The sequence below is a fragment of the Fundulus heteroclitus genome, chromosome 22, assembly GCF_011125445.2.
Source record: "Fundulus heteroclitus isolate FHET01 chromosome 22, MU-UCD_Fhet_4.1, whole genome shotgun sequence".
In the NCBI taxonomy this organism is placed as follows: Eukaryota; Metazoa; Chordata; class Actinopteri; order Cyprinodontiformes; family Fundulidae; genus Fundulus; species Fundulus heteroclitus.
The window spans coordinates 5,474,101-5,598,471 of record NC_046382.1 but is presented as its reverse complement, the minus strand read 5'-3'; the positions used below and the strand labels follow the sequence as shown (position 1 = coordinate 5,598,471).

Here is a 124,371-nt window from a genome sequence, read left to right as displayed (position 1 = left end):
AGGTTCTGCAAAAGCTTTTTCCCTGCTTTTTCAACCCTCTCAGACTGTTGAACTGCTGAAGTATAAAACGGACTGTGTACCACACTCGACTCGCTGATTTGCACATTTGTATCGTATCCTTCAATATCGCTGCTGCACTTTATCTGGAAACGTACAGCAAAACTGTTTACAATGCAACTGTCTACTGTTAAATCACTGCTGCACCTTACTGCATATTTGTTTACATTTGTTTACATTTCAACTTCCTACTGTTCACTGCTGCACTTTATCCGGAACTCAATTGAAACTTATCCTGTAAGTGACTGCGATTGATCACTGCACTTTATCCTGTACTGTAATTCACTGCAAGGTATCCAGTAGAGTTACTGCAATTTTTCTGAGCTGTATGGAAACGAAATTTCGTTCTGTATGCACTCTGTGCATACAAAATGACAATAAAGAAAGTCTAAGTCTAAGTCTAAGCTCATCAACAGAAACATAGGGACCAGGATTGTACAACAAAGGTAAAATTTCAACCCATTTATCCCACACATCTCTGATTGCAGCTAGTTTGTCTATTTCACGTCGACCAGCTCTTGTATCGCGGTTGTCAAAGCGGATCACACGAGATATCATTTGGAAAGTCTCCAGAGACATTGTTGCACAAAAGATTGGCCTTCCATTTTCTTCATTCCATAGACTTGCAGTTGCTTCTCCCTTTGACCTGTACACTCCAGCTGATAACAGGACTTCTATGTAAGCATTCAAGTCAGTCTGATCCAGTGGCTTCCATTTCTCTTGAAACACATGTCTCCCCTCCAAGTTTGTCATTTCCAGTATAATCCTTTCTATTGGTGGGGATATGAAGAGCTGAAATGCTGACTGAATCTCATCAATTCGTGTGATGGCAAATCTTGTAGGACCAGGAGTCATTTTTTATCACATTAGCTGAAGACAGTCTGCCTCGACTCTGGTGTGGTGATGTTGACCATTTTATATTACCGTCCTTAGATGTCCATGTCACCTCTCTGGAAGATGATTGCTGCATTCGTTTGTTTTCATCTGTTGGGGGGACAATGGCAGACTCGTCCTCTGAATCCTCCTCATCGTAGGAAAATTGATCATTTGGATCAACAATAACATTGTCTTCTGATTCTGAATTCTTCTAGGCATTTACTCAGTGCTTGAATGGGTTCATAGTCACCTGGTGACATGGTGATGTAAAGCTGTGTGTCGTCTGCATAGTTATGGTAGCTAATGTTTTTTTTATGATCTGGGTTAAAGGGAGCATGTAAATATTGAATAGGAGGGGACCCAGGATGGACCCTTGGGAAACCCCACATGTGATTTTTGTCATCTCTGATGTAAAGTTACCTACTGATACAAAAAATTCCCTGTCCTTTAAGTAGGATTTAAACCAGTTGAGAGCTGTACCAGAGAGGCCGACCCAGTTCTCCAGACGTTCTAACAGGATGGAGTGATCAACAGTATCAAATGCTGCACTGAGGTCCAATAGAACCAGCACGGTGGTTCTTCCACAATCTGTATTTATATGGATGTCATTAAAAACCTTGATCAGGGCGGTCTCTGTACTGTGGTGAGCACAGAAACCTGACTGGAAAACGTCAAAGCGGCTGGTCGTTGTTAAGAAGCTGTTTAAGTGTTGAAACACAGCTTTTTCAATAATCTACTGATAAATGGGAGGTTTGAGATGGGCCTGTAGTTCTGGAGTAGAAGTTTGTCTAAATTGTTCTTTTTCAGCAGTGGTTTGATAATTGCTGTTTTTAGGGACTGGGGAAAAACACCTGACAGAAGGAACGCGTTTATTATCTGAGTCAAATCAGCCGCTATGACAGGTAAAAGAAAGCTGTGGGTAGAACATCAAGGCAGCAGGAGGAGGAACTTAGCTACTGAATGATCTGCTCTAAGATTTTGGAGTTTATTTGGCTGAATTGGGACATTTTGTCAGGATAAGTTCCAGCTGAATACGGCTTTGGTTCTGGAGCTGGTGTGGATGTACAAACTGATCCTCTAATTTTTAGGATTTTCTCAGTAAAGAAGTTAGCAAATTCATTGCAGGCCCTGGTGGAGTGGAGTTCGGAAGCCACTGACACAGGAGGGTTTGTTAACCTGTCGACTGTGGAAAATAAGACACGAGCATTATTAATGTTTTTTCTTGATGATCTCAGAGAAGAAAGATTCTCTTGCATTTTTCAGTTGTAAGTTATATCTGTAAAGTCACTCTTTATACATGTCATAGTGAACCTGGAGTCTATTCTTTCTCCACCTGCGTTCAGCTTTCCGACATTCCCTTTTTTCACATCTAACTGCTGGAGCATTTCTCCAAGGAGATTTTTTCTTCCCGGAAAAAACCTTCACTTTAACTGGAGCAATGCAGTCAATGTTGTCTGAGACTTTAGACTGAAAGTTATCTACTAGCTCATCTACTGAGTTGCAGCCCAAGGTTGAAGTAGCAGAGTAAGCTTGAATAAATGTTTTCGTGGCATTGTCCTTAAAGGTGCGTTTTCTTACGATGTCCCTTTGGCTAAATGAGTCACTGGAAATTATACATCCAAAGGTAACAGAGAAGTGATCGGATAAGGCAACATCAGTTACATTGACCTGTGAAATGTTTAGACCTTTAGTGATGATCAGGTCTAAAATATGTCCCTGTTTATGGGGTGCCGAATGTAAAATTTCAGATAAAATTCTATAGCTGATAGATTTTGATTATTTAGCTCACTTTTCTCACATTTAACTCCCTTTTCTCACATTTAAGACAGAAATTCACAATAAACAAGATCTTATATGCAATTGTCAACAATATGTTTATAAAGTAAAATAAATAGTTAAATGTTAAATCTAAATGTTAAATCTATATCTAAATGTTAAATGTTAAATCTAAATGCTAAATCTATATCTAAATGTTAAATCTATATCTAAATGTTAAATCTATATCTAAATGTTAAATTTAAATCTAAATGCTAAATCTATATCTAAATGTTAAATATATATCTAAATGTTAAATTTAAATCTAAATGCTAAATCTATATCTAAATGTTAAATTTAAATCTAAATGTTAAATCTATATCTAAATGTTAAATGTTAAATCTAAATGCTAAATCTATATCTAAATGTTGAATCTATATCTAAATGTTAAATTTAAATCTAAATGTTAAATCTATATCTAAATGTTAAATTTAAATCTAAATGCTAAATCTATATCTAAATGTTAAATTTAAATCTAAATGTTAAATCTATATCTAAATGTTAAATGTAAATGTTAAATCTATATCTAAATGTTAAATATATATCTAAATGTTAAATCTATATCTAAATGTTAAATGTTATATCTAAATGTTTCGAAAATATGCAAATTGAACACGCCCCCTATCGGGTTCACGCCCACACCACCGACCTTGGATCAGCCATGAGATCCATCTGTGGAGGACACTGTAAACATGCCGCACAGACGGCTGACAAGGCAACTTCCTATAACTATATAACTTTCTCCCTTTAACGGCAAAGTTTCTTGTTTTAATGAGATACTTATCTTGCTTAAACGACATAATTTTCGTCTCATAACAACGCAACATAACCCGGCATCAGCTCGCGGGATATTTGAGTGTCATGGAGAAGAGGAGAGACGGAGGGGCGCCTTTTATTACTTTTTAAGAAGTCGTCATTTGTCGGAGGAATGTATTTCTGCACTGAGGAGTGACAAGGTAAGTCATAAATATACAGCAAGTCCTCTACTTGAAATTTGACCAATTCGGCAGTTATTTATAGTTAACAACTCTGCTTTAGATAGTCTCTGGCTCTGTTTACACGGTGAAAACAGGTTTACGTTGCCTTTGTACTCTCCATTTACACACTACAAGGTTTAACTGTTGCTTAGGGGGGGGGGGGCTTTCAGCTATAGCTGTGGGTTTATTTACAACAGTTTGCAGCCGAAACAGTCCTCCGCCAGCCGCTGTTTTCTTCTTCTGGGCAATTTGACGCGGAGCTTCAAAAATCACAGCGCTACTAGTGGTGCGGCATGGGAATTACACCATTTAAGTACTCTGTAAACAGGGCCTGTGACTGCAAATGTTCTACATGGATGTTAATGAGATACAGATAAGGATAACCAGCTTAATATTTTTAAAAACATGTCATGCATTTAATCATAAATTCTGCTGTAAAGATTAATAATCATGTGCTTAAAAGAGTCTTTTTAGTTTTTTACGGTTTTTATATTAACCATAATTTCATTGTGCTTGTAGACTGACATATCAGCTATAGCAAGCATGGATGAGAGCTTGGCCATCTATATTCCCACCTATGCTGACAGAATTGCCACCCAGAGATTTTGCTTCGAGTTCCAAGGAAAAGGTGAAAGAGATGTCCTTCAACAGACATGGCTTGAAAAACTCTTTACATGCAAATCTTCATGGAAAAAGTCCAATTTGATCTAAAATGTTTTTGGTTTCAGGTAATATCACTATGTAATATATTTAAAAGAAAGCTTACCATTTGACTCAAAATGTGTTTTCAAGTACATATGGAAGTGAGCCACAATAGAGTCAGTTAGCTTTTGTTTTTGTTGACAAAGATATAGAGCAAAAATACTGATTAAAAAGATTACTCCAACAACATTGTGAAATACAATTTTTTGAAGTGAAATTATTGCTGTTGCTATTAAGCTTTTTTAAGGTAAAAAATTTTAAAGCATGTGTTTAAACTGTACTTACTTTTCTTTCCATAGGGCATTATTTTTCTTTTATATTCTTTACAGTTGATTGTAAAATAAATAAATGCTTTGAGCGCAATAGTGCCCAGATTTCTAACAACGACTTTTGTCATATGTAAAAGGATTTTCTCATGTTCAATTTTGAGATCCATGTATTCATCTTTTTAATACTCATAGATCATGTTCTAGTTTGGTCATCTTCTGGAGGTAGAGAAATTCCTTTCAAAAGGATTTTTCAGAGCACTTGTTAAAGGTACTTTTAATGAATGTTCTTCTGTGAGTTGATGTAACATTGCAATATAATGTTATGTTTCTAAGGAAAGAACAAGTTGGTTTGATCACAAACCATTGCACTTTATTTTGTAATGGGTTTTTACCAAAGATTCATTAAAAGTTTTCATGTTACACATAAGCATAGGCACTTTATTTTTCAAGTACATAACTTGGGTCTCAGTGTTCAGTAACAGAGAACTATAAGAGTCTTGCTGTTATAAATATAAAAATTATGTCTTGAATATGAGGAGCAGTGGTGGGGTTTACAGAACATTTAAACATTTTTTCCTACATGACAGATTACAAGGCAAATGTGAAGTTAAATTTCTTGTTATTGTCCTAATATATTTAGTAGCATATATTTGCTGTCACACACAACAAGAATCGCACAAAATATAAAACCTGTTACCAAAATTCCAAAAATTATGTACATCATGATGAAACATTTAAGTACATGGGAGTCAGTGAAAACAGAGGTCTGTTTTTTATTCCTCCATCTGTATTTCTTTGACTGCTTTTCCTTTATTGGTTGTGGGGTCTGCAGCTGCCTTCATCTGACTGTCGGAAAGTGACAGGTTCATTCTGGACAGGCTCACAAGGTCATTTGCTCCACAAACTCTTTTTTACAAGAAAATGTCACAGGTTTGTGTGTATACAAGCTCTTAAAAATAAGCATAACTCCATTGTTTCATCATGTGTGGACGGTGCATGAAGAAAGTTTTCCGTCATCAGAAAGTATGATAGTTCGAACTGTCTCATAACATGTGAATGGTCCTCTGAAGACGTTGGACTGTGCAAGTTTCTGCCGCTTGCTTAGGAACCTGTTTGAGATGATTTTGTTCACCAAAACGCCGTGGAAGGGTTCACAGGTGTCAAAGTCCAGTCCTCAAGAGCCGGTGTCCTGCAACTTTTAGATATGTCCCTGGTCCAACATGCCTGAGTCAAATAATCAGGTAATTACCAGGACCCTGAAGAACCTGACTGCATACTGAGGAGCTAATTGTGCCATTTGATTCAGGTGTGTGGGACCAAGGAAACCTCTAAAGGTTTCAGGACATGCCCTCAAGGACTGGAGCTTGACACCCCAGGTATACATAATGTAGGGCCGGCCACTTGGAGCAATTGCATCTCTAATCTTACAAATGATGTTCCATAAGTGAACCACTTTTTAGAGTTGTTCCTGAAAGACAAGAAAATAAACAAGTTCTTAAAGTACATACTCCATATTTAAAAGCATGTATCATATAGTATTTATCTTTTACATTCAAACATACCTCAGTAATATTTAAACAGGTGAGCAGAATTGGCTGCTTATCCAAGAAGTCACCAGTAAAGTAATATGTATTCTTCAGTTTTTGAAAAAGGTTCATCCAGTACTGTGCACGACATTTCCTTAAGAAATCCCACCAGCTGTTGATGAGCTGGCTGTGGGTGCTGGATCCCACAATGAAGTAGTTTTCAGGATAGCTGTCATCAAGACGCAAAAATCTTTGAATGTCTTTCATTGTACCATTCTCTGTCTCCATGTCGATATGAATTCTGGCTGTGGTACCCCCTCTGTTACTGCTGGAAGAAAATATCCAGCAGTAACTTTTGGACAGCACCATCCATGTATTCAGCTTTAGAGATGCCAACCTGTAAACACAGCAGAGATTTTGTTATTGTTTTTTCAAGTTTTTTATTTTAAACAAAATCTAAAAATAACATAATTTATTCTTTCTAAAAATTTAGCACGTTACTTATGCTAAATGTGAGAAGCTAAATATTCCAAATTCAAAGTTTTTAAATATTTAAATTTTGAGTGTCAGATCAAATGCACAGGCATTCTAAGATGTAAAAGGGAACATTCATTTTCTGGCTGTATTTTTAATGTAGCTATCTTAATCCTGGTCCTCCTACCTTAATGTTTTTGTTTATGGGAATTTTAAAAAGTACTTTTACAGAATTCCCATCAGAAGGAGAATAGCTGCTGTTTAAAATTGTGATTTAAAGTTAAACTGGATCAATGTTAAAATTGCTTAAACCTAGACTGCAATGGAACAATGTTGTTGATTAAGATTTGTTTTCTTTTCTGAGTAAGTTTAAAGACATCAGAAAAAACAAATGGAACAACAAATAAACTGAGAACAATGGTGCCTTGCTGCCAGGAGCTTTCATTGATAAATTCTGATATTAACTTTTGAATTTGCAGCAATGATAATCGATTATCAGTTTTTGCTTTTCCCCTTATTAAAGCATGTCAGTAGTTGACTGGGTTTATTAATGAAGTTCATATAAATAGTTGTCCTACACTGGCTTGTGAATTGTCCCATTAGAAAGCTCTGTATTCATATCTTTGTTTTGACACAATAAAATATGGATAAATATAGCTTTATCTAGCCTCACTTTCATTGTGTAGAATACACATACTTTTAATTAGCCTTACAAGTGTCGGATTAAAATTTATTTTAATCATATTTGATTAAAATACATAAGGGCATAGATAGGTACATTTGCAGTCAAAAACAAATTTTACAATTCTGTCAGCATAGGTGGGAATATAGATGGCCAAGCTCTCATCCATGCTTGCTATAGCTGATATGTCAGTCTACAAGCACAATGAAATTATGGTTAATATAAAAACCGTAAAAAACTAAAAAGACTCTTTTAAGCACATGATTATTAATCTTTACAGCAGAATTTATGATTAAATGCATGACATGTTTTTAAAAATATTAAGCTGGTTATCCTTATCTGTATCTCATTAACATCCATGTAGAACATTTGCAGTCACAGGCCCTGTTTACAGAGTACTTAAATGGTGTAATTCCCATGCCGCACCACTAGTAGCGCTGTGATTTTTGAAGCTCCGCGTCAAATTGCCCAGAAGAAGAAAAGAGCGGCTGGCGGAGGACAGTTTCGGCTGCAAACTGTTGTAAATAAACCCACAGCTATAGCTGAAAGCCCCCCCCCCCCTAAGCAACAGTTAAACCTTGTAGTGTGTAAATGGAGAGTACAAAGGCAACGTAAACCTGTTTTCACCGTGTAAACAGAGCCAGAGACTATCTAAAGCAGAGTTGTTAACTACAAATAACTGCCGAATTGGTCAAATTTAAAGTAGAGGACTTGCTGTATATTTATGACTTACCTTGTCACTCCTCAGTGCAGAAATACATTCCTCCGACAAATGACGACTTCTTAAAAAGTAATAAAAGGCGCCCCTCCGTCTCTCCTCTTCTCCATGACACTCAAATATCCCGCGAGCTGATGCCGGGTTATGTTGCGTTGTTATGAGACGAAAATGATGTCGTTTAAGCAAGATAAGTCTCTCATTAAAACAAGAAACTTTGCCGTTAAAGGGAGAAAGTTATATAGTTATAGGAAGTTGCCTTGTCAGCCGTCTGTGCGGCATGTTTACAGTGTCCTCCACAGATGGATCTCATGGCTGATCCAAGGTCGGTGGTGTGGGCGTGAACCCGATAGGGGGCGTGTTCAATTTGCATATTTTCGAAACATTTAGATATAACATTTAACATTTAGATATAGATTTAACATTTAGATATATATTTAACATTTAGATACAGATTTAACATTTACATTTAACATTTAGATATAGATTTAACATTTAGATTTAAATTTAACATTTAGATATAGATTTAGCATTTAGATTTAAATTTAACATTTAGATATAGATTTAACATTTAGATTTAAATTTAACATTTAGATATAGATTTAACATTTAGATATAGATTTAACATTTAGATTTAAATTTAACATTTAGATATAGATTTAACATTTAGATTTAAATTTAACATTTAGATATAGATTTAACATTTAGATTTAACATTTAGATTTAAATTTAACATTTAGATATAGATTTAACATTTACATTTAACATTTAGATTTAAATTTAACATTTAGATATAGATTTAACATTTACATTTAACATTTAACATTTAGATATATATTTAACATTTACATTTAAATTTAACATTTAGATATAGATTTAACATTTAGATTTAAATTTAACATTTAGATATAGATTTAACATTTAGATTTAACATTTAACATTTAGATATAGATTTAACATTTAGATATAGATTTAGCATTTAGATATAGATTTAACATTTACATTTAACATTTAACATTTAGATATAGATTTAACATTTAGATTTAAATTTAACATTTAGATTTAAATTTAACATTTAGATATAGATTTAACATTTAGATATAGATTTAACATTTAGATTTAACATTTAGATATAGATTTAACATTTACATTTAACATTTAACATTTAGATATAGATTTAACATTTAGATTTAAATTTAACATTTAGATATAGATTTAGCATTTAGATTTAAATTTAACATTTAGATATAGATTTAACATTTAGATTTAAATTTAACATTTAGATATAGATTTAACATTTAGATATAGATTTAGCATTTAGATTTAACATTTAACATTTAGATATAGATTTAACATTTAGATTTAAATTTAACATTTAGATATAGATTTAGCATTTAGATTTAAATTTAACATTTAGATATATATTTAACATTTAGATATAGATTTAGCATTTAGATTTAAATTTAACATTTAGATATAGATTTAACATTTAGATATAGATTTAGCATTTAGATTTAACATTTAACATTTAGATATAGCTTTAACATTTACATTTAACATTTAACTATTTATTTTACTTTATAAACATATTGTTGACAATTGCATATAAGATCTTGTTTATTGTGAATTTCTGTCTTAAATGTGAGAAAAGGGAGTTAAATGTGAGAAAAGTGAGCTAAATAATCAAAATATATCAGCTATAGAATTTTATCTGAAATTTTACATTCGGCACCCCATAGCTGTTTGTGTGTTGGCTGTTTAACATGCTGAGTTAAACCAAAGTTTCTAAGTGTGTCACACAGTTCTTTTGCACTTCTGTCTTCAGGGTTGTCAACGTGAAAGTTGAAGTCTCCAACAATAATTAAAAAGTCATAATCAACACATATCACAGAAAGGATTGATGTGGACTTAGGAGGCCTGTAAACATTCAGAAACATAGTTTGTACCGGGCTCTTTACCTGGAGAGCCAAATGTTCAAAAGAGTCAAATTTTCCCAAAAACACCCTTTTACACTTTAGTGAATCATTAAACAATGTTGCCACTGCTCCACCTTTCCTTTGCTGTCTGCTCTCACAAAGGAAATTGTAGTTTGGAGGAGTCGACTCCAACAGAATGGCTGCTTCATTAAATTCATGTAACCATGTTTCTGTTAAAAACATAACATCAAGATTATTGTCAATAATGAAGTCATTAATTAAAAGGGATTTTCCTGACAGAGATCTAATGTTTAATAAACCCAGTTTATATGATTTGGTGGTTGATGGTGTCTCTGTGGCAGGTTGCATCTGACAGTTTATGACTTTTAAGTACGACTGATTATTCCTGTTTGTTTTCCTTTTGCTTTTCTTATTTCTGCCACGTATCATAACAGATATTCCATGTTCTCCTTTGTTCATGTTATGAGAAAATTACAGAAAAGGAACCTCTGGGCTTTGCGGAGAGGAAGGCGAGGCGGGTGTAGTCTGGATCGGTGTTTTTGACGATGGAGGTTCTTTGTCCTCTCTTTGTCCTGCTGAGATCTGGGATGAATCCTCCTGTAATTCTGATGTAGCCTCTCTGTGTCGTCTTTCTGGCCATCTTTATCTTGGTTTGTTCGGGCTGTACTGGGCTTATCATTTGTTTTGGCACTGGATGAACTTTGTTTTGGGACAAAGCTGATGGCGCATGGTTCACAGAATAGAAGATGTTTGAAATCAGCCGTTTTGCACCTGACCTATTTAGAGAGAAACCATTGCTGCTAAACAGATGTCTCCTCTCCCAGAAGATGTTAAAGTTGTCTATAAGGGTTACAGTTGTTTGTTTGCATGTTTTTTCCAGCCATTTGTTTAGCATCAAAATTCTGGAAAAAATCTCGTCTCCACAATTAACGGGCTCATGAGGGCCACTGAGAAACATCTTGACATTTAGGCCATGAACTAAGTTCAGCAGACGAATGTAATCCTCTTTCAACACTTCTGATTTTCTTATCCGGGTGACGTCACCCAGGGCTTCAGCTTGTATTATGAGTTTTTCCAAGGTCGGGCATTCTTTCAAGATCCTTGGAAGGCTGTCTGATACATCAGACACCAGGCCACAATTCCTATCGTTATAAATCAACACCTCTGTGTTTTTCTTTTTACAGAAATGTTTAATCCCACTTACAGATCGATTGCATAAAATCAGGGTCCTTGGCCCTGTGGCATGTCTTTTCTCTGGTAGCTTAGTGTTGACATACCTCTGAATGTTGTCATGATTCTCCTGGGACACATTTTGGAGTGGAGTGAATCTGTTTCGTAATGAAATTCCAGCATTTCCAGCAGGCTTACTCCTATAATTTGTTTTGAGAACAGCCCGCTGTTGTTTCACTTGTCCTGGGACATCTCTCTGTAGTCTCGGCCAGTTTTCTTTGTCTAGGCGTGGGGTTCATTGATCCTTTGGTCTTGCACCCAGAGTGGTCCAGGGATTCTCATTTTCCTCAGGGATCTGTTTGTTCAGTGAGTTGCTGGGCTGGTGGTTGCCGTTTGGAATCACAGGCAGGGTTGTTTCATTTCCATACGCGCCATTTACGTCATAATTCAGTTCGAGTCGGCATATCTTCTGTTCTATAACAGTGATCTTCTGTAGAAGCCTGTCAAGGTCCACTGTGGTGAAGGTAGCCATCTTTGCAAAATCAAAATCAAAAATAAATAAAAAGGAAATAAATAAAAATAACTAAATCCAACTTTCCGTGGTTTTGGCAAAGAGATAAAAAGAAGATTAAAAAGTAAAAGGCAGGAAAATGCAAGCAAGCGGGGAGCAGAGAAAAAAGCGTTGGAGCAGACAGAGAGGCAGAGCCTCTGTTTTTGTTATAGCAATAACAAAAACATATAAAGTGTATGAGTGTAAACGACAGGAAAAAAAATCAATAATCATGAAAAAAAGAAATTTGCAAGGAATATACACAAAAGAGGTGCGGAAGTATTTTCTGTATTGAACATGATGTCAGTAGCCTAAATGGTCATCAAATTTGCTTGTGGGATGCCATCTCCTCGATTTTAATTCCTGCAGGGATCGCTTCTCTCTGGTGAATAAAAGCATCAAGACTGTCCAGTTTTCTCGACCCTTTATCCTCCTTTTTATGTTGGTCGTTTGCCAAATACAACCGTTTTTACAAGCAGGCAATCTCAGGAAAACACTGAGAGGTGAGTGCATATCAATATCAAATAGATAAAATAATGAAATGACGACCAAGCAAAAATAATATCAAGCAAATCAAAAATAACGATGATTATAATAAGATGCGTTCAGACATTTCGATGCTGTGTGACAATCAATTCATTTTACCAAAATTTCGTCATCATGACATATTTCTGAATTCAGTTTAATCTGTTTCTCTCCTTTCAATATTGGGAGCAAATATGTGTTTTTTTATTTTTTGTACAATCAAAAAATCACAGCTCTTGAAAGACAGTGTCACATGTAGCAATGGGGTCAACCATACCACCTCACTTAAATAAAACATTCAGCCATTTCCTTACTCAGAGTCACTCTTAGCAGCATTTGGATCCTTGATACTAACTCAGACTCCTTGGTAGGAATTTTTTGGCTAAGACAGGAGCTCTGAGAGACTGAGAATCTTTGTGAATACGAACACTGATCTTCTAATATTCCATAAAATCTACCGCTGAACTGTGTGGGCAGAACAAAAACTGAGCAACTGGACCTGTTGAGGCTGATCTTTAATGATTGGGTCCCCAGTGGACAAAACATGCCAACAGATTTGCTCCGCCTCCAAAGAAAGAAGATCAAATCCTTCACATTATCGCTCCAGACACTCAGGATGCACAAAAACATTTGTAATACATACATAACTTATGCTATTAAACTTTCCTTAGAGACAATACTAATTATTATTTAGAATAAAAGGAAAAATTTGGTTTTGCCAGCAAAAGTTTTGCAAAACAGAAGAAAATGCTTTGTGTGTTAATGAATACCGTATAAAACAGACTGCAATTTTTTAGATACAGGGTCATCCTGACAGTTATATATTATAATTGAGTTTAAAAAAATGTGCAACGAGGTATGTTTTAAGTTATTTAATGTTGACGATTCCAGCTTTGAACTAAAGCCCCACTTCCTCCATCCTTCCTATTTTGGGTTAAAGCTCAGACTAGCTGGGGTTCTGAAGACCTCTGAATCTAACGAGTATTACCCTGATTAGAATTCCTGTGAGACCTTTTTCAGCTAGATAAGTAGAATATGACTGACCGGCTAACCACCTTCGTCCTAGGGCCACACCCTTCTGCAGTGGACAGGTCAGGCAACCTAGTAGCCTGAAGCCACCTGTACCCCGACCACCGCCCTACACTGTAAAAAAAATTCTGTTGTTTTTACAGAAAAAAACTGGCAGCTGTGGTTACCAGAATAATTCTGTAAAAAATACAGTACAGATGTAAACAACTTTACAGAACAACTTGTAAATTTTACTGGTATTCAATGTAAAATAAACGATAACTGGATGTTAATTTTACCAGTATTCAATGTAAAATAAACGATAACTGGGTGTTAATTTACTAGTATTCAATGTAAAATAAACGATAACTGGATGTTAATTTTACCAGTATTCAATGTAAAATAAACGATAACTGGATGTTAATTTTACTAGTATTCAATGTAAAATAAGCAAAATCTGCATGTAAATTTTGCATAAATAATCAGTATAAAAGCAGCATTGTCCTGTTAAATGAGCAGTACAGGACTGTATAATCTACAACTTTAAAATGTATTTTCTGTTAATTAAAATACAATTTTAATTGTAAAATTTACAAGTTGTTCTGTAAAGTTGTTTACATCTGTACTGTATTTTTTACAGAATTATTCTGGTAACCACAGCTGCCAGTTTTTTTCTGTAAAAACAACTGGACTTTTTTTATTTTTTTACAGTAAATTGCAGGATTAAGACGCTTTTATAGTCAAACACTAAATACTAAATAAACAGAATTTGCTATAAAATATTCATTACAATTTAAAGGCACAAATTCCTGTTATCTGTTGTATATCTGTTTCTGTCGCTCTGTTTTTAAACATTACAGTTATCCAGAAATGGAAAAATGTAACCCTGGTTGCACAGCTTAAGGCATTTATAAATCAAAACCTTATGTATATGTCACACAGTGGAAATTTGTTTTATTGTGATGGTGTGATTATGTAAATATGTGTGCATGATTTCTCTTTTACTGCATGTTTTTATTGTTGTGGTGTTTTCATCCACTGTGAACTCTGAGGACAAATTGCCTGATGATGGCCACCTGTGGAGTTGTGGGTGTGCCTGGAAGCAGCCTATCAGCTGTTTCACAGACTTGCCAAAGGAAGCTGGCAGAACATTTAAAGGGTGAAGAACTCACTACAGGAGAGAGGGGAGAAGCAGGCCATAACAGCCAGGCGTGGTGGGAGGAGAGACTAAGTAACCACCAAGTATAAATATAAGCAGACTGATCGGCACGACGTGGGGACCATCTCTGCAGCAGGAACAGAGTGCAGTGGAAAACAAAGTGTTGGATTGGCAGCGGGGCAGAGGTAAAACTCTGCCTGCATCCGTGAGTAAACGTTTTCCACTGACATCTGCAGGGTTTTGCCACGTTGGAAGGGCTGCAGCAAAGATCAGTTGGCTCCACAAACAACGCTTCTGGCCAGCGTATGTTTGTGTTTGCAGGAGTCCAGTGGCGAGTGAGAGGCGCTTGGGGGCGGACCACAGCAAGGACGCGGTGCAACTGGACCAATCCTGAGACGGCTGCGGGGTGGAACTAAGAACTCACTACTTTTGTGGACTCTGCTGCTGGACAATTATCCTGGACTGGAAGCCTCCCGTTTTTAGTTGTTTTACTGATTTTAGATTATTTAAAGAAAACATTTTATTGTGTTTTTTAAGCTTTTTAAGAGACTGGTTTTTAGGAGAAATAAAAACCCTCCATTTCAATCTGATCTGTTCTCTGTTCCCTGGGTTCTGACTCGCTAGCTCCCTCTAATTGTGAAAGGACCTACTGTAACACTGAGCTGTCCAACTTGGTGTTGACATATACCTCAAGAACTGCACTGACAGCTAAACAAAAAAACAGACAAATAACTTGCCTCTTCAGGAATTTATTAAACATTTTTTTTAACGTACACACACATGTACTTTACATACTTTAGAATAGAAAAAAACACCGTCTTTCCTCTGAAGGGAAGTTGAAAGATTGAGGCCCCCAGGCAATGCTACAGCTGCTGGGGGAGTAAAAACAACTTAACAGTGTCCAACTCCTCTAATAACTTATTCAGAGAAATCAAGAAAAATCATCTTAATCAAACGGTCCCAGGATTTTTACAATTATTTCACTCCTTTTCTTGTGAAAATATAACGTGTTATCTAAGTGGGCATAAGGCTTACATTAACTTAGCCAACATAAATATTCTTCTGCAGATGTGGTAACATCAGTTGAACGTGTACAGCTGTTGCTATGGAAAGATGAACCACCCAGAAATGCTCTGATTTGCAGATTCTGCTCATTCAATTTCAATGGTCTGTACGAGTAGATGTGTCTGTGTTTTGAGGGAGAGTGTTGTAGTCTGATATTAGTAGAAAAAGCTTCAAGGTTTATGCTCTAAGCACCTCTCATCTGAAAAACTAATGATGATTTCTAGGACTTTATGATAAATGTAACATGAATAACGAAAAACAAAGAATGCTTTTTCTACCTTCCTGCATGTATGTGTGTTGGTACTGTGTTTGCATAGCTACATCACTTTCCCAAAAACATTAAACTACCAACAAAAATATTTCACAGAACTTGACTTACACTATGTTCCTGTACACAGTGTTTAAAATGGACTGTTCAATATAAAACACAAAACTAAGGCATAACAGGGCCAATATGGATGTATGTGACCCGTGGGTTTTACATCACAGAAACAACAACAATTAAACCTCAACAAAAAATGCATACGAGCTACCAATTTGCTTGCTCCTTAGGCCTGAAAAACTCTGCAGATAATGAGCTGAAACAAATGTTGAGTTTGCATCAGTCTTACTGGTTGTAGTCCATATTTATACATCAATCCACTCGTAATCTGAAAGCTCTTGAATCAAGGTAAGGACTCGGGGGTTCAAATGAAGACGGGATCTTTTTGTCTTCTCTACTTTAGTGCCCTTCTCCGGGTTGATGGAGAAAAAACACCTGTGGAAAGACAAAAAAGGTAACTGTATTAATAAAATATTTTCACATTCACAAAAATGTTTACAATGATAGCTTTTTATTAAAGCTATTTCTTTAACATTTTCCTCCCTAGGCCTCTGGCTCATTGTCCTGCTCGAAAATGACATGCCCAACATGAATATAGTATATCTCTGCAACTACAAGATCTATATGAATAATATTGGTATCATAATAAAGGTAACACTTGTGAGATGAGATACCTGTAGAGGTGAAAGCATCAGCATATGTGTTACTGGGTCAGACTAAATGAAGATTGAACACAGCATAAATTAAATATTTAATTTTCGCCTGACAAAAAATAATATTTCTAGTGTGAGTGACCTTCTGAAATATGTTAGTGTAGCCAAAAAAAAACTCATAAAACTGGAGCACAACATCTGAACATTATCAGAACCAAGTCTCAAGAGATTTTAGTAGATCTACTAAAATCTCTTGAGACTTGGTTCAGATGTTTAGGTGCTCAACTCTGCACTGCGCACCTCTACGCATGCATTGCATATTGATAGCTGTTGACCCCGCAAAAAAACTCACCGCTGCAGAAACTCCAGGGTTGATGCCAGGCAGGATGGATAATGTATATTCAAGCAATAGTAGCTCCCAAACATCAGGCACAGGACAGACATGAAGGAGGGGATGTTGTCCTGTACAATGTTTTGATCCACACTCAGCATGAAGCGTTTTGCAGAATAGCAGGATCGTCCTGAGAAATGGAAAAAAAAAAAAAAAAAAAAAAAAAAAACTTAAAAAGACAAAAAACTATCAAAATCCACTTTGACTAACCTTAAGTGTGAGTGACAAAAAAACACTGTGCAAAATGAATCTTAAAAGTACATCAAAATAGAAAAGAGAGAAACAATGAGAGAGAATTTAAGACCAATATTTTTTTCTTACCACACACAACAATGGTGGGAGTCAGGGGAACTCGGTCCATGTGTACTTCCCCTGCCAAGCATGTGTCCTCCACATAACAGAATATGGCATCTTCCTTTTCATCAAAGTACGACAGCAGGAGCAACACCATATCTTTGAGGTCTTCCGAGCAACCACTCAGCTCCCCCCTCATTACTTGATACTTTGTTAGCGCCTCTAGGAACTTTCTGCTCTTGTTCACACAAACAGTCTTCATGTAGCTGAGGAGCCGCTTCCCCTTTAGATCCAGATTCCGTGTGAAAGCTTCTTTCAGCCCAATTCCGGTAAGTTCTTGAAAGTGGACTGCCATACCAAGCTCATCAAACAAAAATGGCCACTCTTTAAGGAGGTTCTTGATATTTTCCCCCTGGTTGACATGTTTTCGTTGAGTGTAGAAAGTCAGCTTCATCAGAAGTTTGACCTCTTCTGGATTCACATCAGTTTGCTGAGACATCATCTTCAGTTTTTCTTTATGTTCTTGCTGGCTCTCGACAGTCTCTCCAAGGGGCAGGAATCTTAAATCCCAGTTAATGCACCCATAGGTGTCCTGGACTGTTGCTCTCTGCTCTGGAGGGACTTCGTCTGTGTCATAATCTTCACTGCGATGCTTCCTTTTTCTTATTTTTTGGGTTGTACATCGCTTCATATTCTCTATCCTATTTTGCAGCTGCTTGACTAGAGAATGGTACCCTGGCCCAATCACATCTCCCTCTATTATGTCTTGCAAAGACTTAGGATATTTTGCCACCATTTTTTTGGCAACTTCCATACAGCTCCTTTTATTTATGCAAGCAGTTTTTTGCATCATCTCAGAGACCATGATTCGGACCATCTCCCTTCTCATTCTTGGATTTGGTCGTTTCCCTCTCTCTAATGACTGAATCAGTTCCTCTGGGAACTTTTCCCATGGTATGATAAATGTATCGACCCAGTCAGGGCTTTGGCAGTTGTTCGAAGAGGTTGAGGATGAACTTCTGGGTGAAATCGACTCCAAGGATACGGGAGGTCCAGGTGAAGCAACAGCAGATGAACTGCTTGTTTCAGGAGTCAGGCCTGCAAACAAACACACAACACACACATACAGTGTTCAGGGCCCAAATGTGAAGGCTTCCACATTCCTGATTAATCTATTATGCAGGGTACTTTGGGCAGTGGTTGCATCCTGTACTACAAAACTGAACTTACATTTTAGCTTCCAAGCAGCAAGTAGTTTTCGGGCTTGAATGGGCCTCAATGCTGACACCAAATCAGCTTCCTCAATAAACTGAAAGTCATCAGATGTCTCAACCCCAAGGGATTGTAAATGCTCTTCTATAATATCTATACTCATCTGTGAAAGGTCAGGAAGGACCTCAGTTATGGCACTGCGTAGAAATGTTTGCTCCATGTCAGGCCTTTCTAGAAGAAAGAATGATAACAAGATGCAAGAAGTTTAAAATTAGTCACCAATGTACATATACAAATAAGAGGAACTTCTACTTTGAGTATGACAGAGTAAGGATTTATACTTTCAGTACTTCTAAATAGGAAAAAATGTCACTTGTATTTCTCAAATAGTATATGTTATCATCACCACAGTGACAAGATCTTTTTATTTCGCCAACACACTGTTTCAACTTCAACAAATATTATGAATAAGGATTTACACTTTTTTACTTTCATCTGAAAGGGAAAAACTGCTGTAACTGTCATATTTTTCAAATAGCATTTTGTCTTTTGCTAAGAAACACAGTGGTCTAGTTATTGTTTATTTTGATAACACACTGTGTTTCAGCGGAATGACTTGGTGCCCATCAACAATGTATGATGATAACGGATAAAAATCTACCAGGTCATTGATGTTAAGACATTGCAAACTTGTACTCTGTTTTGTCACAGAGTACAGATGGTATTCAGGATGATAGTTAGCTTTATGTATATCCACCACAAAATACACAGCTGCATCATTTTGAATTAAAATAATGAGAAGTTCTCCAAACTCAATGGACTCATCATTTTTTGACACAAGGAACTGTCCCTTTTTATATGATGTACCTTTGTACTGTATGTCTGTGGAAACACTAGTATTATGTTCTGAAAATCCAAACTCTCTCACTGCATGTTTAATTGCATCACTGTAAAGGCTGGGATAAAAAGTACAACTGTCTTTGACTTGCAGAATCTGACTGCAGCCTGGTCCGGCTGAAAGATACGCTTGAAACATCTGATGTCTCTCGGATAAAGTTAGGCATATCTGTTTAAAGTTTTTTAAATGCCTTGCACATCTCTTGAAGTAGCTATGTTTACTTTCGAAACGCATGGTCCATACTCTGATCAAGGGGCCAAATTTCAAAATTAGTGCCGGGTAATGACGCATGAAATGGTGTTTGGGTTTTAGTGTTGTCTCAGGAAATAAACACTTTCTTGATTCCAAATATTCTTGGATTATAACATCAAGAAAGGTTACTTGGGACAATGAAATATTTTGTGCACAAATCATGTCAACGATATCTTTAAGCTGCAGAGTTAACTGCCACATATCATCTTCTGGATTTTGCACTTTGTCACCAATTAACACAGGCAGCAACCGTAAGAAATTCCAATTCTGGATAGCTTGGCCTGAAAGCTTGGACCCCTCAGAGTTGACAGCACATGGCTTTGTGAGTGCATCAGATCCTTTATACTTAAACTGCTTGATGCGTCTGTTCAACATTGAATAGGTAAACCATTTCTTTTTCTTAATGAAATACTTCAAGTACAGCGTAACATCATACGATAAGACACCCTCAAATATATCGTGGCCTAAACAGGGTGGGAGAGCAGGCTGGCAAACATGAAAAGAGTTAAGAGCATTGAAAACAGAGTTTACCTTTATGCCTTTGCTGCCTTGTCCGTCTTCAGCTTGTAGAAGTGCAGAATCATAGCTTTCAGGGGTGCGCTGTGGACCACAAACATTTGGGTCATCATTCTGAAACTCACTTCTTGTAATTTCACAGTATCTGCAAAAGTACTGAGAATGGCTAAAGTTTTCAGTGAACCCACCAATGCTATGTGACCCCAAATTATCACCCGCAATACAATACAGAGCCCCTTTGACTGTTTCACCACCAACAGTTATTCCATGTTCTTCCAGATTTTTTAAATCAACTAGCATTTCTGAGAAAACTTTAGCACTTCCAAACTGTTTTAAGTCACTCTCTCTACACAATAAAACAAGGGACATGTGATCTGTATTGGACCGCACATGTGCAGGCATATTTGCCACAGAAAGATAGACTGCAAGAACTTTGTGTCTTTTCTTAGCTGAGCCGAGGGGATTCACAATTTCAAAGGCATCCTGGTAGAGAATTAGCTTCAGGCATCCTGGATTTTCAATGAAAAACTGGTTGGACTTAAAGTTTTGACCATCACTTATGTCACAAAAGACATCTGAGTGTGTTTTACAAGACTGCTGTGACACTGAGTTCTTCCATATATCTGATTCTAGTAAGTTTTTTAAAGTTTGTGTTACAGGTACATAGTAAGCAAACCTTTCTGTCATATTTTCATCATTTCCTAATTTTACTGTTTTAGGCTCTATGTATTTGAACATTTTTTTGAAAGTCTGAGCCCTTGAGTATGTTGTTCTCAGAGGTCCGTGATGACAGGCAGAGAACAGATCTGAATCCTTCACACAGTCACAGATTTTAGCAATAGCATCATCATTTAGAGACATGTCATTTTTCAAAAGTGAACGTAGTTTACTTAAAGTGTAATCCTGTCCCAAATCATGCACATTTTGCATCTCTTCAACAATTGTCTGTATTGTCGAAGCTGGAAGAAGGAGCTGCCCTTGCAATTTTAGGTAGAATAAACAGACATTTCTAAGAAAAGTCTCACTGAAATCCTGTGGCAATTCACTGCTTTCATTTGTTATAGCATCATTTGAACTCTGGGGAGTATCTTCATGTACACTGGCAGCAGAAGGCTGAGACACATTTTGCATGTACATGTCACTTACACTATCCACAGCACATGTTCTGTGTTTTCTGGACATATGGGCAGTAAATGACGATTTAACAGTGAATGTATTTTGACAACCTTTTACTGGACATGCCACAGGTCGCCCCTCCTCTATATGCTTTTTTAAGTGGGAAATAAGCTCTTTGACTGTGTGAAATTCACAGTCACACAGCGGAAGAGCACACGTAAAATGTGTAAAAGCGGCCACAGCAGTAACAGAGGGTGCAGGTGTGTTGTGAACTCGATAGAAATGACCCTTAAAAGCGGCATACGTACAGAATGTCCGCTTGCAGTCGGTGCCGACACATTTGAAAAACGGATGAGGTTCATTTCTATGGATTTTACAATGCAGCACGTAACCCCTCAAGGTCTGTAATGTTTTGCTGCAAAAACTGCAACTGAACATTTTTGGCAGCCCTTCACAACAGCATGAAATGAGCGGGAGTTCACAGTAGTGTAACAACTACTACTACAAGCTAGATTTCTGCCTCCACAATGCAACAACTGCGACTGGCTGACTAAGCAACTGACAGAGAAAGCTAAAGTTATAGCCTGTAGAGCAGGCTAGAAACATTAGGTTAGCTAAAAATGATAGCTGCAAGAGTTCAGTGAACCCCCTAACTTGACGTTATTATTACGACTGAAAAATACAACTTTTCTCACGAACAGAAGCTATTTATTTAAAGTTTAAGCATTAATTGTTAGCTTACCTGGGCTACAGATGCTTTCACAGCTCCGTGTGCTGATTGAGCTCGGTGAGTAGCGACGCCCCTTTGCCTCATCAAGCTGTCCAATTAAAGAACTTAAACAAACTCCACTGCTCAGTAAGTGGACGAGGAATGAGCGCATCTAGTTTGAAATTCAAGCACAGCCGTTTATTTTTGCGGGAATGTAAAACTAGCCTCGTGAGACCATCCTGATCTCGCGAGCTTTCAAGGTTTCACTCACAGATCTCCGTTAAAGAAAATTTGGAGCCGTTCACCAAACGAACGTCCAATCAGCGTTGGCTTTGAGGCGGGTTGAGGTGTGACGCAACGGGAAGCGCGACAGTTCAGTCTAAGAACATGGCGGCTTCAGCCGATGAAACTAGCGTTAGCGTGGCTATCGAGCAAGTTTTATCGGAATTACAGAGTATTTATTTGCTGAGCTAACGAGCCTTTACCTGCAGCAGCAAGAGTAGCTTGGCTTGTGGTTGTGTTTTCGTCGTCGCTCGTAACAGAGCGACGACGAAGCATTTTGACGAGTACGTCATATGCTTCGTTGATCTGATTGGTTTATTTGGCCCGTCTATCACCAACATAGGCCAATCAGCTAACCAGTATTTTCGCCCCTTCCCAAAATTACTTCAACGGAAGGTTTCCAGATGGATATGCGAAGCAAATCTATCTGGCGGCGTCAGGGTAATGTAAAACAGCCCCAGAATCCCAAGCCTCGCATATGGAGATCTGGCCAGGCTCTTGTCTATTTCAAAATGTGGAATGTCAAGCCTCTTTTTTTTTTTCAATCTTTATTGAAATTACAAAGTATACAAATTCACTGCGAAATTGCAGACATTGACACATAACAGTAGAACACAGATAGAGTTAGTGTTAATAAAGTCACATCAGGATAGTCTCTGAACATTTATTTAACCAGGTCGGTCTCATTGAGACACAATGGCCTCTTTTTCAAGGGAAGCCTGGCCAAGACAGCAGCAGAAAAGTTACTACACATACACAGACATCACACAACACTCACATAAAATACAATACAAGATAAAAACAGGACGAAAAGTTCGGATTCACATTAGAACAAGAGTGATATGAAGCTGCTCCAATTTCTCTCACACGAGTTTTCAAAGATCCAAGGTTGATCATCTCCCTTAGCTTTAGAGTTTTCTGCAGTGCATTCCAAGCAGCAGGTGCAGCATACTTAAAGCAGTGCTTACCAAGTTCAGTGTTAACTTTGGGCACGGTTAATAAATAAAACTCATTGGAACGTAGGCGGTAATTCAGGGTGATGCAGCAAGCTTCAGGCTTCAGGCTGCGGAGCAGGCCGCAGGATACAGAGCAGGGTGAATGGATGGAAAGGCCTTAGAGCAGGATAGATGAAGCACACCTCTAAAGCAGTGTATAAGAAACTGCTGTGTGCTGCTGTGATTTAGGACCAATCTCAAGCCCCACCACAGCACCTCCCGGCAGAAAGTCAATCGCACCTCACAGTTTCAAAGAGCTCAGAACAAGCCACAGCTAGCAACCAGTCCACAAGCAGATAGAGCAGGCCAGAGCATAAGGCAGATCAGCCTTCCAAAGCAGACAAAACATAAACACTTCACAGACCTTTGAGAGTTGGCCATTTAGTTGGCCATAAATCCTTAGATAAAAAAAAAAAATCCTTAAAATCCACTACAAAAATAAAAAAACTAAAAAACTAGACACATGACAGAGACAAAGGACATGCTGCCATCTTGGAAGGGGGGAGGAGTGCTAACATAAACTTGATATCCAAAATTATATACTTTCTTTATATTAGCATAGTTTTACTGCATTTCTAAATATTGTCAAGGTTTTGTTTACCGATGAACTCAGGACGCACACACGGGACTAAAAGTTTGAGTCTTTATTGAAGGAAGTATGCTGGGTGGTGAGTGATGAAGACCGGAGGTTCAGGACTGCAGAAGGTCAGGGATGAATGTGATGGCAGGAGCTGACGGCCCGGAGTGAGAGAGAGTCACGACTATCCAGGCAGCAGGGAAAGCTCAGTACTGCTCGGCTAGCAGCCCCGTAGCCACAACAGGTTAGCAGTTCATTGGAGACACCAGGGCACAGAGCAGAACTTCTCCAGGGACAAACAGCAAAGTAAGAGACTATAGAAAACTGGCAGGACTAACCTTAAACAAGAAAAACAAATCTTCCAAGGCAAAAACGGGGACTGGCATGGAGAGGTGTGGAATGATGACGGCCCAGTGCTGAACTGAAGGCAGAGGGAGGTTTAAATAGAACACTAACAGGTGGAACAAGGGTCTGGCTAATTGACTGGTAAATTGTTAACAGGTGTGACTGACTGCTGAGGAGGTGAAGTGAAAATTGACAGAAAATAACTGATGACTGAAAACTAACAATAAATAAAGTCAAACCTAACCCAAAAGAGATGAAAAAATGAAAATAACAGAAAAACAAAGCCAAACCAAAACTCAACCATAACAAATATTCTTATCTGTAATATGAATTTGTGAAATGTAATATATGAATTTGTAAAACATAATATGCTTTCTTTGGGGCATAACCAAAATGTACCACTGACAAAAAACACTGCTATGATGTAATTTTAACTGTATTGAAATGTTTTTGGTATTATATTTTGTCTATGTTTAAACTTCAATAATCTGTAAATTCTCCAAAAAGTATGATTTTTTTTAACAAATTCTTACTGTCAAATTAACAGTTGGATTTGGTTCGGCGTTTTACAACATATAAATGTACATTTTAACACTGCTATGATGTCATTTTAACTGTATTGTAATGTTTTTTGTATTACAATTTATCAGTGTTAAAACTACAGTAATTTGTAAATTCTCCCAAAAAGTATGATTTTTTTAACATATTCTTACTGTCAAATTAACAGTTGGATTTGGTTCGGATTTTTACAACATATTAATGTAAATTACACACGGCTTCATTGTTTTTGTATTTACAGTTTTTTTATGTCACGATTTTACAGTGACTCACTGTTAATTCCACGGACATTTTTTACAGTGTAGTTAACGGTGGCTCCTACTTCTATAAATCAGCACTTGTTACACGATCAGTATTTTTTAAGGACTCAAAAGTCCCCAAGGGTGTTGTTTTAAAGTTTGGGCTACAGGCAACCTTTTAAGACCTCCAAAATATTTCTAGAACCATACACCATGTCTGTTTTACAATCATAGAAGAACTCGGAAAAATGTTGACTCAAAAATTGAATGTCCACAACTTCAAACAAAATTTGATATGCTTCTTTAATTAGTACGCTTTAGCAGGGGATTAGCAACAGCATCAAGCAATTTAACAGATTACAAATTAATATTTAATCAATGTCCTATCTCTCATCTAAAGCTGCTTACTAATACATTCAGGAGAGGATTTTAAATTTGGAGGAGCAAACTGACCTGAACCTCAGATGGAATCCCAAAGTGAATTTGATTGCTGGATAAGGAGTTGTTCAGCCGAACATCGTGCCTTCTCTTGATGGCAACCCCGATGTCCCGTTAATGCCCAGCTCACAAAGACTCACGCTCTGAGCCCCTGCTTTGACGTCTGTGCCTGAGGCGTGTCTCTTCTGCTTAGTTCAGCTTCAGAACTGACATCTCACAGGTGCAACACACATCTGGACATCTAGGATCTTCTCATCAACTAGGTCAAAACCACAGCAGTTCTTCTTGACAGGATTTGCAGATCGTTGGCCCCGAATTGTGGAAAAACACGAAAAATTGATAAGCTGACTCAGTCTCGACGGTTCTCAGAGACATGGGCGCTGTGTTCTTTCTTTTGGCTTCACAATCGTCCTTTCGTCTTGGGTCTTCTTCTCTTCTGCTCCGCGCTGCGTGTCTTCTGAGATGACAATCTGAGCCACGAGTACCCAAATCACTCTTTTATGTGCTGAGAGAGCCGTTGGCAGGTTGCAAACCTCAACCCCCGCTCTCTCCACCGAACACTTGTATCCAGTACCTTATCACCTCATAACCTTTTCACCCTACGCAGCTCTCTGGCCGAGTCAAAAGTTTTCGCTCCTCTTTCTCCGACCCCAGGCAGCAGGTCATTGAACCAAACCTTCTGGTTCCACTTCCTCTTTTCTTCTCGGCAGATTTCCTGTAGCCAGCAGCTGCAGTCTCCTTCCAAGCGCTACTTCCTCTTTCCACAAACCTATTTTCTCCTTAGACTTCTGACACTTGGACTGCACTAAAATAATCATCATTTCACTCATTTAATACATGAATGCTTGATCTTTTTAAGAAAGAAAAACAATCAGTCAAAACGTGCAATTTAATAAAGAGAAAACAATCAATTTAAACACACAATTAGAGAGCTCTTTATGTTATCTTTTTTACGTAATACCTTTAATTTCCAAATTATCTCTTAATTTGTAAGTGATAGAGAATATAGTTGAGCTCACAACACCACCGATTTTAGAGGTATTTTGACAATGTTTAAGAAATAACTCTCTGTCTGTTAGATATTGTCTAGTAAATATCAGAGCAATCAGCTGATATCAGGACAATAGTTGAAAGTAATGATTCAAGAATCTTTTAACAGCAAACCCTGCACACACATAGAGAATAAAGGAGTGACAACTTCCTCCTGAGACCCGGCCCATTCATTTATGTCCATTGTAGTGGACATTTTGTCCACCTGTATCTCCGTTAAGTATCTGGAGTTACCCTATCAAGCCCTATAGTGTTCTGTAGAGGACATCCTGGGCTTTCCAATGATGTGTCATGTGATAGGTTTCCAAGCTGGGAACTTTATTTTTTTTTCGCTCACAAGATGGTCGCCATACCAATAACCACATTTAATGGAAAGAGGTGAGGTAAGTCAAATATTCTTTATCTATTGTTGTTTTTACCATGATAATTATATATAGTCTTGTTTATTAATGTGTCATCAACAATATTATTACATCTGAAAACAGTTTAATTATTTATGTTTTGAAATAACAGTCATTTAATGAATGTCAACTGTAGTGGACACCGGGACCATTTTAATGTATTTAATGATTGCACGTTGTTGTAGGACACAGAAGCGAAGTAGAGAGGATTCTATACCGGATAATAGAGGTAGATTCAGATTTGGAGCTGTCAGATGAGGAAAAGGTTGAGAATGAGTATCAGCCTGTGATAGGGGAAGATAGTGACGAAGAAGGAGAGGAAGAAAATGCAGGACAATCTGATGAGACAGAGTCAGAGCCAGAGAGGGAGCAGGAAAGTTGTCGTCCTCTGTGGGCCAGGACAAACTTGTATGTTTTATTTAGTTTCAAGCTAATGTTTTAAATTGTATTATCATGTTACTGTAGATTATTGTAGAATTTGTAGTCTGTATAACAGATGGTAAATGTATGCACTTTGCCTAAAAAAATGCTTGTGTCATTATACCCATGACACTGAAATTATGGCATTAATCAAAATTGATGTGTAAAAAATGTAGGTTTTTTATTAACTTGTTAACTTTATTTTTTCCCCTCATCCCATCCCATTATAATAGATTCACACCTGTGCTACCTGGGCTTCCTGCCTATCACGATGACCCTAAAATCGGTGAATACTGGAGTCCAACCCAGTACTTTTCACAGTACATTGATGACAAAATCTTGGAAGATCTGGCAGCTTTTACAAATAAAAAACAGCTGCAAACTACAGGAGTGTCTCTGAATACTACTGCCCAAGAAATCAAAAATTGATTTGGCATATCAGTCCACATGGCCTGCCTTGGCTATCCCAAAGTGAAATGTTTTGGGCTAAAAAAAAACAAAGTACAAGTCATTAACAAGAACATGACAAGGGACAGGTTCTACAAGCTAAGAAGCTCACTTAAGATTGTCAATGACCTGGATGTGACTGAAGAGACAAAGAAGTCAGACATTCTTTGGAGAGTCAGACCATTGCTTGACCGTGTGAGGCAAGGTAGTCTCAGCCTTCCAAGGTGTGACAAAGTGTGCGTTGATGAGCAAATCATCCCATTCACAGGCCGTTTCCCAGTCAGGCAGTATGTGCCAGGAAAGCCAAACCCTACTGGCCTGAAGGTCTTTGTGCTTGCCTCACCAAGTGGTCTCGTCAAGGATCCTACAACCAGTGCCATCTGTACGCAGACTAGGAGCCAGACACATGCCAGAGATGATGGACATAAAACAAGCAGAAAGATGCAGGAACAAGGGCTGCAATGGCAAGACAAACATGAGGTGCACCAAATGCAAGATGTTCCTCTGCATAACCAAACAGAAAAGATGCTTCCAGGATTATCACAGCTAAAATATCCAGAGGAAGATGAAATGCAAAACTGCTTAGTTCTATCTCTTGTAGTTTATTGTTGAACTAAATACATGCATTTTGCTGTTGCAAGCAACAAACAACAGAGAATGTTACATAATTGTATTTGTTTTTATCAAATGTCAAAGTTTTTAGGTAAATATCACTTTCAAGACAATCTTTTTTCATTTTTTTATTTTCTAAAGCCTGTTCTATTTTTCCATGCAGATCGTCCTGTTGTCCACCACAGTGGACATGCTATAGAATTAAAATTAAAAATATATTTAAAAAAATTAAAATTGTAATGTGTTTTTTTAGGTCCAAATACATGGGAAATCACAAAAAAAATGAAATTGTAAGACACTTTTTTTCTTTGGTTCTCAGGAGGTTAAGAAGTCTGTTAGATATTGTCTAGTAAATATCAGAGCAAACAGCTGATATCAGGACAATAGTTGAAAGTAATGATTCAAGAATCTTTTAACAGCAAACCCTGCACACACATAGAGAATAAAGGTGTGACAACTTCTCTTCAAGTTCAAGAATTTATTAACAGAAATAAAATGAACATCCAGAGAACATCACTATAAAATGTGGTTTATCTGAATTAACACAATATTTCAATCAGCAAATCCTCTCTACTAGTGAAACTTAACAAAACTACTAAGCAAAATTAAGATGAAAGAAACAGCAAACTCTGCCCACTGTTGTTATCTTATCCTACAGTCACTGTGATGGGCCACCTTTCTGCCACAGGGGCCTGGAGACATGATGGCTGTGTATGAGATCCAGTGTTTACTAATTGCAAGGTCAATGCTTGTCTGTTACTATGCAGAATAGTGATTGTCTAGGATAGACTGGCTCTGTTTTGTCTAACTGCGACCTGCTGTGGGGTATTTAGAAGGGAAGCTACAATGAAGATATTAAGAGACAGAGCAGACGCAGACTCCAGCGGGAAGGGAACCAGTTGATTGCTCCAAAGTCCCGACAAGCAGCATTCACTCCTGGAGAAGCGTAGAGCTACAGGAAGAGTCGTCTGCATTGTACATGGCTTTGCAACAATCCCTCATACTGAGCAAGCACGAAGCGATAGTGGGAAGAAAAACCACCCATTAGCGGGAAGGAAAAACCTCCAGCAGAACCAGAACCGGGCTCAGTATGAACGGTCATCTGCCTCGACCCACTGGGGGTTACAGAAGACAGAGCAGAGACACAACAAGAGAGACAAAAAAGCACAGAAGCACACATTGATCCAGTAATCTGTTCTACATTAGATGGTAATAGCGGGTGATCTGTCTTCTCTGGATGATGTCACTGTTAACTGAACGTCAGACCAGGTGTACCTTCTATGAAGAAAAAAAGAGAGAGAGCAAAAAGTTAAAAGCTGTAATGACAACAGTCATGCAAAAATGGAGAACAGTGGAAATCAGTAGAGTGAGAGAAATAGGCGCTGATGTCCTCCAGTAGCCTAAGCCTATAGCAGCATAACTACAGAGGTAGCTCAGGGTAACATGAGCCACTCTAACTATGAGCTTTGTCAAAAAGGAAAGTTTTAAGATTAGTCTTAAAAGTAGACGGGGTGTCTGCCTCACAGACCAAAACTGGGAGTTGGTTCCACAGGAGAGGAGCCTGATAGCTAAAGGATCTGCCTCCCATTCTACTTTTAGAGACTCTAGGAACCACCAGCAGACCTGCAGTCTGAGAGCGAAGTGCTCTGTTAGGAACATACGGGGTAATCAGAGCTCTGATATATGATGGAGCATGATTATTTAGGGCTTTATACACTTTATATACTTTATATATTTATATACTTTATATTTATATTATAGAAGAATAATTTTAAATTCTATTCTTGATTTAACAGGAAGCCAGTGAAGGGAAGCTAAAATTGGAGAAATATGATTCTTCTCGTTGATTTTCATCAGAACTCTTGCTGCAGCATTTTGGATCAGCTGAATGCTTTGAACTGCATTTTGTGGACTTCCTGATAGTAAAGAATTACAATAGTCCAGCCTTGAAGTAACAAATGCATGGACCAGTTTTTCAGCATCACCCCTGGACAGAATGTTTCTAATTTTGGCGATATTCCGGAGGTGAAAAAAGGAAACTCTGGAAACCTGTTTAATATGGGATTTAAATGACATGTCTTGTTCAAAAATAACACCAAGATTTTTTACTTTATTACCAGAGGCCAAGTTAATGCCACCCAGATTAAGTGATTGATTAAGAAGTTTATTTTTTAAAGACTTTGGTCCAAAGATTAAAACTTCTGTCTTGTCAGAATTTAAATGCAGGAAGTTTAAGGTCATCCAGCTTTTGATGTCATCAAGACATGACTGCAGTCGAAGTAACTGGATTCATCAGGATTTATGGATAAATATAGCTGAGTGTCATCAGCATAACAGTGGAAATTAATCCCATGCTGTCTGATAATTTTACCAATCGGAAGCATATATAGAGTAAAGAGAATTGGTCCAAGGACTGAACCCTGTGGTACTCCACAAGTGACCTTAGAGTTTGAAGATAATTTATTATTAACATGAACAAACTGGAATCTGTCCGACAAATAAGAAGCACAGACTCGGCCATTGTGGGCTGTGTGTCTGAGGGGAACGAGCTGGAGTACCGGTCGGTCATCATGGACTTTGTGGACTGGTGTGAGAAAAACCATCTGTGCTTAAACACCAGTAAGACCAAGGAGATGGTGATCGATTTTAGGAGAAGACCCCCACCTCACTCACCTGTGAACATCCAGGGGCAGGACATAGAAACTGTGGAGAGTTTCAGATACCTGGGTGTTCATGTCAACAATAAACTGGACTGGACTCATAACACCGACGCTCTGTATAAGAAGGGCCAGAGCCGCCTTCACCTCCTGAGGAGGCTGAGGTCTTTTGGCGTAAGTAGACCTCTGCTAAAACTTTTTTATGACTCTGAGGTGGCCTCAGCCCTCCTCTACGCTGTCGTCTGCTGGGCCCCTGGCAGCGCAGAGCGGGACAGAAAGAGGCTGAATAAGTTGGTGAGGAAGGCCACTTCTGTCCTGGGCTGCTCTCTGGACTCAGTGGAGGAAGTAGCTGAGAGGAGGGTGTTGTCCAAGCTCACATCCATCATGGACAACACCTTCCACCCCCTGCACCAGACTGTAGAGGAGCTGAGCAGCTCCTTTAGTGCCAGACTTAGACATCCTGTCTGTAAAAAGGAGCGCTACCGCAGGTCATTCATTCCTGCTGCTACCAGATTATACAACGCTGCAATATAATAGTAACCATAACCTGTAATGATTCTAGCTCAGTCTTTCGCCTGATCACCTCCTCCCCACTGGTCACCGTCACCTGCAACTAATTCCCTGCTCTAATTACTCCTGTCAGCCCATCCCTATATAAGCACTCCTCTTTCAGTTTGTCTTTGCTGGTTTGTCTGATCTCCAAGACTCTGCACTCCCTCAATCACCAGATGCCCAGCTTCCCTTACGCTCTCCAGCCTGTGCACTCCTCGCCAGCCAGTCTGCTACCTCACGCCATCCCAGGTTAGTGGATCTTGCCTCCCACTTACCTCTTTACTTTGTGTTCCAGTCTTCCCACCTGTCTCGATCAACCAGCACGTCCTGGCTTTCACCCTGACGCACCACAGCCACAGTCCTCCTTCACATCCTGGTCCCTGTTCCGACGCACCACCTGTCCCACTTCGTCAGCACGCTTTGGACCCAGCCCCGGAGCTCATCAGGCTCGTTCTGTCGGTGCTCCTGCGTCCCGTCTGCGGTGGCCCTGAGGACCACCTTACCCGTCTGCCTGCTTAATCTCCACCATCTCCAGTCTTCTTCTGCCCGGCCCTGATCCATCCAACCTTCTTTGTGGCAATAAAAGCTCCTAAATATCCGGCTCTGTGTGTGGTTTGAATTCGGGCTCAGACCCCGGTCATTACATAACAGTTATAAGTAACGTGCAATAACTAACGTACAATAATATGCAACTCATGTGAATTCAATCTCTGGATTATACGTATAACTGTATAACTGTTACAATTACTGTAACAAGTGTTTTGCAATAACTATGTGCAATAATGTGCTGTGTTATATTATTGTGTTATATTATTATGTTATAAAGGTCATTCATTCCTACTGCTACCTGATCATACTCGCTGCTTTATAATTGTAACTATTATAGTAATTACTGCAACCATGCACCACAGCTGCAACAATAACTGTAATAACTTATGTGCAATAAGCTATTTAAACAAGGTGCTATAACCTGTGCAATAAGCCTGTGCAATAATCATGTATAAAGAGTATAATACCATATGTGCAATAACCTATTTATACATAGGAGTGTACAGAATTGTATATAGCTGTATAACTGTATCTAACTGATTCTACTTACCTACTTTGGCACCTTCTTCTGACTTTTGACTATTGAGCCGATGGGACAAGTGAATTTCTCCATTGTGAGATCAATAAAGCTTATCTTATCTTATCTTAAATAAGATTTAAACCAGCCTAATGCCTTCCCCTTAATCCGTACAGTATGCTCAAGTCTTTGTAGGAAAATATTGTGATCAACTGTATCAAATGCAGCACTGAGATCATATAGGACAAGTATAGACACAAGTCCATTATCTGAGGCCATGAGAATATCATTAGTGACCTTCACCAGAGCTGTTTCAGTACTATGATGAGCTCTGAAGCCTGACTGAAACTCCTCAAGTAGGTCATTGCTTTGTAAATGTCCACAAAGTTGATTAGCAACTACTTTCTCAAGAATTTTAGATAAGAAAAGAAGATTAGATATAGGTCTGTAATTTACTAACTCATCTTGATCAAGAGATGTTTTCTTAAGTAAAGGTAGATGAAGCTAAAATTTTAGATAGCTCAGAAAGCTCTACTGCTTCTAAAAAGTTCAGACACTGCGCAGGTTCTAAAGATTCCTCCAACGCTGCCTCACTTACTGAGGAAGAGGTAATCATGTTTGGGAGGATGCCAATTATTTTATTTTTAATGGAACCAATTTTATTTATGAAGAATCCCATAAAATCATTACTGCTAAGGGAATGGATGGATCAATGGAGCTGTGACTCTGAGTAAGTTTGGCAACTGTACTAAAGAGAAATCTAGGATTATTTTTGTTCTCCTTAATTAACGATGAAAAATATGCTGCTGTAACTCTGCGAAGGGTCTTGTTATACAACAATAGACTTTCCCTCCAGATTAGGTAGGCTTCCTCTTGGTGTGTAGAGCGCCATTTTCTCTCCAATTTCCTAACAATGTGCTTCAAGGAACGCAGCTCTGAACTAAACCAGGGAGCACGCTTCCTGTGAATTATCACCTTCTTTTTCAAGGGAGCTACATTGTCTAATGCAGAACGCAATGACGAAGTCATACCGTTTACAAAGACATCTATTTGTGAATGGGAAGAAACAACATTGCTGCTATTTCCAGGGCATTTATGCATTACTGAGGATATTAAAAAGGGGACAGACTCTTTAAGTTTTGATACAGCATTATCCGATAAAGATCTACTATAATGGAACCCTCTTTTGGGGGTGGAGAACTCAGTTAGATTAAACTTAAATGTTATTAAAAAATTATCAGACAGGACAGGGTTGTGAGGAAATATTGTTAATTCTTCACAATCAATGCCATATGTCAGCACAAGGTCTAAAGTATGAAGCCCAGAGTGCGTCGGTTTATGCACATTTTGAGCAAAACTAATCTAATCTAGGATAGTTTTAAAGGCTACACTAAGGTTATCACATTCAGTGTCAACATGGATGTTAAAATCACCCACTATAATAACCTTGTCAGTGTTTAACACCAAATCAGATAAGAAGTCTGACAGCTGATCCAAAAACTGAGTGTAAGGGCCTGGTGGACGATACAAAACAACAAACAGAGAAGGTTTTATTGCTTTGCAGTTTGGATGAGGTAAACTGAGGGTTAAATGTTCAAAAGAACTGTATTTATTAATTGGCCTGGGACTAATTAATAAATCAGACTGAAAGATGGTTGCCACTCCTCCTCCTCTTCCCACAGATCTGGGAATGTGGAATATGGAATAACTGGAGGGGGTTGACTCATTTATACTAACGTAGTCCTCTTAGCCAGGTTTCCGTGAGACAAAATAAATCAATCTGATTATCATAAATCAATTTATTTACTAACAAAGTCTTTGGAGGTAGAGACCTTATATTTAATAGACCACATTTAATTGTTTTATTTTTTGGTTCAAGGTGAGCTGTATTGATTTTTATTAGATTTTTTATGATTTCCTTTTAGATAAGTTTTTGATCTGTTAAGTTTTGGCAGTGGGAAAGACACCGTCTCAATAGGATAATGGGGGGGTAGCAGTACAGAAGCTGCAGAGAGGTGTGTTAAACTACGGCTCTGCTTCCTGGTCTGGACCCGAAACAGTTATTATTGTTTAGAATTCCATCCACACAAGGCTACCCAAAAAGCAGCTACAGTAGATTGTTGTGGAGGCTCCAGAAATTAAACCCTAAACAGTCTCAGTATGTGGAGCAGTCGTGCTTTCAGTATCCTTGCTGCTCATCTCCTGATTGTCTGATGCTTTACAAGAACAAAGTGAAGCCAGAAACTTATCCAGGAAGCTTTTCCGACTTAACAAATACAGAATTGGGTCTGCAAGGGGACTAAGTAAAAGACAAACTGGGAACAGTATATAAGGAAATAAAATAATTTCATATACCAGGAAAGAAAGAATCATGGGCAGGAAAAGCACAGTGTACATTAGCAGCACCACAACCTGAATGGCTGTGATTCGTCTTTTTTCTTCTGCTGGGACACTGAGGGCTCCAGACAGAGCTTTAATAGTCCCAACCAAGCAGAAGATGAAGAACGGAAAAGGCAGAAGGAGCAAACTAGATATGATAGTTAGACTAAATGGAGTAGCAGTAGGATCAGTAGTCAGAAACAAAGTTAGTAGAACAATAAGAGGAAGAGTCCAGACCACAGCACAGACCACCACATAGGTCTTGATGTTTCTCCTGAATCTGTACCACAGTGGCTTGGCGATGATCAAATACCTGTAATAACAGATGGAGCTGTTTAGTCCATGGAGACTATCAGGTGCTGACTAACGAGATTATATGAGACAATAGAGAAGCTTAAAGGGAAACACATAGTTACCTTTCTAAGGAGATACAGACCATGAATCCAACACTGGCTATGAAACCAAAATATGTGATGCCTAAGCCGATAGGAGGCCTAAATAAAGCCATAATTCTGCCGCAGAACTGAATGAGATCAGAAAAGAGAAGGTTGATGACGTAGACTGGGACACCCTGATCCTTTTTCACCTGCAACAAAGACAACAGAGAAAAAAGTAACTAATGACTCCAGAATATTATTAACATGTAAAATGTTTCCTGTTTCAAACATTTCAGTGATTTCTAAAGGTAAGAAAAGGTAAACTTACACCTGAAATGAGAGAGAACCATTATTTAAAGAGCAGACACAAAGTCAAACAGCACATTCATTGTTGCTGAACATTGTTATTGTGTTTTAGACCTGATAATTCAGCCAGACACAAAGAGCAGATGTAAAAGATTTATTAAACAACAGGTGTAGCTGGTGAGGGAAACTTCTGGAATGGACTTAGGAACCACTGGAAGGGAGAGGGACATGTTAGTGACAGAGAGGGAGAGTCAGGAAACGTCCACAGGTCGATGTCCAGAAACTGAGAACCAACAGGAGAGTCTGACAGGAACGAGGAACCAGGCAGGAATCCACAAACGATCAGAGTCACTGACAGGAAGGCAGTCTAGGAACGATGGAAGGTCTACTCACACAAGGTAATCTGTCATGATTTTGGCACTGTTGTCTAGTCTCTTTCATGTCACATACCTGTTTAGCTCCACCCATTCCTCATTACTTCAGATCTGTTCCACCTGTCCTCACCAGTATTTAACCAGGTCCTAGACAAGACAACAGTGCCAGTTTATTTCGACCCTTGTGTGAGACTTATTCTAGCATTTATTATTCTGATTCCTGATCCTGACCTGTTTGCCTTTCGACCTCTGAGCCTGCTTGTTCCCGTCTGATTCTGTTTGCCTGACCTGACTTCTGCCTGACATGACTACCTTGCTTCATCTCTGCCCACTGTGTATCGAACCTGGAACCGTGACCCGACTCCGTCCTGGATTATCCTTTGGTACCTCACTGGCTCTCTGACCTCCCGGCTGATCGGTCTAAAGTAGCTTTTGTCATCTCCTTATTAGCAGGCAAGGCTAAACTCTGGGGAACCTCTCAGTGGCAGAACAATTCTAGCATCTGTCATTGTTATAGAGCCTTTGCTCAGGAGCTAGTTCGTGTTTTCTGCCCAGTTCTTCCTTGTCGAGAGGCTTCAAGGGGAGTTTTTGCACTCAGGCAGGGCAACAGATCAGTGGCGGAGTATATTGTTGACTTTCATCTTTTGTCTTCTGAGAGCACTTGGAATGAGGACGCTCTCATGGATGTTTTCTACCGGGGTTTGCATGAAGGAGTTAAGGATGTACTGTCTACTCACGAGCTCCCGCAGACCCTGAAGCAGCTGGAGGACCTGGCCACACGGATCGATCTTCGGTTGACTGAACGTCGCAGAGAACGGGGAGCGCCGGCATCTACTAATCCTCGACCATCTTCCTATGTGCCTGCAGTGATAGTTCCTGCTCCTGCCCGTACACCAGACCCCGAGCCGATGCATCTGGGACGGACCCGTCTGACGCCAGAGGAGAGGAGCAGACGTTTTCTACTTAATCTCTGCCTTTATTGTGGTGATGAGGGACATCATGTATGTTCCTGTCCAGTTAAAGGGACAGTCTCAGTAGGGGAGAGAGGAACCCTATTGAGTCGAACCAGAATCACTGCCTCTTCTAATCTGTTATTCCCAGTGACTATTTTGGTTAGCTCCAAGAGTCACAACTTGTCTGCATTGGTGGACTCAGGCACTGACACTGAGTTTTTGGATGAGACTTTGGCTAGACAGTTGGGTATTAAGTTACTTCCAGCCCCAGCTACTCACAGGGTGGTTGCCTTAGATGGTCACCAAATAAACCAGTGTCAATTGGTTTCCGAGCCGATTGAACTTGTGGTGGGGGGTAACCATACTGAAAGGCTGACTTTTCTTATAATCGAGTCACCACAGGTTCCTGATGTGTTGGGGTTTACCTGGTTACGCAAACATAACCCCCAGATTGATTGGCAACGGGGGGAGGTTCTTGGGTGGGCTCCCGCCTGCTCAGGTTCATGTTTACATTCTGCGCAGTCACATCCTACAACCGAGAATGAGGTAGAGGAGACCTATCCGGACCTCTCCAAGGTTCCGGAGGAGTACCACGACCTGAAGGAGGCGTTTAACAAGAGCAAGGCTACCGCCTTACCTCCGCATCGGCCATATGACTGTAGTATTGATCTTCTGTCTGGGACAACACCCCCTAGGGGTAGGTTGTACTCTCTCTCTGTTCCCGAATCCCAAGCCATGCAGAAGTACATTTCAGACTCTCTGAAAGCAGGGATTATCCGTCCTTCTTCCTCACCAGCCGGTGCAGGGTTCTTCTTTGTGGGAAAGAAGGACGGTTCTCTTCGGCCATGCATTGATTACAGGGGTCTTAATGAGATTACAGTTAAAAACCGGTACCCGATTCCCCTGATAAACTCCGCATTTGACCAGATTCAGGGAGCCAAGATCTTTACCAAGTTGGACCTCCGTAATGCCTACCATTTGGTACGCGTCCGTGAAGGGGATGAGTGGAAAACGGCTTTTAATACCCCCACTGGACATTATGAGTACTTAGTAATGCCTTTTGGACTCACAAATGCACCGGCAGTTTTTCAGCATCTTATTAATGAGGTGCTCAGAGATATGGTTGGTCAGTTTGTGTTTGTGTACCTGGATGATATTATCATCTATTCCCGTGATCTGGAGACCCACAGGGGCCATGTTCGGTCAGTACTTCTACGTCTATTGCAGAACCAGTTATTTGTGAAGGCTGAAAAATGTGAGTTTCATGTTTCCACAATGTCATTTCTGGGTTTTGTGGTTTCTCCTGATCACATCGCTATGGATCCTGCTAAGGTTATTGCTGTCACTGATTGGCTGACCCCTAAGGATCGGAAACAGTTGCAAAGGTTCTTGGGGTTTGCTAACTTTTACAGGAGATTCATCAGGAACTACAGTTCGGTAGTTTCACCCCTTCACGCTCTTACGTCTTCTGCTGGAATGAACAGGCGGACAAGGCCTTCCAGAAACTTAAGGATTTGTTTACATCTGCACCTGTTCTGATCTCACCTGACCCTGATAAGCAGTTCACGGTGGAAGTGGATGCTTCCAGTACTGGAGTTGGGGCCGTTCTCAGCCAGGAGGCTGGGGACGATAAGATGCACCCCTGTGCTTTTTCTCCAGGGGACTCTCTGGCGCTGAGAGAAACTATGATGTTGGTGATCGGGAACTCTTAGCAGTCAAGTTAGCATTAGAAGAATGGAGACATTGGCTGGAGGGGTCCAAGATCCCCTTCTTGGTGTGAACTTGGAGTACTTGAAATCAGCCAAGAGACTGAACCCTAGACAGGCCAGGTGGGCACTATTTTTTTGGCGGTTTAATTTTTCTTTGTCTTACAGACCCGGGACCAAGAATGTTAAGCCAGATGCACTCTCTCGGATGTTCGAGGCGGACGAAGAGAGTACCGGTGGTGCTGAGGGTTTTATTCTACCGAAGTCTGTAAGATGTGCCATCACTATGCTTGATATTGAGAGAAAAGTTAGAGAGGCTCTTGGTAATATTCCACCCCCAGAATCTTGTCCTAATAATCGTTTATTTGTTCCTGATCATTTAAGAAAGAAAGAACACAGACATGGGGTCGTCTAAAAGCTGAAGCACATTGATGAGCAGCTGAGAAATGAGCGGCTGAGATCTCGCGAGAGCTGTGAGCTGTGCGTAAGTAAAATGGCGGCATACATGTAGTTCAAAATTAAATCCACTCAGGCAAGTAATAACCAATAACTGAAAATTAAACAAAGTAAAGTTTAAACATTAACAATTGTCTCATTTTCACGAGGGAACAAACTGGAAGAAGAGACCTTGACGAGCCTGGAGAGCTACCTGGACGAGTGTTTTGACAACATCGTGATGGGGAAGAAAAAAAATCCCGCAGCCACAAACACACCTTCACTCAAACGAACCCGGTCTAGCTCTACCGGTGCCTCAACTTCCACTCTGTCTCCCGACATGAGCTACAGCGACGTCCTGGAATCCATCGACAAAAAGCTTACCAGCCTGGACGCTCGCCTCGCCTTGGTAGAGGTGCTCCACAAAGAGTTCCGGGCTTTAAGAGAAGCGGTCGAATTTAGCCAAGCCCAGCTAGCTTCTGTTGCTGCGGAAAATGATGCGCTGAGGGGGAAAGTCACGGAGCTAACCGAGGGGTTGACGCGGCTGACCGGCGAAAATAAGAAAATGAAAGAATCCATTCTGGACATACAGTCGCGAAGTATGAGAGACAACCTCGTCTTTGCAGGCATCCCGGAGCGGCAGGAGGAAGACCCTGAGTTTGCTATACGTGAGTTTCTCCAGCAGAAGCTAAAAATACCAGCGGATCGGGTAAAAAACATCACCTTTCTTCGCGTTCGCCGGCTCGGAGGTAAGAAACCCGATAAAATCCGCCCTCGTCCGATTGTAGCCAAATTTGAGCATTATAAACAAAAAGTGTTTGTTAAAAGCTATGGCCGCGAATTGAGAGGAACGGATTTCAGTGTTAATGACCAGTTTCCCAAGGAAATCCTAGACCGTAGGTGAGTGTTATTTCCAATCAGGAAAAAATACATTAATGATGGCGTCAGAGCTAACGTTGCAGTTGACAAACTTTATATCAATGGTCAGTTGTTCAGGGATCAGAAGATCACTCCTTGGCTTTATTAGATGCACAAAGAGTGGATTTATAGCTTGTCACGCTTGGGGGAAAAAAAAAAATAAATAAAATGTGTTCGGAACACGGTGATAAAAGAAATAAATGCACAGCTCAAGAGGACGCTTGCACGGTATGGTTGCTAGTCACGGTTGGGTACACGAGGCATGGGTGATGGTTATTTCTCTTTCATCTTTTCTCACTCTTTGCACTTTCTTAATTCTCTGTCTTTCTTTGAATTATTCATCTGCTCCTTTCCTGCTGACCAGGAAATCACAAGCACGTCAGATGATGCTACCTGGGTCTTTGTATAACTATTCTTCTGAGGACATGCACTTTTCAACTTCTCACTTTCACCTATGATGAATGTAAAGTTTGTGTCATGGAATGTGCATGGAGCAGGCACCAGGGAAAAACAGCTAAAGATCTCTAACCAGCTTACAAGATTAAAGGCAGATGTTGTCTTATTGCAAGAAACCCATAAATCAGATACAACTGTAAGTGATCTTAACTCACCTGAGTTCCCCAATGTGTTTGCTGCCTGCTATAACTCTAGACAGAGAGGAGTAGCAATTTTAATTCACAAAAACGTTAGTTTTAAAATATCAGACAAAATTTTTGATCCCGAAGGTAGATTCATAATAATTAAAATATCTATTCATAACCAGAAGTTATAAAAGTAATATATAAATGTGGCGGGAGCAGTGTGATAATTGGGAACTTAAGTTTAAAAGACACTATTTTAATAATTGGTTACAACAACTCCGCTAAAAAGTTACCTTTAAAGCACACAGACCCGCTACAGATGAGGCTTGAGACACTCTCACAATGTAACAATTTTATTTATTCTGCAATTGTTTGTTAATCGAAAATACTAGTCTAAAACCACTCACACATTAAAAGTCAGTGTTAGCGCAACTCAGGGACGGGGGTGCAATTTGGGGTAGTGTCCTAAAAGAAAAGAAACACAGCAAACGAAACAAGGCAAAACAAAAGAAAATCGTGCACCAAACCAAAAAGGAGTACCACCACCCGGAAAGTCCACCACCAACACCACGAGCTGGCCGTTCCTATCACAAAAAAATAGAAGAGAGACATGCAAATTACAAACAATACAATTATGCAGTTCAGCCCACAATCAAGCAGCAATAGTCCAAATTAAGAGTCGTCCAGGGAGAAACCGATCCGCCGTAGCAGACGCCACTCAGAGCGGCAGTAGAAAATTAGTCCGAGCTGATCACCAATCGGCCCAATTCAGCCACACTGGACGAGTGGTAGGAGCCAACTTTACGCCGACCAGGACGGCGGGCCTACAGCCAGCAACCAGGACGACAGGTAGGCAGCCGACAGATTATCCAGTTGACAGGCGGACCGTCGGTCGAGGACAACCAGAACAGCGGGCAAACAGCCGGCCAAGGACAAACGGCAGCGGCTATCAAAAATAAATGTTAGAAATGGAATCTAAAAGCATCCAAACTTCAGCACTTCACCTACCGCTGAGTTCTCTATGTAGTGCCTCTAAAAGGAAGGAGGAAACGTAGAACTTGTACAGGCGGCGGCGATCAGAGCGTCGTTAGCGCATCATTTGCGCGCGTGCATTAATTTGCAGCTGTTATACAGAAAATGTAAATAAATCACAAGTAATAAGTTTGCTTGAGAGAGGTGAAGCCTGCCTTACCTAGCGTGCAGCACCAACCAACACCGAGGTCTGAACCGGAAGGAAAACAACGTCATGTCAACCAGGTAGGGGAGGGTCCTCTATATACAGGCAGCCAGCGCCACAACCAATTAGATTTAGGCACTTGTGTGGTGCGTTCAAAGGCCACAGGCATACTGCCACATTCATATATATATATATATATATATATATATATATATATATATATATATATGAATGTGGCAGTATTATGCCCTAATATATATATATATATATATATATATATATTAGGGCTGGGCAAGTTAACGCGTTAATTTCACGTTAATTCATTAGACTATTAACGGCGATATTTATTTTATCGCGCATTAACGCATGTTGCTCACATGCTTTCAGTCAGTGTCAGTCAGCAGGCGCGCTGACTGCAGCGCGCTGTCACGGCAGCACTCTCCCGCTCCCCCTCCCCTCTCGTACATGGCTCAGCGGCGCCAGCCAATCAGCACGCAGGCTCAGCCTGGCCCGCCCACTCAGCTCTCACACAAACTTAACAAACAAACAGCTGAGAGGGACCGCAGCAGCGAAAAAACATGAACAAGGGAAGTAGCACCGTTTGGCTTTATTTTAATACCGTAAATGAAATCAAGCTGTATGTTTTGTAAAAAGCCGGTTCATTTCAGTGGAAACACAACAAATTTATCTAAGCACGTGAAAAAACATGAAAACGTCGAGCCCCAGAAACGGAGAGAGGAGACGAAACTTCTGTCATTGCCCCGACAGACCCACAGACTGACGTCTCTGACTGAGGCGTTTCAGTCCTCCAGGGAACATCCAGGTAGATCAGCGGATGGATGGATGGATGGATGGATGGATGTTACTGGAGCCCACACATAACATGTAATTAAGACCTTGAAAGAACCCAGTACATATATTAAAAAGTGTTATTTAAGATAAGATAACATTAGCTAATCCTTTTTTTATCCCACGACGGGGAAATTTATAGGATTAAAGCAACAGGCAGGTGCACACAACACGGACAAAATTACATAAGGATTGAAATATATAAGAGGTGGATTAGCGAAAAAGAACTGAACATAACATTATTATTATTATTATTATTATTATTATTATTATTTAATTGTAATAATAAAATAAAAACCACAAAACCCAAAAGGTCAACAGTTTCATGATACATCAAGCTTAGGGACTGGCTAATATAGAGCAGGTCAAAAAAGGCCATATTTTGGCTGCAGTGCTTGCTGTTCTCTTATGAAGAAAAGATCAACTAGTGCACTAAATTCAATAGATGGGTTGAAAATATCCAGTATAAAATAAGTGCTACAAATGTTACAACACTTTTGTTCATATGGCAGCAGAACATTAAAATAAAAGTGCTCTTTACACTACTTTTGAATTCATTCTTGGAGTTTGTAAATACAATGCGATTAATCGCGATTAATCAGGGCGATTAATCGCGATTAAATATTTTAATCGTTGCCCAGCCCTAATATATATATATATATATATATATATATATATATATATATATATATATATATATATATATATATATATATATATATATATATATATATATATAATATAAATATACTGTTAGTGTATATGGTCCAAATGTTGATGAACCCTCATTCTTCCACATACTCTTCCATGCAATTTCAAAACACGGGCATTGTTCTCTAATTATTGGGGGTGACCTCAACTTTGGTCTAAATGAGGAAATAGACAGGCTGAATACTACAGGGATTCAGCGTAGTTGGCAGTCTTTAATTATAGTCAAACAATACATGAGTGATTTTGGTCTTTGCGATGCATGGCGTTCTCTTCATCCTAATAGTAAGCAATATACTTTTTTTTCAAATGTTCACCACTCGTATTCTCGTTTGGACTATTTCTTAATCAGCAGTTCGCTGCTGTCGGACGTTTCAGATGCTGTAATTCATCCTATCGCTATTAGTGATCATGCTCCTGTTACTTTAACCCTAACAAATAAAAAAAATAACCCCACAAAACAAGAGCTGGAGATTTAATACATCGCTGCTTAAAGATGAAGAATTTAATACATTTTTCAAAGAAGAGTGGGCTTCAGCATCTATACTTTGGGAAGCAGGGAAAGCAATGATGAGAGGCAAAATAATTTAATTCTCATCTCACAAAAAGAAGTTGGAAATCAAGAAGATTCAGGAATTAGAAGAAAAACTTAAGTTAATAGAAACTTCCCTGGAGGAGGGAAAGTTGGGTAAAATCCGTAAAATAAAACTAGAATTAAACCAGTATATTGAAAAGCAAAACAAATTTCTGACTCCTCCTTGGCTGACGTCACTTCCTGTTTGCGGTAAGGCGTATTGTATCACTTCCTGTTTTCACTGCGTGAGCAACGGTTTGTTGCTCCAGATTCTCTCGCTTTTATCTTTAATCTCTTTGCTGTAACATCTGTTTCTAACACATAAGCACTTTTAAAACATTTTCTGTTGCTGCACATCACGCTTGGGAACTCCTCGTGTTTCACGGTTTGCTCTCTTGGCGTGGTAGAAGGGCGCTAGCCTAGCTTTAGCCTGGCCTAGCTTTAGCTCCACAATGGCTTCCTCTCCTACTATTACTTCAGCTTCTCCGTCTCTGACTAAGTCTCCCGTTATCTCCTGCTCTCTGTGTCAGATGTTTAGCTATTCCTCTGCCTCCTTTAGTGATAATGGTACTTGTAATAAATGTAGTGTTTTTGTAGCTTTGGAGGCGAGGGTGTCAGAATTAGAGTCCCGGCTCCGTGCTATGGAAAGACCAGCTGATAGCCGCCCCTTTGCTAGCGCGGAGCCACATAGACCTTGCGTTAGTTCACTTAGTGGTCCTCCAGAAGCACCCGAGCAGCCGGGTAAGCAGGCCGGCTGGGTGACAGTTCGTAGGAAGCATAGCTCTAGATTTCAGCCCCCAGTTCACCACCAACCCGTCTGCGTTTCTAACAAATTTTCCCCACTCAGCGACACACCCGCTGAGAAGCCGACCCTGATTATTGGGAGCTCAATAGTCAGAAACGTGGCACTAGAGACACCAGGGACCATAGTTAAATGCCTGCCAGGGGCCAGAACGGGCGACATAGAATCTTACCTAAAACTGCTGGCTAAGGATAAGCGTAAATACAGTAAGATTGTTATTCACGCTGGCGGTAATGACACCCGGTCACGCCGATCGGAGGTCACTGAAGTTTGTGTTGCTTCGGTGTGTGAGTTTGCTAAAGCAATGTCGGACTCCGTAATTTTCTCTGGTCCCCTGCCTGATCTGACCAGTGATGACATGTTTAGCCGCATTTCATCATTCAACCGCTGGTTGTCTAGGTGGTGTCCTGAAAACGACGTGGGCTACATTGATAACTGGAGAACTTTCTGGGGAAAACCTGGTCTGATCCGGAGAGACGGCATCCATCCTACTTTGGATGGTGCTGCTCTTCTTTATAGAAATCTGGCTGGATTTATTAGTTCTCCTAAATGCTGACAACCCAGGGTCCAGACCAGGAAGCAGAGCCGTAGTTTATCACACCTCTCTGCAGCTTCTGTACTGTTACCCACCCATTATCCTATTGAGACGGTGTCTTTCCCACGGCCAAAACTTAACAGATCAAAAACTTATCTAAAAGGAACAAATCATAAAAACCTACTAAAAATCAATACGGCTCACCTTGAACCTAAAAATAAAACAATTAAATGTGGTCTATTAAATATAAGGTCTCTCCCTCCAAAGACTTTGTTAGTTAACAAATTGATTTCTGATAAACAGATTGATTTGTTTTGTCTCACAGAAACCTGTGTTATGGAATAAGCTGGTTGAATATGCTTATTATTATTATTAATTATAATTTGGTATTATAATTTAAATAATAAATCATTCAACTCAAAATTCCGCTATAACAAATATAGTTCAAATGGTGGTGATGTTAGCTATAAGCTTATAAGTATTTATACCACTAATACATTAGTTAATTTGCTGTTATGAACTCATTTATGCTGGAATAAATGATCAGGTCGGACTGTTAACCGACCAGGTTTATCCAGCAGGCTGTGAGAACCCCAATGTAACTGCAATTAGAGTTTAAATCCTTATTCCTTATCACCATCCAATGATATTGTCTCTGTATTAATATCAGATGTTAACTCCAAAGGAGGTTAGCTCTGATTTCTGAATAACCATGTAACTGTGATTGGACTGAACACAAAACAATGTCTATTCCGCAGTCGTTGGTTTTATTGAGCCAAAAGCAATTCCCTGTTACAGTAATTCTCTGATTCAAACAACTTTGGAATTCTTACTCATTACTAAACTTAAACATGCAAAATATATATGTGGAAATAAAGAACAAAACAAAAATAAACAATGGATTAAAATGAGCGGTTAGCAGATCTTAACTTAACTCAAAGTTGTTTAACACCGCCCTCGAAACACCGGCATTTGACGTATCAGCATTGATAGACAGAACAGCTTCGGGAATCTCACTGGACGCTTTGATGTCTTACCAAAAGCTAGTTCAGCTAAGCTCCCTACAGTCCAGATCACGTCACCCTCCCAAGATGGCTGCTACGATGACGTATGAGGGGAGGTCCTAATGACGTAACCACGCTTACGCTGATGGGATAATGCCTCGCTTCGAGGGGCGCAGCTAACTGGGAGTTTAAAGCAAAGCCCGCGACTTGAGCTCGGACAAAAAAGATTAAATTGATAAGAAGACGCGAAAAGAGAGAGGGGGGAAAGCAGGGAAAAAGATGAAAAGAAATAAAGCGGTAACCCACGGCGGGGTTCTTGATGGATCACAAATCAACACAGCAAATCAATTGTAAAATGCATGCACATACAAAGAAAATGTTCAGCAAAATAATTCCAACTTCGTCGTGGAATAAAAGCATTAACCAACACCTACAAAGTTCTACGCCTGCCCAGGCACTTCTAAACACCCTGTTGGTGAGACAGAAATAAAAGGGGAGACCCCGTTACTTTGAGGTGCCTCGGGGCTGGTCCGGAGCGCTCCGAGTGTGGCTTTCTGGACGCGCCTTGACGAGCGCAGATGTCCGCAGGCTGCAGCGGGACGGGGAAAAAGCTCCTTCGTTTCTTCCTCCGGGTTCAACAGTCGCTTTGTTGGCCAGACAAAGCGGGGTCCTCTTCGATCACTGGGAGATGCGGCGCCTCTCAGTCTTTTGATCAGAGGGAATTTAAAAGTACTTATTTAAGTCGACCTCCTGTTATAAAAAGCAGGGAATAACCGTTGCGTCGAAAAATCTCGGTCCAGCGAGCAATCGAACACGTGGCGTGGAATCACCCCAACGGAATCAGCTGTGTGTGTGTCTCCTCGGGTTGGCTAAAAGCCAGGGAAGAAGAAAGATTGTCGTGGGTGATCGGCTTTTATAGCCATCACCATAGCAACCTTATCTTGATCGGCGGCCATTTTGCCGTGTTGCGTGATGGGAGTTGGTGGCCATTTTGACCACATTGCATCATGGGTAACGCAGTCCGTTACGTCCCGAATTGATGCCCGCTTTCTGTCACGTCTGAACTGGCACAACACCTGGCTACAAGAGGACTACGTTAGTATAAATGAGTCAACTCCCTCCAATTATTCAAATTTCCACAATCCCAGACCTGTGGGAAGAGGAGGAGGAGTGGCAACCATCTTTCAGTCTGATTTACTGTGACATCATCCAGAGAAGACGGCTCACCCGCTACTACCATCTAATGTAGAACAGATTACTAGATCAATGTGTGCTTCTGTGCCTTTTTGTCTGTCTTGTTGTGTCTCTACTCTGTCTTCTGTAACCCCAGTCGGTCGAGGCAGATGACCGTTCATACTGAGCCCGGTTCTGCCGGAGGTTTTCCTTCCCGTTAATGGGGAGTTTTTCTTCCCACTGTCGCTTCATGCTTGCTCAGTATGAGGGATTGCAGCAAAGCCATGTACAATGCAGACGACTCTCCCTGTGGCTCTATGGTTCCCCAGGAGTGAATGCTGCTTGTCGGGACTTTGATGCAATCAACTGGTTTCCTTATATAGGACATTTTTGACCAATCTGTATAATCTGACCCAATCTGTATAATATGATTGAACTTGATTTTGTAAAGTGCCTTGAGTTGACATGTTTCATGATTTGGCGCTATATAAATAAATTGAATTGAATTAATAAAACTTCGATTAGAAAATTTTGAACATGGCAATAAATCAGGAAGCTTCTTAGCTAATCAGCTAAAAATAAATAAAGAGAAAACGACTATATTTGCAGTTACAGATTCCAATGGGAATACATTACATGATCCAGAATGTATAAATAACACCTTCCGTGATTTCTACAAAACTTTATACACATCACAGATAAATCCATCAGACAACGACACTGGACTCACCGCTGACAACAGTTGAAGTTCAGGAAGCTTTAACAAGCATGCCCAATAAAAAGGCTCCAGGCCCAGATGGATTCCCTACTGAGTTTTATAAGGAGTTCTGGAGTATTCTGGCACCAACGTTTCACAGAATGTTGCAAGAAATTCAGGAAAATGGCAGATTTCCAGCTAATATGAACTCTGCCACCATCAGTCTTCTGCTTAAGCCAGGCAAAGATCCTATGTTGCCCACCAGTTATCGTCCCATATCCTTAATCAACGTGGATATTAAAATAATATTTAAAGCTTTTGCAAAACGATTAGATAAAGTCACTCCTTTCATAATCCACCCAGACCAAACTGGCTTTATCAGAGGAAGGCAGTCATCCACAAATACACGCAGATTACTTTATTTAATAGATTATTCCTACAGTACAAATAATAAAACTATTATTATGTCTTTAGATGCAGAAAAAGCATTTGATAGAGTAAATTGGAATTTTTTATTCGCTACTCTGCATGAATTTGGTTTTGGCAATTTTTTTATAAATTGGTTAAAAATTTTATACAGCTCTCCTACAGCCTGTGTCAGGACAAATAATCAAACATCTTCCAGCTTTTGTCTCCAGAGGGGCACTAGGCAAGGATGCCCACTTTCCCACTCACTTTATGCCATTTTTATTGAACCTCTAGCAGCAACAATTAGACAAACAAAGGTTATTAAAGGTATAAAATGCATGAATATAGAGCATAAGATTAGTCTTTATGCTGATGATGTATTACTCTATCTTCAGCACTCAAACTCTTCCCTTTCTCAAGTAATTAGATTACTAGAATCCTTCTCAAAGGTTTCTGATTACTCTATAAACTGGTCTAAATCTACGGTACTGCCAATTAATTGCTCTTTCCAAAACCCCCTAGATTTACATTTGCGCTCAGGAAACATCACATATTTGGGTATTACTGTGTCGTCTAAACTAGCAGATTTAGTAAAATCTAATCACATCCCACTTTTAAAAAAGAAAGAAGATGACCTGGATAGATGGAAATCGCTTCCAATTTCACTCATGGGTAGGGTAGCTTCGAATGATGGTCTTACCTAGAATTAATTACTTATTTTCAATGATCCCCAATAAACCATCATCTGACTGGTTTAAATCTCTAGACTCTTCAACCTCTAAATTTCTTTGGAGAGATAAACCGCCCCGTATCAGCTTAAAGACGCTACAGAAAACTAAAGACAGAGGGGGACTAGATAAAGCATAATCCTTTAGACGAGCCCTGGATAGATATAGAACAGAAAATATGAAATAATATCATGATTTCAGATTTGCCGTTTATTAGCTCAAATATAAAACGGCATACATGCTTTAAAAATATCAATATCAGCTCTACTCTGACAGCATGGTGGGAGTTTCTTAAAATGACAAAGTCGTCACTTATCCCATGCAGTTGTACACCCATCTGGAACAACACTGACATTCTACAAAATAATAATATGATAAACTTTACATACTGGAAGAATAAAGGTATTGAATATCTGGAACATTTACTTGATGGAACCGAGTTCATCAATTTTTCCAAACTAAATATGCAATATGGCATTAGTAAAAATAAATTTTTGGAATATGAACAACTTAAATCTATAATTAGAAAAAAATTTAAGCATATTAAAGGTGGTTTACAAATTCCAAGTAATATATTAGTTCCTAGATTTAAACCCCCCCAAACTACTGTCTAAATCATACAGGACACTGACTAAAATAGATGATTCGATATCTCTTCCTATTATGAAATGGGAAGAGGATCTATCAGTCAGCTTTGAACAAAACTTCTGGGCTCAGATATGTCTAAGAACTTTCAAATTGACTAGAAACACCAACTTACAACTAATACAATACAAAATCCTTCACAGAGTACACTACACAGGACAAAGATTATTCAAGATGGGTCTGGTACAATCTAATATCTGTCCACACTGCATAGGCAATCATCCTGATAATTATATGCATGCGCTATGGTTATGCACACAAGTCCAGAGGTTCTGGACACAGATATGTAAGGACTTATCAAAGTGCTTGAGCTGTAATATTACACCTTCCCCATCAGTTTGCTTGCTCGGTAATTTTGAGGAAAGCCCTCTGGGGAATAAAATAGTTTACATGGTTTTCACTGCACTATGTATTGCAAAGAAAACTATCCTCATGAATTGGAAAAGTAAGGAGAATCTCAGTATCAATCAGTATAGAGATCTTTTGTTGGATCATATTAATCTTGAGACAGCATCTGCATCCACATCTGTTCGATCTCTTTGGGCTCCTTTGATTAGCACTATCACTTAGTGGAATGGGGGCGGTGGGTTGCTTCCTGCAGAGCGCAGTGGCTGGGTGGAGGGGTTCCTGGGACTCTGGGGGCAGTTGGAGTGGGGCGCTTGGTGGGTCTGACTCCAGGGTCTGTTGCCCCCATCTGGGAGGAGCTTGGGAGGCCTACGGGTGGCCCACAGCACCTCTTGCGGCGCTCTTGGGGAGCTACGCGGTGATGGACGTGGGTTACTGACCTGGTAGCTGTGCTGTCGCTGGGTGGGTCCTGGGTGGGTCTGGGGGGGTTCCGGTTCCGGGGGGTGTGCCGCTTGGGGTCTGGGCCGGCGTGCGCCCAGGTGTCTGCCCCTTCACGGGGCCTCTGGTGCGCTGAGGGGCCTCGGGGCCTGTTGAGCTGGTAGGGGGGCATGGTCATTAACATCTCAGGGCAGATGCTCTTCCCCTTCTTTGGGTTGGCACTCTGCTAGTGGGGGGAGGGGAGGGAGGGGGAGTAGTGACTTACCCAGCCTGGATGTCTAGTGTCGAATGTATGGTGAGATGTTTGAATGTTAGTGTTGGGGAGGGGTTAAATCTACGGGTGGGGTGGGGAGGATTTGGTGGACGTTCTGCTGGGCTTGTGTCCGGCCCCCTGTCCCGGTCCTGGTCCGTGTAGTCTCCCGGTGCGGGTTTCGCCTGGGGGGTGGGGTTTGGGATGGCTCGTGCAGGCTGGCTGGCCAGGGTCCCCCATCTTATTTGTTTATTTATTTATTTATATATATATTACTATTATTATTATTATTATTAAATTTTTTTTGGGGGGGGGGGGGGTTAAAGCCAGTAGCCTTGGGGGGTGGGCTGGGGGAGGTAGAGGTGTTGGTCCTGGTGGGTGGTTGGCTGGCGGGCCCTGCGGCCTCTCCCCGGCCCCCGGGCTATGGTGGTGCCGCTGGTGGGGCCCCTTTCTCCGGGTGGGGCTTTCAGGGACCGGGGGTGCCTATTGGAGTCAGTAGGGGAGCTGGCTCCCTGGGTTGGCTCCCCAGTCCTTTGCTCCCCATCCCCTGACTCCTCCCTCTGCCTGCTCCATCATGCCGCCACACATGTAGGTCCTTGGGGAGAGGGCGTTACTGGAGGTTGCCACCTTTTGGTGACATCCCTCTCCCCAATTTTATCATGCATTTTAGACACTTTCACTCCAAACATTTTCACAACGCACATTCATGTAGGCCACAATATGGGGGGGTGGGGGGAAGACGTCTGGGGGGGGCTTATGTTGTGTGAGCCTCGCCTCGGGCGGCTCCCTTCACCCCCTCTCGCATTTAGACATTGAGGGTTCTGGGTAGTTGCTTGGAGGGGGAGCGCTGGCACCAGCTTCCTTCCGGAGGGGGGTGGGCTGTGCCGTGCACCCCCTTCGGTGCTCCCAGTTTTAAACACACCTGAGATCAACATGCAACAACACAACATCTGAGCGGGCGTAGGGAGGATCGGGGGTCTTTTGCACACCCCGGTCTCCGATCGCGGCACGGAGTCTGGGGCCTGGAGGAGGTACGGGCCACTGGGTCCGGGGTCTTGGCGGGGGGCTGCTGCGGGTAGCCGGCGGCTTACCGGGTCTGGGGCTGACGCCTCTGCTCTCCCCAGGAAGGGATGGGGGGCAGGGGTGGCTAGGGTAAGGTTGGGGTGGGAGGGGGTTTATTAGGTATATAGTGGGTGAGGGGGGGCTCTGGTCGGGTGGCCCATACGGGTCGTGTCGGCCCCCCCTCTCTGGGGGGCCTGATCCGGGTGGCGTCTGGTCCGGGGGCGGGGCCGGGGGTCGGGCACAGGCATTGTATTGTTGAAGTGGGGGGGGGGGGGGGGTGACCCCCCCCCCCACTTGGGATTTCTGGAGGTGAATGCTATGTGGGAATGTGTGTACAGCGTCCTTTTTTGTGTCTGTGTGTGGCGAGTGGGGCACAAGGGAGGGATGGTGTGAATGAGGTTTTTTTTTTTTTTTTTTCTTCCAGGTTCGGGCCCGGTCCACTCCCTCTCCCAAGAACATCTCAAGTCTCCGATAGGTGCGGAGCCCATCCCCCCACATCCTGCCCTCCTCCGCTGCGTTGGCGGGCGCCTTGGCCCTCTGGCGCGTTGGCGGTCCTCGGGTTTGGGGCGGGTTCCTGGGTGGGCGCCGGCCCATTCCCGGAGGAGGCCACGGGCTCGTCCCCGCGGCTCTTGGGGGCGTCGGCATTGCGGTGGCTGGGGGATTTCCTCGGGGTCGTCTCTCCTCTTTCCTTGGGGCGGGGGGGGGGGGGTTGCAGATTTCCTGTGAGGGCCCCTCTCGGGCGCACTGCTTTGAGGGCCCCTTTGGGAGTCCGGGGTTACGGGTCCCCTGACTCCTGCCTCTGTGCTCGGGGAAGGTGGGTCTTCGGTTCTCCACAATCATTATCGAACTATTTCCTTCTGGATAATTTTCACCTAAACTAGTGCACTCTCACAAACTCCCACAGGTGCTGGGTCCCAGTTATTAAATGTTCACTTATATACAGAAAGGCTATAATTTATTTATTTATTTTCTTTTACTTTCTTTTTTAGGTATCACATTACACATGTCAGCTTAAATAATAATACATATGATTTAGCAATGGTATCAAGGTGTTATACGATTATATCTGTTGCTTTATGTCTGTTGGTTGTGCTGTTCTTTTTTGTCTCTTTCCAGGTGATGGAGCAGACAGGGGACGTTTTATCATTCTCTTCCTTTTATCTCTTCTCTCTTTCACCTCTTCTTTCTTTCTTTTTTTTTTCTCTTCTTGTTTTTCTTTTACTTTCCTACTTTCCCATTGTAGTGTCCATATAATTAGAAATTCTCCCTGCAGGAATCACAATAAAGCTATTTACATGCACAAATCAAGCGGAGCATTATGGCGAAAGCTGTTTGCTCCACTTGTGAAAGTAAAATCTGTCGAGCTCTATTTGGCATTAAGATATCAATTCTTATTGCCACATTGCTAGACAGGACACTGGGAAAAAAAAAGGAAAGAATGTGTTAGATTTCTGTCATGGTTCTCGTCTTTTTTGTCATCCCGGGGTTACCAGAACTATTCGTAATGTTCAGACACAGTTCTGGTGGTCTTCTCTGTCCGCCGACGTGCGGGAGTTTGTGGCAGCCTGCCCCCAGTGTAATCAGGCTAAGACCTCCAGACAACCTCCATCCGGCTTGCTCCGACCACTACCTGTTCTGTCTCGACCATGGTCTAACATTGCCATGGATTTTATCACAGGCTTACCGTCTTCAGAGGGGAATTCTGTCATTCTCACCATCATTGATCGGTTTTCCAAGATGGTCCATTTGGTTCCGCTGCCCAAACTCTCATCCGCTAAAGAGACGGGGGAGATTTTGGCCCGGGAGGTTTTCCGTCTTCATGGAATTCCAACAGACATCGTGTCGGACAGGGGTCCTCAGTTTGTGGCGCAGTACTGGAAGGAGTTCTGCGCCATGCTGGGGGTCTCTGTCAGTTTGTCGTCGGGATTCCACCCCCAGACGGATGAGCAGACAGAGAGGGCCAACCAGGAAGTGGAAACTAAGTTACGCCTGTTGTGTCAGTCGGACCTCACTAAATGGGTCAGTCAGATTCCATGGATATAACATGCACTTAATTCTACTCCTTCTAGCACCACTGGTCTCTCTCCATTTTTTGTTGTGTTTGGTTTTCAGCCAGCAGTGTTTACTATCCAAGAGAGAGATTCTAAAGTTCCGTCTGCCCGACTATCTGCTCTGAGGTGCCAGCGAGCCTGGAGAAGGGCTAGAAGAACTATTCTCAGTTCCGTGGAGAGCCAGACCAGACCGGAGGATCCCGGCACCTGTTTATCAGGTAGGCCAGAAGGTTTGGCTCTCCACAAGGGATCTGCCTCTCCGAGGAGAAGAAGCTGGCACCTTGGTTCATCGGGCCATTCCCTATTTCTAAGATAGTAAACCCGGTGGCCGTCCGCCTCCAGCTTCCTCGCACTATGAAAATACGTCCTACTTTTCATGTGTCCCGGGTCAAACCTGTTAACACCTCTAGATTCGTGCCCGCCTCCAGAACCCCGCCTCCCACCTGACTCATCGACGGCGATCCTGTGTACACCGTCAACCGGATCCTGAGGGCCAGAAGAAGAGGCAGGGGCCTGTCATGATTTTGGCACTGTTGTCTAGTCTCTTTCATGTCACACACCTGTTTTGCTCCACCCATTCCTCATTACTTCAGATCTGTTCCACCTGTCCTCACCAGTATTTAACCAGCTCCTAGACAAGACAACAGTGCCAGTTTATATCGACCCTTGTGTGAGACTTATTCCAGCGTTTATTGTTCTGATTCCTGATCCTGACCTGTTTGCCTTTCGACCTCTGAGCCTGCTTGTTCCCGTCTGATTCTGTTTGCCCGACCTGACTTCTGCCTGACCTGACTACCCGCTGGATCTCTGCCCACTGTGTATCGAACCTGGAACCGTGACCCGACTCCGTCCTGGATTATCCTTCGGTACCTCACTGGCTCTCTGACCTCCCGGGTCCGACCTTCGACCACGTCCCCGACTTCGTCTTTGGCTTCGCTCTACGGCTCATCCTGCTCACGTTCGCCCTCATGGTTATCCGTACCGGATCAACGACCCGTCGCCTAACATCCACTGGATCTGAACTGGACATTAAGACCAAGTTAGTGACCAACACGTTTGTGTGCAAACACTCCCAGATGAGCATGGTCACTAACCTGCTGTCTCCTCCTGCAGAGGATCCCGCTGAGAATGCTGACGTCTCCCGCTCCGGGTCTGATCTCATTAAACTGTTAAACTTGAACTGTTTGTCTGCCTTGAATACTGAGTCCACCTGTTCTGAGCCTAACAGTAATCAATAATCTGGCACCTGGACTCTGGAGGAGACAGGTATAAATGGGGCATTCCTCAAATGACGTCACATTACTAAATTTACAACAGGCAGTGCGTCTGTGTCACTGCTGGACAAGCTGTGTAGAGGTGAAGCAGACAGCTCTGTCCTGAATATTGCATCATCAAATATAACAGTAACAATGAAACTCTGCTGCTTCAGAGTCTGCTGGAGTGACTCTCCATATGGCCATGGTGACCATATGACAGGAGTTTGTTTCATTCCCTTTACTAAAGCCTGAAAGAATGCAGAGAAATGCCATCACTGGATAAGAGCGTGTAAGTGGGAGGGCTTTAAAGTTCAGAGGTAACTTTTGATCACAAGGGATATTTTATATGATCCATTCATGCAGGTCTGTCTAGAAATAAAAATGCATGAACAAGTAGACCGCTGTGAGGGACTCAGGAAAGGGGATTTTTGGTTTCAGCAGACAGACACATGATAATCTAGTAACACAAAGCAAATATTATTTTTATTTGCTTTGTGTTATTGACTGATCAGTCAAAAGTAAAGATATGAGATTATCCATTAGCCAAACGTTCTCGTTCTTTTCAAACAACCCTGTACCGATGTGTTAAATCTTCAGGTTTAACCCATTAACTGAACGATAATGTAATGACCCTCTTCTATTTTTCCTCTAATAAAAATAAAACATCTCTATTTTCACGTATAGATGAGACACAGAATCACAGCAAAAAAGCATTAAAGAAAACATTTTACGTTTTTGTCTCACCTGTAGAGAAATTGCAACTATCACTATTAGAGTCAAAGGAAGTCCAAAGCCAGTAGTGATCAAATCCACCATTTTTAGGTTTTTGGAAGGTAAACATGAGTTGTTTAGAACTGAGTTGTTATGGTCTGTGAAGTTGTAGCTGGAACTGATCATGCTTTCCGAAGTCGTCGTGTCATTCAAGACTTCCATCCTTCAGTGAAGCAGAACTTTGAGGACAGTGGCTCCTGTAATCATAAGTGATGATGGTTAATGGACTGATCTTATAGCGCTTTTACAGTCGTAACTCATAACTTTATAATGGCGGGTTAAATTGGAGGCAACTGGACTTTTGTTCAGTTCTTTCTGAAAATGTTTCAACACTTATCCAGGAGACTTTGACAATTTTGGTGGTTCGCCGTTGAGTGACAGTGGAGAGGAAAACTCCCCTTTAACAGGGAGGAAAACCAGCACTCAGAACTTTCTATTGGCAGACAGGACTGTAAACCAGAGTGAGGTGGGACTTGAACATAATTAAGAAAAAGAACCACACACGTACATGGGTCAAAAAGATGCCAATTTAAGTTCTTTTACCTCATGTTAATATTCAAACAACTGGATAACAAGTACATTGCATCCGGTTGTGCTATGCTGTGCTGTAATGACCTTAAAACTGAAGTAAATTACTGGACTGAGAGATCTCTCTGTTTCCTTTGTGTTCTGACCAACACACCAGGGTCACAACTACAAATAGATAACTGTCACCTATACAGTCCACAGTTGGTCAACTAAACTCCAACTAATCACTATGAGCTACTGAAGCTAACCGTCATTAGCGGGTTAGCGGGTTATTGTTCCCACTCGACCCCTTCGTTATGCGGCCTGTTGAAGTTACCTACCGTTAGCTTGTAAGTTTATTGATTTAAGAAGCTATTTCTAAACTACATTTTGTGCCTTAGTCCAAATTAATTTCAATACTGTTTCATCATACATCATGTTTAATTAAGTGAGGTTTAAGACAGAAAATTACTTAAAAACTGCCACATACACGATTAATATATTTTGCTGATTTTTCCTTTGTGTTGTGTTTATTTCAGTAGTTTTAATGCATCAAAGTATATCATCAAACAGAATAATTGCTTTAAGAGGGAATTATTGTTTGAATTTTATCTAGTTAAAATTATTGTTTAAATTTTAACTAGATAAAGTGCGGTTGTAGGTGGTTATTTTCATATCAGGGATATACTTTTCTCTGATGTTAACTAGATCTTCTCTTTCAGAGTTAACAAGAAGGATTTTCTTTTTCTTGTGGTTAATGATTAGCGATTATTAATTCCAATTGTTATTTTGATTGAAGGCTAGTAGACCTTAATCACAACCATTTGATTTTTTTGTTATTGTTTCCTTTGATTAGAATTATACATTATTAATTCTAATATCCAGTTATAATAATTAATAATGTTAATAATAAAAGAGGTACAATTGCATAACAAAGATGATCATGAGCATGCAGACTGAATTACATACTTTAAGTTATTTAATGTTTGATCATATAACTCAGTTTGTCAGGTGTTGTCCTGTGAATATCAGCTCAATTGGCTTTGATATTTGGACAAAAGGGGGAAAGATTTGATCACTAACATTCTTCTAACGGCAAACTCTGCACACAACTTCTCTGCAAATATAAGAATTTGACAGAAATAAATGTGCATCCAGTAAACATTACTATATAAAGTGTAGCAGCCAAGCCAATACTTTAAGCCCCTGAGGTGCTGCACCGGGGTAATAGAGTTGACGTGCTGATTGTTACCTTTTTGGGATGAATTAGAGTCCGAGTTGTCAGGGCATGTTGAACACTTCATCCATTTATTTTCCTCTTTGCATGTCAAATGTCCATCAAACACGAACAAATCTTCAGGCAACATAGAAAGCAGACTTGCTTACTTGTATTTATCTTTTTTGCGGTCAAAAACTGTTGGGCTAATTACCCAATCAATGCATTTGTGCTCCTACATAAAGTTTGCCTGAATTAAAAAGATCTTTCTTTCTTTCTTTCTTTCTTTCATTCATTGCATGCTGGGAGTGTGTTGGTGACGGTGAGGCTGCATGTGGTGAGTCTGATAGAGGAGTGGAAGAGTTGTCTGTAACAGTTTTTTTCTGATCTTTTCTTTTTATATGTTATTTTTCTAATATTCTTTCTTGTGCTGATTCTACGTATTGGGGTTATTTTGGTTTTATTAGAGCTAGCAGCGCTGTTTGTTTGCAGGGATGGCGTCTTTCGGGGCACCGCCCCTGTCTTTGAGGAACGGAATTCGGATTCAGCCTGACCCGTCAATCCCAGTTGAGACAGTTCTCCTGGCTGTTGGAGACATTGTGGGTCACATCAATTTAGGTTATGCTTCGCGAATGAATAAGGGAGTTGTGGTGTTTTTGAAAGAGGAGCGTTTTGTTATTCAATTGTCAGCGGAGTGACATAAGGTGGAGAGTCTTTACAGGTGTCCCAGCGTAAAGTGCCCTCCATTCGGGTTATTATTTCCGGTGTGCCAAGGTTTATTCCGAATGGCTTGTTGGAGAAAGAACTCCAGCGTTTTGGGAAAATTGCTAGCGGTTTCAAAACAGTGATGTCATGGTTTTCAATTGTTTGACCCACATGCAGAGCACACACACAAAAAGGAGAAACAGGAGAACAATTTAACAGATTTATTCAGGTCTAAGACAGTGAGAGCACAACAGGGGCAGAGCTAGAGCACGCGGGGGCACCGCATGGCCGGGTTAGACACACTATCTGCGGAAGAGATTAGAGAGTTAGTGTGGGACAAGGAGAGAGAAGATGATCAGCTGGTCATGGTCCTACCATTCGCGTAGAGTGGACTCAACCTGGGGGGAATGAGGAGGAGTGGACTCAGCGGGTTCTCCTAGAGGTGGAGCTCCCGAATACGGTGGCTAATTTACGTGAGGTGGTTCTGGAGGGGACGTCGCGGGTGGACAGCCAGACTCGCTGACCTGGCAGTAACAGGGTGCAGGAGTTTGCTTCCAGTCAGCCAATCAGTGGTTACGCTGGGCGGTCTGGTGGAGAGCCTGAATGGTTCCCCACCAGACCTGCCAGCAGCGACGGATGTGGTGTGCCAAAGAAGGAACCGAGATCTGCCTCTCGTCCGAGGGGAGGAGAGGAGGTTGGTACCCTAACGAAGCCTCAAAAGGTGAGTAGGCGGTGGCGGTGGAGGTGTGCGAATTGTGCGCGTACTCAACCCCAGGGGAGGAATTTACTCCAGTCCGATTGGTTGGACGATGTGAGGCAGCGGAGGGCCAACCCGGGAGGAAAATTGGGGAACCTGGTCAGACAGGATGTCTAGTAGAATGCCGTGCAGGCAAAAAACTTGGTTAACCAAGAGCTGAGCGGTTTGGAGAGCTAATGGCAGTTTACGGAGTGGGATAAGGTGCCAGGCTTTAGAAAAGCCATCAACAACTGTGAGAATCATAGTGATGCCTTGGGAAGGCCGGAGACCGGTAACAAAGTCTAAGGCCAAAAGAGACCAGGGGCGTTTGGAGATAGGCAGCGGCTGCAGGAGGCCCGCGGGGGCTTGGGTAGAGGGCTTGTTCTGGACACAAACTGGACAGGCTAACATATATTCCCGAACATCCCTGTACATGGACGGCCACCAGAATTGTCGGGAAATGAGTGTGAGGGTTCTGCTAGAACCTGGATGGGTGGAGAGCTTGGATGAGTGGGACCAGTGGATCACTTGAGAACGTGCAGAACTGGGGAGATGAGTCCAATTTGGGGGGCCGGTTCCATGATCGGGCTCGTTGCGCTGCCTCTGGGAGATGACGTCTTCAATCTACCAGCGCAGCTCGCTGAAAATGCAGGATAGAGGAAGAATGCGAGCAGGTTCTTCTTCTGAATTTTGAGGAGCAAATTGATGAGACAGGGCTTCCGATTTTAGGTTCTTCGAGCTGGGGCAGTAGGTGATAGATGGAATAAACCGGGAGAAGAAAAGAGACCATCAGGCTTGTCTGGGGTTAAGGCGTTTGGCATTTTGCAGGTATGCTAGGTTCTTGTGATCGGTCCAGATTATAATGGGTTGTTCGGATCCTTCTAGCCAATGGCGTCACTCCTCTAGCGCAAGCTTGGCGGCCAGTAACTCTCGGTCTCCCACGTCATAATTTTGTTCAGGACTTAGGTTTTGGAACCTAAATCAAACCTAAGTCCTCTGTTTAAGGTTGTTTTTTTCTCTATTAACGTAGATGGCTTCCTTCATACCCCATTCCAACTCTCAAAAATGTATAATACAGCTATAGGATTAATTCTGGCCAATCATCACCTTAACTCTCACCCTCATTCGGGTGATCAAAACATCGTTCCTGTAAGCCAGGCCAATAACGACCCTAAGGACTCCTCGTTACAGAGGAGTGGACCGGTTTCAGTTTAATCTGTAGGCATACAATGATCTTAATGACTCCCCATTACTAAGGGATGGACCTGTTTCTGTTCAATTTACATGTTATCTAAGCCATTACAGGCCTTTGTTGGCCAGTAGTATAAAGCTTGATGCTCCACATTACTCCAGACTTTTTGAATTGAGAAAGCTCCCTGGAGATGAAGCGAAATATCTTCAAACTTCCAAATAAGTCCAGTTGTTTCGTTTTTTACTTTTTTGGAATGACGATAACCCGGATGACTGAGATCTTCACCAGCAAGGGTTCTGGTGGTTAATAACTTGGCTTCTTCGGCCTTTGGGCATAACCTGACAGTATTAACACAACTGACATCTTTCATACAAGGTCTTCAAAGGACTGTAGTGGATTTTTTCTGCTCTGGACAACATTGGGTGAGAGTTTCTGCCCTGTACTTACCAGTGGAGGAGGGAGGACAAGGACTCATAGACATCACGTCACGGATTGCAGCTTTCAGGCTTCAAACAGCGCAGAAACTGTTGTATGCTACTGGATTACCATGGTTGGATACGGCACGTTTTCTTTTAAGGACAGCAGGATGTATTGGATATGATAAACATCTCTTTTTGTTATGACAAGGATCCTTGAACTTAACTGGTCTTACTCCATTTTACCAATTTGTAATTGATGCCTGGCAGATTTTCATTTTAGAGAGGACGGCTGATACAACACCAGGGATGTGGATCTTTGTAGAACCTCTGAAAACAATTTCATCTGAGATCTATGTGTTTCCCTCCATAATTGTCTCTCATGCAGTGGATCAATGGCGTGATGAGCCAGAAAAGCTGTTGTCCTTCCATGTTTTGCCACTAGGTAATTTTGAAGGCTTGGGAAAGAAGGCCTTGTACAATATTTGTGTAAAGGTTCTGAATTTACATTCTCTGGCAGAGGTGAGGGTGTCGAAGTGGACTGAGATTTTTGACACCAGCTCTACCCCAAGAGGCTGTTAACAGTCCATGTATAAACCCCCTGTTGAAAAATGGGTGGGTGACCTTCAGTGGAGGATTGTGTTAACTGTTTTATTATTTGCAGGAGGAAACTTTGCATAATATTTTTGTTGAATGTTTAAAATTGAATCCTCTTTTTGTTCTTTTGGATCGTTTGTTTAGTGGTTTTGGTGTACAGTTTTCTAACTGTATATTTATTTATGGTCCATTGCACAAGGAAGAAATCTGTTCATTTGCTTTTAAATTTCATTTCTGGTATGGCAAAACTAGCAATATGGATATCCAGAAAGAACAAACCTAATGCTCATCAAACGGAATATGCTCTTGTTCTATTTCAGAGACTGATAATTGCTCGTGTTCGTGTGGAATTTGAGTTTTTTAAGTTAACAAAGACCATAGAAGTCTTTGTAGGTAAATGGGGTGTTAATGGTGTTTTGTGTTCGGTGGATGAAGGTGGATCTTTAGTTTTTAATTTTTGATTTTTTTTCTTTTCTTTTATTAACATGATTTAGTTGTATTGATTGCTGTAATGTGTAATAAAGGCGATTTTAAACTCTTTCTTTCTTTCTTTCTTTCTTTCTTTCTAGGAATCCTAGAAGATTTTATTTTTCATTTAGGCTACAGACAGGGACTTCAGGTTTCATTGGATCCAATGATACAATCAAGACAGCTAACTAAATGCCAAAAACGTTTTAAGTTTTTCTTTATGGTTTTTCTGATAGATGTTGATGCTCCAAATTGTCATGATCTGCGATTTTGTTTGTTTCTTTGGATTGACGGATCCTTCCCATTTCTTCTCTCCATATCAGCGTCACCTGCTGCCACTAATTAACACCAAGTAATTTCTCTTGTGACTCTGCCTACTTATACCTTTCTCACTCTACCACTCCATGTCAGAACGTCTTCACTCACTGTCTGCATGTGTTTCCCTGAATCTGCTCTATATCACCTGTTGATCCAGTGTTCCTGTGCTCCTCCTGCTTTGTTCTGTTGCTTTTTGGACACACTGCTCCTCTGGAAATCTCACCAACTTCTATTCTGGTCAGCCATTGCCTGCCATCACCAGCTGGTTCTACCTTCATCTGTCTGTCTCGTCAATCATCGCACTCTTCAATAAAACTTTTCAAAAATAACCACACAATGTTTGGTTGAATATCGGGATCCCAGATTATTATTAATGATTGATTAAATAACTGCAATTACCAGTATTAAATAATTCTTATTCATGTCTAAAACAAATAAATTTCATGTATAGAATAAAATAGATTTTTACCTTAAAAGTTGAGTTTTTAAATGTTAAATCGTTCTGTGCAGCTGCAGTGGAGATTTTGTTCTCCGCGTTGTTCATTTATAGTTCATGTAACACATGCAAATATTTTCTATGATAGACATGTTTCTGACACGCCTGCTTTGAGTTTTTTTCCAGAGGGGCGTTGCTTTTCAGTTCATCAGGTAAGAAGTCTCTAGATCCTCCTTTCCATGCAGCTGGGAATTTAGAATCGTATCAAAATACCACTAATGTTCATAAAGCATTACACAAACTAGACTTGTCAGGATTTGTCTTTGATGAACCCAGAACCACACACACAGGACTAAAGTTGAGGAGTTTTATTGACAGGTTTGATGGGATGGTGGGTGATGTAACCAGTAATCCAGGAATACACAGGTACAGGGGTGCAGATGAAGGCAGGAGCTGACAGCCTGGAGAGAGAGAGTCCAAACGAAGCTGGGAGGTTAGCAGTTATCAGGAGACACCAGGACAAAAGGCAGAGCTTCACCAGGAACTAGCAGCATAAATAAAGTCTTTCAGAGAGACTGGCAGGACTGACCTTAAATGAGAAAGCAAATCAAATCTTCCAAAGCAAAAAACGAGGACTGGCATGGAGAGGGTGTAGAATGATGACGGACCGGCAAAGGAGTGACAGCAGGGTGAGGCTTAAGTAGGGAGGCTGGCAGGTGAAGTGAGTCTGGCTAATTAGTGGCTGGCAGGTGTGATTAACTGCAGTGGAAGGGAAGGGTAAAGTGAGGGGAAGGAGAAACTAAAAACAATAAATAAAGTCAAACCCTAACTAAAACTAAAACAAGGTGGAAAAACTGAAAACCAATGGCAACAAAAGCCGAATCAAAACTAAACCATGACAACACTATTTAAAAAAAATCACAAAATACTCTATGGCTTATTTTTGAAAGATTAATGAAAAATCCCAAACTTTCACACAATCAGCTTCACATCTTTGATGTAATCAACAACTACACAGATATAAAGAAAACAAAAGAGACTGAAGAAATTATTTTGACCACATAAACACATTTACTAAGACACTTTATGATGAGTTTAATTACTGTTTAAATAATGAACATTCATGCTGAACTAACTATTCTGAGTCAATCTCACTGCAGTGTTCAGCAGCACTTAGATATCAACAGAGAATCAACAAACACTCAAGGTAAGAGTGTGGCATCATCCAGAGAAGACGGCTCACCCGCTACTACCATCTAATGTAGAACAGATTACTAGATCAATGTGTGCTTCTGTACTTTTTTGTTTCTCTTGTTGTGTCTCTGCTCTGTCTTCTGTAACCCCAGTCGGTCGAGGCAGATGACTGTTCATACTGAGCCCGGTTCTGCCGGAGGTTTTCCTTCCCGTTAATGGGTGGTTTTTCTTCCCACTGTCGCTTCATGCTTGCTCAGTATGAGGGATTGCAGCAAAGCCATGTACAATGCAGATGACTCTCCCTGTGGCTCTACGGTTCCCCAGGAGTGAATGCTGCTTGTCGGGACTTTGATGCAATCAACTGGTTTCCTTATATAGGACATTTTTGACCAATCTGTATAATCTGACCCAATCTGTATAATATGATTGAATTTGACTTTGTAAAGTGCCTTGAGATGACATGTTTCATAAATTGGTGCTATATAAATAAAACTGAATTGAAATTGAATTAAAAGAGAGCCAGAAATATGCTGTTATTCTAGAATTTATGGTCTGAAGATTTGATCAAAATTAACTCTTGTGTTGAGATCAGCCTACTTCCAATGCTAATACAAAACTAATTATTTATAATGTCTACACAAAATAATAGTATGGATGCACACATACTGATTAAAAACTGGTTAAATTAGCTGTATGAAGTTGTGATTTGCTGATATTTTGACCATAATGTATAAATCGGATGTATCTACATTTTATTTAAGCAGACAACATCTTTTCCTGGTTGTTTCTCTGTGTTACCCTGTGATGGACTGGTTAACCCTGCCCCTAACCCAATGAAAGCCAGCCCCCTCCTTTTCTACATTAAGACACATTTAAGTAAAAACATTTGCCCCTGTTTTATTTTTAAGTAAATAACTTTTTTATGGGACATCAGAGAATACTAAAAAAATACCATCTGTATTTGCTTTCTTTTGATGTTCATGTTTGCATAATTTCAAATTAGGATTTTGACAGGAACCATGCAAATCCTTTTTGTTCAGATAATATTCAAATAAACTTTCTGAAAAGTCTATGTTTAGCCATTAGAATACATGTTATCATAACTGTTATGCAAATTGTTTCAGTACAAACAAAAAAACAGTCTGTAAGTAGAGAGGAGGAAATGTAATTTCTTAAAAACTAATTAGAGCTTGTTCCACATATTTCTAGGGAAAGGCACATAAATAAATGTAGAAAAAGTGCATAAAAATACAAAAAACAATCAAGAGACTGGATGCACCAGTGACACAGGGGTTGTGCCAGCAATCCATGTATGGAGGCCTTAGTCCTTGATGTGGCCCTCCTGGGTTCACCTCTGACCTTTGCCACATGTTCTCCCTCTCACACTCAGACCCAGTTCCTGTCAACCTACTTCATTAAAGGCAACCAGTGCCACAGAAATGTTTTTAATCTCATTATTATGTTATCGATTGAAAGTTTGCGTATGCCCAAAAGTTGAAAATAGTGTATGGCAGAAAAAGATCCTGATTTATAAAACATGCACACCAGCATGCAATTTCCTTTTATGAGTGACAGTTGTATCTAAACGTTTGTGTTGTGTTCCACTTAATGTTATGCCTTCTACACACACAGATTCAGTCATAAATGGTCAATACAAACCACCTCATGCATGGCTATGTGCAAATGAGTCAGCTGATTGTTGTTATTTCATGGTTAGCTTTGCAAATACGGAGAAAAGAGCAAAGAAACTAAAAAAAAAACAAATAAGTGAAATAACTGAAATAATTCAATTCAATTTTATTTATATAGCGCCAATTCATGAAACATGTCATCTCAAGGGTCTTTCCAAAGTCAAGTTCAATCATATTATACAGATTGGTCAAAAATTTCCTATATAAGGGAACCAGTTGATTGCTTCAAAGTCCAGACAAGCAGCATTCACTCCTCCTGAAAGAGCGTAGAGCCACAGTGGACAGTCGTCTGCATTGTTGATGGCTTTGCAGCAATACCTCTTACTGAGCAAGCATGAAGCGACAGTGGGAAGAAAAACCACACATTAGCGGGAAGGAAAACCTCCAGCAGAACCAGAACCAGGCTCAGTGTGAACGCTCATCTGCCTCGACCCACTGGGGGTTACAGAAGACAGAGCAGAGACACAGAAAGCACAGAAGCTCACATTGACCCAGGAGTACTTTCTATGTTAGAGAAGACAGAGCAGAGACACAGAAAGCACAGAAGCTCACATTGACCCAGGAGTACTTTCTATGTTAGAGAAGACAGAGCAGAGACACAGAAAGCACAGAAGCTCACATTGACCCAGGAGTACTTTCTATGTTAGATGGTAATAGTGAATGATCTGCCTCCCCTGATGATGTCACAACTATCAGAACACCAAACCAGGTGTACCTTCTATTGTTATTGGATTATTAAACTTTGTATCCTGAAGTCACTATAATCTGACGCCACTTCAGACATGTGAGCACTAGAGACACAAGAGCTGCACATCAGCTCTGCTGCCCGCTGTGTAAATAACAAGCAACAGTAAAGGTTGAAGCAGGTTGAAATTAATCTCCTGGGCGTCGTCATCTTCCAAAATGATTAGTACTGAGGTTGTTGCCACTGTAATTTGCACTTTTCCTGTCCGACCAGCCAGAAAACCAGCTGTCTTGGGGAAAATGTGACATCATTTGAGAAATCCCCCATAGAATACTCACAGTAGACATTTCATTTGACACTCCATAGCATTTTGCAGACCACCAAAAAACCTCTAGAAAAAGATGAGGAGAGTTGCTGATGATAAAATGGCTGTAGAATAAGATGTCCTGCTTGCTTTAAAAACATGCTGCAGCCATTCAGACACACAGAGACTGACAGACTGTAGGCTTATGAGAGCAGGGAGGGCCACAGGGAGGGTGCTGTGATAAATAGGAACAGCGATCAGTGTCTTTCTCTGTGGTTTAGTTCTTGAAATCAAACAATATTGACACAAATAAAACAGTTAAATTTGGATGACCAAGATTACAGCACAGGTGTGTCTCCTTTACCTTTTTCCTCCTCTTCTCTGCTCAGTTTCAGTTGTTTGTCCTAGAGCTGGGCCTTTATCATATCATTTTATTGTTATCGTGAAAAAGTTCTTATCATGATAAGAGTTTGGGTTTTCATTCAGAATGATAAATTCCAATTGGCAATGTTTAAAAAAAAAAAACTGCCAGTATTGTCAGTGATTGCTGTTTTTGCTGTTTTCTCCACTGTTGATTTCTTGAGACCATCAATAAAGTCAAAATAACAATAAATAAATGCAGTTACTGCTGGCAGTATGGTAATAAAAATCTAAATTTCTTCTTTTAACAGGTTTCCCGATGAAACATTTTTATTATTTTTTTATTTTGTTTTAATATATGTTACATGTGTCCTGGTTTGCGAGGGCGAGGCAGGTGCATGGTGAAAAAGACTTTCAAAATCAGAATCAGAAATACTTCAATAATCCCAGAGGGAAATTGCTGTTTCAGTACAACCGCCATCACAAACATCCCAAACATTTCAGGGGGAGACAATTTACTGAGGCCTTGCTGCCAAGGACAACCGCCTTACACGGTGCCCACTCTGTGAAAAGATAGAGGCCAAAAAACGGAAGGTGGGAGGGAAAAAACATAACTCATACTTTATCCTATAACAGGATACAGTTTGAGATATCAAAAACCTCTTGCACAAAAAGCACAAATAAGACGAGACACATATAGCAGAAGGTAAACATTTGAGACTAGTCGCCTGTAAGTTCATCAGTTTATATGGGCATCAGTTATGTGTGTCTGTTTTGGTGAAAGTGTTTATATTTCCGTGAACAGAGGCCATTGTCCTTAATGTTATCAGCCGGCCAACAGTTCAGAAAAGCATCCGCAGATGTCAGCAGGGGAGGAGGGAGCGGGGAGAGTTCTGAGCTCATTTCTATTAACAATCCAGGAGTAGAGATAGGAAGGGCATAGACCAAATATGTTATTTGTTATGAGACAAGCTGCCCTGACTTTCCTGTCAGCTTTAGGTCTTTTGCTGACTCCAAATGGTGAAATCCAATATTCCAAATTGTTGGGCTTTTCCACATTACACTTCCAGATTTTATCCCATCTCCCCTTGAGTTCAACCACCGAAGCCAGTCTGCGTTCCAGCGCATCCAGCTTTCGGCTCTGCTCCTCCACCTTCCAAATCTGTCTGTTCACCGCCTTAGTGAGCGCGTCATATGCAGCCGGCAGCCTGATCAAGGCCAAACGTCTACCAACATCTGCTGTATTTGCTGATATATCAAAAATCCACCAAATCCAATAAGTAGAAATCCAAGTGTCCTGAATCCAAACATGCAAACGTTTCAAACGTCCAGGAATGACCAAGCCGAAAGACACACAGTTTCCCATCCAAGAATTTAGGGTGTATCTCACAAAATGAGTCAAATCAGGACCGGACGGGTCCCCCTTCCGTTGCCTACCCGTCAAATTTTTTTTGTCAATAGCATTGAGAGACCAGCTTACCGGATCCATGATTTTCAGAGTTCGGTTGATATGAAGAAAGTGCTCAGTAAGACAAGACATAGCAAAGCAGGAGAGGGGGGGGGGGGGGGGGGGGGCAGAAGCTGGAGAGGAGAGAAAACACGACCGACCTCAAGGAGAGACAGAACGGGGGGGGGGGGGGGGACTTACAGGATGCACAGGAGTACACAGGATACAAACAGCCCAGGATCAGGAACAGGCTTCGACCCGAGGCTGCAACACAGAATCAACAGAGCGACCCGACAACAGGGAAACAAACTGAGGGAACTTAAATACCGCTGGGAATTAAACATCAACAGGTGACTCCGATCAACTAGTTAAGTCCACAGTCCAGGGATCCTGAGACATGATTAAAGGTGTTTCTTATTGAAAAGAATATAATGTAGTATACCTGATATGAAACAAAATTACCTGTTCATGATAAAATATATCAAATAACATAAAATTATTTCCTTTAAAAGTCATTGTCAACGTTTCTTGTTAATTGTATAGTTTTTCTCAATTCTGTGCACTTGAGGGGCACTAAGTTTGTTCTGGGGGTCAGGGAAACATCGTCCTCTTGAGTCACAGATTCTGATGGGTATCAGAAAATGTGTTACTCTGGACTCTAGTGACAACACCATCGCTTCTTTATCAGCCATGTCTGATGTCCTCAAAACATGCAACTGTCTATTAAAGGCCTTTCTGTCAAACTTAGAACAACACCAGTCTGTAAAACACAATTGAACAGCAACAATGCCCACATTGATGATTATAAAGTTAATAATAAAGTTAATATTCGCCATGGTAACTGATGTGCTACTGCTTTTGTGAAACTGAGTCAACGCTAAATTCAGCCAGGATATCTGGAAAATCCTAACTTAATCCATTATCTTAGTTTTGGGAAACCGCCCTCAGCTCTCTTAAAACAAACCAATATTTTTACCTTCAAGCAGTAGCAAAATATTGCCAACCAAGTAGCTGCTCATGGAAATATATAGAGTACAAATAACAGTGAAACATGTAACTTAGAGGAAAATCCAGGTAACAATAAATCTAAACAGGCAATAAGAAAAATGTATTAGCACAAATAAAGCTAGAAACTTATCCAGGAAGCTTTTCCGACTTAACAAATACAGAGTTGTGTCTGCAAAGGGACTAAGAAAAGGACAAACTGAGAACACAGCATGAAGAACTAGAAACTTTCAACTTCTGAAGAAGTTGAAGAAGGCGCCCGCCTGGTGGTGCGCGTAACCGTCAAAGGCAAAGCTTCCGAGTTCCTAGGTCGTAGGCTTTTATCACTTGGGGATTTTAAATCAAATCTTCTGAGTGTGAAAAGGATTTGTCTTCGTCAAAACCAGCCGACAGGAGAAGGTCTGCATCCAAGCAGCATGGAAAATTGGTGTTATTAAAACATGATTAAATACTTCAATGTAGCATGAAAAAATGAAATATGTGAATAAAAATGTTAAAGGCATTACAAACTACTAAAGGAAGTACAAACTCTGTGAAGCAGAAGTTGGTGAGACCTTCCTAGAGCTACTTCCGGTTAGCAACATGCTAAGCGTTAGCCGCTAACATGGTTGTGTCCAGTATGACCGGGTGATGGTACTCTGTTAGTTTGGTCCAAATCCTGTACTGGGAAGTTCCTCAAAAAGGGTGCCAATACTTAATGTCACCAAAGCTCACCAAAGGCCATGTGTCAGATCGGCCTCCTTTAGCAACTAAGCCTCACCAAAAAAAAACAGCCGACAGGAGAAGGTCTGCATCCAAGCAGCATGGAAAATTGGTGTTATTAAAACATGATTAAATACTTCAATGTAGCATGAAAAAATGAAATATGTGAATAAAAATGTTAAAGGTATTACAAACTACTAAAGGAAGTACAAACTCTGTAAAGCAGAAGTTGGTGAGACCTTCCTAGAGCTACTTCCGGTTAGCAACATGCTAAGCGTTAGCCGCTAACATGGTTGTGTCCAGTATCACCGGTTGATGACCCTTCTGGACCATCACCAAAGAAAGCAAGGGACTCGATTGCTCCCCAGGCGCCGCACAGTGGCAGCCCACTGCTCCCCAAGAGGATGGGTTAAGATGCAGAAGTGAATTTCTCCATTGTGAGATCAATAAAGTTCAATTATTATTATTATTATTATTGTGCTCTGGCTGATCTTTTTGGAAGCGCATATACAACTCCAGTAGCAGTGTCCAGAACCACAGATACCAAGGCATTGGATGAGGTGGTGCGTTACAAAGGGGTACAACCACTGCCACTCTCAACAAATCCACTCAACTGGTGGAGAGAGCACGAGGGGGAATACCCTTTGTTGTCATGCCAAGCTAAAAGGTACCTTTGCATCCCAGGCAGTAGTGTACCTGCTGAAAGGATCTTTTCCACAGTAGGTGACATAGTCACAGCCCAGAGAAGTGCATTGAAGCCTGAGCATGTGGATCAGCTGCTTTTTCTAAACAAGAATCTCCACGTGCCTACTTAGTCTGTAACCAGAAATGAAGAACTGTACTGTTACAGTACAATTCTTTATTTCTGGCTACAGTACTATAGTTCAGTTTAAGATATGTTTAAAAATTAGAGGTTAATCACTACATATTGAAAAGCTAAGAATGTTTACAAGCACTAAACTTATTCAGTGTAATTCAGTTGAATACAACCCTATGATTTGTGTTTAAATCTGCACACATATGCACAGATGTTATTGAAATGCATTTTTATTTATATTAGACTTTCAAGAGATAAGCTATGCCTAATTTTATTTTACATGCACTTTATTTTTTATTGTTTATTAAGAACAGTTTTCTACTTTAAGCACATTGCATTAACAAGTTTGTTTCTTTGCTCAGAAATGTGATGTTACAGAAGTTTGTATGAAAATAAATATTTAAAAAATGTCAACATTATATAAAATCATTTGTGTCTTCACAACTTTAAATCAATATCGAATCGAATCGCAACAGCAATAATCGAAATCGAATCGAATCGTGAGGTTCCTAACAATACCCAACCCTAGTGCCAATACTTAATGTCACCAAAGCTCACCAAAGGCCATGTGTCAGATCGGCCTCCTTTAGCAACTAAGCCTCACCAGAGAGTAGGGAGTAGCAAGATGGCGGCCAAATCCTATGGGATTCTGTGAGAGTAGGGAGTAGAAAGATGGCGGCCAGGGACTTCAGTTTTTCGGCAAAATCCGCACTCCAGTGTATAATCGAAATCAGTGAGACAGAACCAAGCAAACGGATTAACAAACGATCGAGCGCACACCTGGCGTTTAGCCTGGAAGGAGAGAAGGTTGCGCACGCGAGCAAACAGAGCCGAGCGCGAGGGTAGTGTTTGAGCACAGTTTGAAAGTTGAGCGCGCATGTGATGTTTAAACGCTGAATACCTGTCTCGCTGCGCGCTCAGATTGGTTCCGACGCGCTCAATTCAGAAGACTTCATATGCTACTATGCTAAACTGCAGTCTCCCCCCTCCCAACCACCATATTATAAAGACCGCGGGGCGCCTGGCTTTTATTCCCCCCAAGACCAAGCGTTGTTTGTTTATTTCAAATACCTCTATGTTTTAAAGCAGCGCAATAATAACTTACCTGAAGAATGACTGTCGTCGGGACCACCTCTTGCTCTGCGTGATCTTGTAACGTCTTTAGTCGGACTCGGAGCAAAAGCAGTCCGGCTGTGAGCTACAGTGCGCATGCGATTGCGACCGTTTCGAAACGCAACATTTTTTTAGTAAAGTTTATGCAGTATTTGTAGGTTTATGTGTTTAAACGCTTAATACCTGTCTCGCTGCGCGCTCAATGTGTGTGTGTGTGTGTGTGTTCGCGGCGCGCTCCGCGCAGCACGGATTTGCCGACACACACACACACACACAGCGGAGGAGAGATCGCTGAAGTGACTTAAGTTATATATTTCCCCCCCCCCCCCCCCCCCCCCCCCCCCCCCCCCCAGGTGGTAATTATTCTATAAATATTAAAATATAAAAGCTTTCAGCACATGCTGGGGCGGAGGGATATCACATCACATGTGGTATCCCTCCGCCCCTCTGGTCGGTAAAATCCCTGCAAATTCTAATGTAAAAATTTAAAATTTAAAAATAACTTACCGAAAATCTTTGCTCTCATGTCATGTTCAAAACATTCTTCTTCGAAATGGTCACTGCATATGACGTGTTTTCTCTCTGGCCAGCTCTCTTCAAGATGGCAATCCAGCTACGAGCCCGGTTAGCTCATGGAAAGTTGAAATAAGCAATGTTTTTTCCAATTTTACCAGTTGTGTTGGAACATCCAATGGCCATGTACGTGGGCTTTGTTGCTTCAGCAATAGCTCCTGCGAATGTCAATGGTGAAGTCCTCTGGAAATCCGAAAAAATTGTTGATGATCAGCTGTGTAAAACGGCTCCAACTCGGCTGGTCAGATCGACTCGGGCGCTTCCCGATGACGTCATCATAAGGCAAATCCATCCAAAACAAACTGCCCGTGGTCCCCATTTGTTACAAATCAAATTTATTTTGTTAATTTACGGTTATTTTCCAGTAACTTAATCAAGACATGAAAACTTTTAACATATTTTTGGAATGCTTCTGTGGTAGTCTGACAATTTAATCGGTAATTTTGCCGGATCAAAGTTACATCTTAAGAGAAATTCCTTCCTCCAATTTTTTTTTTAAGGGGGTGAAGGGAAAATAAACCATAAATTCTTTTAATTTTTAATAAAAGTCTGCAGCCATTTTAATTTAATCACGACATTAATCACTTTAAAATCAATAACGTTTGTTCCTCCTTTTTCTACTGATGAATTTGATTATGTTTTATTGTAGTATTTGGTATATTTAAGATATATGCTGGATAAATTAATCTGGCTAATGTGAAAAAAAATCGTTTTTTAAAGCCAAAGGGAAATTAAATATTGGGTGAAAATGTAATTCTCTGAAATTGTCACGGCTTGGAGTCGAACTTACGATCTTCTGCTTTGCAGCCCAACACCTAACCCACTCCCCCACAACACCAGTGCCGTGCTCAACCGCGCATTTTTGAAAGGTCAACTGTGTTGAAGAAGTGGTTTTTGGTGAATTTTGTGTTGAAGAAGTGGTTTTTTGTGAATTTTGTTCCAACCGTAAGCCGAAACGGCGTCAAGTACAAAAAGCCCTGATCGCGGCGTCGAGACCAACATTTTGATATATAGTATGTGGGGGTAGACCCTACGGTTCGGGCTGTATTAACGGTACTATAATAATAAAGAAACCCTTATTAGGTGCATAGCATAAGGCCTCCGCCATGCATTTTCAATGCATAGGCGGGCGCCTAATTAAACTGTATTCCTTCAACAGGAGCAAGGTAATAATGGGCAGGAAAAGCAGAGTGTAAATTAGCAGCACGACAACCTGAATGGCTACAATTCGTCTTTTTTCTTCTGCTGGGACACTGAGGGCTCCAGACAGAGCTTTAATAGTCCCAACCAAGCAGAAGATGAAGAAGGGAAAGGGCAGGAGGAGCACACTAGATAAGATGGCTAGAAAAATAGTATTAGCAATAGTAGAATCTGTAGTCAGAAAACGTGGTAGCATAATTGGAAGAGGAAGAGTCCAGACCATAACACAAACCACCACATAGGTGTTATGATATTTGTCTAGGATGAACCCGGACACAGCACGCACACACAGAGCTAGTTCTTAAGAGTGAGTTTTAAATCACATCAAAAACATCTGTTCAGACAGGCCTTTTACTCCTAGCCATTCAACTGTGGTTAACTTGTTTATTTTGTGGTTTTATTTTTCTATATAACTCTTACAATTTTTTTATTATGCTGTTATGCACTTTTTAGTCACCTTGTCATTTCCATTTATACATTTTATATTTGATCTATTTTGTCTCAGCATCTTTTTGTTTGTATTTTAGCTTGTAAAGCACTTTGTGCATCATATGGACTGTTGAAAGTGCTATATAAATAAATAAACTAAACTATACCACGACTCGAGTAATAGATGTAAATACTTTTGACACCACTGGTTGTTTTTACATAAATCCTGGGGCTTTCAAGCAAAAAGTAACTAATGACCCCAGAATATTATTAACATGTCAAATGTTTCCTTTTTCAAACATTTCAGTCATTTCTAGAGGTAAGAAAAGGTAAACTTACACCTGAAATGAGAGAGAACCATTATTTAAAGAGCAGACACAAAGTCAAACAGCACATTTATTGTTGCTGAATACGTTTAAGTTATTTTGTCTCACCTGTAGAAAAATTGTCACTATCACTATTAGAGTCAAAGGAAGTCCAACGCCCATGCTGATCCAATCCACCCATTTTAGGATTTGGACATCTGAAGCATTGCCACTGAGATTTGAGTAAATTGGTAGTAAATAAATGGTAATACGCTTGCTGACGTTGAAGCTGTTGTCAAAATTGTTTTCCTCTGATGTCCTGTTCAACTTTTCCATCCTTCAGTGTTGAACCAGAATTTTGAAGGCAATGGTACCTGTAAGTATAAGTGATGATGTTTGTGTAAATCTTAAGAGAAAACATTTCTGATAGTTTTTCAAGTCCAGCATGCACATTGGTAAAGATCACGAGATTACAGATGCTGGAGCTGCAGGAAGCAGTTATTGGGAAACAACAGATAACTCACGGACCCTTAAGATTCAGAAACTGACATATTTAGATTGGAAAAAATGGACTGATTAATGAAAATGGGTCAGCTTGGTCACTTCCAGAATATGGTGAGATATTCTCCAGCAATGCCATGTGAGGAACACTGATGTCATGTGGGTACTCTCCCTTGCACAGGAGTGTACATTTTTGATTCTATATAATGCTGATGTAAATGATCATTTGGTGCTCTCGCCTCTTGACTTTACCTTTTCATGCATATTGATCGATATAAGAGAATTATGGGCGCAAATATTAAAGATTATCAGATTACTGATGTTGGAGCTCATCGTGTTTGGAAGCAAACACGAAGCAAAAGGTTGATATTTCTGCGGGAGTCACAGTAGAGTGATTTTGCAACATATAACAAACTTCTCAGCAGGGGGCGATTGAGTTTAGCTGATGGGAGAGGGCCAAACAGTGTGTTGCCCAGCTGAGTGGGGTCGGTGGAGATGCATCTGGCCCTTCCTTGGACTTGTTATGCATAAGTTGAGTCCAAATCCTGCAGATGACAACCCGCAATCCCCTGCACTGTTCTCACTACCCGTGCTAGGTCCTTCCTGTCCTGGATGGTGCAGCTCACCATACCACAGTTATGCTGATACATAACACACTTTCTATGGTAGCTCTGTAATTTTGTTTTTGTTGTTTAGTGGAAATTCCAGTCCTTTTTAGTGTCCTGAGGAAGTTAAGCCATTATTGGGCTCTATTTACCAGGTGATGGTAATCACAGTCCAGGAGTGGTCAGAGGAGATGTGAATGCCCAGGACAGTTTGGGCTCAAAACCCAAGTAAGGGGCGGTGCCTGGAAGATGTATAGGACGTGTGCCTATACTTATAAATATGTATAATACTATTGCCCCTTCATCTGAGAGGGTGGTGAGTGATACTGGCGTGCTTGTCTCCGCCCCATCTACCCATTCTATTCGACCCCACCTCCCTCTCTCAGTTGACTGAATTTCCTGCAATATGGACTCAACAATCAGAGACAGATGGATTGGCGTCAAGGGGGAGAGAGGGGCACGTTCCAATACCTTAATCCCTTAAACCCAGAGGGTTTCAGGAGCATTTTTGCCTAAAATTGCATATGTGATTTCAACTAAGTACAGCCTCAGAGTTATGAAGGGGAAATGTAAATGTTTTTGTGGACTTCCGGGTATGGCAGCGCATTAGTTGGATGCATGACTCCATCCTGATTCTTTGACAATAATTCCTGTTTAAAATATATCCTTATATAACATCAAGTTGCACACAATATCCTCGTTAAAGGTTGCCTTAGTCTTCGGGACTGATTAGAATGAGTAAAGGTCGTGGTAAATCTTCACAAGGGAAAATTGACTTCAGGGCATCCAAAGAAAGCAGAGAAGCTAATGCTACCGTAAATATAGAAGACCCAACAGGGGAGATACAGTAGGGGTTGAAGAAAACCATGCTCTACACCTAGAGGCCATTAAAGACATAAGAGCTGACTTCTCAAACAGATTGGCTGTAGTACTCAGTGCAACAGAAAGAATGAGAACGGCGGTCGAGAAATGCAAGGAGTGTTGTTTCAATGCTGAGACTCGCATTTCTGATACTAAGGACACATTGAATAATCTCCAACCAAAACTTCAGAGTTTGGTACACAAAAAACATGGTCATGAAAGACAAGATAATAGATTTGGAAACCAGATCTAGAAGAGCTTTTCTGAGAGTGGTGAACCTGCCGAAAAAGTGGAAGGTGTGGATCCCTGCACTTTTCTAGAATCTTGGGTCCCGGAGATGCTTGATATTCCCAGCTCAAGTCAAAAAATTTCCTGGAGTGAGGACAGCACATAGACCCCGGGTATGAGCCTAACACTCGTCCAAGAACACTTATTATGAAGTTCCTCAGTGACAGAGACAAGGCATTGGTGGTGAAAGTTCTTAAAATGAAGAAGCAAGCCCTCTGTGAGGGTAAGCTGGCTTGACTTTACCCGGACATGGCTGCTGAGTGTCATAAGAAACAGAAGGAATTTGAATCAGACAAACGACAGCTCTGCAAAATGGGGATAAGACACAGCATACTCTTTCCAGCCAAACTGTTGGTGACCTACAAGTATAAAAGCCAAGCTGGAGAAAGTGGAGGCTTTGGTACATCAGATCTGATAGGAAGTTAACGCAGGATAAACAAAGACATGGTGATGGTAAAATACTTACTGACAGTGCACAACTGCAGTAAGTGAAATCTCTGGTTACTACAAATGAGTCGAACTTCTGGGTTATTACAGACTGACCCCCCCAACAAATAAACTAAAAACCTCTCTTTTTTATTGCTGATTATTCACTTACTTTAGTTGGAATTCCATTTTTGAAGTAGATTTAATTTAATGTTTCTATGTGGGGAATCTCAGTAAAATATAATTTTACTTTGTTGGGCCTGCAGGAAAATTGTAAAATTATATATTTTTTATTTTTCAAGGGACATCTTTTCCTTTTTTTACCTCAGGAATATCGCCAAAATTAGAAACATTCTGTTCAGGAGTGATGCTGAAAAACTGGTCCATGCATTTGTTACTTCAAGGCTGGACTATTGTAATTCTTTACTATTAGGAAGTCCACAAAATGCAGTTCAAAGCATTCAGCTGATCCAAAATGCTGCAGCAAGAGTTCTGATGAAAATCAACAAGAGGGATCATATTTCTCCAATTTTAGCTTCCCTTCATTGGCTTCCTGTTAAATCAAGAATAGAATTTAAAATTCTTCTTCTAACGCACAAAACCCTTAATAATCAAGCTCCATCATATATCAGAGCTCTATGCTCAGTGCTTCTGTGCTTTTTTGTTTCTCTTGTTGTGTCTCTGTTCTGTCTTCTGTAACCCCAGTCGGTCGAGGCAGATGACCGTTCATACTGAGCCCGGTTCTGCCGGAGGTTTTTCCTTCCCGTTAATGGGTGGTTTTTCTTCCCACTGTCGCTTCATGCTTGCTCAGTATGAGGGATTGCAGCAAAGCCATGTACAATGCAGATGACTCTTCCTGTGGCTCTACGGTTCCCCAGGAGTGAATGCTGCTTGTCGGGACTTTGATGCAATCAACTGGTTTCCTTATATAGGACATTTTTGACCAATCTGTATAATCTGACCCAATCTGTATAATATGATTGAACTTGACTTTGTAAAGTGCCTTGAGATTACATGTTTCATGATTTGGCGCTATATAAATAAAATTGAATTGAATTGAATTGAATTGATTACCCTGTATGTTCCTAACAGAGCACTTCGCTCTCAGACTGCAGGTCTGCTGGTGGTTCCTAGGGTCTCTAAAAGTAGAATGGGAGGCAGATCCTTTAGCTATCAGGCTCCTCTCCTGTGGAACCAACTCCCAGTTTTGGTCGGTGAGGCAGACACCCCGTCTACTTTTAAGACTAATCTTAAAACTTTCCTTTTTGACAAAGCTTATAGTCAGAGTGGCTCATGTTACCCTGAGCTACCTCTATAGTTATGCTGCTATAGGCTTAGGCTGCTGGAGGACATCAGGGTCTATTTCTCTCTCTCTGCTGAGTTCTACTGTTCTCCAGTTTTGACTGTTGTCATTTCAGCTTTTAACTTTTTGTTCTCTCTCTTTTTTCTTCATATTAGGCACACCTGGTCTGGTGTTCTGTTAGCTGTGACACAGATTACTGGATCAATGCGTGCTTCTGTGCTTTTTTGTCTCTCTTGTTGTGTCTCTGTTCTGTCTTCTGTAACCCCAGTCGGTCGAGGCAGATGACCGTTCATACTGAGCCCGGTTCTGCCGGAGGTTTTTCCTTCCCGCTAATGGGTGGTTTTTCTGTCCACTGTCGCTTCATGCTCGCTCAGTATGAGGGATTGCTGCAAAGCCAACAACAATGCAGACGACTCTCCCTGTAGCTCCACGCTTCTTCAGGAGTGAATGCTGCTTGTCGGGACTTTGAAGCAATCAACTGGTTCCCTTATATAGGAACATTTTTGACCAATCTGTATAATCTGATTGATTTTGACTTTGTAAAGTGCCTCGAGTGCCTCATGAATTAGTGCTATATAAATACAATTGAATTGAATTGAATCTCTATAAAAATTACTTTATTTTTTAGGGGAGTTTTGCTTAAAAGGTTCAATGGATTAAATGGATGGAACCTTTTTCAATGGATTGAACCTTTTGCATGTAGCCACTCAATGTCAGTCTTAGAAACTTCTTTAACCAAAAACCCTTACGGGGAAGGTATGATCTCCAAAATGTATAATTTGCTGAGGTCATATCACTGGATCACACCCTCTCCATGACACAGATGAGCTCCTTCAGCAGAAGACTCCTATTACCCAGATGCACCACAGAGCGCCACAGGAAATCATTCCTGCCTGTAGCTATCAATCTCTACAACGCCTCCCTTAGTTATTCTAACACCCCCCCTCTGTAACTGACATTTATTCAGTCTCTGCACCGTCTTGCATAATGTCACTATTCACTTTTTTTTGGATATTTAGTTATACCTGTGTATATATGTTTACGTGTGTGTGTATATGTATGCATGTATATGTATATATATATATATATATATATATATATATATATATATATATATATATATATATATATATATATATATATATATATATATATATATATGTGTGTGTGTGTGTGTGTGTGTGTGTGTGTATATGTACAGGGGTTGGACACTGAAACTGAAACACCTCTCATTTTAGTGTGGGAGGTTTCATGGCTAAATTGGAACAGCCTGGTGGCCAATCTTCATTAATTGCACATTGAACCAATAAGAGCAGAGTGAAAATGATAGAGTTAAGTTTAATTAACCCCTTTATCCTGGAAAGAAAACCAACACAAACACAAGTTTAGACTCTTCCACCAGAAAGAGGGCAGACGAACCAGGAGCATGAGGCTTGTTCTATCACAAGCTTGAGTTCGACTGCCCTGGTTACCTCTGTCTCTTTGCCTTTATTATCAGACATCAAAGAAGGGGCAAGAGGAGTCAGGAGTTCACAACATGGGGGTTAAGAAACAAAAGAAAAGGCATGGGGGGGTTTACAACATGGGGTTGGCACACAAAGAGGTGTAGGATTAACATATACAGCAAGCCATTCCTTGTCTGGGAGAAACATATTTCTTCCTGTGTGAAGGTAAAACAGTAGAACATTCCTTAATAAAAAGAAAATGATTACATTCACATTTCTTTAACAATGAAGGTCCAATTAGCAGGGTAAGAGCACAGTTTTGCTCAAAATATTGCAATGCACACAACATTATGGGTGACATACCAGAGTTCAAAAGAGGACAAATTGTTGGTGCACGTCTTGCTGGCGCATCTGTGACCAAGACAGCAAGTCTTTGTGATGTATCAAGAGCCACGGTATCCAGGGAAATGTCAGCATACCACCAAGAAGGACAAACCACATCCAACAGGATTAACTGTAGGCACAAGAGGAAGCTGTCTGAAAGGGATGTTCGGGTGCTAACCCGGATTGTATCCAAAAAACATAAAACCACGGCTCCCCAAATCATGGCAGAATTAAATGTGCCTCTCAACTCTCCTGTTACCACCAAAACTGTCCGTCGGGAGCTCCACAGGGTCAATATACACGGCCGGGCTGCTATAGCCAAACCTTTGGTCACTCGTGCCAATGCCAAACGTCGGTTTCAATGGTGCAAGGAGCGCAAATCATGGGCTGTGGACAATTTGAAACATGTATTGGTCTCTGATAAGTCCACCTTTACTGTTTTCCCCACATCTGGGAGAGTTACGGTGTGGAGAAGCCCCAAAGAAGCGCACCACCCAGACTGTTGCATGCCCAGAGTGAAGCATGGGAGTGGATCAGTGATGGTTTGGGCTGCCATATCATGGTATTCCCTTGGCCCCATACTTGTGCTAGATGGGCGTGTCACTGCCAAGGACTACCGAACCATTGTGGAGGACCATGTGCATCCAATGGTTCAAACATTGTATCCTGAAGGAGGTGCCGTGTATCAGGATGACAATGCACCAATACACACAGCAAGACTGGTGAAAGATTAGTTTGATGAACATGAAAGTGAAGTTGAACATCTCCCATGGCCTGCACAGTCACCAGATCTAAATATTATTGAGCCACTTTGGGGTGTTTTGGAGGAGCGAATCAGGAAACATTTTCCTCCACCAGCATCATGTCTTGACCTGGCCACTATCCTGCAAGAAGAATGGCTTAAAATATCTCTGACCACTGTGCAGGACTTGTACTTCCCAAGACGAATTGACGCTGTATTGGCCGCAAAAGGAGGCCCTACACCATACTAATAAATTATTGTTAGGATATCAAAGAGGTCAAGTGGAACGAGCTGTTTATCCCAGAACTGCATGGCACACTTAGATAGCACTGACCCAAAAGATTGGCACATATCTATCAGATACCACCCCGAAGGTGACACAGTTTCTCTACTGATGTCACAGTTTGGATATGTACAGCCCTTGCATGGGTGTGTACCTAGATCCCTATATAATGTTTGTGTGATGGTATTGGCTGACGTCACTTCCTGTTTGCGGTAAGGCGTATTGTGTCACTTCCTGTTTTCACTGCGTGAGCAACGGTTTGTTGCTCCAGATTCTCTCACTTTTACCTTTGCTGTAACATCTGTTTCTAACACATAAGCACTTTTAAAACATTTTCTGTTGCTGCACATCACGCTTGGGAACTCCTCGTGTTTCACAGTTAGCTCTCTTGGCGTGGTAGAAGGGCGCTAGCCTAGCTTTAGCCTAGCCTAGCTTTAGCTCCACAATGGCTTTCTCTCCTACTATTACTTCAGCTTCTCTGTCTCTGACTAAGTCTCCCCTTATCTCCTGCTCTCTGTGTCAGATGTTTAGCTATTCCTCTGCCTCCTTTAGTGATAATGGTACTTGTAATAAATGTAGTGTTTTTGTAGCTTTGGAGGCGAGGGTGTCAGAATTAGAGTCCCGGCTCCGTGCTATGGAAAGACCAGCTGATAGCCGTACCTTTGCTAGCGCGGAGCCACATAGACCTAGCGTTATTTCACTTAGTGGTCCTCCAGAAGCACCCGAGCAGCCGGGTAAGCAGGCCGGCTGGGTGACAGTTCGTAGGAAGCATAGCTCTAGATTTCAGCCCCCAGTTCACCACCAACCCGTCTGCGTTTCAAACAAATTTTCCCCACTCAGCGACACATCCTGGTGATTGGGAGCTTAATAGTCAGAAACGTGGCACTAGAGACACCAGGGACCATAGTTAAATGCCTGCCAGGGGCCAGAACGGGCGACATAGAATCTTACCTGAAACTGCTGGCTAAGGATAAGCGTAAATACAGTAAGATTGTTATTCACGCTGGCGGTAATGACACCCGGTCATGCCGATCGGAGGTCACTAAAGTTGGTGTTGCTTCGGTGTGTGAGTTTGCTAAAGCAATGTCGGACTCCGTAATTTTCTCTGGTCCCCTGCCTGATTTGACCAGTGATGACATGTTTAGCCGCATGTCATCATTCAACCGCTGGTTGTCTAGGTGGTGTCCTGAAAACAACGTGGGCTACATTGATAACTGGAGAACTTTCTGGAGAAACCCTGGTCTGATCTGGAGAGATGGCATCCATCCTACTTTGGATGGTGCAGCTCTTCTTTCTAGAAATCTGGCCGGATTTATTAGTTCTCCTAAATGCTGACAAATCAGGGTCCAGACCAGGAAGCAGAGCCGTAGTTTAACACACCTCTCTGCAGCTTCTGTACTGTTACCCATCCATTATCCTATTGAGACGGTGTCTTTCCCACGGCCAAAACTTAACAGATCAAAAACTTATCTAAAAGGAACAAATCATAAAAACCTAATAAAAATCAATACGGTTCACCTTGAACCTAAAAATAAAACAAATGTGGTCTATTAAATATAAGGTCTCTCCCTCCAAAGACTTTGTTAGTTAATGAATTGATTTCTGATAAACAGATTGATTTATTTTGTCTCACAGAAACCTGGCTACAAGAGGACTATGTTAGTATAAATGAGTCAACTCCCTCCAATTATTCAAATTTCCACATTCCCAGATCTGTGGGAAGAGGAGGAGGAGTGGCAACCATGTTTCAATCTGATTTGTTGCAGGTGAAAAAGGATCAGGGTGCCCCAGTCTACGTCATCAACCTTCTCTTTTCTGATCTCATTCAGTTCTGCGGCAAAATTATGGCTTTATTTAGGCCTTGTATCGGTGGTGGTATCGCATATTTTGGTTTCATAGCCAGTGTTGGATTCATGGTCTGTATCTCCTTAGAAAGGTAACTATGTTTTTCCCTTTAAACTTTTTTATTGTCTCATATAATCCCGTTAGTCAGCACCTGATAGTCTCCATGGACTAAACAGCTCCATCTGTTATTACAGGTATTTGGTCATTGCCAAGCCACGGTGGTACAGATTCAGGAGAAACATCAAGACCTATGTAATTGTAATTCTTTACTATCAGGAAGTCCACAAAATGCAGTTCAAAGCCTTCAGCTGATCCAAAATGCTGCAGCAAGAGTTCTGATGAAAATCAACAAGAGGGATCATATTTCTCCAATTTTAGCTTCCCTTCATTGGCTTCCTGTTAAATCAAGAATAGAATTTAAAATTCTCCTTCTAACGTATAAAGCCCTTAATAATCAAGCTCCATCATATATCAGAGCTCTGATTACCCCGTATGTTCCTAACAGAGCACTTCGCTCTCAGACTGCAGGTCTGCTGGTGGTTCCTAGAGTCTCTAAAAGTAGAATGGGAGGCAGATCCTTTAGCTATCAGGCTCCTCTCCTGTGGAACCAACTCCCAGTTTTGGTCCGTGAGGCAGACACCCTATCTACTTTTAAGACTAGGCTTAAAACTTTTCTTTTTGACAAGAATTATAACTAGTGACTCATGTTACTCTCAGCTACCTTTATAGTTTTACTGCTATAGGCTTAGGTTACTGGAGTATATCAGGATCTAATTTTCTCACTATATTGAGTTCTACTGTTCTTCAATTATGCATTATGTGTTGTCATTTCTGCTTTAACTTTCTGTTCTCTCTCTTTTCTCTTCATAGTAGGTACACCTGGTCTGGCGTTCTGTTAACTTTGACATCATCCAGAGAAGACGACTCACCTGCTACTACCATCTAATGTAGAACAGATTACTAGATCAATGTGTGCTTCTGTGCTTTTTTGTTTCTCTTGTTGTGTCTCTGTTCTGTCTTCTGTAACCCCAGTCGGTCGAGGCAGATGACCGTTCATACTGAGCCCGGTTCTGCCGGAGGTTTTTTTTCCCGTTAATGGGTGGTTTTTCTTCCCACTGTCGCTTCATGCTTGCTCAGTATGAGGGATTGCAGCAAAGCCATGTACAATGCAGATGACTCTTCCTGTGGCTCTACGGTTCCCCAGGAGTGAATGCTGCTTGTCGGGACTTTGATGCAATCAACTGGTTTCCTTATATAGGAAATTTTTGACCAATCTGTATAATCTGACCCAATCTGTATAATATGATTGAACTTGACTTTGTAAAGTGCCTTGAGATGACATGTTTCATGATTTGGCGCTATATAAATAAAATTGAATTGAATTGAATTGAATGTGGTGGTCTGTGTTGTGGTCTGGACTCTTCCTCTTATTGTTCTACTAACTTTGTATCTGACTACTGATCCTACTGCTACTCCATTTAGTCTAACTATCATATCTAGTCTGCTCCTTCTGCCTTTTCCGTTCTTCATCTTCTTCTTGGTTGGGACTATTAAAGCTCTGTCTGGAGCCCTCAGTGTTCCAGCAGAAGAAAAAAGATGAATCGCAGCCATTCAGGTTGTGGTGCTGCTAATTTACACTCTGCTTTTCCTGCCCATGATTCTTTCTTTCCTGGTATATGAATTTATTTTATTTCCTGATACACTGTTCCCAGTTTGTCTTTTACTTAGTCCCCTTGCAGACCCAACTCTGTATTTGTTAACTCGGAAAAGCTTCCTGGATAAGTTTCTGGGTTCACTCTGTTTTTGTAAAGCATCAGACAATCAGGAGATGAGCAGTAAGGATACTGAAAGCACGACTGCTCCACATACTGAGACTGTTTAGGGTTTAATATCTAGAGCCTCTACAACAATCTACTGTAGCTGATTTTTGGGTAGCCTTGTGTGGATGGAATTGTAAACAATAATAACTGTTTAGGGTCCAGGGGTCCGTTCTTCGTACGTCGCTAACTCAGTTAGCAGGATTTCATTGTTGACGATTTGGCATGATCTTGGATCGTTTGGTTCTTCGAAAGACATCCTGCACTTGTTGTCATAGCAACATGTGCGCCAGCTTAAACCTGCTCAAGAGCAGGCTTATTTCATGTAAACAGGATTAGATCACGGCTGTATAAGCGGAGGAGATAGGGAAGTCTGTCGTAGCCATGTCCATTTTTACGACTGCAATCTGTTGCGGAAGGTGCAAGAATAATTTGCAGAGTTTTTCGAATTAATCACGTATTGCGCAATAGACAGGATCCTTTAGCGCAGCGCGACAGTGTAATTGTAGAGAGATTTTTCTTGGTGGCTGTTATAAACAGACAAATATCATTAACAGTGGCTTTTAAAGAGGAAAAAGTTGTGTTGGAGCCATAAATATAAAATATTTAAGTTATTTGTATGATGGTTTGCTTTTTATTTTTATCCTATTCAGTAAGAAGATTTGTTCAGGCCATTTTATTGTGAAGTTTAGTTTACTTTGAAAGGCTTGCTTCCTGTCGAGCCGTATATTGTATTAGAAAAAAACTATGGATGGATTATCTAGCCACGGAGCAATACAGTTTTACCGTGTAAACTGTGGATAACTTGGAAAAGGAAAATTTTAATTTTTTTGGGATAAAGATTTATTTATTTTTTGTTAAAATTCCCAGTTTGCGCGCGTCCTTTACTTCCCATGTCTAAGGAATGACACTGAAATTTGGATCTCTTGACATAACAAGTGGCTTTTTAAAATAAAGTGTAATAATTAAAGGCTACCATTTTGTAGAATATTCTTGTATTTCACTTTTACTTGTCCCCATGTTCTAGTGAGTCCCGTGGAGGCTCCTATATAAAAGAACAAATAATATCAAATTATTAAAATGCAAAAATTCATACTGTAGAAAGTGATAGAAACATCTACCGTGGACAGTATTTACGCATTAATTTGTCTGCTGCTTTTTGTCAGCCCTCTATCCTGGCTTTAACAGATTTTTAGGTGTTTTAATTAATGACTCAAATTCGGCATAACCTTCCATTAAAAGCTCTTGTTCTGCTTGGGAGAAAAACTGTGCGCGCTCTTTGGCCATGCTGAACAGCCAATAGCAGCGTTGCTAATCATTGTTTCTACTATCGATACATTTCCCCTTTTAAACAAATGCATGAACGCGCAGTTATTTCAGATAACTCAATCCAGCCATACTAATCATAAACAACAGGTGTGTTTGAAGAACCCAATTAGCCGGATCATGATTAGCCGGATGAAGTCATCTTGGATGTGTCATTTGATCTCGGATGTTTTAAGCAACGTACGAAGAACGGACCCCAGACCAGGAAGCAGAGCCGTAGTTTAACACACCTCTCTGCAGCTTCTGTACTGTTACCCACCCATTATCCTATTGAGACGGTGTCTCTCCCACGGCCAAAACTTAACAGATCAAAAACTTATCTATAAGGAACAAATCATAAAAATCTAATAAAAAACAATACAGCTCACCTTGAACCAAAAAATAAAACTATTAAATGTGGTGTATTAAATATAATGTCTCTCCCTCCAACGACTTTGTTAGTTAATGAATCGATTTCCGATAGTCAGATTTACTTTGTAATTTACTTTGTCTCACAGAAACCTGGCTACAAGAGGACCACGTTAGTATAAATGAGTCAACTCCTTCCAGTTATTTAAACTTCTATATTCCCAGATCTGTGGGAAGAGGAGGAGGAGTGGCAACCATGTTTCAATCTGATGTATTAATTAGTCCCAGGCCAATTAGTAACTACCAGGGCTTTGAACAGGTTCAAGGAACGAAAACGAAAACCTGGATATTTTTGTATTTTACAGGGAACAGAAACGAAACCGGAAACGTTATTGTTTTTTATGTTCTGGAACTGGAACACTTATTTAAAAATAATGGTAACCGGTTAATACCGGTTTTATTTCATTCCTCAAAGTTTTCGTTGTCTAATTAACTAAAAAAATGTTTTTATTATTTTCCTGCGCATGTTACCATGATGGCTGAGGTTCACTTCCTGTGTGACATCACATCACACATTCGCTGACTGAATGGTGAGAGAGCGGTGTCTCCACTAGAGCTACACGTCTTAAACAAGAGATAAATTACGATCCATCATTAAGTAAAGCGCTCATTCCAAACACAATATCAATAGCTGGTTTAAGCTGGATGAGAAAGATGTGACATAATTCTACAGCAGGGTTTCCCGCAGCGCTCCCTTGGCGAGGCGGCCGCCTCGCCAAACTCACGCTACCGCCTCGGCAACATTACAAAAAAAAAAAAAAAAAAAAAACTAAGTCGATATGCTGTTTATTTGACGGTAAACAGGCGTTTTTTTGTTGTTGCTTTCGCACGTACATATAGTGAATGGCAGGAAAAAAACACAGGCGCTCCGTTCCGGTCGTCCGCGAAAAACCTTGTTTCTCCACCCCCCCCTGCTCTGCAGGTCGTCCACGCAAACCTCAGTCCCCCCCGTTTCCCCCAGGGGTATTCCTGGGGTAAACACTGTATAGCATTAAACAGCTGACAGGAACGAAATTAACCGTTCCGGGAACAGTATTTTTTTGTTCTAATCGGTTCGGGAACGTCAATTTATTGGTGGAACTCATAACCGGAAACGTTATGATTCCGTTTCTGTTCGGAACGAACCGAAAAATCGGTCCAAAGCCCTGGTAACTACAGTTCTTTTGAACATTTAACCCTGCAAAGCAATAAAACCTCTTCTGTTTGTTGTTTTGTATCGTCCACCAGGCCCTTACTCTCAGTTTTTAGATCAGTTGTCAGAATTCTTATCTGATTTGGTGATAAACACTGACAAAGTTATTATAGTGGGTGATTTTAACATTCATGTTGACACAGAATGTGATAACCTTAGTGTAGCATTTAAAACTATCCTAGATTCAATTGGTTTTGCTCAAAATGTGCATAAACCGACGCACTCTTGGCTCCATACTTTAGACCTTGTTCTGACATATGGCATTGATTGTGAAGAATTAACAGTATTTCCTCACAACCCTGTCCTATCTGATCATTTTTTAATAACATTTGAGTTTAATCTAACTGAGTTCTCCACCCCCAAAAGAGGGTTCCATTATAGTAGATCTTTATCGGACAATGCTGCATCAAACTTTAAAAAGTCTGTCCCCCTCTTAATATCGTCAGTATTGCAGAAATACCCTGCAGATAGCAGCAATGTTGTTTTTTTCCAATTCACAAATAGATGTCTTTGTTAACGGTATGACTTCGTCATTGCATTCTGCATTAGACAATGTAGCTCCCTTGAAAAAGAAGGTGATTATTCACAGGAAGCTGGCTCCTTGGTTTATTTCATAGCTGCGTTCCTTGAAGAACAATGTTGGGAAATTGGAGAGAAAATGGCGCTCTACACACCAAGAGGAATCCTACCTAATCTGGAGGGACAGTCTATTGTTGTATAACAAGACCCTTCGCAGAATTAGAGCAGCATATTTTTCATCATTAATTGAGGAGAATAAGAATAATCCTAGATTTTTCTTCAGTACAGTTGCCAAACTTACACAGGGTCATAGCTCTGTTGATCCATCCATTCCCTTAGCTCTTAGCAGTAATGATTTTATGGGATTCTTCATAAATAAAATTGATTCCATTCAAAATAAAATAATTGGCATCCTCCCAAACATGATTACCTCGTCCTCAGTAAGTGAGGCAGCATTGGAGGAATCTTTAGAACCTGCGCAGTGTCTGAACTGTTTAAAAGCAGTAGAGCTTTCTGAGCTATTTAAAATTTTTGCTTCATCTAAACCTTCTACCTGTATGTTAGACCCAATCCCAACCAAATTGTTTAAGGAGGTATTCCCTCTGATCAGTGGTCCTATTTTAGACATGATTAATCTATCCTTGGTAAATGGATATGTACCACAGGCTTTTAAAGTAGCTGTTATTAAACCTTTACTATTAAATTACAGACCTATATCTAATCTTCTTTTCTTATCTTAAATTCTTGAGAAAGTAGTTGCTAATCAACTATGTGAACATTTACAAAGTAATGACCTACTTGAGGAGTTTTAGTCAGGCTTCAGAGCTCATCATAGCACTGAAACAGCTCTGGTGAAGGTCACTAATGATATTCTCATGGCCTCAGATAATGGACTTGTGTCTGTACTTGTCCTGTTAGATCTCAGTGCTGCATTTGATACAGTTGATGACAATATTCTCCTACAAAGATGGCATTAACTTGGCCTCTGGTAATAAAGTTAAAAATCTTGGTGTTGTTTTCGACCAAGACATGTCATTTAAATCCCATATTAAACAGGTTTCCAGAGTTTCCTTTTTTCACCTCAGGAATATCGCCAAAATTAGAAACATTCTGTCCAGGGGTGATGCTGAAAAACTATTCCATGCATTTGTTATTTCAAGGCTGGATGCTTGAAACAACAAAATGCTGCGGCAAGAGTTCCGATGAAAATCAACAAGAGGGATCATATTTCTCCAATTTTAGCTTCCTTTCATTGGCTTCCTGTTAAATCAAGAATAGAATTTAAAATTCTCCTTCTAACGTATAAAGCCCTTAATAATCAAGCTCCATCATATATCAGAGCTCTGATTACCCCGTATGTTCCTAACAGAGCACTTCGCTCTCAGACTGCAGGTCTGCTGGTGGTTCCTAGGGTCTCTAAAAGTAGAATGGGAGGCAGATCCTTTAGCTATCAGGCTCCTCTCCTGTGGAACCAACTCCCAGTTTTGGTCGGTGAGGCTGACACCCCGTCTACTTTTAAGACTAATCTTAAAACTTTCCTTTTTGACAAAGCTTATAGTCAGAGTGGCTCATGTTACCCTGAGCTACCTCTATAGTCGTGCTGTGATAGGCCTAGGCTACTGGAGGACATCAGGGTCTAATTTTCTCACTCTACTGATTTCTACTGTTCTCCAGTCTACTGTTCTCCAGTTTTGCATTGTATTACATTGAAATGACTATTGTCATTTCAGCTTTTAACTTTTTGCTTTCTCTCTTTTTCTTCATAGTAGGCACACCTGGTCTGACGTTCTGTTAACTGTGACATCATTCAAGGAACACCGATCACCCGCTATTACCATCTAATGTAGAACAGATTACTGGATCAATGCGTGCTTCTGTGCTTTTTTGTCTCTCTTGTTGTGTCTCTGCTCTGTCTTCTGTAACCCCCAGTCGGTCGAGGCAGATGACCGTTCATACTGAGCCCGGTTCTGCCGGAGGTTTTTCCTTCCCGCTAATGGGTGGTTTTTCTGTCCACTGTCGCTTCATGCTCGCTCAGTATGAGGGATTGCAGCAAAGCCATGTACAATGCAGATGACTCTCCCTGTGGCTCTACGGTTCCCCAGGAGTGAATGCTGCTTGTCGGGACTTTGATGCAATCAACTGGTTTCCTTATATAGGACATTTTTGACCAATCTGTATAATCGGACTGATTTTGACTTTGTAAAGTGCCTCGAGATGACATGTTTCATGAATTGGCGCTATATAAATAAAATTGAATTGAATTGAATTGATGAGCAATCGGGGCTTCTTGCCGATCAAGAGCCCATGTGACTGTAACTGTTTCTGTGTCTTTACGTAGATAAAATGTAACTAAAAGTATAGTTGTCTGTTTTATGCGTCCTACATTCAAGGTAATAAGTAAGTGGGGGTCGCCTGACTGGGTAAAAAGAGCTGGGTCCACTTAGGGTGTTTCACCGTAGACGGGGTACGGGTTATTTAACAGTATTAAATAATTTTTTTTGTCATTTCTAAAGCAAATAAATATAATGTTTAGAATTAAAATTGAAATTTGTACCTAACAAGTTGAATTTTTAAATGTTAAAGCGCTCTGTACAGCTGCAGTGGTGATTTGGAGATTTTGTTCTCAGCGTTGTTTATTTATATTTCATGTAAGGCATGCAAATGTCTATGATAAACATGTTTTTGACACACCTGCTTTGAATTTGTCCAAAGGGGCGTTGCTTTTCAGTTAATTAGGTAAGAAATCTATAGATCCTCCTTTCCATGCAGCGGGGATTTAAGAATTATCTAAAAAATACCACTAATGTTCATAAAGCATAAAATAAATTAACTGAACTGTAAAAAAAAAAAAAACACACAAAAAACTCTTTTTATTTTTGAAAGATTAAATGAAAAATCCCAAACTTTCACACAATCAGCTTCACGTCTTTGATGTAATCAACGACCACACAGATATAAAGAAAACAAAAGAGACTGAAGAAATTATTTTGATCACATAAACACATTTACTAAGACACTTTATTATGTGTTTAATTACTGTTTAAATAATTAAACATTCATGCTGAACTAACTAGAAAAGACGAATCTCTTATTATTCTGAGCCAATCTCACTGCAGTGTTCAGCAGCACTTAGATATCAACAAAGAATCAACAAACACTGAAGGTAAGAGAGTCAGAAATATGCTCTAATATTAGAATTTATGGTCTGATTTGATCAAAATTAACTTTTGTGTTAAGATCACCCTAATTCCAATGCTAATGGTTACAGAAACTGTTGAATACAAAACGAATGATCTGTAATGTCTACAGAAAATAATTGTATGAATGCACTCATGCTGATTATGTGAAGTTGTGATTTGCACATATTTTGACCATAACGTGCAAACTGGATGCATCTATATTTTATTTAAGCAGGCAACATCTTTTCTTGGTCTTGGTCTCTTTAAATTAACATAAAAGCTTAAAGTGTCCATAGTTGTTTGTCCTGTGTTTCTGTGTGTTGCCCTGTAATGGACTGGTGAACCCCGCCGCTCACCCAATGACTGCTGGAGATTTGCTCCAGCCCCCCCCCCCCCCCTTTTCTACATTAAGAAACATTTAAGTAAAAACATTTGCACCTTTGTTTCCAAGTATATTTTAAATTTCAACTGTTTTATGGAACATCAGAGAATACGGAAATAATGCTATCTGTCTTTTCTTTATTTGATGTTCATGTTTGAATAATTTCAAATTAGGCGTTTGACAGGCACTATGCAAATTGTTTTTGTTCAGATATTCAAATTAAATTTCTGAAAAGTCTTTGTCTTGCCATTAGAATAAACCTCATCATAACTGTTATGCAAATTGTTTCAGTGCAAACAAGTACATAGGAGGAAATGTTGTTTCTCAAAAACATATCGGAGCTTTTCCCATCTATCTTTAGGGAAAGGCATGTAAATATATGTAGAAAAGAAAAAAACATATAGATAAAAAAAAACAATGAAGAGACTGGATGCACCAGTGACACAGGGGTAGTGCACACAATCCATGTATGGAGGCCTTAGTCCTTGATGCAGTCCTCCTGGGTTAATCTCTGACCTTTACCACATGTTCTCCCTCTGACACTCAGACCCAGTTCCTGTCAACGTACTTAAAAGCCCACCAGTGCTTTGTAAATTTTAAATGTCAATTAAAGGTTTGCGTATGCTCAAAAGCTGAAAATAGTGTACAGATTTTTTTTCCTGATTTATAAAACATGCACACCAGCACGCAATTCCCTCTTATGAAAGGCACTTGTTATCTGGAGGTTTGTGTACCAGGCTCCTCATGTTATGCCTTCTATACACACAGATTCAATCATAAATGGTCAATGCAAACCACCTCATGCATGGCTATGTGCAAATGAGTCGGCTGATGGTTGTTATTTCATGGTTAACTTTGGCGACTACGAATTAAAGAGCAAATAAACTGGTAACAAATAAGTTAAAGGCATGTAATGAATGTGCAAAACAAAGGTAAGTTGTTCACATTAAAGGAAGCTTTTAAAAAGTGAGTCATATTACTTTAGTCACAGCTTTTTCATCAAAACGTTTGATTTTCCAAAAATAATACCTCCACAGAAAGTCTAGATTGGTGCAATATAAAAGTGTATATATATTAAGGAAAATAAATATATAGCTCTTATATATATAAATAACTCCCTACATATTTAGACTGGTACTCAGAAACCACATGGAGGTTGCTGCTTTCCTTCTGAACAGATAAATTAAATGTTTGCTAAAGCTAACCTGCGGACCTGGCAACTGAATTGCAAACAGTACAACTGAAGGTTGGAACCAGAGCAGGTGAGTGAGTGTACCACCTACTGGCTGGGAGGAGCAGAACTTGTAGCTATCTCCTTTAAATGTTGGATGACATTTCAACCCAAATTTACCCATTGCTGGACAGTAAAGTAATTATTATCTTAACACATGCTCCGTGTTGAAATTCATCTTGTCTTGGAGGAGCCTTTGTGTCTGGATTGTCAAGTAGAACAGAGGCAAAGAGGGGTGAGGGTTTCCCCCTAATGATGAAGAGTACCCTCCTCTGTGTTCTGTAGATTGGAAAGCAGGTTAAGACCCAGAGGGAGTAGACACTGTCCCCTGTAGGTTTTAGCAGGATGCAACGCTCTAGGGAGTATAAATAGGCATGTTAGTGTTGTGCCTCAGCCATGATGAATATAAATAATAAACTGTAACTAACAGCTATAAGAAATATGAGACTGTAGGACCTTCCTTGGAGCGTCCTGTAAAAGCCATTGCCCCTGTTAGTAGTAAGAGACCTCTGCATCCTGTATGGTCCTTTTACCCCGGATAAGTAATCAAACATTGAATAACTTCTCCTGAAGGAAATTACTCTCCGAACAGAAACTAAACTAACAAGCCAGAGAAATGGTTACAGGTTCATCTGAGGCTCTAGACAGCTATCGACCTGGGAAAAAGGGAAGAGGGAGCTTAGGATGCTGGTCACATCAGTCTTTATAGATACCAAGCCATGCAAAGATGTTTGCTCCTACCATTGTCGTCAGTAGAAACTGGTCCCCTCTCAGGTATAATCTGATGTTTTGTAACAACATGTAACAACATGGTGTCCAAAACTGTCCAAGTGTACATGCTGCCATGAGATAACTGACCATTTCCCTTTGTCTACATCAATGTATGCTACATCTGTGACGTACCCAAATATCTGAGTCAACTGTTACTTTACCAATAACTGCTTTCAACAGCTCCAGCTACATGTAGCTTCCTGTAATAACTAACAGCCCCCCCCCCCCCCCCCCCCCCCCCCCCCCCCCCCCCCCCCCCGGTGATGTGCCAAAAGGGCACATGACAACAAAACAGTTTTGATAAATAAAATGTGAGCCTGACAAAAATCAATGGAAACATTTAACAATAATCAGCATGAACTTTTCACAAGTCAGTTGTCTTTACCCAAGATCATAGTTTTCACATTTATTTACAATTTTAGGTTCATCTGATTAAGTAAGGGCTATTTTAGGTTCCTAGACACACCTTATTTTAATTTACATTATTTTAATTTACATTAGAGTAGGTAATCTAAGCCTGTGTACTAATATGGTCATATGTGTCTACTCTAACAGCTTGCCTAAAAGCCTCCAACCTGTAACTCCACACATCCAAGGATGAATATCCAGCACATCCAAATTTACAAACTCAAAACTCACAGCAGGGAACTTTACAGGTCAGGCTGGGCCTTTTCTCCTATGAAAACATCACCCTATCTAAAACGTAGTAAAAACCATTTCAGGCACAGAGGAATCCTGCTCTAGAATAATCAGAGCAAAAGACCCTATTTCTGAATCTGATCATTACTATTACCATCAAATTTAAGAACCTCAATCAGGTCCTAAGTCATCCTATATCAGGCTGAAGTTACTTATAACATTGATATTGATGTGAATCTGGAGCAAACTGTTTCCATGTTTCATCATAATGGTCAAAGATAATTAAAACCTCATAGTATGACTGTCATGACAAATGAAATTAAACCAGATCATGTAAGTCAGTCGAATAGAGAAGTTAAACATTGACTGAAGAACCAGAAGACTGTACCAGGCTGCAGCAGAGGGATGGTGGAGACAGCGGAGCTGAAGCTGGCAGATGCAGGGAACCTAGGCTTGGCAGATGAAGGCAGCACAGGCAGGTTGACATGAGGCAAGACAAGGATGAGGTACGTATGCAGACGATCTGGCGGGGAATGGCAGACTGAGGGGAGCTTATGTAGAGGGTTTGGCAGGTGGAAAGAATCTGGCTTGATTACTGAGACAGTTAAAGCTGATCAGGCTTGAAGTGAAGACTGGAGGAAACTGGGCTGAATGAGTGGTGGAAGGATCTAGAAGTGTCCGGAAAGAGCTGACAAAACTGAATTCTGACAAAGACTAATATGACAAATTGTAAATAAGTCAAGATGCCACAAAATATTTGAGCCATGGCCAAATGGCAAATAATGGACATAATCATGCATAAAGTATTGGCTATGGATTCCCCTGGTGTCTCTGTTCCACACCAGAGTGTTGTGCAATGAAGCCATGAGGAATAAAACCAGACTGAGTTGGAGATAACATGAAATGTGACACTGTTACAGGTACACAGGGAATGGCTTTCACTGTGGGGTGGGGGGGGGGGGGGGCACTGTATAAAGACTTGCTGTCCACAGACAATCATGCATGCTGTTCCTCAGCAGCAGCATTGGAGACAGACGCCTGGGTCCTAACGGATCTGGACACCCACGAACATTTGCAGTGCTGGTCAGGCTAAGCAGTCTGTTGTCTACGAAACCAACATCAGAACTTACAGGGAACTGCCCTGGAGACGGTCTGCCTGTAATCTTTCTCAGGTGTTGCATGAAGGATGAGTTGAGACGGCACGGAGTGATCTCCTCCTCTATTACCAGACCAAGCTGAGAGGAAAAGCTGATCTGAAGTCGCCCGCTGCATCCGGCACAGATCCCCACAAGAGCATCTATGCCAGGGAAGCTGAGTGGAGGTCCCCGCTTCCACAGCCCGAACTCACACATGCTGCAGCACTGAGTTTTCTATGGCCTAGGACCTGTAGCTGCCCCCTGAAAGCCACACATCAAGCTAGCCGCATAGCAGGCATCGCTAATCAGACAACCTTCACCCTGCCTGCTTCAAACTGGATGCTCAAAGTGAACCGAACTGACTCAGAGGCAGACTGTCTCACTCTGGGGGCTGGGTGCAGGCTGGCCTCTCTCTCTCCTCTGCAGGGCGTGACAGGTAGGTGCTCTCCATCATCACTGATTGCCGCTCTTCTTTAGGAGCAGCTTTCCAGCAGGAGGGCGTCGGTTCTTACTCGCTTCCAGCGTGGTACATGACCAGCCTTGAATCTAGTTCCTAGTATCTTTCCGAGCCTCGTCTAACTCCATGCTTTGCTCATTGCTTCATCTAGAATCCTGGACTCCCGAGTTACCGCACTTCTAAGTCAGATCTCCTCGAGTCAAGATCAGAACTCCCAGACGTCACTCATGGTTAAGTCGTCCTGCTGTGCTCACCTGCCTGTCCACCCTCCAACACCGCAGAACCCAGAGAGAGCTCACCAGACCTGCACCAGACATCACCCTCCCTGGACTGAAACCCAGCCAAGAACTCAGTGAGCCCCTTTCTCTGACACGTCGGCACCTTCCTCTGCTCACCACTTTCCTTGTTCTGTCTCCAGTGGAACCCGCCGAAACCAACCAGCCGGAACCACACTCAAGCCTACACCAGTTTTTTCAATAAACTTTCTAAACCAAACTGTCTGACTCCGTGGTTGCTTATTCCGTAAAACATGACACAAACAGGTTTGGCAAAGTGGAGCAGGGCAAGTTAAATGGTTTGTTTAAAATGCTTTTACTCTGTTGTTTTATGGTTTGACTGGCTGAAGTTTGTTCTTTCAATCAGGATTTTCTCTGAAAAAGAGATTCATTTTACTTGCTAGACACATAATTTCCTCACCTCTATAGAGACTATAAGGGTTAAGCTAAAAAATCCTTCATTGTCCTAAAATGGAAACATTTTAGTATGACAGTTACAAAAAACATATGGAAGGAGATATATAACAAGGACTTGTGCCTGTGTTCAGAAAGAATGCTAATACTAAATAATGTCATTTTACAAAAGTCTGAGAATTTCCCTAATTCTAAGACTTTTCTTCTAATTTTACCTTGTTAAATAAAAGCATCTGACACATTCAGAGAGCTCAGAAGGGAAAGAAAAAATGTTAGGAGTAGAGAGGAGGACTTTTAGCGAGCCTCAGTGTGTGAAGCAGGAAGATGGTTGAAACAGAGAGATCTGATTGGTTGATCCCTGAACAGAGGGAGCTGATGGGTAATCCAACAGCTAAACAGTGGAGGAAATTAGCACCTAAACTTCTTTAACAATTGTACAATTATAATGTGTATATAAAATGAGCTTGATCTTCACCATAGAGGGAAATTAATTAGTTTTCACGCCCCGGTGGGTTAAAGGTGCGGGTCTGGTAACGTAATTTTATTGAGGCTAAAAAAATAACAGGAAAAAATCAATAATCATGAATAAAAGTGAAGGAATTTGCAAAGAATATTTGTAGGTAAGAAAGTATTTTCTATATTGAATATGATGCAGTAGCCTAAATGGTCATCTGGTTTGCTTGTGTGATGCCATCTCCTTGCTTTTGATTGCTGCACTGTTCGCTTCTCACTGGTGCATTAAAGCACCAAGACGTGTTGAGGCTGATCTTCATCAACGTTTGGGTCCCCTGTGGACAGGACAAGCTAAACAGATTTGGTCCCCAAAGAAAGAAGATCAAATCTTTCACATAATCTCTCCAGACACCCAGGATGCACAAAACCATTTGTATTAAATACAGAACATATGCTATTTAACCTGTGATGGACTGCTGACCTGTCCAGGTGAACCCCGCCTCTCGCCCACTGACAGCTGGAGATTGGCACCAGCAACCCCTCACGACCCCATGAGGGATAAACGTGTTAGAAAATGGATGGATGGGTGCTATTAAATCTATTTCCTTAGAGATAATACTAATTATTATTTAAAATAAAGACAAAAAGGTGGTTTTGCTAGAAGACGTTCTGTAAAAGAGAAGAAAATGTTTTTGTATTGATGAATACAGTGTAAAACAAACCTGCAAATGTGAACATTTTAGATACTGGGTCATCCTAACAGGTATAAATTATAATTGAGTTAAAAAAATTATTTAACGTTTAATAAATAACTGTTAGGTATTGTCTGGTGCAAACAGCTGATATCAGGACAATAGTTGAAAGAAATGAATCGAGCTCTGATGTTTTTTTAACACAAACTCTGCACACATATAGAATAAATGAGTGACAACTTCCCTTCAAGTTCAAGAATTTATTAACAGAAATAAAATGAACATTCAGAGAACATCACTATATAAAGATTATCTGAATTAACATTATATTACAATCAATAAATCCTCTCTGCTAGGCTAGTGAAACAATAAAACTAAGGAAAATTAAGATAAAAGGCAGCTAAGGAACTATAGACACCCAGAAGAAACAAACAACATAAATAAATTAGAAAACCACCATCAGAATGATTCAGTGAATCACTGCAGAAAAATCAAATAAATGCTCAGAGAGTGAAACACGTTGTTTTTCAGTAGCTGGTTGCTCACATTTTATTGTTAGTAGATGTTTCCCCAAGAAATTATTTCAATAAAACTCTTTGAAGTCTTTGAAATTTATGTTGCTGGGCCAATCAAAAAGCAGCTACAGTAGATTGTAGTGGAGGCTCCAGATATTAAAGCCTAAACAGTCTCAGTATGTGGAGCAGTCGTGCTTTCAGTATCCTTGCTGCTCATCTCCTGATTGTCTGATGCTTTACAAGAACAGAGTAAACCTAGAAACTGTCATGGTTGAGTTTTGCTTTGGCTTTGTTTTTCTGTTATTTTCATTTTTTCATCTCTTTTGGGTTAGGTTTGACTTTATTTATTGTTAGTTTTCTGTCATCAGTTATTTTCTGTCATTTTTCACTTCACCTCCTCAGCAGTCAGTCACACCTGTTATCATTTACCAGTCAATTAGCCAGACCCTGTTTTCACCTGTGAAGTGTTCTATTTAAACCTGCCTCTGCCTTCAGTTCAGCACTGGGCCGTCATCATCCCACACCTCTCCATGCCAGTCCCCGGTTTGCCTTGGAAGCTTTGTTTTGCTCCTTTTGTTAAGGTTAGTCCTGTCAGTCACTCTAAAGACTGTTTGTTCACTGTTTGTTCCTGGAGAGGTTCTGCTCTGTGCCCTGGTGTCTCCAGAGAACTGCTAACTGGACTAGCCATCCTGGAAAGGCTCTGCTCTGTGCCCTGGTGTCTCTCAAGTTCTGCTAACCTGACTAGCCGCCCTGGTGAAGCTCAGCTCTGAGCCCTGGTGTCTCGCAAGTTCTGCTAACCTGACTAGCCGCCCTGGTGAAGCTCAGCTCTGTGCCCTGGTGTCTCTCAAGCTCTGGTAACCTGACTAGCCGCCCTGGTGAAGCTCAGCTCTGTGCCCTGGTGTCTCCAAATGAACTGCTAACCTGAGTGCTATGAGGCCTGCTAGCCGAGCAGCACCTAGCAAGTGTGGACTCTCTGTCTCCGGGCCGTCAGCTCCTGCCATCACCTTCACTCAGTTTCGGTGCAACCAGCTCCTCATCAGACCTCCACCCATCAACCTTGCAATAAAGACTCTCAAACTTTTAGTCCCGTGTGTGTGTCCTGAAGTTCATCGGTAAACAAAACCCTGACAGTACGGCCCAGTCACAAGGTGAACTCAGGCGCCATGCGGGACTTACCTGCAGGAGTTGACGACCCGGAAATCATCGCATATTTAGAGATGTGCCAACGTCAGATGAGGGAAAGGTACGCCAGGATGGCTTCTGCCCGGAACCCTGCGCCACCGATCCGGGCCAACTCTACTCCCCTGGTGGTCCAAGTGGGTGTGGTAACGGCTACTTCAGAGCCCGGGAAAGGAAGCCGCTCAGCCTCTCGTCGTCTCGGTCATCATCTCCATGACTCACAGCTGGCCCCTCGAGTAAAGCACATCGTTCCACCTAGCAGACCCCCACGCATCAAGGAGAGCCAGCTGTGGGAGTTCTACTACGGAGACCGAGACGACCTTCTGCCCTGCTGGCCAGCTGCCACCCCCGAGATTGCCTCGGATTCCTCATCTGTCCCCTCCCGGCGAAGACAGCAGAACCACCGGCGCGGAGGGTCCGTCAAGGTTCAAGAGGAGGATCCGCCTCCAACCTCGGCGCTCTCCGAAGCCTGTAGCCCGGCGCCGCTCTCCGAAGCCTGTAGCCCGGCGCCGCTCTCCGAAGCCTGTTGCCCGGCGCCGCTCTCCGAAGCCTGTTGCCCGGCGCCGCTGCCCGCCAAAGCCTGTTGCCCGGCGCCGCTGCCCGCCAAAGCCTGTTGCCCGTCACAGCCCGAAGTAACCGAAGAGTTGGTTCAGTCTCCGCCCGAAAGCTCCGCTCTGCTTGCCGCCGAAAGCTCCGTGCCGCCTAAAACAGACCCGTCGGCCGACGAGGGAGTTGTTTCGCCTCAAGCCGAGGCCTCCGAGGGAGCTGTTCCGCCTCAAGCCGAGGCCTCCGAGGGAGCTGTTCCGCCTCAAGCCGAGGCCTCCGAGGGAGCTGTTCCGCCACAAGCCGAGGCCTCCGAGGGAGCTGTTCCGCCTCAAGCCGAGGCCTCCGAGGGAGCCGCTTTGCCTCAGCCCGAGGCCTCCGAGGGAGCCGCTTTGCCTCCGCCCGAGGTCTCCGAGGGAGCCGCTTTGCCTCCGCCCGAGGTCTCCGAGGGAGCCGCTTTGCCTCCGCCCAAGTTCCGTGAGGAGGTCCAGGAGGACCTGCCTCCGCCCAAGTCCCGTGAGGAGGTCCAGGAGGACCTGCCTCCGCCCAAGTCCCGTGAGGAGGTCCAGGAGGACCTGCCTCCGCCCAAGTCCCGTGAGGAGGTCCAGGAGGACCTGCCTCCGCCCAAGCCTCGTGAGGAAGTCCAGGAGGACCCGCCTCTGGCCTCGGTTTCCACCGAGACCTGTAGCTTGGCACCGCCTCCAACTGATCTGTTCGGCCAGAGCCGCAGATTGCGGACTCCGAGCCGCTCGACTCTGCCTCGTCGGGGCCGTCCACCACGGCGCCCGCCTCTGACTTCTCTGTTTGGCCGGAGCCGCAGACTGCGGACTTCGAGCCATTTGACTTTGCCTCGTCGGGGCCGTCCACCACGGCGCCCGTCTCTGACTTTCCTGTTCGGCCGGAGCCGCCGACTGCGGTCTCCGGGCCGCTTGACTTTGCCTCGTCGGGGCCGCCCTCCTCGAGGGTTTAGTCGGGCGATGCTGCTCCGCCGCCTGCCTCGTCCAGGACGACCTCCACGAAGACTTTTTCTTTTTTGCTTAGCAGCCGTTCTTGCCTGAGCCCTTAAGGCCAGTGCCTTCTGTTATTATTTTGGGCTCGATTTCAGTTTTTGATTTACTTAGGATTTTTGGGGTTTTAGAGTTATTTAGGGGTTCTTGTTTTCTTAGAGTTCTTGGTCCCTGTTTTACTTTTGTTTTTCCTGCTCCGTTTTAGGATTCTAGGTTTTGCCTTAGTTTCCAAGCTTTGCTTTGTTTCCTCATTTATAGCCTTAGTTCTCTGGTTTTCTCATTAGTTTACTTATTCATGTTCTAGTTTTCTTGTTTTGCCTTTATTTCTAGTTTAGCCTTAGTCTCATAGTTCTGCTTAGTATTTTGTTTTGGTTTTGCATTAGTTTTATAGTTTTTCTTCAATGTCTTGATCTTTTTCCTAGTTTTTTTGTTTTATTTTGATTTTCTAGTTTTTTGCTTCGGTTTTTCTTTAGTTATCCCTACCCTAGTTCTTCAGGTTTTGTTCTATAGGTTAGTTCATGCCTGGTTTTCTAGTTTATGGTTTAGATCTGTAGTTTCCCAGCGCTCTTTAGGTCCCAGCGCTTCTTAGTTTTGTTTTGGCCCCCTAGCTCTTAGTCCCCTGGCGTGTTTGACGCTCTCCATTCTCCGGAATTGAGACGCCCTTAGTTCCTGGTATTTTTGTTTCCTGGCGTGTTAAGACGCCCTCTGACCTCTGTAGATTTCATGTTTTTCTGGCGTGTTAGAACGCCCTTTGTCTCCTGGCATTTTAGGATGCCCTCCGCTCTTGTTTCCTGGCATATTAGAACGCCCTTTGTTCCTGTTTCCCTGGTGTTTAGATTTCTAGCGTTAGATTTAGTGTTCCCGGCGTGTTTAGACACGCTCTGTTCTTGGTTCCCCGGCGTGTTAGGACGCCCTTTGTTCTCGGTTCCCCGGCGTGTTAGGACGCCCTTTGTTCTCGGTTCCCCGGCGTGTTAGGACGCCCTTTGTTCTCGGTTCCCCGGCGTGTAAGTACGCCCTCCGTTCTTGTTCCTAGGTGTTTTAGACGTTCCTGCTTCCCTCATATCCCGACGTTCTCTTCCCCAGCCCCGGCGTTTTCCTCACGCCCCGGCGGGTTTCCCTTTGGCGCTAGTACGCCCGTTCCTTCCCTTTGGCGCTAGTACGCCCGTTCCTTCCCTTTGGCGCTAGTACGCCCGTTCCTTCCCTTTGGCGCTAGTACGCCCGTTCCTTCCCTTTGGCGCTAGTACGCCCGTTCCTTCCCTTTGGCGTTAAGTACGCCCGTTCCTTCCCTTTGGCGCTGTCGTACGCCCGTTCTTCCCTCTGGCGTTGTCGTACGCCTGTTCTTCCCTCTGGCGTTGTCGTACGCCTGTTCTTCCCTCTGGCGTTGTCGTACGCCTGTTCTTCCCTCTGGCGTTGTCGTACGCCTGTTCTTCCCTCTGGCATTGTCGTACGCCTGTTCTTCCCTCTGGCATTGTCGTACGCCTGTTCTGCCTTGTGGCGATTGTTCGCCTGTCAACGTCGGTTAGACATCTTTTGTTTTGCCTACCAGCATCTGTTAGACATCCTTTTTAGTTCGCCCTAGTGGGTAGTTTTGGTTTGATTTTAGCCCACCATCCTACCTTCCCTCCACCCACCCAGGTTAGATCAGCTTGGTTATGACTCTTGCCCGCCATCCTGCCGTCCCTCCACCCACCCTGGTTCGTCACTTTGTAGTTTGTTTTGTTTGATTTTAGGCCGTCCGGAGTCCGGCCTTGAGGGGGGGGTAATGTCATGGTTGAGTTTTGCTTTGGCTTTGTTTTTCTGTTATTTTCATTTTTTCATCTCTTTTGGGTTAGGTTTGACTTTATTTATTGTTAGTTTTCTGTCATCAGTTATTTTCTGTCATTTTTCACTTCACCTCCTCAGCAGTCAGTCACACCTGTTATCATTTACCAGTCAATTAGCCAGACCCTGTTTTCACCTGTGAAGTGTTCTATTTAAACCTGCCTCTGCCTTCAGTTCAGCACTGGGCCGTCATCATCCCACACCTCTCCATGCCAGTCCCCGGTTTGCCTTGGAAGCTTTGTTTTGCTCCTTTTGTTAAGGTTAGTCCTGTCAGTCACTCTAAAGACTGTTTGTTCACTGTTTGTTCCTGGAGAGGTTCTGCTCTGTGCCCTGGTGTCTCCAGAGAACTGCTAACTGGACTAGCCATCCTGGAAAGGCTCTGCTCTGTGCCCTGGTGTCTCTCAAGTTCTGCTAACCTGACTAGCCGCCCTGGTGAAGCTCAGCTCTGAGCCCTGGTGTCTCGCAAGTTCTGCTAACCTGACTAGCCGCCCTGGTGAAGCTCAGCTCTGTGTCCTGGTGTCTCTCAAGTTCTGCTAACCTGACTAGCCGCCCTGGTGAAGCTCAGCTCTGTGCCCTGGTGTCTCTCAAGCTCTGGTAACCTGACTAGCCGCCCTGGTGAAGCTCAGCTCTGTGCCCTGGTGTCTCCAAATGAACTGCTAACCTGAGTGCTATGAGGCCTGCTAGCCGAGCAGCACCTAGCAAGTGTGGACTCTCTGTCTCCGGGCCGTCAGCTCCTGCCATCACCTTCACTCAGTTTCGGTGCAACCAGCTCCTCATCAGACCTCCACCCATCAACCTTGCAATAAAGACTCTCAAACTTTTAGTCCCGTGTGTGTGTCCTGAAGTTCATCGGTAAACAAAACCCTGACAGAAACTTATCCAGGAAGCTTTTCCAAATTAGCAAATACAGAGTTGTGTCTGCAAGGGGACTAAGAAAAATACAAACTAAAGCAACGATGGTGGATTATATTTGATCTATTGAACAGGAAATAAACAAAGCCAGGCAGGAAAAGCAGAGAGTAAATTAGCAGCACCACAACCTGAACGGCTGTGATTCGTCTTTTTTCTTCTGCTGGGACACTGAGGAAGGGGCTGAAGATGCAAACATGGTAAGAAGAGATAATGAATTGTATAAGCAGTAGTAGGATCAGTAGTCAGAAAAGCAGTCCGTGGAAAAGGAAGAGTCCAGACCACACCACAGACCACCACGTAGGTCTTGATGTTTCTCCTGAATCTGTACCACAGTGGCTTGGCGATGATCAAATACCTGTAATAACAGATGGAGCTGTTTAGTCCATGGAGAATATCAGGTGCTGTGTTCTGCCTTTTGTTAAAAGGCAGCAAGAAATTCATGCCATGAATAAATTACATAAATACGATATAAAATAAGTTCATAGTTTCAAATTACTTGGAGGAATTCCATGCTGAAAACAGTTATAATGGTTTGGGGTTTATATTTGATCCGAGTGAGACATCTCACCTTAGATCTGTTTGTGATTTACGTGAGCTAGTGAGTGCTCTCGCCCTCAAAATACCTTTGCCGTATTTTTCTGGGGGAAAATGTGCGTTTAACAAGTAAGCTAAAGAAACTGCTCATGTTGGATTGTGGATTTGTTCTTCACGCTTCTGCTTTGGGAAACATTTCTCTTTGTAAGTATTTCTTTGCTTAGAAATCGCTTTAACATGCCTTGAAAGTATTTTGCATAAAGACTAGAAAAAATGTCTCATTGTTATATTTGTGCTAAAGCTAAGCTAGCTAACTGTGAAATGTACATGTGATATTCTGACATGGATATTGGCCAGTGATTAGTTTTTATGTATATTTTAGTTACAAAGAACATTAAACCAGATTTGTGAATAAAAGTTCTTCAGAGAACTCAAGAAAAGGAAGCCTTGTGTGGGGAACTTTTTTAATTTTCTTCACTGGCTGTTTAGCAGCACATGGTCAGGTGTTGTGAGGACAGCACACACTGACTAATGGGAATATATGAGACAATAAGGAATCTTAAAGGGAAATTTATAGTTACCTTTCTAAGGAGATACAGACCATGAATCCAACACTGGCTATTAAACCAAAAGATGTGATGCCATAGCCGATATTAGGAGTATTAAATTAATCTATAATTCTGCCACAGAACTGAATGAGATCAGAAAAGAGAAGGTTGATGACGTAGACTGGGGCACCCTGATCCTTTTTCACCTGCAACAAAGACAACAGAGAAAAAAGTAACTCATGACACCAGAATATTATTAACATGTAAAATGTTTCCTGTTTCAAACATTTCAGTAATTTCTGCTATATCTCATTGTTATGTTAACTTTAATGCTTTTTAAAAAAATCACCCCAGAGCGCCAAAACGTCCACACACCCTCAATGCATTTTCAATGGGAGATTCTTCAAGAACCGCACCTGAATATTAGAAAATGCACATGTTTTTGCATTGTCGCTTCTCCTAAACCGTTGGATGTACAGACATGAGCCTCACACACATTCATCTTCACACCCTTCTGGCACTCACAAAAAAGTAGTTGGATATCTATTACCGTTCTGGTAAGAGAACAATTTGTTCGGCAGCAGCCAATCTGCAAATCGCTGAAATATGTTTCGACCGAAAAGGTTCACAATTCTCCACTTTTTTACATCGTCCCCACACCTACACCCATTTTTGTACATACATAAAAATAAACATGACTGTTCACCAAAGCCAGCCGATACTGACAGTGAACAAATTATTTTGCTATGTCTTATACTTTTTCAGTTAAAGCAAGTTGTTTGAAACAAACTTTGTCACATTTTGCTGGGACCCAAGGTTCAGGGTCTCAGGTTTCATGCAGAGGTTGTGGGTTCAAATCTCAATGGTTTTGTATCATTTTTTTTTAAACCTTTGTGCTCTTTCACAGCTTACCGCTTCAGTATGGGTTAAGCTACAAACTTCATTTTTCAAAAGTTTCACATAAAACTTATGCTGACTTTTACAATTTTTTAAATGTTTAACTTTTTGTGACTGTTTGCTCTCTTTTAAATGAATGACAAATTCTTCAAAAACGTTCTTCCACATCTAACTACTCCTGCATACTTCAACCGATTTCAACGATTTTTGTACCAAAACATTTGGCTCGTTCTCGACATTACTGCTATATCTCATGGTTATGCTAACTTTTATACTTTTTATAATATCAGTACGTTTTGTGCTTTTTTTGCTCCCATTGAAATCAATGCAAATTCCTTCACATTCTTCAAATGTTTTCACTCTTTTCTAATTCTTTAAATTCTTCAAATTCCTTCAAAAGACTACTACTACTACTACTACTACTGATACTACTACTACTACTTCTACTGATACTACTACTACTGATACCACTACTACTACTACTGATACTACTACTACTACTACTGATACTACTACTACTACTACTACTACTACTACTGATACTACTACTACTACTACTACTACTACTACTACTATTATTACTACTGATACTACTACTACTACTAGTAGTACTACTGCTGCTACCACTGATACTACTAGTACTGGTGCCACTACTACTAGCACTACCCCTGTAACCAAACTTAATACCACACAGGTGTTGACATGTTTATTGTATAGTGCAGTGGTGAAATTGTCAGGTTACCATGCTGGAGGTTTGGTTTTGTATCCTGTTTCTGTAATATTGTTTTTGTTCAAAAACTTTGTGCTTTTTCACAGGTTACTGCTTCAGCTTGGGTTAAACTAGAAACTTCATTCACATTTTAAAATGTTCACATCAAACTTATGCTGACTCTCATAATATATGTCATTTATATATAATACTTTTTGAGACTCTTTTGCTCTGATTGAAATGAATGGGAAATTCTTCCAAAACAAGCATACTGCATACTTCTTCCCATTTCAGCTATTTTGCTATCAAAACGTTCAGCTCCTTCACAACATTACTGCTATATCTCATGGTTATGTTAACTTTCATATTTGAACATGTTCAAATATCTTTCAACTATCTTCAACTAGTTTAGCTTTTTCATTTCAGCTAGAAACTTCATTAAAATTTTAAACCCTGGTTGTAGTCTTTGTCTTAAAATGTAAAACAAATTAATATAATTGATACTAAAACATTTCATTTTTATTTTGTGATGGGTTGTCATTATGACAAATACTGATTATACTAGCCCCTGTGGTCTTTAACATTGACAACTGTAAAAAAATATTTTGCCGTATAAGGACCTGGCATGCGTCAACAGAGTCCAACAAAGGATGTCTGTGAATATTGATCCTCGTTAGCTGTTTTCAGCCTCAGCATAACGTCAGTAGCTTAGCAACCGTGACAGTATGAAGCAGGGAGCTGTCAATGCCTGTAAATGGTGGTTATTTTGCTCTTTACTTGTCTTTATAAACTGATAAAGTTTTTTTTTTTGCTTAAAATTTTCACATTTATATATATATATATATATATATATATATATATATAAATATATATATATATATATATATATATATATATATATATATATTTAAGTTGGACTTTTAGAAATAACAGCGCCTTTTTGGCTTTAACCAAAAAAATAAATAATTGGCTGTAATTACAGATGGCCAGTCTGTAACAAAACTGACCCTGTTTGAGGAAATGGCCTCCAAAATTTCTTCTGGCCAAAATTATTTAATACGTGAATATACGCTCAGGGGAGAGAAACCCCCCTATTACATCTGCATTAATAAAGAAACAAGTATTTACAGAAGCTCCCAGTTATGTGCAGGGATGGATTGATGGAGGAGGCAAGAGCCCTCCTTCATCCACCATCTCTGCAGATAAGCATAGCTGATCGTCATGGACACCAGGGCCTGCTGACGGTGGAAGGACATATTATAGAAGTATGTTATTAGTTTCACTACACTAACACACACATGAACCCTATTTCTAGCAACTGTACAATGTGTGGTTAACATATCCTGATAAGAGGCTGAAAGAAGGTAGCTGGATGTTTTCCTAAAATCTGAAGACATTTTACATCTTATCTGAAGAGATTTCTTAGTTCTTTCAAATTTATAGAGCTGAAGAACCCTTTTCAGATAAGACGTAAAATGTCTTCAAAATCTTAATGATACGCCAGCTGCCTTTATTCAGGTCCTCTAAGCATTACCATGAACTGGATAACAGATATCCTACCCTAACGACTTGATGTGTATTACAGATGTACATATTTGGATATTTTGAAGTGGTGGAAAATTAATTGATTCAAATTGTCCCAGTAATTTTATCACCTTTTTCTAACTTTGCCTGCAAGTTGAATTCTGGTAATATTTATGCGTTCACAAACACACAAGAATCCATTATGTTCCACTCCACCTTCAACCGCTTCATTTAGATCAATAATTGGTTTTCCTTGTTAATTAGCTGTCTACAGTGAAAAAGATCCGTAGGGGCCGGGAGGAGATCCCTCTTCATGAGGTGAAGCTGCAGCAGGTAAAACATGAGAAACTTATGATGGAAGGACAGCTAACATTGTGTATTCTGTGGTATTGACATAGCAATCTGTCACACATTAGCTTTGTTTACATACACAACATTTCACCATTGGATTAAAATGTATTTGGATTAAATAATGGAATTGTGTCGTTTAAATGGGCACACAATCAGTTAATCCAATCATACTGTGTGTTTGTGTGCATCTGGCTTTATTCAGAATAGAACCTCTCTGACATGCACAGTTATCACATTCCCCTAAAAGAAAACACAGAAGAATAATTTATGACTTTGCTAAACAACACAAAACAGTAAATAAAGCAGTTTAACACGACTTTGTTTGTCTTACGAGCGCCCAGGCTGGAGTGCAAACGTTACTGAGTAAGCAACAATTTTTGAGCTCATTTAATGTTTCAAACATAAATCTTGTATCCGGAGCCGCCTCAGTTTTGCTTCCTGACATATTTCCACCACTCATGAATGAGGAAATACGCCATGTTTACGTCAGTTTGCCACATTCAGTATAACTTGATCCTGACAAGCGGTTACATGTTTATTGGATTATCATCGCCATAAACCGTCCCTCTCCATTGAGCTTAATCTGATCACCATATTCTGATCGGTTAGTTCACATCACGCCCTTTATTCCCATTACTTTTGCCCATGTGTACGTAGCTAATGAGGTTACCAAGTTATGGTTTATAAAAATATTAGTTGACTGTTATCTGTGCTCTGTTTGTGAAAGTTCCCAAGATAAGGGGATCATTTTAGTCTTTGATGACCATTGACATCCACGGGAACATTAGGACTGTTTGAGATGCTGGAAGTTTTATCTATCCACTCTGCTCCTTGGTGAGCTGTGTGTAGTAAGAAGTTGTTACACATGTTCTGTGTTATGTACAGAGCCAAACTTGTGTTTCGGTCACCCTATGGAGGGAAGCAGCCGTGGAGAAGCTGGAGATGGACTCCTACTGCAGGCTGACTCACCTACAGACAGCATGTGATGCTTAAGGAACGCCCCTGCAATCTACCGGGTTCAGCAAGATTGAGGTAGATTTGGCATTTAGTGGTAGGTGGAACTGGAGAGGCTGGAGGGAACAACGCAGACACAGGAAGAACATACAAACTCCACACAGAGGCCCTGCTGAGCCCAGGACTCGAACATGGAGGCTAACCACCGCCCCACAATGCCGCCCACAATGACAGCAATAAATGCTGTTAAGAACGTTTAGGCCAGAACATGTCAGAGCATTGACTATTGACTGTTCGTCCAAGCCAGATGAATGGTTATTTTTATTCAGCCATAACAAATATGTTGGAAAGATAGAAAAAGGAATTCATATAATTGAATAAAATACTATAAGTTGAGGAGGAAAAGAAGCACCATTAGGTATAGGGTTCCCTTGCTTGCCTGGCATCATTTAACTAAATTCATCTTTCTCTGGCAGATTATGACAACCACAGAGGAGGCTGAGGGAGTGGAGGTAATAGGGATGATGGAGACGGACACCAAGGGGGTGATGGAGATCATCCTGGCAAGTGGGACGTTGTATAAGCTTGGGGAGGAGCTGTGGGCCCCACTTGTCCAGCAATTTAATAAAGGAAAGGTATTAGTAAAGATTAAAGTAAAAAACAGCAGGGTTCAGGAAATCTGTGCCAATGAGGGGGGACCTACAGAGGAGTGAATTTCTTGTATTTCTTTTCAATCTTTAAAGTTACAATCACTTTTCACTGCATGAAAAGTGAGATTTTCGTCCCCGTAAACTACCGCAGATCTCCCTAATTTTCGGCAGTTAACGACAATTTGCAACCCGTGCTTGTCGCGTTTTCAGTGCCACAAATTGTCGGAACCGGACTCTGACGTATGTGGAGAGCGATCAGCTGCACTAATTGCCCTAATTAGCATATGAATGTAGCGAACCCGCGCGGCTGGCCAGGTCTGGCTTGAATAACCTACCCAGTATTGGCTGAAACCACTATTTTTAAATAAGTAAAATCGCTCCTGATTGGCAGCAAAACCACACGTGGCCAGGCCAGGCTTGAACGTTCTTACTGAGTATTGGCTGAAACCATTATTTTCAAACTAGTAAAATCACTCGTGATTGGTTGGTTTTTATATCTATCTATCTATCTATCTATCTATCTATCTATCTATATATATATATATATATATATATATATATATATATATATATATATATATATATATATATATATATATATATATATATATATATATATATATATATATAAAATGCTGTATATTCATGTTATCTTATGTAGGCTACTACACTATCATTAGGCTACCTTCAAGGACATGAATGAATTTATACAGGAAATTAACATTTGCCAGGAAGATGTTTATGCAAAGAAAGAGCTTTATTAAAAACACACACACACACACACACACAACTATATACAACGCGAGGATCTTCCCACACATGCGTATCCAAAAAACTACAACTCCGTGAACTGTCCGTGCGCCTCCTCGGGGTTGTAGGCAACTGCTGGCGGCGTTCTTTCTGAGGCAGGTCCGATGTGCAGACGCCTGCTGTGCATGGCTTTGTACTTCGGCGTCGCCTCTAACCGGGACTGCAGCTTCACACAGGGTTCAGAGAGATCCGGCCTACGAAATGACGGCGGTACAATCCATCCAGAGACCCCGCCAACGACGCCATCTTCCTCGTCAGACATGAGGTCGACGGTGGCGGACATCCAGAGTTCCACTTCCTCATCAGCTAGCACGCTCTGCCTCGATTCCTGCAGCTGTAAAAAACAAAACAATGAATCAGTATTATGCGATGGGATGCACTGCGTATGGACACAACACATCTATCAATGCACCTGAAAAATAGTCACCAAATAAAGTCTTACCCTCTTTCTTCTCGCTCGACTCCGAGCTGAATTCTTGGCAGCTTCCGCCCGCATTGAGTTCTCTGGCTGCGTATATCTGAAGCTCCTGCGTACCGTCTCATAATACGTCTTACAGGCGGCTGGAAAACAAATGAGAGTGGTATGAATAAAAACCAAACGCAAGTCACAGTAACATTAAAAACAAGGGAGAAACAGTAAAACAAGTCCCTTATGTTACTGTTTCACCGTTCCCCTTGACCTTGTTGATATCCTAACACTTACACACAATGTCGTCTTTATCAATATAGTGTAAATCGAGGCTTGCAGTTATTGCTCCGAGCAGATAGGAGGTAACTGCATCATTATGAGGCGTGCTTAGTCTGTGAAAACAAAATGTACAGTTATGATCGGTATCTATCCGTATCTATTTCCTTTTATCGCAGAATGAAAGCATATTCTTTAAATCTTACCCATGCGCCGGTTCATAGCGCCTGCAATTTGTCTCCGAGTTGTGAAGACGGCGTACTGTAAATCACAAAAAATACACCCTTAGCTTTGGGTTATGGCTAGGCTACTTTTAGCTTAGCTAGCAGTCAAATATATTCTTACCGCAAGCTTTTGTGCATCTGTCTTCTCTTCTTGGAGTTAGTCTCTCCAGCACAGTTCTTCGACTGCAGAGCCGCCATCTTGTCCTCTATGGACAGCAACCTGGAGTTTACCGAATTCTGCAGTTGAGTGAACCTCTCATTCATGTCGGCAGTATGTTGAGTAAGCTGACGAGACAGTCCACTGATAGCAATCAGCAGTTTCTTCTCGTCAGTCTGCGGACTGGCTGAAAGTTGTGGATCGCGTCCTAGAGGAGTTGAACGCGAGACGTTGTCCGGCATACCAGTAAAATCCAAACACAGTAAAGTCGTCGTCGTCTTCTTCTTCTTCTTCTTCTTCTTCTTTAGGATTTAACGGCAGCTTGCATCCATAGTTGTTGCATTACTGCCATCTATTGGATCCTAATATATATCCTTCAAATCCTTATGATCCCAGAATAAAAAAAAAAACGAAAAATCTTTGTACATCCCTTTTCTATACTTAATAATGCAGATAATGAATCACTACAAATTATTATTTTTTTTTATATTTGTATCCTCCACCCATTCTAAAGCTAATAATATAGCACATAATTCTACCGCATATATACTAAAATAATTAGATGTTCTTTTTGAAATATTAATTTTTAATTCAGGAATCACTACAGCTACACTAGTTGCTTCATTTTTTGGATTTTTCGAACCATCAGTATAAATTTGCAAATAATCATTATATTTAATCTGTATTTGATTGTAAAATTCTTGGCAGATATCTATTATATTTCTTGTCTTAATATTTAATAATGATCTATCTATATTAATATATTTCCATATCCATGTAGGTCTCAAAGCCCACAATACTGTTGGACTGAATTCTTTGTTATATACATTAAATGTTTTTGCTCTATCATCCCCAATCCATCCAAAACTATTAAATTGACCCTTTCGTCTTTCCCAACAACTTTCTAATACTTTCATAACTGGATGATCTTCATTATGTCCTTTTAAATTTATCCAGTAATTAACCATTATCTGTTGCCTTCTGATACATAATGGCATTTCTCCTGATTCTATTTGTAAAGCACATACTGGAGTTGATTTAACTGCCCCTAAACAAATTCTCAATGCTCTAGCTTGAATAACATAAATTTTTTTTAACCTACTTAGCCGCTGAACCATATACCACACTCCCATAATCTATTCTTGACCTAATTAGTGACACATACACATTTTTATGCGATTCAAAACTTGCACCCCATGTTAACCCTGCTTTCATTTGAGCGTTTTAATGGAATACTGGGAAAGTTTAATCACAACAATAGGACAATTGAAGTCCAGATTATGAGGCAATTTCAGCAGAGCCAACAGCTTCATATGCCATGGACATGTGAATATGGTGCAGAATTTGCCAGTATTTTAGGAAGACAAATGGTTGGGACTTTGTCATGCAATGACACAGCTGATATGCTTTATGTGAAGCACAGTGTTTTGGTGTCAGCAGAACGAAAGCCAATAGAAGTTTGGGGCTTGCAGGGAACAGACACGTCATACCCAGCATAATTTCTGCCAGTTGAGCGCATTGCTGGGAGATGTGTAGTTAATACATCCTCTGTGCATTTAAGTAAGACCAAAAAAAGGTCACTGTAGTCATGCCACTATTCACAGTAGTTGAGCTCTAGGAGACTGTGATCTCTGCAGACCTCTCATTCTGATTCTAATGTTTGCATGGAATGCACATTTTACCAACTGATTCTGATTAAAACAAATTTTTGAAATAAATTATTTTGTGTATTTTTTTTACATAACATTTGCCATTGCTAATGGCATACACAGTAATCTAGCATACTTTAATTAAATAAATCAATTCAAGGTAAAATGTAAGAGTCTATATTTAGGTTATATAGAGCCTGATCTATTTGTACCAGAGATTTTCTTACCTTTTAGAGAAATGTCACTTGGGGTAAAACTCCCCCTGCAACCCTGATTTACATTTGTTTAGCTCACAGCATTTTCATTTACATGTTAAAGCCTCCCCTAGAATTAGGAGGAGGGGGGTCATGGGGGGACCACTCCCAAGGTAGGCCCACGTCAATTTCTGACAATTCACGGCAGTTTTCGGTGTTGCCTGCAAATTGCCGTGAACAGCCGTTAACCTGAACTTCCACGACAATCTACAGTGCCGCATAGTGACGAAAATCTCACTTTTCATGCAGTGTTTTTTTTTTTTACAATCACCTGTTTTAGTTTTCGCAAGATTCATGTTTTAATTAATACTGTAGTTTGAGGTTGTTGTTTAAGAGTTCACTGTGATGGCCATATTTGTGTGTGTATATAAAATAAAATACTTTCACCATATGGTAACAATAGAGATTCTTGATCAAGATGTGCAGGTCTTTCTGGTTGTAATTGGCGAGTCATACAATGTATCAAGTAACTAATGATTTTTAGTCATATACTAACACTAAACACAAATCACATTAAGTTCATGCTAATTTTCAAACTAGCTTTGGTGTATTATGGGGGAGAAAGAAAAGTTACATGCACACATCTTGGAGTTTTCTATTAAATGACTGACTGACAAAGAACTACTACTCAGTCCATTTAGTTTGTATATTATGCATAGCCACGAGTGATTAGTTTAGCAAGATGCATACAATATGTGTGTAAGTTTATAAACATCCAATAGTTGGACCTTAAAGAACACTTTTTATTCTGATATGGGTGGTTTAAGTTCATGCAGAACATGAACGAGGATAATTTTCTGTTATCGCTCCACTTTTCCGCATCCAAGGCTGCGAAGTTCACGTTTACTTCAGGGCTCAATCGGGAGTTGAGGTGTAGCTATCGAGTTAGTTTCCTGCCAAAACGTTGTACACAAAAAAATGTGTTTCACCCAAAAAACTTGTTTTGCAAACTCCCCAAACGTTGCACTCAAAATATCATTTATGTTTTCCCAAGTACAAAACAGCCTCTGCTCGAGTACGAAACAATTCCACGTCCTCTGCGGTAAATTTCTGCCTAAAGTCACGTGATGCATTAAGAGTTGTTGTTGTTCAGACTTCCCGACAGCAGGGGGCGCATCTGAAAAAAACTGAAATGCGCCCGTTTGGCTGAGGAAGAAAGACGTGATATCACAGCTAACAGCATCAGTACCATAGACATCATATACTAGACGCACGTCCACGTCACCGCCATATTGTATGTGGCAGAAAAAAGTTGAGTTCTGTTAATGTGAACGTGGATCATTCCTGTGCTGCATGGAAATGTATTCTGGATGATTTCACTACTTGTATCTGCCTTCTATAAACTAAGGCTGCACCATGATGCAAAACTGGACACACTAAAGCTGCAGAGTGGTAACACTAGGAAAAAGCTCTGCAAGGCCATTCTTTTTCAATGTTTTTAGCTTGCATACAGTTAGGGCTGGGCGATAGGACGATACATATCGTACGGACGATAGAAAAGTGTCTACAGTGCTAATTCTATTCTATCGTTTCTATCGTTTCTAACACCATTTTATCTCGTATTCAAGCAAATATTTCCCAATGTAGACTACGACAAACTTATTAGTGTAGTCACGTAGCCTACACACAGTTTATAAGTGATAAACAAGATTTATTTATTTTTAATTCACAAAGAAGCGCCGTCTTGTGGTTTTGCAACATGACGCTGCTTTACGGTTTTTGACTCACACGCGGGTTTGCGACATGCTTTACGTTACTTAACTCATGAGAGCTGAGAGATGGAGACGCACGAGGCTGAAGTCTTAAACCCGTGGTCGCAACAAACAGAGACAGCTACGCCGGCAACCCAAGATGAAGCACTTTTGCCAAAAAGAGGGGGTACGTCTGTGATTTGGTTACATTTTGGATTTAAGAAGTCCGACACGGAGCAGACAACGGTAATTTGCAAACTATGCTACAAGACTGTTCCCTCACCCGACGGCAACACGACAAACCTCTTCTATCACTTAAAGAAGAACCACGAAAAAGAATACATAAGGATCCAAAAAGTGCGAGGTAAAGCAAGTTGTGAAACAGCGGGGGGAAGTTGCAAAAATAAAAATCATAGCCAGCCGAAGATAACGGAGTCATTATCACGGTGCACCCCGTATGAGAAAACTTAAACAGTTTATAGGTATATTCAGCCTGGATTTATTTAATTTCGATAATCTATATTGCCGTTATGGTATGCAAACTTTGCACTACAAGGTTAAATATTTCAGAAACTTGTAACTAACGTTCGTTCAAAAATGTGTGCTTTTCTACTCCGAAACTTAAACTAAACATTAGTGCACTTTTATTTATTTATTTATTTATTTATTTATTTTGGTAATTTAATTTAAAAACCTGTAGGATTTTGAAAAAAAATGTGAAGGGTACTGTAGCGCTACCTCTACCTCATTTTATGTATTTATGTTACTGCACTACAATTTATTTTTGTAATTTGTGACAGTACTATAAATGTCACTTCAAAATAAAGTTGGAAAAAAATAAAAAATAATGTTTTGTCATATTTTTCAGAGATTTGCTGAAAACTTACTTAATAGGGGCATATTGCAATATATATCGTTATTGTGATATAAAATAGTCCATATCGTGATATATGATTTTTTCCATATCGCCCAGCTCTACATACAGTACAGACTATTGTATTTAGACAGATGTGCATATATAGATTTTCAAGTATTATAAATAAGCCAAATAAATAGCTATAACTATACAATAAAGTAAGAACAAAAAAAACTTAAAAGTGGTAATGTTATGAGAAAAACGTCATCTTATGAGAATTAAGGGGGAACATTTCCAGAACATTTCCTGCAACATTTTGCAGAACTATTTCACTCCTGGAGTAATAGGGCCAGGTTATTTTAATTAATTTTATTCTTTACGAGAATAAATTCAGGAGAATGAAGCTAAAGGCAGTGAGTCGGCCCCCCCCCCAAGGTTTTAATTAATTGCCAGGCCCAGACAGCTTTGATAACTGTACGGCTGATAACACTGAATTGCGACACCCTCTGGTTGGTTATATTACTACGCCATGGCAGAGGAGTAATTTTCTTTGATCATCCGAGGAGACGTGCGGGGGAAAAAAAAGTCTTCATCGTCATCATAATCGGTGAACTATATGTGGAAAGGTAAGTAGTTAATTAAAACTTATTATCGAAAATTACTATTTGCACTGTGTCAGACCAAATTCTGCCTCGTGTGCTCTGACAAATTCACATGGCAGTATAAGAGATTGGCATTGTCCCTGTCAATATTTTATATTTCTGATTTACATTTCCAATAACCCTTTCAACGTGAATTCTCAGATGTGCTATTTTTCTTGTTTCCTCCACATTTTTAGCATCCAGCTGACACATGCCTTTAGTAAAAGCTGGGAGTTTAACCTCCGCACACAACATGCCAACATTTTCCTGAATGTCAAAACCTCTGTCAGCCAAAACGATGTCCCCTGGCAATAGTTTATCCAGAAACCCACTATTCAGGGTAATATGTTTGTCACTTGTACGCCCCCCCCATCCCTTTGACAAAAAACAGATGGCTCCCTTGGGTGTAATGCCTATCAGGTACTTCATGGTGTGATTGTGCTTGTAACTTGAAAACATTTGGGCACATGCTTTGACATTGGAAGGTCTCTCTGTGAAAATTTCAAAGCAGTCAATAATGACAGCAACTCGATTGCCAAACGACTGCACAAATTGATATGGCATAACTTTGTCATGATTTCGGCACTGTTGCCTGGTCTGATCTCTCATGTCACACACCTGTTTAGCTCCGCCCGTTCCTCATCACTTCAGATCTGTTCCACCTGCTCTCACTAGTATATAACCAGCTCTAAGACCAGGCAACAGTGCCAGTTTATTTCGATCCTAGTGTGAGACTTATCCCAGCGTTTATTATTCTGACTCCTGATCCTGACCTGTTTGCCTTTCGACCTCCGAGCCTGCTTACTCCTGTCTGATTCTGTTTGCCCGATCTGACCTCTGCCTGTCCTGACTACCCGCTGGATCTCTGCCCCGTGTACCGAACCTGGAACCGTGACCCGACTCCGTCCTGGATTATCCTTCGGTACCTCACTGGCTCTCTGACCTCCTGGCTCCGACCTTCGACCACGTCCCCGACTTCGGCTTCGCTCTACGGCTCATCCTGCTCACGTTTGCTCTCACGGTTCTGATCTCCTGCCTGTCCTCCGACCACCGAAACACCTGCTGCTGGGACTTCATGAGCGGCAACCGCCGCAGCGAATTGACGACCCGTCTACTGGGACCCACTGGGACTGAACTGAACATTAAGACCAGAGGATCCCGCTGTAGACGCTGACGCCTCCCGCTCCGCACCTGATCTTAATAAACTGTTAAACTTGAACGGTTTGTCTGCCTTGAATTCTGGGTCCACCTGTTCTGAGCCTAACAAACTTTGCGTAAAGTGTCTCTGTCTGGGCATATAATGGCATTTTTTAGAAATGTATACAATTGTGAGATAGTGTCGCTCAAAGCTCTGTACACAGTACTAGGAGACACAAAAAACATTGGCAAGAAGATAAACAGAAACATCTAGTCTAGAAGCATTTGATATGGTGCGAGTAGTTTCTTATTATCTGAAGTGGCACGCACCAAAATCGACACAATTTCCATGAATGTTTGTTTATTTGGCAGTCCTGTATAGTGCCTAACTTTATCATTGTCATCTGAAAAAAAGTATCACTGAATTTAACTCTGTCAAGTTGGTGCCTCAGATTTCGATTTTCTTCCAAAAGTCGATTTATTTCTGCACTTTTGAGGATGCATGTGCCACATTCAGGGATGCCATTCAGTTTTTCATCTTGCTGTTGCGTATCACCAGTCTTGTCTATAATGGCATCTTCCTGCACAGTAACTGCAGACAGCTCAGTGTCCACCGGGATGTGTTGACTACAGACTTCTCCATTCTGCTGGACCACTCTCTCTGCCTCCTGCAGCATACTGTTCCTCAGCTGCTGGCGTTTACCTCGTCTTGCAGAGCTCGCACTGTCAGTTGGTTGGAGATCAGTATGACCAAGACGTAGGGATGGAGCCCAGTCTGGATCAGTATCCATCATCTCATAAGCAGGTTGACCTGCAATTACATATTGAGATAATAAATACAAACTGTTATGTCAAGATTTCTGTATATGTTATAAGAAGTTAGAAGACAGACTTTTATTGGTTCTGTCTTTGTCCTGGTTTAGTGTTTAGTTCTTGTTTTTTCCTGTTTAGGTCCTGGTTTAGTTCGGATTTAGACCAGATTTTCATTTTGATCTAGGCCTGATTTAGACCCTATTTAGAAAAAAATTCATGCATTGGCAGCAAGGCAAACATTAGCATCATGCCACATATAACACACATATCCAACAGATTACTAACTGCAGCATCACAAACTAGAAAAACAACAAATAAAGCATAGGATAGATAATCTACTTACTTTTATGAAAATGCAAAGAACAAACACGCATATTCGGAGATATGTGATTGAATGTGATATCTTTCCGTCGGACAGCTGCAACCCAGGCTATCCTGCGTCTCCGGCTAATGTCCTCCATTTGTAAGCCACGGCAGTCCAATTATAGTGAACTGGATCTTAACGAAAAAAAAAAAAAATGAATCAATCCAAATAAAATCACCCCACTCACTTGTGAACAGACATTCATTTGTGAAAAAAAACAAACAAATTATCCCAACACACAGATCCAGTCCTCAGAAAGGGCTTTCGCCCACCCCACCGCCTTCAGCTCTCAGCCTGGAGATGAGAGGGTAGGATTAATAAAGCAAAAACAAAAATAAAAGGCAATAGTAACAGTTTAAACATGCACCAAGGCTAAAATGAGGTTGTTCTTAACCTCAGACATAATTAAAAATAATTCAAGCTTTAATTGAATAACCTAAACAAAGAAACCCAAGGCTGGATGGCACACGGAAAACAGGATGGTTAGAATAAACAAATATTAACCCAAAAACACAGAACTAAGAAACCCAAATTGAGAATTTAACAACAAAAATAAAGCAAGACAGTAACAATAAAACAAAGCAGCAGAGTCTCCAGCAGGCTGCAGCAGCTTTATCTCTGCAATCAAAGTACAGGTTAAGAAGTGATTTCAGAAACTGCAGAAAGTAAAGGGGAGTCAGGCCACCTACCCGAGCTGGATTATTCCGCCACAACCAAGGAGCCCCTTCTGGACCCGCAGCAGGAGGATCAGCATGCAAATACCTTCTATATACACATTTATATCAATAATTATCAATTGTGGTGCTATGAGGATGCGTGCGTGTGATAGAGTACCTACCAGTTTGGTGTCGTTACACTGCACTGGGGGGTCGTTTCATCCACACCCCAGTCCCAAACAAGAGATTTCAGGCACTTTCTAAGGTCAAACAATTTGAGTCAGCCACTAAAATTGTAAAGCTAATGCAGCAGGAGAAACATTACTTACTGGTGGAATTATTTTTCCTTGAGTGAGCCAAGCAATGTCCTCACTGCAACATGACCAAGTGCAGGCATAAAGCACCCAGATGAGGGAGACTCCCTTTATGCTCTCCACCCATAAGCTAATTGAACACCAGGGGCCTGTTTCAGAAAGGAGGTTAAGTGAAAACTCTGAGTATGTTAACCCTGAAATGAGGGAAACTCTGGGTTTTCTGTTTCAGAAAGGGAGGTAAGTTAAACCTGAGAAAGCAGAGTAAGTCAAGCCCGTTTCTGAAAGAGAGGTAACTTATACTCAGAGTCAGTTACCATGGCAATTTACTCTGTGAACCTAACCTGGTTGGGAGCAGGTTTTCTTCAGAAAATCCAGAGTTTATTTTGGTATCCTCCCCTTTTTTAAAGAGGAAGTGGTGTTTAAACACCTCATTGATTCTTTGAGGACATATTCATTGCGCACATTTCAGTCACGCAGAGCGCATCAAAGGGAATGAAATGGCATGTCCTTTTATGGATGATCCTGTTGACGAAGAGGCTGTATTACTTCGTAGGGAGTTACATTTACGTCGGGAAAGGATTTTGAGGCCCAGAGTGGATTTTTTGTCATATCCCTATCCTATCACATCAATTTATATGGTGTTCTTCATTTGCTAAAAAAAAAAAGAAGAAAACAAACAAAAAGATTTAAAAATAGTTTTAATACTTCCTAATTCACCTGTGACCATACACTCACCTCTAGCTTTAGTTTCAGAATGTGGATTTAAAGATCTGCCTTTTGGATCTGGCGGTCCAAGTATACAAGTTCTTTGCTGTTTTTTCCTATCTTTTTAATAAGAAGAAGTCTTTATAACTCCTTAACTGGCAACTGAAAATACATTAGATTAGAGTTACATCATGAATGTAGTCTAAAATTCAGAATGAAACTGTGACATTTACTGTAAATCACTGAACTGTGTCCATCTGTGCACCAGAAGTTGATGGACCTTCCTCCTGCTGTTCTTCCACACTCTGGGGGGTAGAGATAAGAATGACCATTTATAGATATAAACTTGGATTCTATAGGCTACTCCACATATAGATGTGAATGTGTAGATTGTTTGATGTGTAGACATATAATATTAAAATTACCTCTGTAGGCCTGTCTGTGGTAGCAGAAACAGTTTCTTCATCCCCATCATCCTGTGAAGATGAGCATTTCATAGAGTACACTTTAAAATACTATTTGTCATAATTTATTGTGTATGGAGTAGGCTAATTACAACTGTATGGGGTACTGTTGGGACAGGAGGCTCCAAGAGGCAGATATTACCATCCGAATCTGTTGGGACCAACAAAAAACCCAACCCAAAGTAATTTAAATGGAAATATCACATTCAGTCTATATAAAAAAAACAACACTGTAGGTAGACCTCTTACATTTTCTGAAGGCACTTAAATCTTCTGGAGTGACTGGCTATGATGAAGTCCCTCCAGGAATTCCCTCAGCCATTGGCCTTCCAGCATTTAGGCTCAGGGCCATCTCCTCAGCATTTGTCAGGGGTGGTGGTGCAGGTCCTCCCCCTGTTTTACGAGCCTCTGCCTTCTGTCTGTTGGCTGAGTAGAAGTCAAATGAGAATGAACATTTAGACCTATGTCAAAAATGCGGCTGCACTGCTAGACACTGAATGCCATTTAGTCATTTAATATGTCAAATGTTTGTAAAGCCAGGTAGCTACTCTACTCCTATGATGTGCTCAAGGCTTACCTGCTTGAAGTATGTTTTTATATTTCATTTTCAGCTGCTGCCATGTTCTTTTGATGCCTGCAGGATTGCACATATCCATGAAAATTAAATAAGGTTTAATAAAATACTGTTCTTCCAGTTTCACCTCTGATATTATAACAGTTGGGTAAGTTACTCTAAAATAGTTCTTAATTACTAACTACAAATTTTATCTTCAACAAGTCTAATTAGATTAATGTAATAATTACTGTCTCTAGAAAGTATTGGTCTACTTACCGATTTGTTTTACTTACTTATTAATTACTTTCTAAATCCCAAATTAACCTCAACCACTTGAACAATACAAGGAGAGACAAGAAACGGCACTTCTAATGCTTTCAAATAAACAATATTCAATTGCATGAATTAATCTTAAATTGACCAAAGTGTGTAACTAGAGGGAGTAAGTTAAATTAAAAATATACCTTTTAAAATTTGATATTAAATCCACTATTGTTTTATAGTATTTAATTTAATTGCAGTATTTAGATGACTTAGTAAATTAATTCATTACACCCAACACTGTATAAAAGTAATTAACCAGTTCTGCTGGTGAGAAATATGCACACCTTTTTTTGTCTGACGCTGTTGCCATGGTGACTCGTAATATCTGCGCTCCATTGATAATGGCTTTTTATAGTAGTGGTGCACGCGCTTAACTCAGAGTCAGGCAACTCAGAGTTGATTGAACTAACTCATTTCAGCTGTTCTGAAAAACTCAGAGTTTCCCATCTCAGGCTAAGTCAACTTAGAGTTCAAGTTTTAACTCAGAGTTGGTTGAACCTCCTTATTGAAACAGGCCCCTGATGATGGCCACCTGTGGAGTTGTGGGTGTGCCTGGAAGCAGCCTATCAGCTGTTTCACAGACTTGCCAAAGGAAGCTGGCAGAACATTTAAAGGGTGAAGAACTCACTACAGGAGCAGATGGGAGAAGCAGGCCATAACAGCCAGGTGTGGTGGGAGGAGAGACTAAGTAACCACCAAGTATAAGCAGACTGATCGGCACGACGTGGGGACCATCTCTGCAGCAGGAACAGAGTGCAGTGGAAAACAAAGCGTTGGATTGGCAGCGGGGCGCCTGCATCCGTGAGTAAACGTTTTCCACTGACATCTGCAGGGTTTTGCCACGTTGGAAGGGCTGCAGCAAAGATCAGTTGGCTCCACAAACAACGCTTCTGGCCAGCGTGTGTTTGTGTTTGCAGGAGTCCAGTGGTGAGTGAGAGGCACTTGGGGGCGGACCACAGCAAGGACGCGGTGCAACTGGACCAATCCTGAGACGGCTGCGGGGTGAAACTAAGAACTCACTACTTTTGTGGACTCTGCTGCTGGACAATTATCCTGGACTGGAAGCCTCCCGTTTTTAGTTGTTTTACTGATTTTAGATTATTTAAAGAAAACATTTTATTGTGTTTTTTAGCTTTTTAAGAGACTGGTTTTTATGAGAAATAAAAACCCTCCACTTTAATCTGATCTGTTCTCTGTTCCCTGGGTTCTGACTCGCTAGCTCCCTCTAATTGTGAAAGGACCTACTGTAACACTGAGCTGTCCAACTTGGTGTTGACAGATGCACAAAACCCTTTGTATTAAATACAGAACCTGTGCTATTTAACCTGTGATAGACTGGCGTCCTGTCCAGGTGAACCCCGCCTCTCGCCCACTGACAGCTGGAGATTGGCACCAGCAACCCCTCACGACCCCATGAAGGATAAACGTGTTGGAAAATGGATGGATGGGTGCTGTTAAACTTTTCCTTAGAGACAATACTAATTATTATTCAAAATAAAGACAAAAAGGTGGTTTTGCTAGAAGAAGTTCTGTAAAAGAGAAGAAAATGTTTTTGTACTAATTGTATTTTTGTAATAATGAATACAGTGTAGATTCTGTAGTGTAAAACTGCAAATGTGCACATTTTATATACAGGGTCATCCTAACAGGTATAAATTATAAATGAGTTTAAAAAAAGTTTTTTAATGTTTAATAAATAACTCTCTGTCTGTTAGGAATTGTCTGGTAAATATCAGCCCAAACAGCTGATATCAAGACATTATTTGAAAGGAATTAATTCCATCACTGGTGTTTTTTTAACAGCAAACTCTGCACACATGTAGAATAAAGGAGTGACAACTTCTCTCCAAGTTCAAGATTTTATTAACAAAATAAAATGAACACCCAGAGAACATCAGTATAGAATGCTCTTTATCTGAAGTAACA

General features: G+C 40.9%; 3 protein-coding genes and 4 long non-coding RNA genes across 11 annotated transcripts; 2 read left to right on the top strand and 5 right to left on the bottom strand.

The window, feature by feature from the left end:
• Positions 1-3,653: 3,653 nt before the first annotated feature.
• Positions 3,654-4,616, top strand: LOC118557170. Its single transcript, XR_004927672.1, has 2 exons — positions 3,654-3,704; positions 4,245-4,616. It is a non-coding gene; the product is annotated as an uncharacterized LOC118557170 (long non-coding RNA).
• A 9,922-nt stretch (positions 4,617-14,538) lies between these two features.
• Positions 14,539-15,027, top strand: LOC118557209. Its single transcript, XR_004927705.1, has 2 exons — positions 14,539-14,647; positions 14,764-15,027. It is a non-coding gene; the product is annotated as an uncharacterized LOC118557209 (long non-coding RNA).
• Positions 15,028-15,175: 148 nt separating this feature from the next.
• Positions 15,176-17,716, bottom strand: LOC118557208. The gene is made up of 3 exons (XM_036126770.1): positions 17,195-17,716; positions 16,835-17,003; positions 15,176-16,264 (listed from the first exon to the last, which is right to left on the bottom strand). The coding sequence occupies exons 1-3, from the start codon at positions 17,667-17,669 to the stop codon at positions 16,135-16,137; spliced, it is 774 nt and encodes a 257-aa protein (XP_035982663.1). The 5' UTR covers positions 17,670-17,716; the 3' UTR covers positions 15,176-16,134.
• An 18-nt stretch (positions 17,717-17,734) lies between these two features.
• LOC118557207 lies at positions 17,735-22,161 on the bottom strand. Of its 5 annotated transcripts, none has more exons than XR_004927703.1 (4): positions 21,904-22,161; positions 20,061-20,129; positions 18,398-18,610; positions 17,735-18,265 (listed from the first exon to the last, which is right to left on the bottom strand). XR_004927703.1 is itself a non-coding variant. In XM_036126769.1 (2 exons), the coding sequence occupies exons 1-2, from the start codon at positions 21,597-21,599 to the stop codon at positions 18,569-18,571; spliced, it is 1,581 nt and encodes a 526-aa protein (XP_035982662.1). In that variant the 5' UTR covers positions 21,600-21,736; the 3' UTR covers positions 18,273-18,568. The 5 variants fall into 5 exon arrangements, 1 of the variants encoding a protein (XP_035982662.1); XR_004927704.1 differs by having other exon boundaries at positions 18,398-18,606; XR_004927701.1 differs by lacking the exon at positions 21,904-22,161 and having other exon boundaries at positions 20,061-21,736.
• Positions 22,162-34,654: 12,493 nt separating this feature from the next.
• On the bottom strand, positions 34,655-74,763 carry LOC118557040 (proteinase-activated receptor 1-like). The gene is made up of 3 exons (XM_036125924.1): positions 74,557-74,763; positions 35,305-35,474; positions 34,655-35,201 (listed from the first exon to the last, which is right to left on the bottom strand). The coding sequence occupies exons 1-3, from the start codon at positions 74,761-74,763 to the stop codon at positions 34,655-34,657; spliced, it is 924 nt and encodes a 307-aa protein (XP_035981817.1).
• On the bottom strand, positions 40,876-41,890 carry LOC118557244. The gene is made up of 2 exons (XR_004927741.1): positions 41,731-41,890; positions 40,876-41,661 (listed from the first exon to the last, which is right to left on the bottom strand). It is a non-coding gene; the product is annotated as an uncharacterized LOC118557244 (long non-coding RNA).
• A 36,419-nt stretch (positions 74,764-111,182) lies between the features above and the next one.
• On the bottom strand, positions 111,183-111,673 carry LOC118557243. The gene is made up of 3 exons (XR_004927740.1): positions 111,659-111,673; positions 111,398-111,516; positions 111,183-111,289 (listed from the first exon to the last, which is right to left on the bottom strand). It is a non-coding gene; the product is annotated as an uncharacterized LOC118557243 (long non-coding RNA).
• Between the last annotated feature and the right edge of the window lie 12,698 nt (positions 111,674-124,371).

Coding starts and splice junctions, on each gene's coding strand:
- LOC118557208 (XM_036126770.1), bottom strand. CDS start 17,669: ATGATGTCTCAGCAAACTGATGTGAATCCAGAAGAGGTCAAACTTCTG. Junction 17,004..17,194: donor TCCCACCATTGTTGTGTGTG/GTAAGAAAAAAA, acceptor TCCATTTCTCAG/GACGATCCTGCTATTCTGCA. Junction 16,265..16,834: donor ACCCTGGAGTTTCTGCAGCG/GTGAGTTTTTTT, acceptor GTCTTTCCACAG/GTGTTTTTTCTCCATCAACC.
- LOC118557207 (XM_036126769.1), bottom strand. CDS start 21,599: ATGTTCAGTTGCAGTTTTTGCAGCAAAACATTACAGACCTTGAGGGGT. Junction 18,611..20,060: donor AAGGCAGCAAAGGCATAAAG/GTAAACTCTGTT, acceptor TCTTTCTTCTAG/AAAGGCCTGACATGGAGCAA.
- LOC118557040 (XM_036125924.1), bottom strand. CDS start 74,763: ATGGAAAAGTTGAACAGGACATCAGAGGAAAACAATTTTGACAACAGC. Junction 35,475..74,556: donor TAGTGACAATTTTTCTACAG/GTGAGACAAAAT, acceptor TCTTTGTTGCAG/GTGAAAAAGGATCAGGGTGT. Junction 35,202..35,304: donor GTCTGTATCTCCTTAGAAAG/GTAACTATGTGT, acceptor CTGTTATTACAG/GTATTTGATCATCGCCAAGC.